We start from the raw sequence: 144,179 nt of genomic DNA, 5'->3' as shown, positions 1-144,179 counted from the left end.
CATTTATTGTCTCTTTGTGCACGTCCATCACCATGTTTGTAAGCCTTGCTCATCCTAATAAAAATGGAGCGAGGACCCTTAATCAGGACTCTTGTCTTTTCCCGGACATTAGCCATCTCTCTCATTTGAATTCTGCATCTGCTTTCTTGCTGGCCAAGAAAGAACTTTAGACTTAGAGTCTATGACAGATTCATATTTGTTAAGCTAACCATGCATGCTTGTGATAAATTCCACTGGTCATGATAAATTATCCTTTTACCATATCACTGAATTCACCTTGCTAATATTTTGCTTAGGATTTTTAATTTTTCAGTTCATGACCATGAGGATTAATGGTAATTTTATTTTAATATTCTTGTCAAGTTTTGGTGTCAGAGTTATATTGGCTTCAGTAAAATCAGTTGTGAGATGTGTATTTTTTCTCTATTCTCTGCAAGTTTGTATAAAATTGTTATCAGTTTTTCCTTAAATATTTGGTGAGATTTACCAGTAAAGTCATCAAGGCATGGTATTTTCTTTGTGGGAAGATTTAAAATTTTTATTTTTTTATTTATTTTTGAGAGAGAGAGAGTGACAGAGTGCAAGAAGGGGAGGGACAGAGAGAAGGGGACACAGAATCTGAAGCAGGCTCCCGCCTCTTAGCTGTCAGCACAGAGCCCGATGCAGGGCTCGAACTCACAGACTGTGAGATCATGACCTGAGCTCAAGTTGGACGCTTAACCAACTGAGCCACCCAGGTGCCCCTAAATTTTTTTTTAATGTTTATTTATTTTTGAAAGAGGGAGAGAGCGAGCAAGCAGAAGAAGGGGAGGGGCAGAGAAAGAGAGAGGGAGACACAGAATCTGGAACAGGCTCCAGGCTCTGAGCTGTCAGCACAGAGTCCAACCCAGGGCTTGATCCCACAAACTGTGAGATCAAGTCCAGAGCTGAAGTAGGATGCTTACTGACTGAGCCACCCAGGCACCCCTAGATTTCTATTTCTTATGCCCTTTCAGAAATTTTTACTTTTTTTTTAAAGTTTTTTTTTTGTTTTTTGTTTCTAACATTTTTATTTATTTTTTTTTTGAGAGAGAGAGAGAGAGAGAGAGCACACATGCAAGCAAGGGGAGGGGCAGAGAGAAAGGGAGAGGGAGAATCCCAAGCAGGCTCTGGACTGTCAGAGCAGAGTCCAACGTGGGCTCAATCTCATGAACTGTGAGGTCATGACCTATGCCAAAATTAGGAGTTGGAGGCTCAACCAACTGAGCTTCCCAGGCACTCCTGGAAAGTTTTACTTTCACAGGAATTTTGTTTCATCTAAGTCATCAAATATAATGGCATGAAATAATTCATAGCAGGCTTTTATTAAAATGTATGAATCATTGTAATAATGTTGCCTTTTTTATTCCTGATATTGGTAGTTTGTTTGTATGTTCTCTTTTTCCTCTTTATCTAGTCTGACCACCTATGTCTTTTATTTGAGGTATTTAGTCCATTTGTCCTTAATACTTAATAATAGAATGATAGGAGAGGGCATAAGTCTTCCATCTTGCTCTTTAATATCTGTTTCTCCCACCTGTTTTTTGTTTTATGATTCGTACTTTCTGACTTTCTGCCTTCTTTGGTTAAGCAAGATTTTTTGTTGTTGTTTTAAATTTTAAAAATTTATTTATTTTGAGAGGGAGTGCAAGTACAGGAGGGGCAGAAAGAGAGAGAGAGAGAGAGAGAGAGAGAGAGAGAATCCCAAGCAGGCTCTGCACTGCCAGCACAGAGTCTGACATGGGACTCGATCCCACAAACCATGAGAAAGTGACCTCAGCCAAAACCAAGAGCTGGACGCTTAACCAACTGAGCCACCCAGCTGCCCCTGTTTAAGCAAGTCTTTTAAAAAATATTCCATTTTATCTCCTTTATTGGTGTTTTAGCTATACCTGTGTATAATTTTTTTTAGCTGTTCCAGTGACAACAATAAGCATTCTTACATTGTCACAATTTACCTTGAAGTATTAATCATTTCAGATGTGTGACAATATTATGTTATATTTCCATTTCTTCTCTGTTGTTCTTTAAGTTATTGCTGGCATAAATTTCTACTTGTATTATAAATCTTACCATCAATTTTTATTATTTTTGCTAAAAATAAGTTTGTATTTGCCTATATGTTTGCCACATAGTGTTCTTCATTCCTTCTTTTTTTTTAATATATGAAATTTATTGTCAAATTGGGTTCCATACAATACCCAGTGCTCATCCCAAAAAATGCCGTCTTCAATACCCATCACCTACCCTTCCCTCCCTCCCACCGCCCATTAACCCTCAGTTTGTTCTCAGTTTTTAAGAGTCTCTTATGCTTTGGCTCTCTCCCACTCTAACCTTTTTTTTTTCCCTTCCCCTCCCCCATGGGTTTCTGTTAAGTTTCTCAGGATCCACATAAGAGTGAAAACATATGGTTATCTGTCTTTCTCTGTATGGCTTATTTCACTTAGCATCACACTCTCCAGTTCCATCCACATTGCTACAAAGGGCCATATTTCATTCTTTCTCATTGCCACGTAGTACTCCATTGTGTATATAAACCACAATTTCTTTATCCATTCATCATTGGATGGACATCATTGGATGGACATCCATTGATGGACATTTAGGCTCTTTCCACAACTTGGCTATTGTTGAGAGTGCTGCTGTAAACATTGGGGTACAAGTGCCCCTATGCATCAGTACTCCTGTATCCCTTGGGTAAATTCCTAGCAGTGTTACTGCTGGGTCATAGGGTAGGTCTATTTTTAATTTTTTGAGGAAGCTCCACACTGTTTTCCAGAGCAGCTGCACCAGTTTGCATTCCCACCAACAATGCAAGAGGATTCCCGTTTCTCCACATCCTCGCCAACATCTATAGTCTCCTGATTTGTTCATTTTGGCCACACTGACTGGCGTGAGGTGATATCTGAGTGTGGTTTTGATTTGTATTTCCCTGATGAGGAGTGTCATTGAGCATCTTTTCATGTGCCTGTTGGCCATCCGGATGTCTTCTTTAGAGAAGTGTCTATTCATGTTTTCTGCCCATTTCTTCACTGGATTATTTGTTTTTCGGGTGTGGAGTTTGGTGAGCTCTTTATAGATTTTGGATACTAGCCCTTGTCCGATATGCCATTTGCAAATATCTTTTCCCATTCCGTTGGTTGCCTTTTAGTTTTGTTGATTGTTTCCTTTGCTGTGCAGAAGCTTTTTATCTTCATGAGGTCCCAATAGTTCATTTTTGCTTTTAATTCCCTTGCCTTTGGGGATGTGTCAAGTAAGAAATTGCTATGGCTGAGGTCAGAGAGGTCTTTTCCTGCTTTCTCCTCTAGGGTTTTGATGGTTTCCTGTCTCACATTCAGGTCCTTTATCCATTTTGAGTTTGTTTTTGTGAATGGTGTAAGAAAGTGGTCTAGTTTCATCTTTCTGCATGTTGCTGTCCAGTTCTCCCAGCACCATTTGTTAAAGAGACTGTCTTTTTTCCATAGGATATTCTTTCCTGCTTTGTCAAAGATTAATTGGCCATACTTTTGTGGGTCTAGTTCTGGGGTTTCTATTCTATTCCATTGGTCTATGTCTGATTTTGTGCCACTACCATGCTGTCTTGATGATGACAGCTTTGTAGTAGAGGCTAAAGTCTGGGATTGTGATGCCTCCTGCTTTGGTCTTCTTCTTCAAAATTACTTTGGTTATTCGGGGCCTTTCGTGGTTCCATATGAATGTTAGGATTGCTTGTTCTAGCTTTGAGAAGAATGCTGGTGCAATTTTGATTGGGATTGCATTGAATGTGTAGATAGCTTTGGGTAGTATTGACATTTTAACAATATTTATTCTTCCAACCCGTGAGCACAGAATGTTTTTCCATTTCTTTATATCTTCTTCAATTTCCTTCATCAGGTTTCTATAGTTTTCAGCATACAGATCTTTTACATCTTTGGTTAGATTTATTCCTAGGTATTTTATGCTTCTTGGTGCAATTGTGAATGGGATCATTTTCTTTATTTGTCTTTCTGTTGCTTCATTATTAGTGTATAAGAATGCAACTGATTTCTGTACATTGATTTTGTATCCTGCAACTTTGCTGAATTCATGATTCAGTTCTAGCAGACTTTTGGTGGAGTCTGTCGGATTTTCCATGTATAATATCATGCCATCTGCAAAAAGTGAAAGCTTGACTTCATCTTTGCCAATTTTGATGCCTTTGATTTCCTTTTGTTGTCTGATTGCTGATGCTAGAACTTCCAACACTATGTTAAACAACAACGGTGAGAGTGGACATCCCTGTCGTGTTCCTGATCTCAGGGAAAAACTCTCAGTTTTTCCCCATTGAGGATGATATTAGCTGTGGACTTTTCATAAATGGCTTTTATGATGTTTAAGTATGTTTCTTCTTTAAAAAAATTTTTTTTCAACGTTTATTTATTTTTTTGGGACACAGAGAGACAGAGCATGAATGGGGGAGGGGCAGAGAGAGAGGGAGACACAGAATCGGAAACAGGCTCCAGCCTCTGAGCCATAAGCCCAGAGCCTGACGCGGGGCTCGAACTCACGGACCGCGAGATCGTGACCTGGCTGAAGTCGGACGCCCAAATGACTGCGCCACCCAGGCGCCCCTAAGTATGTTTCTTCTATCCCAACTTTCTCGAGGGTTTTTATTAAGAAAGGATGCTGAATTTTGTCAAATGCTTTCTCTGCATCGATTGACAGGATCATATGGTTCTTATCTTTTCTTTTATTAAAGTGATGTATCACGTTGGTTGATTTGCGAATTTTGAAGCAGCCCTGCATCCCAGGAATGAATCCCACTTGATCATGGTGAATAATTCTTTTTATAAGCTGTTGAATTCGATTTGCTAGTATCTTATTGAGAATTTTTGTATCCATATTCATCAAGGATATTGGCCTGTAGTTCTCTTTTTCTACTGGGTCTCTGGTTTAGGAATCAAAGTAATACTGGCTTCATAGAATGAGTCTGGAAGTTTTCCTTCCCTTTCTATTTTTTGGAATAGCTTGAGAAGGATAGGTATTACCTCTGCTTTAAATGTCTGGTAGAATTCCCCAGGGAAGCCATCTGGTCCTGGACTCTTATTTGTTGGGAGATTTTTGATAACTGGTTCAATCTCTTTGCTGGTTATGGGTCTGTTCAAGCTTTCTATTTCCTCCTGTTTGAGTTTTGGAAGTGTGTGGGTGTTTAGGAATTTGTCCATTTCTTCCAGGTTGTCCAGTTTGTTGGCATATAATTTTTCATAGTATTCCCTGATAATTGTTTGTATCTCTGAGGGATTGGTTGTAATAATTCCATTTGCATTCATGATTTTATCTATTTGGGTCATCTGCCTTTTCTTTTTGAGAAGCCTGGCTAGAGGTTTATCAATTTTGTTTATTTTTTCAAAAAACCAACTCTTGGTTTCATTGATCTGCTCTACAGTTTTTTTAGATTCTATATTGTTTATTTCTGCTCTGATCTTTATTATTTCTCTTCTTCTGCTGGGTTTGGGGTGTCTTTGCTGTTCTGCTTCTATTTCCTTTAGGTGTGCTGTTAGATTTTGTATTTGGGATTTTTCTTGTTTCTTGAGATAGGCCTGAATTGCAATGTATTTTCCTCTCAGGACTGCCTTCGCTGCATCCCAGTGTTTGGATTGTTGTATTTTCATTTTCGTTTGTTTCCATATATTTTTTAATTTCTTCTCTAATTGCCTGGTTGACCCATTCATTCTTTAGTAGGGTGTTCTTTAACCTCCATACTTTTGGAGGTTTTTCCAAACTTTTTCCTGTGGTTGATTTCAAGCTTCTTAGCATTGTGGTCCGAAAGTATGCATGGTATGATCTCAATTCTTGTATACTTATGAAGGGCTGTTTTGTGACCCAGTGTGTGACCTATCTTGGAGAATGTTCCATGTGCACTCGAGAAGACAGTATATTCTGTTGCTTTGGGATTCAGAGTTCTAAATATATCTGTCAAGTCCATCTGATTCAATGTATCATTCAGGGCCCTTGTTTCTTTATTTACTATGTATCTAGATGATCTATCCATTGTTTTAAGTGGGGTATTAAAGTCCCATGCAATTACCACATTCTTGTCAATAAGGTTGCTTATGTTTGTGAGTAATTGTTTTATATATTTGGGGGCTCCTGTATTCGGTGCATAGACATTTATAATTGTTAGTTTTTCTTGATGGATAGACCCTGTAATTATTGTATAATGCTCTTCTTCATCTCTTGTTACAGCCTTTAATTTAAAGTCTAGTTTGTCTAATATAAGTATGGCTCTTCCAGATTTCTTTTGACTTCCAGTAGCATGATAAATAGTTCTTCATCCCCTCACTTTCAATCTGAAAGTGTCCTCAGGTCTAAAATGAGTCTCTTGTAGAGAGCAAATAGATGGGTCTTATTTTTTTATCCATTCTGATACCCTATGTCTTTTGGTTGGTGCATTTAGTCCATTTACATTCAGTGTTATTATAGAAAGATATGGGTTTAGAGTCATTGTGATGTCTGTAGGTTTCATGCTTGTAGTGATGTCTCTGGTACTTTGTCTCACAGGATCCTCCTTAGGACTTCTTGTAGGGCTGGTTTAGTGGTGACAAATTCCTTCAGTTTTTGTTTGTTTGGGAAGACCTTTATCTCTCCTTCTATTCTAAATGACAGACTTGCTGGATAAAGGATTCTCGGCTGCATATTTTTTTCTGTTCATCACATTGAAGATTTCCTGACATTCCTTTTTGGCCTGCCAAGTTTCAGTAGAGAGATCTGTCACTAGTCTTATCAGTCTCCCTTTATATGCTAGAGCACGTTTATCTCTAGCTGCTTTCAGAATTTTCTCTTTATCCTTGTATTTTGCCAGTTTCACTATGATATGTCATGCAGAAGATCGATTCAAGTTATGTCTGAAGGGAGTTCTCTGTGCCTCTTGGATTTCAATTCCTTTTTTTCTTCCCCACTTCAGTGAAGTTCTCAGCTATTATTTCTTCAAGTACACCTTCAGCACCTTTCCCTCTATCCTTCTCCTCTGGAATAACAATTATACGTAGATTATTTCTCTTTAGTGTATCACTTAGTTCTCCAATTTTCCCCTCATACTCCTGGATTTTTTTATCTCTCTTTTTCTCAGCTTCTTCTTTTTCCATAATTTTATCTTCTAGTTCACCTATTCTCTCCTCTGCCTCTTCAATCCAAGCCGTAGTTGTCTCCATTTTATTTTGCAACTCGTTGATAGCATTTTTTAGCTCCTCCTGGCTGTTCCTTAGTCCCTTGATCTCTGTAGCAATAGATTCTCTGCTGTCCTTTATACTGTTTTCAAGCCCAGCGATTAATTTTATGACTATTATTCTAAATTCACTTTCTCTTATATTTAAATCATTTTTGATCAGTTCGTTAGCTGTTGTTATTTCCTGGAGGTTTTTTTGAGGGGAATTCTTCCGTTTTGTCATTTTGATAGTCCCTAGAGTGGTGCAGAACTGCAGGGCACTTCCCCTGTGCTGTCTTCAATAAGTTGTGTTGGTGGGCGGGGCCGCAGTCTGACCTGATGTCTGCCCCCAGCCCACCGCTGGGGCCACAGTCAGACTGGTGTGTACCTTCTCTTCCCTTATCCTAGGGGCGGGATTCACTGTGGGGTGGCGTGGCCCATCTGGGCTACTTGCACATTGCCAGGCTTGTGGTGCTGGGGATCTGGCGTATTAGGTGGGGTGGATTGGCAAGGTGCACAGAGGCGGGAGGGGAAGGCTCAGCTCACTTTTCCTTTGGTGATCCGCTTCGGGAGGGGCCCTGTGGCACCGGGAGTAAGTCAGACCCGCCACCGGAGGGATGGATCCACAGAAGCACAGCCTTGGGTGTTTGCTTGGTGCAAGCAAGTTCCCTGGCAGGAACTGGTTCCCTCTGGGATTTTGGCTGGGGGATGTGTGAGGGTGATGGCGCTGGCAAGTGCCTTTGTTCCCTGCCATGCTGCGCTCTGTCGTCCGGGGCTCAACAACTCTCCCTCCCATTGTCCTCCAGCCCTCCCACTCTCCGAGCAGAGCTGTTAACTTATAACCTTCCAGATGTTAAGTCCCGCTTGCTGTCAGAACACACTCCGTCCAGCCCCTCCACTTTTGCAAGCCAGACTTGGGGGCTCTGCTTTGCCGGCGGGCTGCCCCTCTGCCCCAGCTCCCTCCCGCCACTCCATGTAGCGCGCACCGCCTCTCCGCCCTTCCTACCCTCTTCTGTGGGCCTCTCATCTATGCTTGGCTCCAGAGAGTCCATTCTGCTAGCCTCTTGGTGGTTTTCTGGGTTATTAAGGCAGGTGTGGGTGGAATCTAAGTGATCCACAGGACACGGTGAGCCCAGCGTCCTCCTACGCTGCCATCTTCCGCTCCTTAAAATCTCTTCATTCCTTTTTGTGGAATCAGGCTCCAGTCTGGGATCATTTAACTTTAGACTGAAGAAATTTGTTTGGAACTTTTTGTAGTGTTGGTCCATTAGTCACAGATTCTCTATAAACCTTTTTTTTTTTTTTTTAGTTTATTTATTTTGAGAGAGGGAGAGACAGAGAGAGAGTGTGCATGTGCACAGGTGGGGGAGGGACAGAAAGAGAGGGAGAGGCAGAGAATCCAAGTAGGCTCCACGCTGTCAGTGCAGAGCCTGATTCAGGGCTCAGTCTCACTAACCACAAGATCATGACCTGATCCGAAATCAAGATTCAGATGTTTAACTGACTGAGCCAACCAGGCATCCCTCAACTTTTGTTTTAAAATATCTATTTTGTATAATTTCTTTGTGTCATTGTCAAGAATATTTTTGTTAGGAAATGAATTCTAGGAATTTCTGTCTTTCTTTCAACACTTGAAACATCATTTTTTTATCTTCTGACTTTTGCAATGAAAAATTAACCATTTTTTCATGTGTCTGTTGACCATCCATAAGTCTTCTTTGGAAAAATGTTCAGATCCTCTGCCTATCTTTTAATTTGATTGGTGTTTTTTTTTTTTTGGGTGTTGAATTGTATGAGTTCTTTATATATTATGGATATTAACCCCTTATCAGGTATATCATTGGCAAAAATCTCCCATTGAAGTTGCCTTTTCATTTAGTTGATGGTTTCCATTACTCTGCAAAAAAATTTTAATTTTATGTAGTTTACTGTTGCTATTGTTTTCCTTCCTGAGGAAGGCGATCTAGAAAAATACTGCTAAGGCTGACATCCAAGAGATTACTGGCAATGTTTTCTTTTAGAAGTTTTATGGTTTCAGGTCTAACATTTAGATCTTTAATTCATCTGAGTTTCTTTTTGTATATGATATAAGAAAATGGTTTGGTTTCATTCTTTTGCATGTAGTTGTCCAGTTTTCTTAACACCATTTATTGAAGAGACCATCTTTTTCCCATTGTATATTCTTGCCTCCTTTGTTGTAGATTAATTGACCATATAAACACGGGTTTATTTCTGGGCTGTCTATTTTGTTCCGTTGATCTATGTGTCTTTTTGTGCTGGTACAATACTGTTTTGATTACTATACCTTTGTAATATAGTTTGAAATCTGGGATTGTGATATTTCAGGGTTTTTTTTTTCTCTCTCTCAAGATTGCTTTGGCTATTCAGGGACTTCTGTGGTTCTATACAAATGATAGGATTATTTTCCTAGTGCTGTGAAAAATATTATTGGTATTTTGCTTGGGATTACATTGAATCTGTAGATTGCTTTAGGTAACATGGACATTTTAACTTCCAATCTTTCCATTTATTTGTGTCATCTTTAATTTCTTTTATTAATGTCTTACTATTTTCTGAGTACAGGCCTTTTACCTCATTGGTTAAATTTATTCTTTCTCCTAACTCATTATTAGTGTATAGAAATGCAATACACTTCTGTATATTAATTTTGCATCCTACTGCTTTATTGAATTTTCAGTTCTAACAGTTTTTTTGGTGAAGTATTTAGGGTTTTCTACACATAGTATCATAGAGTATCATGTCATCAGCAAATAGTGACAGTTTTCCTTTTTTACACTAATTTGAATGCCTTTTATTTTTTTCTTATCTGATAGCTTTGGTTAGGAATTCTAATACTGTGTTGAATAAAAGTAGTGAGAGTGTACATCCTTGTCCTGTTTTTAATCTTAGAAGAGATTTTCGTTTTTTATCTTTGATTGTGTTTACTGTGAGTTTGTAATACGTAGCTCATATATGGCCATTGAGGTTTCTTCCCTCTAAACCCACTTTGTTGAGAGTTTTTATCATGAAAGAATCTTAAATTTTGTCAGATGCTCTTTCTGCATCTATTCAGATGATTGCAGGATTCTAATCTTTCATCTTGATAATGTATATTATATTGATTGATTTGTAGATATTAAACCATCCTTGCATCCTCAGAATAAATGCCACTGGATTGTGGTGAATGGTCTTTTTAGTGTATTGCTGACTCTGTTTTGGAGATATTGCATTGAGAATTTTTCATCTACCTTTATCAGGGATATTGGTCTGTAATTTATCAGTGGAGGTGTCTTTGTCTGGTTTTGGTATCAGGGTATTGCTGCCCTTGTAGAATGAATTTGTCAGTGTTCTTTACTCTTCTGTTTTTTGGAGTAGTTTGGAAGGGTAGGTGATAACTCTTCTTGGGGCACCTGGGTGTCTCAGTTGGTTAAGTGTCCAACTTCAGCTCAGGTCATGATCTCACGGTTTGTGAGTTCGAGCCCTGCATCAGGCTCTGTGCTGACAGCTCAGAGCCTGGAGCCTGCTTTGGATTCTGTGTCTCCCTCTCTCTCTGTCCCTCCTCAACTTGTGCTCTATCTCTCTCCCTCTCTCAAAAATAAATAAAATGTAGGGGCGCCTGGGTGGCTCAGTCAGTTAAGTGTCCAACTTTGGCTCAGGTAATGATCTCACGGTTCGTGAGTTCAAGCCCCACGTTGGGCTCTGTGCTGACAGCTCAGAGTCTGGAGGCTGCTTCACATTCTGTGTCTCCCTGTCTCTCTACCCCTTCCCTGCTCATACTCTGTCTCTCTCTCTGTCTCAAAAATAAACATTAAAAAAGTTAAACAAAAAAAAAAGAAAAAAGTAATTAAAAAATTGGGGAGCGCCTGGTTGCTCAATTGGTTGGGCGTCAGACTTCAGCTCAGGTCATGATCTCACTGTTAATAAATTCAGGCTCCACGTCGGGCTCTGTGCTGACAGCTCAGAGCCTGGAGCCTGCTTTGGATTCTGTGTCTCCCCCTCTGTCTGCCTTTCCCCAACTCATGCTCTGTCTGTCACTCTCTCAAAAATAAATACACATTAAATTTTTTTAAAAATAAAAAACAAAATAAAATGTAAAAAAATAAAAATAAACTCTTCTTTATTGTTTTATTTAAATTCAATGAAATTTAACTTAAATTTTGTTTAAAAAATTTTTTTTAACATTCATTTTTGAAAGGCAGAGAGACAGAGCACAAATGGGGGAGGGGCAGAGAGAGAGGGAGACACAGAAACAGAAGCAGGCTCCAGGCTCTGAGCTATCAGCACAGAGCCTGATGCGGGGCTCGAACTCATGGACCGTGAGATCATGACCTGAGCCAAAGTCGGCCACTTAACTGACTGAGCCACCCAGGCACCCCACTTAAATTTTATTTTAACTTAAGTTTTATTTTAATCCAAGTTGGTTAACATAGAGTGTAATAATGATTTTAGGAATATAATTTAGTGATTCATCACTTACATATAACACTCAATGCTCATCCCAACATGTGCCCTAATTCCCATCACCCATTTAACCCATCCCCCCACCCAACACCCCACAGCCACCCTTAGTTTGTTCTCTGTATTTAAGAGTCTCTTATGGTTTGCCTCCCTCTCTGTTTTTATCTTATTTTTGCTACCCTTCCCCTATTTTCATCTGTTTTGTTTCTTAAGTTCCACATATGAGTAAAAACATGTATTTGTCTTTCTCTGACTGAATTATTTAGCTGAACATAATACCCTCTTGTTCCATCCATGTTGTTGCAGATGGTAAGATTTCATTTTTTTGATCTCTAAGTAATATTCCATTGTACATATATATACCACATCTTCTTTATCCATATGCAGTTGATGGACATTTGGGCTCTTTCCATACTGTGGCTCTTGTTGATAGTGCTGATATAAACATTGGGGTGCATGTGCCCCTTCAAATCAGCATTTTTGTATCCTTTGGATAAATACCTAGTACTGCAATTACTGGGTTGTAGGGTCGTTCTGTTTTTAATTTTTTGAGGAACCTTTATACTGTTTTCCAGAGTGGCCACACCAGTTTGCATTCTCACCAGCAGTGCAGAAGGGTTCCTGTTTCTCCACATCCTCACCAACATCTGTTTCATGAGTTGTTAATTTTAGCCATTCCGACAGGTGTGAGGTGGTATCTCATTGTGGTTTTGATTTGTATTTCTCTCATGATAAGTGATGTTTCAGGTATCTATTAGCCATCTGGATGTCTTCTTTGGAAAAGTGTCTGTTCATGTCTTTTGCCCATTTCTTCACTAGATTTTTTTTTTCAGTGTCAAGTTCGATAAGTTCTTTATAGGTTTGGATACTAACCGTTTATCTGATATATTATTTGCAAATATGTTCTCCCATTCCATCGGTTGCCTTTTAGTTTTACTGATTCTTTCCTTTGCTGTGCAAGAAGCTTTTTCTCTCCTTTTTTTTTAATTTATTTTTTTAAATTTACATGCAAATTAGTTAGCATATAGTGCAACAATGTTTTCAGGAGTAGATTCCTTAGAACTCCTTACCCATTTAGCCCATCCCCCCTCCCACACCCCCTCCAGTAACCCTCTGGTTGTTCTCCATATTTATGAGTCTCTTATTTTTTCCCCTCCCTGTTTTTATATTATTTTTGTTTCATCTGTTTTGTCTGTTAAAGTCCTCATATGAGTGAAGTCATATGATATTTGTCTTTCTCTGACTGACTAATTTCACTTAGCATAATACCCTCTAGTTCCATTCACATAGTTGGAAAAGAAGCTTTTTATCTTGATGAGGTCCCAATAGTCCATTTTTGCTTCTTTTTCTCTTGCCTCTGGAGATATATCAAATAAGAAGTTGCTGTGGCCGAGGTCAAAGAGGTCATTGCCTCTAGCATTTTGATGGTTTACTATCTTATGTTTAGGTCTTCATCCATTTTAAATTTATTTTTTTGTATGGTGTAAGAAAGTGGTCCAAGTTCATTCTGCTTCATGTCGCTGTCCAGTTTTCCCAACAGCATTTGCTGAAGAGACTCTTTTCCCTTGGGTCCTCTTTTCTGCTTTGTCAAAGATTAGTTGGCCATACATTTGTGGGTCCATTTCTAGGTTCTCTATTCTGTTGATCTATTGATCATTGATCTATTTGTCTGTTTGTGCCAGTACCATACTGTCTTAATGATTCCAGTTTTGAAATGCAGCTTGAAGTTGAGAATTGTGATGCCTCCAGCTTTGGTTTTCTTTTTCTGCATTACTTTGGCTATTTGGGGTCTTTTCTGATTCCATACAGGTTTTAGAATTATTTGTTCTACTCTGTGAAGAATGCTGGTGTTATTTTTAACAGGGATTTCATTGAATATATATAGATTGCTTTGCATAGTACTGACATTTTAACAATATTTGTTCTTCTAATCCATGAGTATGGAATGTTTTTCAATTTTTTTGTCTTTAATTTATTTCTAACCTTTCTGTAGTTTTCAGTGTATAGATTTTTCACCTCTTTGGTTAGATTTATTCCTTAGGTATCTTATGGTTTTTGGTGCAATTGTAAATGACATTGATTCCTTGATTTCTCTTTCTGCTGCTTCATTATTGGTGTATAGAAATGCAACCAATTTCTGTACATTGATTTTATATCCTATGACTTTGCTGAATTCATGTATCAGTTCTAGCAGTTTTTTGATAGAGTCTTTTGGGTTTTCCACATAGAGTATTATGTCATCTGCAAAGAGTGAAAATTTGACTTCCTCCTTCCTGATTTGGATGCCTTTATTTCTTTGTGTTGTCTAATTACTGAGGCTAGGACTTCCAACACTATGTTGAACCACAGTGGTGAGAGTGGACATCCTTGTCATGTTCTTGACCTCAGGAGGAAAGCTCTCAGTTTTTCCCCATTGAGGATGATATTAGCTGTGGGTCTTATTCATATATGGCCTTTATGATCTTGACGTATGTTCCTTATATCTCTACTTTCTTGAGGGTTTTTATCAAGAAAGTTTGCTGTATTTTGTGAAATGCTTTTTCTGCATCTGTTGAGAGGATCATGTGGTTCTCATCCTTTCTTTTATTAATGTGATGTATCACATTGTTTGATTTATGGATATTGAACCAGGCTTGCAGCTCAGGAATAAGTCCCACTTGATCATGGTGAATAATTCTTTTAACATACTGTTGGATCTTGTTGTCTAGTGTCTTGTTAAGAATTTTTACATCCATGTTCATCCATGTTCAAAAGGGAAATCATCTCCTTTTTAGTGGTGTCTTTGGTTTTGGAATCAAGGTAATGCTGGCCTCATAGAATGAGTTTAGAAGTTTTCCTTCCATTTGTATTGTTTGAAACAGCTTCAAAAGAATAGGTGTTAACTCTTCTTTAAATGTTTCATAGAATTCCCTCCTAAAGTCCCTGGACTCTTATTAGTTGGGAGATTTTTGATTACTGATTCAATTTCTTTCAGTCTATGGGTCTGTTCAAACTTTCTATTTCTTCCTGTTTCAGTTTTGGCAGTTTATAGGTCTCTAGGAATTTGTCCATTTCTTCCAGATTGCCCAGTTTGTTGGCATCTAATTGCTCATACTATTCTGTTATTATTGCTTGTATTTCTGTATTGTTGGTTATGTTCTCTCCTCTTTCATTTGTGAATTTATTTATTTGGATCCTTTCCTTTTTCTTTTTGACTAATCTGGCTGGGGGGTGGGGGGTATCAGTTTTGTTAATTCTTTCAAAGAACCAGCTCCTGGTTTCATTGATCTGTTTTTTTTTTCTTTTGATTTCAATATCATTGCTTTCTGCTCTAATCTTTGTTGTGTCCCTTCTTCTGCTGGTTTTGGGCTTTATCTGCTGGGTTTTTCCCCCCAGCTCTTTTAGGTGTAAGGTTAGGGTTAGGTTGTGTATTTGACACCTTCCCTCTTTAGGGAGGCCTGAATTGCTATGTACTTCCCTCTTTTGACCTCCTTTGCTGCATCCCAAAGTTTTGGATGGTGGTGTTTTCGTTTTCATTGGCTTTTATGTACTTTTTAATTTCCTCCTTAATTTCTTGGTTAACCCATTCATTCTTTAGTAGGATGCTTTAGTTCCAAGTATTCATATCTTCCCAAATTTTTTCTTGTGGTTGATTTAGATTTTCATAACTTTGTGGTCTGAAAATATGCATGGTATGATCTTGATCTTTTTGCACTTGTTGAGGGCTGATTTGTGACCCAATATTCAACCTATTCTGGAGAATGTTCCATGTGCACTGGAGAAGAATGTGTATTCTGCTGCCTTAGGAAGAAATGTTCTGAATATACCTATTAGGTCCATCTAGTCCAGTGTGTCATTCAAAGCCATTGTTTCCTTGTTGGTTTTTTTGCTTAGATGATCTGTCCATTGTTGTAAGTGGGGTGGAGAAGTCCCCTACTATTATGACATTACTGTCAATGAGTTTGTTTATGTTTGTGATTAATTGATTTATGTATTTGGGTGCTCTCACATTTGGAGTATAAATGTTTACAATTATTAGATCTTCTTGGTGGCTAGACCCCTTAATTATGATAGAATGCTGTTTTTCATCACTTGTTACAGTCTTTATTTTAAAATCTAGTTTGTCTGACATATGTATGGCTACTCTAGCTTTCTTTTGATGACCATTTACATGATAGATGGTTCTCCATCCTCTAACTTACAACCTGCAGGTGTCTTTAGGTCTAAAATGAGTTACTTGTAAGCAGCATATAGATGGGTCTTGTTCTGTTATCCATTGTGATATCCTATATCTTTTGATTGGAGCATTTAGTCTATTTACATTAGAGTGAGTACTGAAAGGTATGTATTTAGTGCCATTGTGTTGCCTGTAGTGTTGGTGTTTCTGGTGATGTTCTGTGGTCCTTCCTAGTCTTTGTTGTTTTTGTTCTTTTTTGTTTTGCTTTGTCTTTTCTTCACTCAAAGAGTCCCTTTTAAAATTCTTGCAGGGCTGGCTCACTGGTCACAAACTCCTTTAGTTATTGTTTGTCTGGGAAACTCTTTCCTTCTTTTTTGAATGAGCGCCTTGCTGGATAAAGAATTCTTGGCTGAAATTATGGAAAGAGCCTAAATGTCCATCAACTGATGAATGGGTAAAGAAATTGTGGTTTATATACACAATGGAGTACTACGTGGCAATGAGAAAGAATGAAATATGGCCCTTTGTAGCAACATGGATGGAACTGGAGAGTGTGATGCTAAGTGAAATAAGCCATACAGAGAAAGACAGATACCATATGGTTTCACTCTTATTTGGATCCTCAGAAACTTAACAGAAACCCATGGGGGAGGGGAAGGGAAAAAAAAAGAGGTTAGAGTGGAAGAGAGCCAAAGCATAAGAGACTCTTAAAAACTGAGAACAAACTGAGGGTTGATGGGGGGTGGGAGGGAGGGGAGGGTGGGTGATGGGTATTGAGGAGGGCACCTTTTGGGATGAGCACTGGGTGTTGTATGGAAACCAATTTGACAATAAACTTCATATATTGGAAAAAAAAAGAATTCTTGGCTTCGTATTTTTCTGATTCAGCATGTTGAATATATCTTGCCAGTCCTTTCCTGGCCTGCCTAGTTTCTATGGATAGGTCTGCTGATATGTGTTCCCTTATAGTTTAAGGACTTTTTTCTCTTACTGCTTTCACAATTCGTTCATTGTCTATGTATTTTGTGAATTTGACTGTGATACGCCTTGGTGATGGTCGGTTTTTGTTGAATCTAATGGGAGTTCTCTGTGCCTCTTGGGTTTTGATGTCCATGTCCTTTCCAGATTAGGAAACTTTTTTGCTATCATTTGCTGACATTGACCTTCTGCCCTGTTTTCTCTCTCTTCATCTTCTGGGACTCTTATGATTTGGATGTTATTCCTTTTAAATAAGTCACTGAGTTCTCTGAGTCTTGTTCATGATCTTTTGCATTTGTTTCCCTCTTTTTCCTCCTTTATTATTCTCTATAACTTTATCGTCTGTATTGCTGATTTGCTGCTCTACTTGGTCCATCCTTGCCCTTGTGGCATCTATTTGAGATTGCATCTCAGTTTTAATATTTTCAATTTTGGCCCAACTAGATTTTGTATCTTTTATCTGAGCAGAAAGGGATTCTCTGGTGTCATTTATTCCTTTTTCAACCCAGGTAGTATTATTTTCATGGTTCTAACTTCTAGTTCAGACATCTTCCATCTGTGTTAAGTCCTTGACTGTCATTTTTTCCTCTTTCATCTGGGGTGAATTTTTCATTTTGTCATTTTAGAGGAAGAAACAATTAATAAAATTAAAAATTAAAATAAATTAAAAACAAAATAAAAAAGCAAATAGACACCTTGATCCTAGGTGTGTTTCAGTGTTCTTGTTGAAAGAAGCTTGATAGACCAGAGAAAAAAGGGAAAGGAATAAAAAGGTAAGAAAATAAAAAATTTTTAAAATTATATAATAAAATAGAATAAAGGAAAGGAAAGGAAATAGAATAAAAAAATTTTTTTAAGTAAAAAAGGGGCGCCTGGGTGGCTCAGTCAGTTGAGCAACTGACTTCAGCTCAGGCCATGATCTCACATTTTGTGAGTTCAAGCCCCGCATCTGGCTCTATGCTGACAGCTCAGAGACTGGAGCCTGCTTCGGATTCTGTGTCTCCCTCTCTCTCTGCCCCTCCCCCACTCATGCTCTGTCTCTCTCTGTCTCAGAAATAAATAAACACTAAAACATTTTTTTTTAAAGGAAAAAAAATTTTTTTCTCTCTTTATCCTAAGAAAGAGAAAGAATGAAAACAATTTTTAAGCAAAAAATAGAAACAAAGAAAAACAACAAATAAGTGAATCAGCAAACAGAATGAAACCTGAATGAAGTTATATCCAGATTCCCTAGAACTGAAACTACAGTATGACTCTATAGTCCATACACTAAGTAGGTGGACTGACTTGGGCTTGTCTTCTGGGGGATGTGCTTGGAGGGTGCAGTTGGGTGGAGCTTTGTGTAACAGCTCCATTCTCCACTAGGTGGTGTTGCTTAGCTTTTTGGGGTGGGAATGTGTGTGCCCAGATGTGTGTGGGGGGGAGAGGTGGAAGTGGCTTTGCTCATCTCCCTTGTCCCTGGCACAGGAGCTTTGCACTCTCACCAACCCAGGATCAAGCACCCCTCCTCTGTCTCAGGTCTTTGTCTACTCCCTGCCTCTACCTGTCCATGTCCAAGCTGTCCATCTGCCAGATGGCAATTCCCTCCAGCGTTTTATCTGAGATGTGATTACCCCACACTTCAGAGAACCCTGTGGCTTGGACCCACGCCATCTGTCTGGGGATGTTTCACTGAGCAATGGCTGGGTGCTGGCTTGCCCCAGAAAACGTTCATGTGAGTGTGCAGTGGCAGGGGATTACACATTATGGCAAGTCACAACACACAGCTGACACCAGGTTTTACCGCACTATGGCATATTTGTTCCAATACCAGCAAATATGGCTACTCTCTGGGGTCCGCTGGGACCTTTGCCTGTGGGGAGGCCATATGGTGTCTACCAAATGCACTCCATTCAGGGGAAGTGCTTCTCCCCATGTGGCACAGGGACCCCTCAGATTGTGCTGCCTGCTCTTGGGGATCCATCCAGCTTCCTCACCATAGCACCGCCAGGCACTGAGCCCCGAAACTTCAGACTCTCCACTCCACTGTTTATAGAATCCTGTTGATATTGAAACCCTCTCCTTTCTCCCCATCAATGGTTTTGGGGAACAGATTTCTTGTTCAGTCCCCTGCGAGTGTTTTCACTCTTTGTCTCTGGCTACTTTTGGGGGGGAATGCTTCTCTTGCATGATCCCAGTGCACCACATTCTCCCCCTTTTTCTTTCACTCTTGGTCCTCTCTCCAAGAAAACAGCTCCCTAACCTCTGCGGCCTTTCTCTTCCCCAGTTCATCTCTCTGCACCATGTACCTGCCAAGTTCTTTGGTTGACATTATGCTTATTGTTGCGTTTAACCTCAGATCAGTTTCCTAGGTGTTCAAAATGGTTTGGTGCTGATCTAGCTGTGTTTCAGGGACAAGACAAGCTCAGGGTCTCTATGGTGCTCTGCCATCTTAACTCTGAGACTTTAACTCTTCTTTAAATGTTTGATAGGGGAACCTGGGTGGCTCAGTCGGTTAAGTGTCTGACTTCAGGTCAGGTCATGATCTCGCGGCTCATGAGTTTGAGCCCTACATCGGGGTCTATGCTGACAGCTCAGAGCCTGGAGCCTGCTTTGGATTCTGTGTCTCCCTCTCACTCTGCCCCTCCCCTACCCACGCTCTGTCTCTCTCTGTCTCTTAAAAATAAATAAATGTTAAATATTTGATAGAATTCACCTGTGAAGTAGTGTGGTCCTGGAGGTTTTTTTGTTGTATTTTGATTACCAATTCATTTTCATTACTAGTAATTTGTTCAGGTTTTCCACTTCTTCCTGAGTAAGTCTTGGAAGATCATATGTTTCAAGGAATTTATCCACCTCTTTTAGGTTGTCCAATTTGTTACCTTATAATTTTTCATAGTAGTCGTTTATCCTTTTCATTTCTGTGACATTAGTTGTAATTTCTTTCTTTTCTGATTTCATTGTTACTCAGTTTTTGTATCTTAAATTTAAAATTTTTGATTCCACCATGGTAAACATAATCATACAGTATTATATTAGTTTCAGGTATACAGTATACTGATCATCAAAATAAGTATAGTCTTGGGTTGCCTGAGTGTCTCAGTCAGTTAAGTGTCCAACTTTTGATTTCAGCTCAGGTCATTCGTGGGATTGAGACCTGCATCGGGCTCTGTGCTGACAATGTAGAGCCTGCTTAGGATTCTCTCTCCCTCTCTCTCTGCTCCTCCCTTGTTTAAAAACAATTTTTTAAATGTTTTATTTATTTTTGAGAGAGACAGAGTCAAATAGGGGAGGGGCAGAGAGTGGGAGACACAGAATCTGAAGCAGGTTCCAGGCTCTGAGCTATCAGCACAAAGCCCGATGCAGGGCTTGAACCCATGAACCGTGAGATCATGACCTGAGCTGAAGTTGGAAGCTTAACCAATTGAACCACTCAGGCACCCATGCTCCTCCCCTGTTCATGAGTGTGAGTGAGGTCTTTCTCTATCAGAATAAATAAACATTTTTTAAAAAGGTAAATGTACTCTTAATCCCCTTCATCTATCTCACCCATCCCCCACCTAACCTCACCTGCGGTAACTATCAGTTTGTTCTCTATAGTTAAAGGAGTCCTTCTTTTTGTTTTGTCTCTTTCTCCTTTTTTCTTTGTTTCTTAAGTTCCACATATGAGTGAAATCACGTGGTATCATTTCTGATTTTGTTTGAGTCCACTCTCTTTTTTTCGATGAATCTCGCTAAAAGTTTATCAATTTTGCATATCTTTTCAAAGAACCAGTTCTTAATTTCATTGATCTTTTCTATATAATTTTTAATTTGTATTTCACTTATATCCATTCTGATCTTCCTTCCATCTAGTAACTTTGTGCTTTGCTCTTCTTTTTCTAGTTCCTTTAGGTGGAAGTTTAGATTGTTCAATTTTTTTCTTGTTTCTTGAGATAGGCCTGTATCACTATAAACTTCCCTCTTAGAATTACTTTTACTGTGTCTGAAAGATTTTGAATTGTTTCCATTTTCATTTGTCTCCAGGTATTTTTCAATTTTTTCTTTGATTTTTTTCATTGACCAATTAACTGTTTAGTTGCATGTTGTTTAGCCTTAATGCATTTGTGGGTTTTTTTACAGTTTTGTTTTGTTTTTGTAATTGGTTTCTATCTAGTTTTATGCCATTGTGGCCAGAAATGCTGCTTGATATATCAGATTTCAGTTGTCTTAAGTTTATTGAGTTTTGTGGCCTAAGATGTGACTTATCTTGGAGAATGTTCCATGTTAATGTAGATTCTCTTCTTTTTAGATGGTTTGGTATGAAGTCATCTGACCTGCTTGGTTGTTCAAAGCCACTGTTGCCTTATCTGATCTAGCCATTGATTTAGTGTATTGTTATTATATTACTATCAATTTCTCCCCTGATGTCTGTTAATATATTTTTTTAAGTGTTAGGTGCCCCACATTGGGTGTATAGATATTTACAACTGCTATGGATCTTCTTGTTGGAGTGACCCCTTTATTGTTATGTAATACCCTTCTTTGTCTCTTGTTACAGTCTTAAGCCAGAAGGCTGAGAAGTGATACTACCTGATTTCAAAATTTGCTGGTAACCTGGAGTAATCAGTAGAGTCCGGTTTTTCCAGGAAGAAAAGAAAGATGCTAGTTTTAAGCCACTATCTTCAAAGGAGATGTTTTTCTGTTTAATTTCTTGTTATTGTGACTGTAATCTATTTGGTTAGTCATCTGCAGAGTTTCTCCTTGCCTGTAGTGGGTAGTGTTTGGATCTTGGCCAGAGTATGGCCAGTTTTAACTAGGTGTGCTCTGGAGTGTCTGCTAAAAGAGACTGGATGCTATTTCCACTAGAGCTGAAACTTTGCAGAACTCTATGGTTCCTGTAGAGGTGCTGGTCTTCTGGGGGAGGGGCCCATTGTGCTGGTTCTCAGGTACACTTTCTGGAGAGAAGCAGTACCAGCAGAGCACAGGGGAGGCAGGGGGGTTGGTGTAAGCAGATTAGGCAGCCAATGTTGGCACTGTGCTGTTTACCAAAGTTAGTTTAAGCTGAGGAGGGGAATGGTGCCAGGGTGCTCCTCTGTCCCTGGAGAGGGGAGCTCAAGCCTGCTGTTGTCAGGGAAGCCCTTCTAGAAGAGGGAACAATTTTGCATCATGAGTTCTAGGTGTTCTCAGATGGCTGTTCTCATGCAGTCTGTCTCTGGGTTGCTTGCCTGCCTGGAGTAGTGCAGTGCATCTTGGGCTCTATCCCAGCCAGGTCTGCTGAGATCCAGAACTTTGAACTTGAGAGACCTGGTGTGGCAGAAACTCAGCAGGTGTCTCCGTGCCTATGCTGAGGGACAAGGAGTGGCACCTGCTGGTTCTTTTGTCTTCAGAGAGGCAATGCCACCTCTCTCAGATGTGATCCAAGAAGGGAGAACCATCTGTCTCAGTGTGTCTCAGGCAATCCTCAGATGGAGCCTTCTGCCCTCGGGTTACCTGCCTGTTTTCTCTACTGGAGCACTGGAGCACCCTCAGGTTCTATACCAGCCACAGCATGGACCTCTAAAACTCTAGTCTTTTAGCCCTGCTGGTTATCAGAACTCATGAAAATCAGTCTCTTTTGTTTTCTCAGTCAATGGCTTTGGGGAAGTGTTTTCCTTGTGTGATCTCCTGTGTGCTCCTCTCTCTCACTTCTGTCTGTGACCAGGGCACCCTTTCCCTCCACAGCCCCCTCAATCCCTCTCTCCCCACAAACCATATCTCCATACCTGCTACTTTCTACAACGTAGCCTCCTCTCTCCCTCCAGGTGTGCAGTTTGTTCTGGCAGTCCTCAGATTGATTTCTTGGGTATTCAGAATGTTTGATATTTTTCTAGCTGTGCTTGGGGGAGGTAGCAAGCCTACGGTCCTACTACTTAATGCACCATCTTAGCTCTTCTACTGTAATCTGTTTGGGATATTGCAAAGGCATAACCATCATGGGTATTGAAAAATTTCAGCAAGTTTTCTGGTTGATGAATTTTTTTGAGATAAGATTAGTAGCAGCTAACATTCTTTCTCATGTTTAGAAGGTGAACCAGAGGAACTTATAGAACCTGTAAAAATGTGATTTAAAGGCATGTCACTGACTGGTATGTTCATTTGGGGAATTCCATGTCATTCCATACAAAATTATTTTTTAGAGTTCATGAAACAAATATTTTTTAAATTTATTTTATTTATTTTTTACTTTTTAAAGTTTATTTATTTTGAGAGAGAAAGCATGAGCAACGTAGGGGCATAGAGAAAGGGGAAAGAGAGAATCCCAAGCAGGCTCTGCACTGTTAGTGCAGAGCCCTACGCAGGGCTTGAATTCATGAACCGTGAGATCATTACCTGAGCCTAAACCAAGAGTTGAATGCTTAACTGACTAAGCCACCCAAGTGCCCCTGAAACACATATTTCTATATAGCTTATATTTAAGAAGGTGATGGTTGAGGTGGTGATAATTTGCCTTACTCATATACATTAAAATGAAATATGGAAAGACTGATATGCTCTTTCAAGAGAATGCCTTAATAATTATTCAAAGTTCTAATATTTTTAGTAAAATGTAAGTAATTATAAGTGACTCTAGCAGTCAGCCATCAACAGTAAATTCCTAAAAAATATTTGTTAAACGTCTACCATTAATAAAGCAACAGGCTAGATTAGGCAGAGGAATAAAGATGATTAAGATGCAATTCCTGGTTCAGTAAACCTATAGTCTAGTTAAGGAAATAAAGCATATTCATATAAAGACTATAAAGACTAAAGAAAAATCCAGTGTAGTAAATGAAGAAAGTTTTTGAGTTTCTATTTTTTTATCTTTTCTCTACATGATTCATTCTTCATTTTTCCTATAAGAATTTTATTCCCTTCATAAACCTGGTAGTGTCCTTTGGATCTACTCAGTACTAAAAGATGTTATACAGCACAGAATACCATAGACATTCAAATTGTAGACTAATCTGGTGGTTCTCAAAGTGTGGTCAAAGACCAGCAGCACTAGCATCACCTGGCAAATTGTTACAAATGCAAATTCTCAGACCGTATACCAGACCTATTGAGTTAGAAACTCTGAGGGTAGAGCCTAGCAGGCTGTTCTTTAACAGACCTTCTGAGTAACTCTGATGTATACTAGTTTATCCCTTCACCTGTTGATGGACATTTGCATTTTTCCATTTTGGGGCTGTTGGGAACAATGAATACCCACGTACATGTTTGTGCAGAAATGTTTTTTACTTCTCCTGGAGAAATACACAAGAGTGGAATTTCTAGATTATATGTTAGGTTTATTAGTTATTTATTGCTGTATAACAAATACTCAGAAGTTGAAAATAAAAAATTTATTATCTCACAGTTTCTTAAGGTGGGGAATACAGCAATGACTTAGTGAGATAGTTCTGGCTCAGGACAGTCAAGGTGTCAAGGTGATTTGTGGCTTTGCTCATCGCAAGGCTTGACAGAGAGAATCCACTTCTAAGGTAATACATATGGCTGATGTCAGTCCTTAGTTCCTTGTTATATGAGCTTTTCTACGGAGCTGCCTCATTATGTGGCAGCTGAATTCCCCCAGAGCAAAGCAATCTAAAAGGGAAAAAGAGAGCATATAAGACATAAGCTACAGTCTTTATAATCTAGTTTTGAATACGACATCTCATCACTTCTGTCATATTTCTTCTGTAGAGGTGAACCAGTAAGTCTAGCCCACATTCAAGAGGAGAAGATTAGACAAATAGCATAAATATCAGAAATGGAATTCACTGATGTTCACCTTAAAGGCTTTCTACCATAGTAGGTATTTGTTTAAATTTATAAGAAACTATCACACTATTTCTCAAAGTCTTTGTACCCCTTTATACTTCCACTAGTGATGACAGGCCTTTTTCATTTTAGACATTCTAACAGGTATGTAGATTTTTACTATGGTTTTGAGTTGCCTTTGTCTGATGATTAATAATACTGAGCATCTTTTTCATGTGATTGTTAACTATTCATATATCTTCTTTGGTTAAAATGGCTTCACATTTTTTGCCCATTTAAAAAAAATTTTTTTTACATCTATTTATTTTTGAGAGACAGAGAGACAGCGTGAGCAGGCGAGGGGCAGAGAGAGAGGGAGACACAGAAACCAAAGCAGGCTCCAGGCTCCGAGCTGTCAGCACAGGGCCCGATGCGGGGCTCGAACCCACGAACCGTGAGATCATGACCTGAGCTGAAGTCAGACGCTTAACCGACTGAGCCACCCAGGCACCCCTTTGCCCATTTTTTTTTTTTAATTTTTTTTTTCAACGTTTATTTATTTTTGGGACAGAGAGAGACAGAGCATGAACGGGGGAGGGGCAGAGAGAGAGAGGGAGACACAGAATCAGAAACAGGCTCCAGGCTCTGAGCCATCAGCCCAGAGCCCGACGCAGGGCTCGAACTCACGGACCTCGAGATCGTGACCTGGCTGAAGTCGGACGCTTAACCGACTGTGCCACCCAGGCGCCCCCCTTTGCCCATTTTTAAAAATAGTTCATATATATGTGAAATAGTTGCAATACTTCACATATATACATATTTTAATATGTAAATATATACTATATACTAGCAGAATTATTAACTAATATTTATGATAATATATAAAATTATATATTATAATACAAATCTTTTGTCAGATACTTGTGTAAGAAATATGTCTCCCAGTCTATGGCTTCCCTTTCCATTTTCTTAATCGTGTTAAGCAAACATTTTTATTTTGATCAAGTCAATTTATCAATTTTTTTTATGGTTCATATTTTTTATATTCTTTTTTTTTTAACATTTATTCATTTTTGAGAGTGGGAGAGACAGAGTATGAGCAGGGGAGGGGCAGAGAGAGAGGGAGACACAGGATCAGAAGCAGGCTCTAGGCTCTGAGCTGTCAGCCCAGAGCCTGATGCGGGGCTCGAACTCATGGACTGCAAGACCATGACCTGAGCCGAAGTCGGATGCTCAACCGACTGAGCCACCCAGGCACCCCAATATTTTTATATTCTAATAAATCTTTGCTTTCTCCAAGGTTGCAAGGATTTTTTGAGATTTTGTTTTTATTAATGTAAACTGATGGGTAATTGGGAACTCTCAATATTATAACAATGTACTATAGCAATTAACTGTGTAATTTATGTATATATGGTATATATAAGCTGCTTTGTAGGACTATACATTTACTGTTGAAGTTTTTGTGTTTTTCATCAACTAGACTGTATATACTCAGTAGAAAATTAAGAGTAGAAAATTGTTTTGATTCTTTTTTTTAATATATTTTTTTAATGTTTATTTATTTTTGAGACAGAGAGATACAGAGCATGAACAAGGGAGGGGCAGAGAGAGAGGGAGACACGGAATCTGAAGCAGACTCCAGGCTCTGAGCTGTCAGCACAGAGCCGGACATGGGGCTCGAACTCATCAACCATGAGATCATGACATGAGCTGAAGTCGGAAGCTCAACCGACTGAGCCACTCAGGCACCCCCCAAAATTGTTTTAATTCTTTTGTGTATCTTTCCTTGCCTGGTATAAAGTAAGGACTCAGTAAGCATTTGTTGGTTTAATGATGTGTTTTGACTTTAAGGTAGCAGTAGGGTACTTACATTTAAGTGTTCAAAAGTGGAGCTTTATCAGAATGATTAGGGCTGTAAATAACAAATGAGAATCTTTTCAATACAGTAATAATTGAAGCCATGGGAATGGATGAGATCTCCATGGAAGAGAATGTATAGAAATAGGGTTGAACCTGGGAGCATAGCACCTCTGAGCCATAATGAACAAGGATGCTCCTGAGAAGGATGAATATGGATCAGTTATTTGCATTATTTTGACATCTCTGAATGTGCTGTGTCTAAGACATTAAATACTAAAACAGTATTCTTCATTTTGAGTAGTAAGAATAAAATCAGTAGTCAAAAATTAATTTTCTGTCCCCTTTTCTCTTCTTCTTGGGACTCCTATAATACATATGTTATTACATTTCATGGGGTCACTGAGTTCCCTAAGTCTATTCTCATGTTGCACAATTCTGTCTCTGTTTTGTTCAGCTTTATTATTTTCCATTATTTTATCTTCTAGTTCACTAATTTGTTTCTCTTATTCTTCCAGCCTGTTGTTCATTGCATCAAGCTATTTACAATCTCATTTCTTGCATTGTTCATCTCTGATTGTTTCCTAACTCTTTCATCTCTGTTGTAAAGGTCCCACTGATGTCTTCTATTCTTTTCTCAGGCTCAGTGAGTATCTTTATGATTGTTGCTTTAAATTCTCCATCAGACATGTTACTTACATCTCTTCACTTAGATGTCTGGCCCTAGCCTTATCTAGTTCTTTCATTTGGGATGAATTCCTCTGTCTTGGCATTTTGTATAGGTCTCTGCCTTCTTCTCTAATTTTGAAAATCCAGTTATGTCTCCTACTCCAAAAGTAATGGTCTTATGAAGAAGAGGTCATGTAGTGCCCAGGGCCTGGCATTTTAAGGGCGTGTCTCTGGTGTGTGCTGCGTGTGCTCTGCTATTGTGTTTTAGCTGCTCCGTCCTTCAGATGCTTCAGATCTACAAATGCTATCTTTGCCTATTGTGGGCAGTGTTTTGTTCCTGGTCTGAGTGTGACAAGTTTTAACTAGATGTGCTCTTGTCTGGTTGTGAAATGAGACTTGATACCAGTTACACCAGAACTGAGGTCCTGCCGAACTCTTTGGTCGGGAGATGTGATGTGGGCAGGGGTTTATGCTGGTGTTATTGGGGAAGGGCCTTCTGCACTGGGACTAAGGCAAGCTTGACTGTGAAGAGTCATCCCACCAGCACACTGTGGTGTGAGGCTTGGTGTAAGAAAGTTTGGCAGCCAGTGTGGGCGCTGCACTGCTTCCTGCAGGTAGCTCTGTATTTATGTGATCGACGGTATAGGGACATGGTGCCAGCCAGCTCCTTTGTTCCCGGAGAGGCATCTCCATGAATGCTGCTTCTCAGGGATGTGCTCCCAGAAAAGCAAACAGTGTCCCCCCCCCCACACCTCCCCTCCGCCGTCCTTAGGCATTCTTCAGATCACAGTCTCCTCACTATCTGCCCCTGGATTTTTTTGCCTGCCTTAGCTCCAGGAGTAGCACAGTGCCCTCTGGGGTCTATCCCAGCAAAGATGACTGATCTTTAATACTCCAGGCTTTAAGCCCCACTGGTTGTAAGAACTCACAAAATTCAGCCCCTCTTGTTTTCAAGCCAGTGCTTTTGGGAAAATGTTGTCCTTGTGCATTCCCCTGTGTGTTTGTCTCATACTTCTCAGTGGCCTTGGCTCCCTTCTCTCTGCAGCATCCATGATCCCTTTTTCCCCTGAACCACATCGCTGTACTTCCTACCTTCTTCAATGTGGCCTCCTCTCTTCCTTTAGTTGTGAAGTTTGTTCTGTTACTCTTCAGGTCGATTTCTGGGGTATTTAGGCTGATTTGATAGTTATCTAGTTGTTTTTTGTGGGACAAGACAAGCTTAGAGCTCTCCTCTACCACTATCTTCCACCTCTCTAGCACACCTAGATTTTTATATATTGATTTTGTATCCTGCAACTTTAGTGAATTCATTGATTTCTTCAACAGTTTTTCTTGTTGGAGTGTGTTGGCTTTTTATATATAGTATGTCCTCTAGAAACAGAGCTGTATTTCTTTCTTTCTGATTTGTATACTTATTAAATCTTTTTCTTGCCTAATTGCCCTGGGTAGGGCTTCCAGTACTGTGAATAAAAGTGGTGAGAGTGACCTAATACCAAAACTAGATAAAGGCACCACAAAACAGAGAACTACAGGCCAATAAATCTGGTGATTATAGTTGTGAAAATCCTTGACAAAATACTAGCAAACTGTATCCAATAATATAGTAAAAAATTTAGTTATCACAATCAAGTGGAGTTATTCCCAGGATGCAAGGGTGGTTCAGTATTTGTAAATCAATCAACATGATATATCATATCAAAAGGGGAAAGATAAAACCATATGATAATTCTGATACAGAAAAATATTTGACAAGTACATTAATTCATGATAAATGTCTTCAACAAAGTAGGTTTACAGAGAGTATACCTCACAATAATCAAGACTACATTTGGAAAACCCACAACAATCATCATACTCACTGGGAGAAACAGAGCTTTGTCAGGAACAAGACAAGGATGTTCAGTCTGTCTCATCACTTTTATCCAAGACACTACTGGAAGTCCTAGCTACAGTATCTGACAACAAAAAGAAATAGAAGGCATCTGACTTGGTAAGGAAGAAGTAAAACTTTGACTATATATTTGCAGATGACATGATGCACTATATAGAAAACCCAAAAGACACTACCAAAAAACTGCTAGAACTGATAAATGAATTCAGTAATGGTGCAGGATACAAAATCAATGTGTAGAAATCTGTTGCATTTCCAGATATAATAATGAAGCAGCAGAAAGAGAAATTAAGGAAATAATCTTATTTACAAGTGCACCCAAAATAATGAGATACCTAGGAATAATCCTACCCAAAGAGGTGAAATATCTGTACTCTGAAAAGCATAAAACATTGATGAAAGAAAATGAAGATGATACAAAGAAATGGAAAGACATTTCATGTTCTTGGATTGGAAGAAAAAATATTGTTAAAATGTCTATGTAGCCAAAGCAATCTATACATTTAATGCAATCCCTATCAAAACACAAACAATAGTTTTTACAGAACTAAAGCAAAGAATCCTAAAATTAATATGGAACCAGAAAAGACCCTGAATAGCCAAAGCAACCTTGAAAAAGAATAGCAGAGCTGGAGTGTATCACAATTCCAGACTATATTATATATTACAAAGCTATAGTGATCAAAATAGTATGGTACTGGCACAAAAAGAGACACATAGAACAGAAAAGAAAACCCAGAAATGAACCAACAATTATATGGCCAATTACTTTTCAACAAAGTAGGAAAGGATATCCAGTGGGGAAAAGACGATCTCTTCAACAATTGGTGTTGGGAAAACTGGACAGCAACATGCAAAAAAATGAAACAGGACCATTTTCTTACACCATGCACAAAAATAAACAAAACAGATTAAGGACCTGAATGTGAGACCTGAAACCATAAAAATCCTAGAAGAGAGCACAGGCAGTAATGTCTCTGACATGGGCTGTAGCAACATTTTTCTTGATAAGTCTCCTGAGGGAAGAGAAATAAAAAATCATTGGGATTCCATCAAAACAAAAAGGTTCTACACAGCAAAGGAAACAACCAACAAAACTAAAAGGCAACTGACAGAATGGGAGGAGATATTTGCAAATGACATCTGATAAAGTGTTAATATCCAAAATATATAAAGAACTGATACAAGTAAACACCCCCAAAAACAAACAATTCAAAGAAAATGGGGAGAAGACATGAATAGACATTTCTCCAGAGAAGACACAGAAATGGCCTAGAGACATGAAAAGATGCTCAACATCACTCATCATCAGGGAAATGCAAATCAACACTATAATGACCTATCACCCCATACCTGTCAGAACGGCTAAAATCAAAAGCACAAGAAACGACAGGTGTTGGCGAGGATGTGGAGAAAAGGGAACCCTCTTGCACTGTTGGTGGGAATGCAAACTGGTGCCACCACTCTGGAAGACAGTATGGAGGTTCCTCAAAAAGTTTAAAGTAGAGCTACTTTAGGATCCAACAATTGCACTAGTGGATATCCCCAAAATACAGAAATACGAATTCAAAGGGATAAATGCACCCCTTTGTTTATTGCAGCATTATTTACAACCGTCAAAATATGGAATTCCCCCGAGTATCCATCAGTTGTGAATGGTTCAAGAAGAGGTGTTTTATATACACAATGGAAAATTATTCAGCCATGTAAAAAATGAAGACTTGCCATTTACAACAACATGAATGGAACTAGAGAGTATTATGCTAAGTGAAATAAGTCAGAGAAAGGCAAATACCACATGATTTCACTCATATGTGGTATTTAAGAAATAAACCAAAAGAGCAATGGGGGAAAAAAAGAGACCAACCAAGAAACAGTTTCTGAAGTATCAGAACTGATGGTTACCAGAGAGGAGGTGTGTTGGCGAATGGGTGAATTAGGAGATGGGGATTAAGGAGGGCAATTGTGATGTGTACTGGGTGATGTCTAGAATTATTGAATCATTATTTTGTCCACCTGAAAGTAATATGACACAGTTAACTATGCTGGAGTTAAACAGTAGGTGGTGAGAGTGACCATCCTTGTCTTGTTCCTGATCTTAGACGAAATACTTTTATCTTTTTACCATTCAGTACGATGTTAACTATGGGCTTGTCATATAAGGCCTTTATTATGTTGAGGTACATTTACTCTGTACCTAAGTTGTTGAGAGTTTTTCTTATGAAAAGATGTTGAATTTTATCAAATGCTTTTTCTGCATCTATTGAGCTGATTGTAGGATTTTTGTCATTTTGTTAATGTGGTGAATCGTATTTATTGATTTGCATGTGTTGAACCATCCTTGCATCCCAGGAATAAAGTCCACTTGAGTAGGTTGTATGATTCTTCTATTGTGGTTCTGAATTTAATTTGCTAGTTTTTTGTTGAGAATTTTTTGCATCTATGTTCATTAGAGATATTGTCCTGTCTTTTTTTTTTTTTTTTTTTTTTGTAGTGTCCTTCTCTGGCTTTGGTATCAGGATAATCCTTGCCTTGTGAAATGAGTTTGTAAAAGTATTCCATCCTGTTCATTTTTTTGGGAACAGTTTGAGAAACATTGGTATTAATTCTTTAAATATATGCCTCAAAAGTTAGATAGAATATGACAGGGAAGCCATTTGGTCCTGTACTTTTGTTTGGGGGGAGGTTGAATCTCCCTGATTCAAATCTGATTGAATCTGATTGAATCTCCTTACTAGAAATCAGTCTGTTCAAGGTGACTACTTTTTCATGATTCAGTCTTGGTAGGTTTTATTTTTCTAGCAATTTATCTATTCCAGATTATCTAATTTGTCGATACATGATTATTCATAGTAATCTCTTATGATCATTAGTATACCTGTGTTCTCAGTTGTAATGTCTCTTTTGTTTCTGATTTTGTGTCTTCCTTTTTATTAGTTCATTAAATGGTTTCTTTATTCTGTTTGTCTTTTCAAAAAAAACAGGTCTTTGTTTCATCATTGATGTCTGTCATTCTAGTCTCTATTTCATTTATTTTCACTCTGATGTTTGCTATTTCCTTTCTTCTACTAACTTTGGACTTTGTTCTTTTCTAGTTACTTGAGATGTAAGGTTAGGTTATTTATTGGAGGGCTTTCTTTTTAAATGTATGTGTTTACTGCTGCAAACGTTCCTCTTAAAAGTGCTTTTTTTGCATCTGATAAGGTTTTGTATGTTGTGTTTCCATTTTCATTTGTTTCAAGATATGTATTTTTTATTTCTTTTTGACTTATAACGTATTAGTTATTCAGGAACATGTTGTTTAATCTTCACACATATGTGACTTTGTACCAGCTCTTGTATTGAATTTCTATTTGCATACTATTGTGGTCAGAAAAGATAGTTGATATGATTTTAATCTTCTCATATGAATTAAGATTTTTATTTTGGTGGCCTAACTTCTGATATATCCTGGAGAATTCCATGTGCACTTGAGAAAAATGCGTATCTTGCTGCTGTTGGTTGGAATACTATATCTATTTGTTTAGTCCATCTGATCTAATTGTGTAGCTTAAGTCCAGTGTTCCCTTATTGATTTTCTGTTTGAATGATCTATCCATTGATAAAGGCTGGGTATTGAAGTTCCCTGTTCATCATTGTATTGCTGGTTATTTCTCCCTTCAGATCTTTTAATTGCTTTATAATATTTAGGTGCTATGATATTGGGAGGATAAATACTTAAAATTATTACATCCTCTTGATGAATTTACCCTTTAACATCATATAATTACCGTGTTTGTGTCTTGTTACACTTTTTTTGACTTAAAATCTTTTTTGTCTGCTAAATATAGCTACCCTGTTTTCTTTTGGTTTCCATTTGCATGGGATATCTTTTTCCATTACTTCACTTTCAGTATATATGTGTTCTTAAGGCTAAGTAACTGTTTTCTAGACAGCATAAGATTGGTTAGAGTTTTTTCATTGAATTCAGCCAGTCTGTATTTTGATTGGAGAAGTTAATTCATTTAATTTTAAACCAGTTATTGACAGGTATAGATTTCCTAGTAACATTTTGTTAATTGTTTTCTGGTTGGTTTGTAATTCCTTTGTTCTTCTCTTCCTCTTTTGCTTTCTTTGTGATTTGATGATTTTCTGTAGTGTTATGATTAGATTCCTTTCTCGTTCTCATTTGTAAATCAACTATAGGTTTTTATGGTTAACAGGAAGCTTACATAAAACATAGAAATGATAGTATATTTTAAGCTGATAACAATTTAACTTTGAACACAAACAAAAGCACAACATTTTTATACCCTCCCACTTTGTTTCTGATGTCACAATTTATATCTTTTTTAGTTGTGTAGCCGTTAAGAAATTGTAGTAGTTATAGTTATTTTTATTACCTTTGTCTTTAACCTTTATACTAAAGTTATAAGTGATTTACCCACCATCATTACAATGTTAGAGTATTCTGAATTAACTAAGAAATTTCTTTTATCACTGAATTTTATACTTTCATATGTTCTCATGTTACTTATTAGTGTCCTTTCATTTCAATTTGTAAGATTCCTTTTAACATTTTTTATATGAGTGGTCTGTTGATGAACACCTTCACCTTTTGTTTATAGGAAACTCTTTTTTTATCTTTCCTTCAGTGCTGCAGATCAACTTTGTTTGGTGATGTATTCTTGGTTGCCATTTTTTTTTCTTTCAGTACTTTGTATCATCCCATTCCCTTCTGGCCTTCACGATTTCTCCTGAAAAATCTGCTCAAAGTCTTATGTGGGTTTTGTTGTATGTAACAAGGTTGCTTTTCTCTTGCTGCTTTTAAGAATCTTTCATCATCTTTTAACAATTTAATTATAATGTATCTCAGTGTGGGTCTCTTTGGATCCATCTATGACATTTTTTGGGTTTCTTGGATCTGGATGTCCGTGTCTTTCTCTAGGTGAAGGAAATTTTCAGCTATTTTTTTTTTTTGAATTAGCTTTCAGTCCCTTTTTCTTTCTCTTCCCCTTCTGAGAATGGGTGTCCTCTTGTCCTCTTGCTGGTGTCCCAGAAGTCTCTTAAACTATCATCTCTCCTTTTTTTTTTTTTTTTTTTTTTTTGTTCCTCTGATTGGATGGTGTCCACTGTCCGGTCTTCCAGGTCACTGATCCTTTGTTCTACTTGGTTTAGTCTGATTTTGAATCCCCCTTTTGAATTTTTTAGTTCAGTTATTGCTCATCCATATGATTTGTTTGGTACTATTTTGTATTCTTTGTGAAATTCTCACTTTGTTCATGCATTTCTCTCCTGATCTCACTGAGCACCTCTGTTATTGTTATTTTGAACTCTTTATGGGACAAATCACTGCTCTCCATTTCATTAAGGTCAGTATCTGCAGATTTAGCTTGTTCTTTTGTTGCAAACATATTTTCCTGTTTCTTCACTTTCCTTGATGGTTCTGTGTTGGTTTCTGTGCATAAGGTAAAATAGCCACCTCTCCCAGTATTGTTAGACTGGCCTCATGTAGGAGATGAACCTCATCAGTCAGCTTAGCCTGAGTCTTGGTTGCCTCCCAAACCTTTGTGTTTGCCTGAGTTGCTGTGTGTGTGTGTGTGTGTGTGTGTGTGTGTGTGTTTTAGTGACCCCAGTAGTCATCAGTGTGTCAGATCTGTCAGTGTTCTAAAGGTATGGGAAATGCCCATATCCCTGTTAGGTTCTTAGAGGGCTACTAATTGCCTGTTTAGTTTCCTCATGCAGGTTTATTGGAAGCGTGACCTTCTAGCAGCATTTGGGAAGTCAGAACATCAGATATGCAATCTAGCCCCTGCCAGGGAGAAACTGGGAGCTACCAGTTTATGCTTACTCATTCTGTGGTAATCCAATGAGAATAGTCACTGGGCATGCTTCTAACTTGTTCTCAGATAGAACCACCTCTTTGTTTTGTGTGGTTGCAGAATGGTGAATGCTGAGCTCTAGAGGTAGGTAATTTGAGAGTCATTTCCTCAGGTGGCAGCCATAAAAGTTGAGGGCACCTTGTAGACAAGGTCCTTTTAGGGAGAAGCTGGAGACTTGTTTTTACTGTTGGAGTGAGCTGAGAGAAGACAATTGATGGGAGGTACCACCAGCTCTCTATAAGGTTCCTGGGGGGGATCCCAGTCAACTTCCACATGAAGGCTGATTAGAAGCTGGACCCTCAGGCAGCAGGTGGGAAATTATACAGTCAGATCCCTTCTAGGGAGAAACCGTGAGATGGCATTTTGTCTCCTCCCTCTGTGCTGAGTTCTGGGGTGGGAAGGGGCAGGAGACAATATTGCCTGAGGTGCTTATATGCCCATTTGAAAACTGCTCTTTAAAATTTTTTTTAATGTTTGTTTATATTTGGGAGAGAGGGAGAAGGAGAGGGAGAGCGAGAGAGCGAGGGAGAGAAAGAGAAAGAGAAAGGGAAAGAGAAAGGGAAAGAGAATGAGCAGGGGAAGGGCAGAGAGAGATGGAGACAGAATCTGAAGCAGGCTCCAGGCTCTGAGCTATCAGCACAGAGCCTGATGCAGGGCTTGAACTCACAAGATGTGAGATCATGACCTGAGCTGAAGCCTTAAGCTTAACCGACTGAACCACTCAGGCACCCCCAAAAATTCTCTTTTTAAAATATTGTTATGTGGGACTTGTGAATGCTGAGCACTGTTGGCTATGACAGCTAGGTGATTTGAGGGCCTGTCCCTTTGGTGGCAGCTGCAAAAGATGAGGTACTTTATATGTGGACAAACTCCTTCCAGGGTGAAGCTGGAGACTTGGTGTTATTGTTGGAGTGAGCCAGAGGGAGAATGTGTGGGAAGTGCTCCCTGGCTCATTCAGGCTCCTGGGAAGATCTCACTTGGCGCGTAGATTCAGGCTAATTCGAAGTTTGACCTCAGGCAGCAGCTGGGAAGGTGCGTAGTCAAACTCCCTCCAGGGAGAAACTGCAAGTTGGTTGTTTTTGCCTGCTCCCTTTTCACTGAGCCAGGAGGGAATAGTCACATAAAACTGTGTGTCTGTTAAAACCACTTCTTTTTTTACTGTAGTCTTGTAGGACTTGTGAATGCAAGCTGTGTTGACTCACAGTGATTGGTAATTTGGGGACATGTCCATTACATGGCAGACTTAGAGGCTGAGGTATTGTATGTGTGGTACAAACCCTTTGCTTCTCACGGAGAAGCTGAGAGTTGGGAGATCCTTTCCTATTGGAAAGTGTTATGCCAGGGGTAGGGTTTGTAGTGAGAATGTATCTCAGCCTTTCCAACCTGTTTCCATGTGGGTATTTTCTCAGTTGCCCAATGTGCAGTAATCACTCAACTAGTTTCTGCATTTCTCACTAAGAGAATTGATCTGTGTGTAGCTGTGTATTTGGTTCATCTGAGATAGGATGGAAATTCAGGAGACTTCTGTGTTGCCATCTTGGTGATGTTCCCCACTCCCCTGCTGAGTTTTTAATTTCAGTGAAATATAACTTATCCTTTTTTCATGGATTGTACCGTTAGTGTTGTATCTAAATGGTCATGATCAAACCAAAGATATCTATATTTTCTTCTATGTTATCTCCTACAAGTTTTGCACTTTACATTTAGGTCTGTAATCCATTTTGAGCTAATTTTTGTGAAGGATGTAAGGTCTATGCTAGATTGATTTTTCTAAAGGTGGATGTGAGTTATTCAGCACTATCTGTTAAAGACTGTCTTTTCTCCACTGTATTCACTTTGCTCCTTTGTCAAAGATCATTTGACTATAGTTGTGTGGGTGTATTTCTGGGCTCTCTATTCTGTTCCGTTGATCTAGTTGTCCATTCTTTCACCAATACCGTATTATCTTGATTGCTGTAGCCTTATAGTAACTCTTAAAGTTAGGTAGTGCCAGTCCTCCAACTTTATTCTTTTACTTCAATATTGTGTTGGCTATTCCTGAGTCTTTGGCCTCTATGTAAACTTTAGAACCAATTTATCAATACCCATAGAATAACTTGCTGAGATTTCAATTGATATTGCATTAAATCTCTAGATCAAGCTGGGAAGAACTAATATCTTGACAATATTGATTCTTCCTATCTGTGAACATGAACTGTCTCTCCATTAGTCTTTTAGTTTCTTTCTTCAGAATTACATTTTCCTCATATAGATCTTGTACATATTTTGTTAGATATGTTCCTAAGCATTTTATATATTGGGGTGTTAATGTAAATGGCATTTTTGATTTTAATTTTTTTTAGGTAATCTCTACACCCAACATGGGGTTTGAACTCATGACCCCGAGATCAAGAGTTGTACACTCTACTGACTGAGCCAGCTAAGTGCCCCAGCATTTTTCATTTTAAATTCTGGTTGTTCATTGCTGGTATATTATAAAGCAGTTGAGTTTTGAATATTAACTTTATATCCTACAACCTTGCTAATATTCACTTATTCACTCCAAGAGTTTTTTGGTTGATTCTTTAGGGTATTTTATATAGACAAACATGTCACTGTGAACAAAGACAGTTTTGTTTCTTCCTTCTGAATCTCTGTACCCTTTATTTCCTTTTGTTGTCTTAAAACATTAAGCTAAGTCTGCATTAGCTAAGACTTACAGTATGATACTGAAAAGGGGGTGGTGGGATGAGACATTCTTGCCTTGTTTCTGATCTTAGTGGGAAAGCTTGTAGCTTCTCACCATTAAATATGATGTTGGCTGTAGATTTTTGGATAGATGTTCTTTATCAAATTTAGGAAGTTCTCATCTTCTAGTTTGTTGAGATTTTTTTTATCATAAATAGATATTGGATATTATCAGATGTTTATTCCTGCAATTATTGATTTAATCATGTGATTTTTCTTAAGGCTGTTGATATTGACAGATTACATTAATTTTTGTCTTTTAGATTATACTGATATTTGAATTTGAACTAGATTTGTGTAAGTGGAATAAAGTCTACTTGGTTGTGGTGTCTAATACTTTTTAGACACTGTTGGACTCAATTTCCTAATATTTTGTAGAGGATTTTTCAATTTGTGTTCATGAGAGAGAATGGTCTGGCATTTTCTTATAAAGTCTTTGTCTGGTTTTGGCATTAGGGTAATGCTGGCCTCATTTAGTGAGTTAGAAAATATTCCCTCTGCTTCTTTCTTCTGGACAAGATTTTATAGAATTGGTATAATTTCTTTCTTAATTGTTTGGCAGAAATCACTAGTGAACCTATGTGGGCTTGGAACTTTCTGTTTTGGTAGGTTATTCTTAATTCAGTTTCTTTAATGCAGATAAGTCTTTTGGGGACTATTCTTTTGTGGGCTTTGGTAGATTGTGTCTTTCAAGGAATTGGTCCATTTTATCTAGGTTATTAAATTTGTGGGCATAGAGTTGTTAATAGCCCTTTATTATTTTTTTAATGTCCATAGTATCTATAGTATTTTCCCTCTTTCATTTCTGATTTTAGTAATTGGTATCTTTTTTTAAAATTTTTTAATGTTTATTTTTTTGAGGGAGAGAGAGAGAGACAGAGCATGAGCTGGGGTGGAGCAGAGAGAGAGGGAGACACAGAATCCGAAGCAGGCTCCAGACTCTGAGCTCTCAGCAGTGAGCCCGGTGCAGGGCTCAAACCCACCAACTGTGATATCATGACCTGAGCTGAAGTCAGATGCTTAACTGACTGAGCCACCCAAGGTGCCCCATAATTTGTATCTTCTTTCTTTTTTTCTTAACCTGGCTAGAGGCTTAATGAATTTATTGATTTTTATGAAGAACCAGCTTTTGGTTTCATTGATTTTTCTCTATTATTTTCCTCATCAATTTCACAGATTTTTGCTTTAATTTTTATTATTTCTTTTCTTCTTACTTTGTATTTAATTTGGTGTGTGTGTGTGTGTGTGTGTGTGTGTGTGTTTACTTTTGTAAGGTGGAAGCTTAGATGATGAATTTAAGTTCTTTCTTCTTTTTTAATATATGTATTTAATGCTGTAAATGTTACCTCTAAGCACTGCTTTCACTGCATCCCACAAATTTTGATAAGTTGTAATTTTGTTTTCATTTAGTTAAAAATATTTTAAAATTTCTCGTGAGATTTCTCCTCTTTGACCCATATATTACTTAGAAGTGTGTTATTTAATCTCTATTTATTTGGGGATTTTCCAGCTGTTATTATTTTCTAGTTTAATTTTGTGATCTGAGACCACATATTGATGGTTTTTATCTTGTTAATTGTATTAGGGTATATTTCATGGCCCAGAATTTGGTCTCTCTTGGTGAATATGCCATGTGATGTTGAGAAGAATATGTATTCTGCTATTGGATGAAGTATTCTGTAGATGTTTGATTATATTTGATATATAGCTATTTGATGATGCCGTTGCATTTAGTTATGTCATTACTGATTTTGTGCCTACTGGATCTATTACTAATAGAGGGGTATTGAAGGCTTTCAGTTGCTTTTTTTTTTTTGTTTTTTGGCTTGGTCTGCTGTTCTTTCTTGGTTTTAATTTATTTCTTTAAATTCAAGTTAGTTGACGTACAATATAGTATTGGTTTTAGGAGTAGAACCCAGTGATTCATTGTTTACATAGAATACCCAGTGGTCATCCCAAGTGCCCTCCCTAATACCTATCACCCATTTAACCCATCCTTCCACCCACCACCCCTCCAGCAACCCTCAGTTTGTTCTCTGTATTTAATAGTCTCTTATGGTTTGCCTCCCTCTCTGTTTTTATCTTATTTTTCCTTCCCTTCCCTATGTTCATCTGTTGTGTTTCTTAAATTCCACATATGAGTGAAATCATATGGTGTTTGTGTTTCTCTCACTGATCTTGTTTAGCACAATACACTCTGGTTCCATCCACATTGTTGCAAATGGCAAGATTTCTTCTTTTTGATCACTGAGTAGTATTCCATTGTATATATGTATATATACCACTTTATCCATTCATCAGTCAAGGGACATTTGGACTCTTTCCATAATTTGGCTACACTTTCTTCTTGTCCCACAATCCATACAGTTTAAGAGGGAGATCCCATAATGGGTTAGTTCTTACAAATTTAGACCATTTATTTGAGGAAAGTTGTTGAATATAAGTCCAATTTTATTTTGGTCTCAGAATTGATGAAAAATATCATTGGCAAAAAAGTTATCACATATAAAATCCAGAAACAAGTTAATTATCTTAATTTTGTCTAATTAAATTCTTCATACCTTTGCTTTAGTTTTTCAAACTATACCTAAGATATAAGTTAAATAACCATCCCCTGGATCAGTTTGGGTGAGTTGGATATTTTTTGAAGCCTTTGGTTATAGCTTCATTTTCTGTTTTTAGTTTTGTAGAATTTTAGCTCAGGGAACTAGGGGAGGCATTTCATATTGGCATTGAATGAGTGGGCGTGTCTTTTTGAATGGTGGTTTCCTTGTGCTGTGACAGTTTGTCAGCTTAGCTTCCTCTAGTCCAACTGTCTTAAATCTCTGGAATTTGATCACCTAGCTATGCTTATTCTTGATGTAGTATAACCTGCATAAAACCAATAAATATTAATGTCTGTTGTTATTAGCTAATATTTAGTTGTATTAAGAGCTAATATTTATTGATTACTCATGTATCAGGAACTATTCTAAGGGCTTTACACAGTTAAGTGTTTGTTTTGAGGATTAAAAGAAATAAGAGGTTGATAATACTTATATCTCCATTTTACAGGTGAGAAAACTATTAAACAACTTGCTCAAGATTACAATTGGTGACAAATCCAAGTTTTCATCACAGGGCTGCCTTACTCCAAAGCTCATTCTCTTAATTGCACTACCTGCTACTCAATCCTGAGGACTTTCTAACTTTTAGGAACCAGTTGCTTAGGCTTGAAACTATAGAATAACATGAAAGTAATGGTCTCTTCTAACAGCAAAACACATATTTCTAAGTTTTCTAGTTCTCAGCCCCAAATCTTATTCTTATAAATATAGCTTTAGTACTTTTTACTTCCTAACAGGGACAAGTTGTGGTTCATACAAAATTGAGAATAGAAAGTATAGCAAAGGTGCTTTAGATATGTTTACTATTTTAGAGGGAGGAAAATCTATCCATCGGTATTTAAAATTTTTGTCCTAATAATACCATCACTAACTTCCTCTCTCCCTTCCTCTCTCTCCCTTCCTCCCTTCATTCATTTCTTTCCTTTTTTCCTGCTGGCATTGATTGTGGTACTTTGTGGAAATTATCTAAGTTTTTGGTATTTTAGTTTGTAATCATATAAAATATGCCCTTTTTCTATATTTGAAAAGAGAGGTTTAATATTTTCATTTGAAATAAATTTGGGTTACCAAGATTAGTGTTATTACTATTAGGGCACCTGGGTGGCTCAGTTGGTTGCAGGTCATGATCTTGTGGTTCTTGAGTTTGAGCCCTGCGTCAGACTCTGTGCTGACAGCTCAGAACCTGGAGCCTGCTTTGGATTCTGTGTGTGTCGCTCTCTCTGCCCCTCCCCCACTCATGTTCTATCTCTCCAAAATAAATAAATGTTAAAAAAATTTTAAGTGTTATTACTATTAATATTCTATGAAATTTCATCTATCACTGTGTTTAATAAAACCTCTTCTTATTTATTATTTCAAAGCTTTAATGAAAACCTGGTTATATATGTTCTCTTTCACAGAAAATTGCTTTGTGTAAAAATGTTTTTATTTTAGTGTCTACTTTTAAAAATAGGAGTAAAAGTCCTCTCCATTCTCTACCAACTAGATAGAATATTTTCATCTGGATTATTCATATTAATATTTCTAAAAAGTACTGATTTTATTTTCTATCATAGAAGTTAGAGTAAAAGCCTTGGATGATTGGATGATAAAATTTCACCCTGATAAAATTATCAGGTTTTTTTTTCCCCACGTGAAGTTAATAGTGGCTCCATCATTCTGTAAAAATGTAAAACTACAATGAGATATCATCCCACACCTGTCAGAATGGCTAAAATCAATAACACAAGAAACAAGTGTTGGTGAGGATTTGGAGAAAAAGGAACCTTGTGCACTGTCGGTGGGAATGCAAAGTGGTGCAGTCACTCTGGAAAACAGTATAGAGGTTCCTCAAAAAGTTAAAAATAGAACTACCCTATGATACAGCAATTGTACTACTGATATTTACCCTAAAAATACAAAAACACGAATTCAAAGGGATACATGCATCTCTATGTTTATTGCAGCATTATTTATAATAGCCAAGATATGGAAGCAGCCCAAGTGTCCATTGATAGATGAATCAATAAAAAAGAGGTGGTATATGGGGCGCCTGGGTGGCGCAGTCGGTTAAGCGTCCGACTTTAGCCAGGTCAAGATCTCGCGGTCCGTGAGTTCGAGCCCCGCGTCAGGCTCTGGGCTGATGGCTCAGAGCCTGGAGCCTGTTTCCGATTCTGTGTCTCCCTCTCTCTCTGCCCCTCCCCCGTTCATGCTCTGTCTCTCTCTGTCCCAAAAATAAATAAACGTTGAAAAAAATTTCTTTAAAAAAAAAAGAGGTGGTATATATACATAATGGAATATTATTTGGCCATAAAAAAGAATGAAAATTGGCCATTTGCAACATGGATGGATCTAGAGAGTATAATGCTAAGCAAAATAAGTCAGAGAAAGACAAATACCATATGATTTCACTCATATTTGGAATTTAAGAAACAAAACAAATGAGCCAAGGGGGAAAAAAAGAGACAAGCCAAGGGGGAAAAAAAGAGACAAACCAAGAAACAGACCCTTAACTACAGAGAACAAACTGATGGTTACCAGAGGGGAGGTGCATGGGGAGATAGTTGAAATAGGTGATGGGGATTAAAGAAAGAGAACACTTATTGGTGCACGTGGGGGCTCAGTCAGATAAGCATCCAACTTCGACTCATGATCTCACAGTTTGTGGGTTCAAGCCCCACATTGGGCTCTGTGCTGACAGCTCAGAGGCTGGAGCCTGCTTCAGATTCTGTGTCTCTGACTCTCTCTCTGACCTATTCCCTGCTTACACTCTGTCTCTGTCTCTGTCTCTATCTCTCTCTCAAAAATAAATGATAAAAACATAAAGAGTACACTTATCATGATGAGCACTAATGTATAGAATTGTTGAATCAATGTATTGTCCACCTGAAACTAATAGTGTATGTTAATATACTGGAATTAAAATAAGCAACTTAATAAAAAAAATAAAAACAATTTTAAAAGCTTTTTTTAAATGCACAGTACCTTTTCTTGCTCAAATTTATCTTTCATGCGGATTTTTCTGGTTGTTTAACTGAACTATTTGAAGACCAAATGTATAGTTGCAGCTTGAATTAATCTGTCTTCTACAAAATTGTCCAGGGGCTACATAGTGACAAAAGGGAAAAAAAACTGGTTTCAGTGCATTTCAATCATAAGATTGAAGTGATCTATTTTAATCTTTCATATTTGCTTGAAAAAATACATAAATTTTCTGGGTACAAAGATCTATGATATTTACTGGATCAAGCTTTTTAAATGTGTTATTACCTTTTTAGATTCTACCTTACCTTTTAACTTGAGAGTAAGTTATATTAATATTCCTATAGTGAGATTAAGGATTTATGTATTTCTATCCATTTTTATCTAATACACCTATTTCAAACAGTGTTGTTAAATGCATTATTTTTTCTTGGAGGATTGTATCTTTTATCAGTATGAACCATTCCTCTTTATCTCCTTTTATGATTTTTGCCTTGAGATCTATTGTCTGATACTGTTATTGCTGTGTGTGAGGCTGGGTTAGCATTTAACTGCATTCTTTTTCCATTCTCTTATTTTTTTTAACTTTGTCAGTTATTTTTAGGTATGTCTCATGAAAACAGTACAAAGCTGGATGTTGAGTGTTATTTTGTGTTTTATTATCTTATATTACTCAATTTAAAAGCCTTTGGGGGCGCCTGGGTGGCGCAGTCGGTTAAGCGTCCGACTTCAGCCAGGTCACGATCTCGCGGTCCGTGAGTTCGAGCCCCGCGTCAGGCTCTGGGCTGATGGCTCGGAGCCTGGAGCCTGTTTCCGATTCTGTGTCTCCCTCTCTCTCTGCCCCTCCCCCGTTCATGCTCTGTCTCTCTCTGTCCCAAAAATAAACGTTGAAAAAAAAAAAAAAAGACATAAAAAAAAAAGCCTTTGTCTTTTCATATCAGATAAAGAGTTAGCATCCAAAATCTATAAAGAACTTATCAAACTCAACACCCAAAAAACAAATGATCCAGTGAAGAAATTGGCAAAAGACACAAATAGACACTTTTCCAAGGAAGAAATCCAGATGGCTAATAGATGCATGACAAAAATGCTCACCATCACTCATCATCAGGGAAACACAAAACCACAATGAGATACTATCTCACACCTGTCAGAGTGGCTAAAATTAACAACTCGGGCAATGACAGATGTTGGTGAGGAGGTGGAGAAAGAGGAACCCTTTTGCCCTGCTGGTGGGAATGCAAACTGGTGGGGGTTCAGCCACTCTGGAAAACTGTATGGCAGTTCCTCAAAAAATTAAAAATAGAACTACCTTACGACCCAGCAATTGCATTACTGGGTATTTATCCAAAGGATATAGGAGTGCTGTTTCTAAGGGACGCATGTACCCCGATGTTTATAGCAACACTATTGACAATAGCCAAAGTATGGAAAGAGCCCAAATGTCCATCGACTGATGAATGGATGAAGAAGATGTGGTATATACATATATATACAATGGAGTATTACTTAGGGATCAAAAAGAATGAAATCTTACCATTTGGAACAATGTGGATGGAACTAGAGTGTATTATGCTAAGTGAAATAAGTCTGTCAGAGAACGACAAATATATGACTTCACTCATATGTGAAATTAAGAAACACAACAGAAGAACCTAGGGGAAGGAAAGCAAAAATTAGATAAAAACAGAGAGGGAGACAACGTATAAGAGACTCTCAAATACAGAGAACAAATTGAGGATTGCTGGATAGGTTTGGGGTGGGAGGATGGGCTAAATGGACAAGGGGTATTGAGAAGGGCCCTTGCTGGGATGAGCACCAAGTGTTATATGTAGGTGATAAGTCACTGGATTCTACTCATTATTGCATTATATGCTAACTAATGGATATAAATTAAAAATAAATAAAAAATAATTTAGTCTGAGATTAATGTCCTTATATTTATGATTATTGATTTTGTAGAGTTATTACCAATCTATTTTGTGCTTTTTATTTTATTATTTTTTTTTCTTTCAACGTTTTTATTTATTTTTGGGACAGAGAGAGACAGAGCATGAACGGGGGAGGGGCAGAGAGAGAGGGAGACACAGAATCTGAAACAGGCTCCAGGCTCTGAGCCATCAGCCCAGAGCCTGACACGGGGCTCGAACTCACGGACCGCGAGATCGTGACCTGGCTGAAGTCGGACGCTTAACCGACTGCGCCACCCAGGCGCCCCTATTTTATGCTTTTTAAATTCATTGTGTTTTCTTCTTTTATTTTTTCCTTTCACTGTGCTTTCTAGATTGATCAATTGTTCTTTATTCTGTCATTCTTTTTCTTTCTTTTTCATTCAGTGGTTTAGAAATCTTTGCATTTTTACCTTGTCTTCCAGTTGTTTCTCTTACAATTTGACCTCACATTTAAATGTATTTTTGTATCTAATCATTGCTTACAAAAATCTGTATCCTCTTTTTGACCAATAATAAAAGGTTTCATATTCCTTCTTATCTCTCAGTTTGGGTTTTACATTATTTCATTTTTAAAAAATTATGCATCAGCTATTTTCACTCAAAAGGAAAAAATAACAGTTTTATTTCTTCCTCATCTAGTCTCTCTCCATACCATTTGGAATTCTTTTAATGTCTTGTTGGAATTTGAGGATCTATTCTTCTGTCTCTCAGGTTTTTTTTCTCATGATTTTCTTTTCTTTGCCTTTTTGCATTAGAACCAGAGTGTGTTACTTGGCTTAATCTTCTAATTCACTATATCTTTTTCATAGTGCTTTTCTCCAATACAGTTCTAATGGTAACCACCTGTAGTTAGTGTCAGATTCCACAGATGCCTGATGCCACTGTGCACACTGCCTGAGAAGACTACCTTACTTCAGATGCCAGTTGCAAGTTAGGGCTCCCCAGGCCACCTATTCTTTTGGCTTCAAATTTGGGGGTTCCCATAACCCATTGGGTTCAGAATTTGCTAGAACAACTAACAGAACTCAGGAAAGTGCTCTACACATGATTACAGAACAGGACCAGCCAAATGAAGACACCTATAGGACAAGGTTTAGGAGGGTCCTGAATGCAGGACTTCAACGCTGTCTTCCTGTGGAATTAAGACATGTCACTCTCCCAGCATATACATGTGCTCACCAATGAGGAAACTCTACTGAACTTCTGTGTCCAGGGTTTTTATTGGGATGTCATTACATAGGTATGATTGATGGAATCATTGGTCACATGATTGAACTTAATCTCTAGTGTCCCTTCTCTCCTCTCCTCCCCAATGATTGGACTGGCTCACAGCCCCAACCCTCTAATCACGTGGTTGGTTCTTGAATCATCTCATTAGTATAAATTCATAAACTTGAGAATGATTACAAGGGGCTGATGAGTAACAAAGACCCTCCTATTACTTGGGAAATTCCAAAGATTTACTTTCCCTCCCAGGAACCAGGGACAAAGACCAAATACATTCTTTATTATATAACACATGGTATTGGTTCTCTTTAAACATTTGGTGGTTCTTAGTTGTATGCCTACTCATATATGAGGTTTATTCTGCTTTCCTCCCTCTAAATGATGTTTCTTCATATTGTAGTCCATCCCCTTCTTCAATCCTCTTGCCACTTGGGCTCTGCCGGTATTCCATCCTGGGGCAAACTTGCACGTTGCCTACTGCTTAGCTAACATAAGTGGAAGATTCAGTAAGAAGGTTTTATCTGCCTATATGTTGTTTCGTTTGTTTGTTTGTTTGTTTGTTTGTTTGTTTGTTTGTTTTAGTCTCCCTATTATTTTCCTTACTAGTGGATGCAGGATACCCTTCTTTTATCCATTGCCTCTAAACAAAGAACATTCTTAGAACTTTTCCTACCTTTTACATCAGTCCCTTCCTAAACATATTTAAGCCTCATTCATTTCCTCTATAATTGCCATCCCATCTCTTTTCTTTTAGAGCTCTTAATTTTTTGTTCTGCAGATTACACTATTTTCTTTCATTCATACTTTTTACTTTAAGAAATGTTTGTTTTGGAGGTAGAGAGAAAGCAGACACATATTAATTTTAGAATTTTGTTCCAATCTCTTTTCAGTTATATTTGCAAGCTGATTATTGCCAATCTATAGAAAATACCTTACTCTTCATATATTCATTTTGTAGTTTGCTACTTTATCCTCTTACTAGTTCTATGACTTTCTTGTTTTATTTCCTTTGGGTTTCCCAATTATATTTTGTTCTTCTCTAATTTCTTTTAGTATATATAGAGTGAGGTTTTTTTTTTTATTATCTCATTAGATACTTCTGAGGCAATATTTGAAAATAGTGCAGTAATGGGTCAGAGTTTTTATTTCTTAGTTCAAAGAGTAGCTTTTGGATTTATTCACTAAGTCTCTTCTCTGTCTCTTCCAGTTTATGATTTTATTTTTAATATCTTCTTTATGCTTTTTTGAGGTTTGTTTTATTGACATGCATGTTTAGCAAATGGGTTATATATCAGTTACTGTTGCAAGCACTCTACATAATCTCTAATCCTCACAGATTCTCTTTCAATATAGGTTGTATAATTCTCATTTTACATCTGAGGAAACTGGCTCAGAGAGTTTAAGTAGCTTGCCCAAGACCACATTACTAGTAAAAGGTGGAGCCAAGACTCACACCCAGTTTTCATTTTTACTGTTCTAAAGGAAAACATTTAGGACTATGAAACATCTTCCTAGAATACCTATTGTAATATATAGTAATCTTGCATGGTTTGGTGTATTGATACAAAATTTTGAAAACAGATTCCCAAAGGTTAGGTTCCAAAATTTTAAATTTTTAATTAATTTTTATTGCATTAAAATTAGAAATTGTACAACTTCTGGTCTTAAGGAATATATGGTAGATACTGACTGCTTCCTTAATAGCCACTCCCCCACTCTTCCTTTATTGTTTCCTTTATTTGGTATACCCAGATTTTGTTTGGTTATCAAAGTGGTCATCTGTTTCAGGTAATGTTTGGTCCCTTCTGAGCTATAAAGTTTCTGACTCTTGATAATCTAACTCAAACAGGGTGAATCCACTCCTCTTGACAGTGATTGGTTTAGAAATGAGTAAATGATATCATTCTGGCCAATAATACTGGAGGAAAAGTCTGTTAAGTACTCTGGGAAAGTTTTGCTTACTTAAAAGAGACATAGGTAAAGGGAGTTTTTTTAAACCTCTGAATGTCATCTTAGTTATTTCCAGATTGCCATAGCAGTCATGAGACCATGAATATAGGCAGCCTACAAAGAGGTTGGCAGAGCACAAAACCAGAAAGATCCTGGGTCTTTGATGACATCACTTTAAATTTTAAGTCATTTTGCACTTACAGACAGAGCATCTTAACAGATAGAGAATTTATTGAGATTGTGATATGATATGTAACCAAATCATATGTTTTACAAGTGCTAAGCAAGGTATACTTTTTGATTTTAGAGTTAAAAGCAAGAGTTTTATAGTTAGTCATATTCTTGCTTTGATTCTAGACTCTTCTGCTTAATGAGCAAGTTACTTAATTTCTCTAATCCAGGGATTGGCCAGCTTTTCTATAGAGTCCAAAGAATAAATATTTTAGGCTTTATGGGCCATACAGTTTCTGTTGTACCTACTTAACACTGCTGTTGTGATGTGAAAGCAGCCATATATAAATGAATGAGTGTGGCTGTATTCCAGTGAAACTATTTATATTTGAATTCCTTATTTTTATTTATTTTTTTATTTTTATTTTTTTTTAATTTTTTTCAACGTTTTTTATTTATTTTGGGGACAGAGAGAGACAGAGCATGAACGGGGGAGGGGCAGAGAGAGAGGGAGACACAGAATCGGAAACAGGCTCCAGGCTCCGAGCCATCAGCCCAGACGCGGGGCTCGAACTCACGGACCGCGAGATCGTGACCTGGCTGAAGTCGGACGCTTAACCGACTGCGCCACCCAGGCGCCCCATTGAATTCCTTATTTTTAATGGGTAGGATATAATTTTCACATATCATAAAATGTTCTTTTTTGTTGTTCAACCATTTAAAGATGTAAAAAAATACATTTTTATCTCAAAGGCCATACAAAATCAGCTGGAGGGCTATAACACTCATATATACACTCTATAATACTCTATAACACTCATATAACCTTGGAAAATCTATTGAGGAATAAAAGTTCTTACTCATTTGCTACATGACATTTCTTTATGTAGGGAGGAATGGGCTTGATAAACTGGATTTTTGGAGCATACTGCAAAGCCTTGGTAATTTCATTCCAAAAGCTAATTTATGTAAGTGACAATAGGGGGAAAAATGGAAGCATAAATGTTCTGCCTCTTAAATATAGGTCTCTGTCTGGAGACATTAAGTAGAACTTACTACTTACATTATTTATTTTAGAAAATAGAAGCTGTCTTCCTCTCAGTGTCTCAAATGAAAAAAGTTATTCCATATCATAACTGATCTGTTATAAAAGAAGGGGTCCTGCCACTTTGTCCCTTTTGGAAACAGGGCTTATCCAAAGGCACTGACCATGGATGAACTCCCCCTCCCCCACTTTTTTTCCTCCTAATATTTTCCTCCTAATAATGACTGACAGAGAAGAGGCAGTCCCAACTGCTCAGGCATTTGTAAGAAAAAACCTCACTAGCAGATATCTTAGAAACCAAAGGAAGCAATCTGATTATAACATAATATTAACCTGACTAGAAATAAAAGGATCTTGTTGCAAAAAGCTCTTTGATTCTGTCTCTTAGATTTTGGAATTTTTTACTTTCAACTTTATAAAAAAAAAAGAACTAATGAATTAATTAGGGCCTGGCAAAAAGAGGTGAGTTCTCTCTGATCTTTGGCAAGAATTCTTAAAATCACTAAATTAGGATTCATGTAAAAATTAAAGGAGATAAGTGTAAAGCACTTAGCTTTGGGAATTCAAAAGTTAGCTGTTGTTTACTTTTTTTATTATCTTCTGCATCCTTGCTTATTTTATGTCTACTGGAGCTGTCACAAACTGAGAGGTGTAGATAAATCTGTACTACTGTAGTATTTCTATCCATTTCTCTTTATATATAACAGTTCAGTTTATGTACTTTAATGTTATTTGGTATACAGTGGTTTACGATGTTGCATTATAAAATACACCTTTTACTAATATAAAGTGAACTTTCGTTATTCTATTTGTTTTTACCTCAAATTCCATTTTGTCTGATATTTCTATACAACCTAGTTTCTGTTGTATATTCTCATAATTTTAATCTTTGGTTTTGGGTGTTTTTCTCTGAATAACATATAGTTGTCTCTATGTTCATAGTCTTAAGGGTTTTATCTTTTACGGTGGGTGATTTACTAATAATGAATATAAATAAATTAATGATATATCTTTATTTTCCTCCAGTCATCTTATTTTATGTACCATTTTTGTTCTGCCTTGATTCTTTATAACATTTACCATATGATTTATTTCTTTTAATTCCACCAGTATTGTAAAATTAAATATTTGTGTTTAATTCTATTGGTTATTTTTACCAGCAAGCTAGCCAACCTCTCTTTAATCTGTAATTCTTCTCTGTTTGTCAGAATCATGAGTTGAATAGTGAGAACTGTTTTCTGGTTCAAGATTGTGGATTTAGCACATGTGGACTCATGGTCTTGTTTCTTCTTAAATCCCGTTAAAATAGATTAGGTAGATATGAAGAGGTGTCAACTTAAAACAGCAAGGAGAAAAGGAAAGGAAGAGTTAAGGGTTATCAGTAGACATGTGATTTGGCCACTTTTCTGGAAGATGGAAAATGGATGTTGGTGGATTAAAACCATAGCCCAGAGTGTGCTGTAAGTAGACTGCAGTGAACTGGGAGTGCTACCACCCTGCTCTCCCCTAAAACCGCAGAGGGACTTTCAGGCATAGTCTTACCAGGCAGGACAGAGAGCAAGAGTAAGAAATAGGATTGACTAAGGTAGGGAGGGTGGGAAAGACTTAACTGAAGATAAGTATATAAAACACCTGTGATAATACCCTCCCCGCTTCCTGCATGCAGAATAGGCTGGAGAGAGTGTAGTCAGGTGTATATACCCCCAAGAAAAAAAGAAGTCTCTTCTAAAGAGATTAAGTGAAATCAGTGGGGAGCTAGGACTTGTAGTGTGGGTTGTTGGCTCTGGAATAGGGGTCAGCAGACTTTATGTAAAGTGTCAGATGGTGGATATTTTAAGATTTGCAGGCCACATAAGGTTATGATTTCAGTGGAATATGCCTCTTGTAGTTTTTGTGTTTGTTTTCTATAACACTTTAAAAAATAAAAGTCATTCTCAGCTCAAGGGTCATACTGAAACAGTCTGACCTGTGATCTGTAATTCACTTCCACCCTGTTTAGGAAGAAGATCCTCCTCAATCTCTCATCTGATGGCTGTGCAGTTGGAAAGCTAGCTCCTTACCAGCTCTTCCTGAAAATAAACCTGCCTGTCGAGTGTTCTCCCTAGGTATATGGAACACCTAATCCTACTTCTTACTCAAGGTGGGAGGTCTGTTGGGAAACAGATCTACTTACAGAACAGCAGAGGAATCCACAGCTCTTATCTAGAATAATCAATCAAGTACTGCAGTTTTTTTTTTCTCACATTTACTTATTTTTGAGAGACAGAGCAAGACAGAGTGTGAATGGGGGAGGGGCAATGAGGGGGGCAGGACACAGAATCTGAAGCAGGTCTCAGGCTCTGAGCTGTCAGCACAGAGCCCAATGCAGGGCTCGTACCCATGGACTGTGAGATCATGACCTCAGCCAAAGTCAGACACTTAACTGACTGAGCCACCCAGGTGCTCCCAAGTACTGCAGTTTTAAATATGAATAGACAACCAAGCCTTACCAGATACTTGAGGAAAAGCAACATAATAGAGAAGACCAAGATAAACAGAAAAACTGATACTGGAAGGAAGTAATGTAATGCAGGGCACCAAAAAGAACCTAGAGATATTTTTTAACCAGTGTATTATGAGAAATTTGAATTGTTGTTGAATCCCTAAAATGGGAGCAGCTGTGGAAAATTAATAAGAGAATAAATAGCTTTTTAGAGATTAAAAATATCACTGAAGTTTTAAAAAAGTAGTAGGGATGAAAGGTACGGTTGAAAAAAATCTCCCAGAACATTGATGAAAGGAAATATGACAAAATTTAGACCCAAAGGGGACAAATCTAGGGTGTCCAATGTCCAAATTAAAGGAGTTTTATAACAGGGGAAAATTATCAAAATGAACAATAATAACAGATAAATTGCCCAAGGCTTAAGGAATATGGACCTTCCTGTAGAAAGGGACCAAAAATGATTGTCCAGCACTATTTGGGAAATTTTTTTGTGTGAAAATGAGACCAGGTGTCTCAAAAGTTTAAAACACCAAACATAAATTGAAGATTTTAAATACTTCTAGGGGGTGGGGAGAGGACAACCAAACAGGTTACCTTCAAAGTTTTAATGATCAGACTGGAATTGGACTTCTATCTATATCACTGGATACTAGAAGAAAATAAAGCAATATAAAAATTGAAGGGCAGTTGTTATCCATGTAAAGTAATACGACCAGTCAAGATGTCTTAGTTATGCAGGAATTCAAAGTTTCTACCGCATCCTGTTTTTGGAAGTCAGTTGACAAGGTAATGCAGGAAAATAAAGTAAAATCCACAGGAACACATGTGATCTAGGAAGGTGGAATCGGTCCAAAAGATCATTTAAGGGAAATTTTAGAATGCCAGCTGACTTTGGTAGCAGTTCTAGAGAACATTCAGTCCAGATTTGAGCAGGAGGTAGGGGAGAGCTTTGAAAAGAATCTCTCAGAAAATAAAAGGGGACTACATGCAGTAAATTGTATGATTAAGAGCTAAATATTTGAGATGTTATGATACAGCACATTTGTTTTTCAGTCTCTCCCCAACCACCCCAAACTATGTAAGAATAGTTTGGTACAAATAAGATGCACATTAAAATCATGCTACATGATGGGGCGCCTGGGTGGCGCAGTCGGTTAAGCGTCCGACTTCAGCCAGGTCACGATCTCGCGGTCCGGGAGTTCGAGCCCCGCGTCAGGCTCTGGGCTGATGGCTCAGAGCCTGGAGCCTGTTTCCGATTCTGTGTCTCCCTCTCTCTCTGCCCCTCCCCCGTTCATGCTCTGTCTCTCTCTGTTCCAAAAATAAATAAACGTTGAAAAAAAAAAATTTTTTAAAAAAAAATAAAAAAATAAAAAAAAAAAAAAAAATCATGCTACATGATTTTAACCAATCTACAGCTTAAGAAAAGAGAATCTATTCTGTGTTGCTGCTGGAAATATTATTAGTGGCCCAGGTATGTGACTCTGAAACAAGAAAAGGAAATGTTATTCTTCATACTGCATGAATTTGCTGTGAATACTATTTACATAGTTACATTAATAAAACTTAAGTTTATTGTTTTTCAACTTTTATTTTTTTTTAATTTTTTTTTTCAACGTTTATTTATTTTTGGGACAGAGAGAGACAGAGCATGAACGGGGGAGGGGCAGAGAGAGAGGGAGACACAGAATCGGAAACAGGCTCCAGGCTCTGAGCCATCAGCCCAGAGCCCGACGCGGGGCTCGAACTCCCGGACCGCGAGATCGTGACCTGGCTGAAGTCGGACGCTTAACCGACTGCGCCACCCAGGCGCCCCAGTTTTTCAACTTTTAAAGTAAATTTAGAGACAGAGTTATGAAAGACTTCATTAGGGTTACATACCAGAATGTAAATGTTAAAAACCTTCATGATGCGGGTGCCATGATGGCTCAGTTGGTTAAGTGTTTGTCTGGCTCTTGATTTTGGCTCAGGTCATGATCTCACGGTTCTTGAGGTCGAGCCCCACTCCATCTGTGCTGTCAGCACAGAGCCTGCTTGGCATTCTTCCTCTCCCTCTCTCAGCCCCACGCCCTGCTCATGCTCTCTCTCTCTCAAGAAATAAATACACTTAAAAAAAAAAAGAACCTTCATAATGAAGAGTTAAGATACAGCCATCACAGCAGAATGAGGAAGCAGAGGGAGACAAAAGGTAGAAGCAGCGTTTGCAGTTACTTATTTTACATGATAAGGAGTCAGTCCATGAGTTGACTCAATTCATTGATTAAGACATAGAAGTATGTTATTTAAAATTACACATGTAACCAAGAGAAGAAATAAAGATAATGTAACTTACCAAATATTCAAATTAAAAAGGAAGAGAGTAGTGTAAGGGAACAAAGCCTCATCTTTGCTGGCTGGGACTTTGTTGTCTAGGATGCTGATTATAGAAATAAGCATAAGTGTTTTGAATTATGGAAGTAAACACCAGCAAACTGAAAACAGAAACTGTTTAAGAAAATCTTGCCATTGGTCACATTTGTTCTTCTCTTATTTCCTTGATAATTTCTTAATGGGCTCCTTCTGCAACCATTAAACGTTGATGTTTTCCAGGGATCAATCCATGGTCTCTGTGTCACATGACACATGCACACTCTGAGCTAGTACATTCGCATAAATAGCTTCAGTAACCACCTGTGGAATTTGAATCCCAAATTTCTCATGTCAAACCTCATTTTAACCTAAATGCAAGATCTGCATTTTCAGACATTTCTTTTTCCATAGGTCCCAGTAGCACTTGAAATTTAATATGACCTAATGGAAATCTTTATTTTACTCATGAAATCTGTTTTTATGTTCCTTTATTTTTTTATTTATTCATTTATTTTTTAATGTTTATTTATTTTTGAGAGCAAAAGAGACAGAGCACGAGTGGGGGAGAGACAGAAAAAGAGGGAGACACAGAATCCGATGCAGGCTCCAAGCTCTGAGCTGTCAGCACAGAGCCGGCATGGGACTTGAACCCAAGAACTACAAGATCATTACCTGAGCCGAAGTCAGATGTCTAACCAACTGAGCCACCCAGGCGCCCGATATTCCTTTATTTTTTAAAAAGCTTTGTTGAGGTATTATTATGGAAACAGGCTGGATCGCTAATGGAAGAACGAAGCGAAGCGGAGCTCAGAGATCTTGGAGGATCGGAAGTTTATTTACATTGATGGGCTCAGGGGAGATGGTTTCTCCAAAGATCTGAGCCCAGAGAGCGTAAGCATGGGGGACAATTTATAGTCTGCTACTTCCGCATTAGTGGCAATTGGTGTGAGCAGCAAACGGGGCAGGAAGAAGAACCCAGGAGAGTCTTCAGGCGAGGACTGGAATTCCCGATCAGTCCTGTTGGCCATCTTATAACATAATTTTTCCCTATCAAGGTCAGGGTTTATTATTTTCCCCATCAGTATAATCTATATGCCATAAAACTCATCTATTTTAAGTGTATAATTCAATGACATTAAATTTAGAGTTTATGTAACCTTCTCCACAATCCAATTCAGAACATTTCCATCACTCGAAAAAGATTCTTTATGCTCATTTGTAGTCATTTCCTGTGTCTAGCTGTAGTCCCAAGCAATCATTAATCTACTCCTGTCTCTATTGATTTGCTTTTTCCAAGGATTTTGTATAAATAGAAACATACAGTATGCAGTCTTTCATGACTGGCTTATTTAGCGTGTTTTTGAAATCCACTCTTGTAACATGTTCTAATACTTTTTTCATTTTTATTGCTGAATAGCATTTCACTGTATGGCTATAAACATATTTTTTAATCCATTTATCAGTTGATAAACATTTGAGTGGTTTCTAGTTTTAGGTATTATGAATAACGTTCTACATTTTCATATATGTCTTTGTGTGGACATGTGTTTCCACTTCTCTTGGATACATTCATGGTAAATTTATGTTTAACTTTTTTTTTTTTTTAATTTTTTTTTTTCAACGTTTATTTATTTTTGGGACAGAGAGAGACAGAGCATGAACGGGGGAGGGGCAGAGAGAGAGGGAGACACAGAATCGGAAACAGGCTCCAGGCTCTGAGCCATCAGCCCAGAGCCCGACGGGGGGCTCGAACTCACAGACCGCGAGATCGTGACCTGGCTGAAGTCGGACGCTTAACCGACTGCGCCACCCAGGCGCCCCAACTTTTTAAGGAACTATCAAACTATTTCCCAAAGTTGTACCATTTTACAGTCCCACCATCAGAGTATGAGAGATACAGTTTCTCCGTATTCCTGCTAGCACTTATTATTGTGTATCATTTTTATTATAGACATTCTAAAGGTATGATATGATACCTCATTGTGGTTTCAAATACATGTCCCTCATGGATACTCAAAAGTAAGCCTTCATTTCTTTCTTTCATATACTGCTCACCCATTCTCTGGATGTACCTGTTAAGTGTATCTTTAATTCTCCTTCTCATTTTCATTGCCCATTGCTTTACTTCTTCACTTTCTTGATTATTAAAATAGCCTCTAAACTGCTTTGCCTGATATCCATTCCTCTGCAGGTCGCAGTCTATTTTCCACATTGCCATCCAAATGAATTTTCAAGAATGCAGATGTGATCTTCTCTCTCCTTTGCTACAAATCCTTTAAGCCTTTAAGATAATGTCTATCATGTGGACCCTTTTTATTTTACATTATCTGTTCCTGCCGCTCTTTTCCCCCACCATCCTGCCTTCCTACAAACCCTTACACACTCTACACACATATTCTGCACAGATCGTGGCCTGCTATCTACCTGTAATTATTTGAGTACATTAGGAATACATTCTTTCTTCTTTGCCTTTGAACATGCTGTTAATTCTGCCTGGAATGTTCATCTATCTCTGTTTATAAGCTCTTACTCATTCTTCAAGGCTCAGCACAAATAATACCTCCTCTTAGAATCTTTTCCTGTTTCTTGGTAACAGTTAAGCTTTGTTTTTGTATATGTTAATATAGTGACATACATAGGTGTCTGTGAGAATATATTAGTATGATTTGAATGAAATTGTCATTTTTGTAAGTCCAAATATGATTTAAATGAGTCAGCCTAAAACATTTTTGTAATTACTTATGTACCTGTCATTTGTTAAAAAGAGTTGGCCACTTACTACATTTTTGTTGATAGGTAAATGAACAAATAAGTTGTTCTTAAAGACCAAGACTTTCATTTCGAGTTAAGTTATCTTGAAAAGTGTTAGATTTTTGGGGGTGCCTGAGTGGCTCAGTTGGTTAAGTGTACGACTCTTGATTTCGGCTCAGGCATGATCTCGCCTTTTGTAAGTTCGAGCACTGGTTCGGGCTCTGTGCTGGTGGTGCAGAGTGCCTGCTCAGGATTTTCTCTCTCCCTCTCTCTCTGCTCCTTCCTTGCTTGCGCATGCACTCTCTCTCAGAATGAATAAATAAACTTAAAAATAAAGAAAAATGCTAGATTTTCTACTTTAGAATCACAGAGACTCAAAGGTTAGGTTCATTTGCATTGTGCAAAAATAATACCAAACCAATTTCCAAGATATATCTCTGAATAATACATCTTGAATGTCATGGATGAAGCTACAGATTATTATCTTTCACATTAAGATTTAGTAGTCGTTTTCATGTTAGTGTACAGCATCATAGTTCTGTAGTTCAAATAAAATAATAAAGTTTACTGTTTTTCATAAAAATACCATTTTAAAATGCAAACACTGTAAATAAACTAACATGATTAATATATATGTATACGTGTATGCATATGTATATATAAAGATTGTAGCTGTGTAAAAATTGCCTTTGAATATGAGAAATAATATGCAGTAATGATTTGTTTTCAGAGTATGGGGTTATATGAGTTTATTTTAATACCTTATTAAAATAAAAATTATACTAGTTTCACATCAAGTAGTAATCTCTGAATTGTTATTTTAGAGAAGATAACCATCTAAATGCTTTGCATACTTTAGGTAATTATATGATGAAGAAGCCTGTACTTCATTTTAAACAAAATTATAGTTTTAGTCAACATTTTAAAATTATTTGTGATTTTGGGGGCACATCGGTGGCTCAGTCAGTTGAGCGTCTGGCTCTTGGTTTCTGCTTGGGTCATGATCTCACAGTTTGTGGATCTCACAGTTTGTGGAGCGTCTGTCTCTGCACTGGCAGCACAGAGCCTGCTTGGGATTCTCTCTCCCTTTCTCTCTGCCCCTTCCCTGCTCACACTCCATCTCAAAATAAATAAAGAAACATTAGTAAAATAAAATAAAGTAAAAAATTTATGATTTTTAAAACTCAGGGTTTGCTTAATGCATATATTATAGCTTTACCATAGTTTGCAGGTAGTTTCATTGCCATTAATATTAGTCATGCTCAGTAATTATATTCATTTCAAATTGAACATGATGTTTTCTGTTCTGTTGTAATTATTACCTCTTTTTAGTTTTGTAAGTCCTTCATATCATCATTTATATAAATGTCATGTGCTTCGTAAGGAAATTCTTTTTTAAAAATACTCTGTGGAAACTTTATCCATTAGCTCTCAATTAAAATTCCTTTTCTCCACAAACTTATACAGTGCTCTTGAATTATTCCTACATGAAAAGATAAATAAGGAGTCTAAAGAATGTGGTTTATTTTATAACTTTAAAAATTGGACAGTGATTTGAGAGGGCAGCTTAGTACAAGTCCTTTTATAAATAAAATTCTGCTTCATTTGCAACTCTGAACATGAGAACTGAAAGGGGTGTTTCCCTTGGCTGGTGCCTGACCTCTGTGCACACCTTGGTCTTTGTCTCAACCTTGCCCACACTGCACACTACAGCCATATAAATCAGATTTTCAATTGGTTATAAAATGCAAGACACAGATGTAGTCCGCAGTATTCAAAAACTTTTGAAACGCTGAATATCCAACAAAATTTGTTGTTTGTATGAATGTAAGTTTTTATTGAGGTAAGTCTGTTTGTTTGAAAAAAGGACTCCTGCAGTTAGCTAGTGATTATTTCAAATTAAGTAGATTTAATTTCTCTCTATGTCTCTGTCTTTCTTTGCTTGTCTGTATAAGGCTTTGGGAAGAAACCTTGATATTACACCTGTGTTAATAGGAAGCTGTTGATTGAGATTTCTGTTACAAAGTCTTCCTGTCAGGAGTAAGTCACTTTATAAAACGAAATTGAGAGCTTGTAATCATAGAGTGAGTATCCTTCATCTCTTCATGTGTTTTTTTAAATTCCTTTGTTTCTGTTATAGCAGGTAACTTCACATACGTCTTAATAGCTACTTTGCTGTGCTAGATGCCAGATATTTTTTAAAAGGAAAGCATATGTAAATTGGTAAAATAATGTTCAATCTACAGTAAATTTGTAAAAGTACAGTTCTTTCATAAAAGTTTTAAAGGTTCTATAGAAATGCAAACCTTTAAATGCTATTAAAGATTTTTCCATAGTATATTTTTGGCCATTTTCGATAAACTGAAAATTTGGAAGTTATTGATTAATTCTGTTTAAAAGTCAGATTAGTAATAGGCTTTATGAAAAAGTAAAAAGTCAATTCAGGTCACTCAGTTTCATTTACTGAGTCATATCTTTTATATTTTGTATATACTGAGTCATATACTTTTATACTTTTTTTATGTACTGTATTTGTACTTTTTAATGTTGATCTTTTAGTTTTTTATGTTCAGATGTTTTTACTGATATGTAGTAAGTATCTAAACAAATAGATAAACTAACTGAAGAATTTTGTCACTAACATATAAATGTCTTCATTTTCATCATTTTAAAATATTTGCTATTAGAATATTTGACTTTTATAATGCCTTCAAAAGATAATTTCTCCTAAATTATTAATTTTAGGTGCTGTTTTTCAATCTTAAACTTTTAACCAAGAATGAAACTATTTAAAAATTAAGATGCCAACAGGTAACCTCTTGTAAATTTATATGTCAGTGTATGTCACATAGCAATTGAACACTCCCACAAAAAAAAGTGTGCTAATGCAAAGCTATATTTTTCCCCATCTAAAATTGTTCCAGAAATCTGAAATGTTTTGGTTTTGAAAGATCACTTTTTATAGCATGAAAATATTTTATTTTAGACATATTTTGTTGCTTTTTACAAATTGACAAATTCTAGCTTACCCTATATCTGATACCAACTTTACAAAACAGTAAGTGATATCATCATATGTGGAATTTAAGAAGCAAACAGATGAACATAGGGGAAGAAAAGGAAAAATTAGATAAAAACAAAGAGGGAGGCAAACCATAAGAGACTCTTAAATACAGAGAACAAACTGAGAGTTGCTGGAGGGATGGTGGTTGGGGGGATGGGCTAAATGGGTGATGGGCATTAAGGAGGGCACTTGTTAGGATAAACACTGGGTGTCATATGTAAGTGATGAATCACCAAATTCTACTGCTGAAACCAATACTACACTGTTAACTAACTTGAATTTAAATAAATAATTTTTTATATTAAAAAAATTGTTTTTAATGTTTATTCATTTTTGACAGACAGAGAGTGAGTGGGGGAGGAGCAGAGAGATAAGAGACACAGAGTCCAAGGCAGGCTCCAGGCTCTGAGCTGTTAGCACAGAGCCAGATGCAGGGCTCAAACTCAAACTGTGAGATCATGACCTGAGCTGAGGTCAGTTGCTTAACTAAGTGACCCGGACGCCCCTTAAATAAATAAATTTTTTAAAAAGGAGTAAATGAAATCAAAGTAACAAAATAGATTGAGAGATAATGCTTCAAGTTAGATTGAGCATTCTTTATAGGTAAAATACCAGTAGAAAACCCTATGTGATGATTCCTGTGATTCTGATGTAATGTTAATTGGGATTTTATTTGTTAGCCAAATTATTCCTGAAAAATGGTAAGCATTATCTTATTAAAAGTTGTTCATTGTAAAGAAGCACACCATTGTGTAAAGAAGAAAAAATCCAGAAGGATTAGTTCTGATTGGTTTACTTTCTTTTTTCCCACCTAAATTTTTTTGTAATTCTGTTTTCTTCTTTGTATTTTTATACTTTTATAGTTATAATGTCATGGTGAAACCAATTCTTCTTAAATCTGAAGTAAAAGAAATATTTAAAAATTTTAAATTCTGGTGGCGGAGACATCTGGCTCAGTAGCAATTATATCTTAACAACTGTTGATATTCAGTGGCAAGTGAATGCTAGCTGATTTTTTTAATGCCAAATCTGAGTAATGCCATTTTCTTCACATAAGATGATTCTAGGTCATTTTCTAGACAGTTAGGAAGCAGTAATGTGCAGTTTTATCCCTCTTAAAGGCTGAAAGATAAAGTGTTCAGCAATTTGTTCTTCTAATTATAAATAGTGATATAATGACTCAGCGAATTCTAGAGATATTTCTAAATTTTTCTATATAATGGTTTTGGAATAAAGAAAAAAGTTAAAAAAAAAACAGGTGTGGGGAAGGAGGTGCAGGATGGAAGGAAGGAAAGGGACCATGGGAGACCAGGAAGGCAAAGAGATAAAGTAGGATAAAGGAAGGGTCAAAGATAAAGAAGGACGTAAGGATGGAGAAAGAAGGGGGGAGGGAAAGCATGCAAGAAATGGAAGTTTATTTTTTCAATATTCTAAAAGTTTTGCTGTATATCAAGCAATGACTTAGGTTTTTAATTTTACTTTAGAACTTTAGATGTCTTTTCAGTTATCAGCTGTTACCTAAAATCCTCTTGCAAATCAAAACCTTGTAAGATTACTTTTTGGGTTTGTTGTTGTTGTTGTTGTTATTTTAAAGATTTTATTGTTAAGTAATCTGTATACCCAACGTGGAGCTTGAACCCACAACCCCAAAATCAAGAATCTCGTGCTTTACTGACTGAACCAGCCAGGCATCCCTGGGTTTTGTTTTGTTTTTTTTAATTGTCATACATGAAATATTTAAAGATAATTTTGGAAATCAGAATTTATTTCAATTACATAAATCATTTTCCAATAGCAGTTTTCATAGTTTAATGAATTTGAGACCAAAAGGAAAGATAAGAATTTAAATATACCTTTGAAACAGAGAAACTCTAAACAAAAGCTCTTGCAGAGTCATAGTATTAAATGAGAAAGGCCACCATTTATTTTAAGATCCTAATCCCCTTTTAAAAATCTAATGAATATAGAGATTCCTTATGTCTGTAATATAACCTATAAATCTGTTATAATTAATGGTCATATCTTTAGGACATATTATTTTTTTCCCTCAAAGGGACAGAAGTCCCTGCTTATCAAATAAGGAATAAGATTAAGTTCTTCATTTTGAGAAGCAATTCTTCATTTAATTTTTAGAATCGCCACTTCAGTCTAAGATACTTAGTCCTTTACTTGTTTTATTAGAAAAACTTAATTTGCCTTTCTCTAGTTTCATTTATGTATATGTTTAGATCACGAAGAGCCCTGTGGTCCCAGTCACAGGTCATTTTGCCTGAATGGAGGGATGTGTTATGTGATACCCACTATTCCCAGCCCATTTTGTAGGTAAGTAAAATGTGCTGGGGTGGGGGAAGGCAATTTTATTTTTTATCAGCTACTAACTTCTTTAGAAGTGATAAATATTGATCAAAAAGTGTAAGATGAAAAAGTGTGAGGAATGCTCTATATAAAACAAAATTATACTTTAAAAACAAACAATGTGGCAAATCACAATCTTGCTCAAAGTGTTTACTTTGGAAATTAGTAGTGATTTCAAGATTAGTCTGATTTTTTTTAATAATCTATTTTGGTGAACTCTATGATTTTAGCAATTTAGGGAAGACAGTCTATGTTTAATATTACTGATAAAACAGGTAGAGAATTCATTAATATAAGAAAGCCCAACATGAGGTGTTTGAGTTCAGAATACATAAATACATAACTGTGTTGGTACCAAAACTTACATTTGATATGTTAAAAAGAAAATGAAACATTAAGTTTCTCTAATGGTGTTAAAAAAAAAAGTCTAAGCCACTATTGTTTTAAATAATATGATTCACTTTGGGAGTATATAGCCAGGTCAGTAAAGGACTTGAAAATAGTACTTGTTTAGCTGGCTTCCTTTGAATTTGGTTGAATGGGATTTAAGGGGGGCATAGTAAACCTCTTTTAATACATGAATTAACAACACAATACTACCAATGACGTCCATAGACTTTAGTGGAGCTGACACTTAAGGACTTCAAGATATTTTGTGGCATGTGCATGAATTACTCTGTTTTTGTTCATTAACTGAGATGAGAGGTATAGAATCTAGATTTAAGATCTTATTGAAGTAAAATTCACATGAAAAATGAAAAATATTGGGATTTGGTGTGGAGGAGAGGAGGCAGAGAAATAATCTCATAATTATCTCAATTCATTTTTAGAGGTTTTCATATGGGAAATAGTGAGTAGGTATTTTTCCTCTCAAGTTAATAAAATGAAAAAGGAAGAGGATAGAGGAACAAATCAACAATTGCTTTGTACCCCCTAGGTGCCTGTATGTTTTTCTTTTTAAAGTTTATTTACCAAAATGTAATTTATGAATGATAAACTACATTCTTTTTTAAAAATATTTTTTAATGTTTGTTAATTTTTTAGAAAAAGAGACAGAGTGCAAATGAGGGAGGGGCAGAGAGAGAGACACACACACACAGAATCTGAATCAGGCTCTGGGCTCTGAGCTGTCAGCACAGAGCCTGATGCAGGGCTTGAACTCACAAACCCTGAGATCATGACCTGAGCTGAAGATGGATGCTCAACTGACTAAGTCACCAAGGTGTCCCTAAACTACATTCTTAAAAGTACACAACTGATGAATTTTGACAAATATTTATACCCATGAAACTGTCACCACCATAACAAGATCCAGAGCATTTCTGTTATCCCACATTTGCTGACCATATTTTTCATGTTTTCATTTCACAAAAACATTAGAGGAAAGGGGGAGAGAAGATGTAAGGAAATAGAAAAATAAAGGGAAAATGAGAAATTAAGCAACTTGCTAAAGGTCATACAACTAGGATTAAATTAAAGAAATGGCCTTTGAAAAGTACAACTCCCAAGTTTCACCTAATCTTATGGTGTATTCATTCTGAATTCTTTCTAATGGGATAGGACATGTAGCATTCATTAAATGAAACTAAAATACTCATCAAAACAAATACATTTAATAATTAAAAGATACTAACTTTTTTTTCTTTAATTTATATCCAAGTTAGTTACCATATAGTGCAACAATGATTTCGGGAGTAGATTCCTTAATGCCCCTTACCCATTTAGCCCATCCCCCCTCCCACAAGCCCTCCAGTAACCCTCTGTTTGTTCTCCATATTTAAGAGTCTCTTATGTTTTGTCCCCCTCCCTGTTTTTATATTCCCTTCCCCTTTCCTTTATGTTCATCTTTTTTGTATCTTAAAGTCCTCATATGAGTGAAGTCATATGATATTTGTCTTTCTCTGACATAATACCCTCTAGTTCCATCCATGTAGTTGCAAATGGCAAGATTTCATTCTTTTTGATTGCTAAGTAATACTCCATTGAAGATACTAACATTTTGTATCTTGATTGTAGTGATGGCTTCTTGGGTAAAAAGGCTGTCCTTTCTCCATTGAATTACCTTTACATTTTTGTCAAAAATCAATTGATCATATATGGTGGGACTATTATATTCCATTGATCTATGTTTCTATCTTTCATGATTACCAAACCATCTTGATAACTGAAACTTTATGATAAGTGAAATCAGGTCATGTGAGTCCTTAACTTTGTTCTTCAGCTCATTGATCTTTAGTCTTCTTTTCTAAGACTGTATTTAATGTTAAAATTTTCCAACTACGTTGTACCTGCATCTTACAAATTTTATAATTTGTTCATTTCTAAGTTAAATATTTTTTCCATTATGATTTCTTCTTTAACCTAGGTGGGGTTTTTTTGTTATCCTTTAATATTTATATCTAATTTAATTGCATTGTGTTCAGAGTACTTGGTCTATCAAGCTGTCTCTGTACTAAAGCCGTGTTTATACTGCACTGAATAAGTTGAAAGAATTAAGAGTACTGAAATTTGGAGACTCACTGGGATGGGAAGAAACATAGAGTCTTAACTAAGGCTGCTATAGCAAAAAAACATAGGCTGGGTGGCTTATGAACAATAGGAATTTCTCACAATTCTGGAGGCCAGAAATCTGAGATCAGGGTGTCAGCATGATTGGGTTTTGGTGAGTGCCTGCTTCCTGGTTTGCAGATGCATCTGGGTAGATCTCTTGACCAGCAGGTTTATTTTCAGGAAGACCTGGCAAGGGATCAGCTTTGTAGACCACACAGCCATCAATGACAGAAAGAAGAGCATCTTCTAGAGTAGGATGCCAGCAAATTACAGACTATAGGCCAGATATTTGGGGGGCAGGGACCAGATTACTTTTGTATGGACTTTTTACTAAGAATATTTTTTGGTTTTTAAAGAGTTGTAATAAACAAGCACACCAAAAAATACAGAAGATTACGGGCACCTGGGTAGCTCAGTTGGTTAACTTGATTTCAGCCCAGGCCATGATCTCATGGTTCGTGAGTTTGAGCCCCATGTCAGGCTGTGCTGACAGTGCAGAGCCTGCTTGGGATGCTCTCTCTCTCCCTCTCTCTCTGCCCCTCCTCCACTCACTCTCTCTCTCTCAAAATAAATAAACTTAAAAAAAATAAAGAAGATTATGCCACACATGGCAGGAAGAGAGAGCTCTCTGGAATCTCTTTTATAAGGGCATTAATCCCCTTTATGACAGCTCTATCCTCATGTTCTAATTACTTCCCAAAGGCCCCACTTAATACCATCACATCGAGGTTAGGATGTCAACATATGAATTTTGGGGGTACACAAACATTCAGTCTATAACACTTAGGTTGTCACTCTGCTTTTGTATTTTGGGCAAATGTATTTTAAGTTTATTTTCAAAAAGTTACCAATGGAAGTGAATGGACCACTTTGCTCACACTGGGTTGAGGAATACATCTAATTTCTTCCTAATCTGAACTTTAATAGTAGTAATTAAAGAATAGTTGAAACTGTGTCCCTGGTTTTATGGTGGAGAGGGAAGGAAGCAAAGTTATTATGTTGCACAACAGCAGAAGATTTCTGTGGGATTAGCACCCCCTGTGCAGTATGGATGGTGAACCCTGGAGTTGTTCAACACCTTGGAAGGAAGTGAAGTCAGGGAGACAGAGAGAAGGAAGGAATATAATGGCTAAGGTTTAAATAAAGTTGAATGGCAGAGACATTTTATATCATATGTTAGTTTTAAAAGTAACTGCTTTCCAATAATTTTAGGGCCATCCTTTCTTATATAGCACTGTAGGTAAAATAGGTCTGAGGATGATAAACTCATTTCCATCTCAACTCCTACTACTTCCTGTGTTCCCTATTTCTGTTAATGACATCCCAACTGTCTTATCACTGAGAATCTTTGACTCTATCATTGACTGTTGTCAAGTTGTCAAACCATAATTCTACCTTTGTTGTATGTCTCTTATCTGTCTAATCCTCTTTGTTCTTACTATCACTATACTAGTTCAGACCTTTTTAACCCCTCATTGTCTATAGAAATAATTTTCTAACCAATTTTCCTCTTTTTTTAAGTTTATTTATTTATTTTGAAGAGAGAGGGAGCAGGGGAGAGGGAGAGAGAGAATCCCAAGTAGGCTCTGTATTGCCAGCACAAAGCCTGATGTGGGGCTGGTCCCATGAACCACAAGATCATGACCTGAGTGGAAACCAAGAGTTGGATGCTCACCACCACTGAGCCACCCAGGTGCCCCACTAACCAATTTCCTTGCGGCCTAATTCTAATTACTACTTCTGCAGTTTGCCACTCAAACACTTCTACGGCTTTCTCTTCTTCCTTGGTCTGTGTTCTAACTAGAACCATTTACTATTTATGTTAAATGTACTCCCATCCTTTCTTCCTGTCTATGCGTATTGAAATCCTACTTATATTTCAAGGCCTTTTCCTCTCTCAACCCTATCACAAATCAGAATTAACCTCTTCCTCCTTTGAACAGAGAAATATGTGAAATTTATTACTTTATATTTTGTCTTTGTATACTCATCTCCTTTTTTGGACTATAAATATTCCCCACTCCACCCCACCACCTAGGAGAGTGTGTTGGTCATAGTAACAAAATTTAAGTAATTGTTGACCACTAGCTAGTGCATTTATAGAAATAATTTCATCTCAGAATCAGTAGTCATATTTTTCTTAAGTGAATGGGTAGGTAATAAATAAACAAAATAATTAGAAATACTGCAGTGGCAATAAACAAGTACAGCTTACAAATTTAATTTAGTTTTATCATACATTGGTCTTTGTCCTCTTGTCTCTATTTTTTTTTTCTTCTTTGTACTTTATTTAAACCAGCATACTCTAGTTTTTCTTATCTAATTTCTTTAGTTGACTATTTAGCTCTTTGGTTTTTTTAAGCTACTTTATTTTTTTTTCAATATATGAAGTTTATTGTCAAATTGGTTTCCATACAACACCCAGTGCTCATCCCAAAGGTGCCCTCCTCAATACCCATCACCCACCCTCCCCTCCCTCCCACCCCCCATCAACCCTCAGTTTGTTCTCAGTTTTTAAGAGTCTCTTATGTTAAGCTACTTTAAAATTGAGGACTGCTTGGTATCAGTTGGTGTTGAGATCTGCTTTGAAGCCTAGTTCATGTATAGTATTTTAAATGGCCTATGTGTAGTAGAGAAGAATGTGGATTCTTTAATTGATGGGTGAAAGGTTTTATATATGTACATAAGATCAAGCATTTATAATGTGCTGTTGAAATCTGTTATGCCCTCAACTAATTTTTCATCTGCTTGATTTATCAATACCTGAAGAGGTATGTCAAAATTTGTCACAGTGATTTTGGACCTTCAGCATCTCACAATTTCTGTTAATTTTTGCATAAAATATTTTGAGACAATATTATTAAGTCCATATAAATTCAGGATGGTTATGTCTTCTGGTGAGGTATCCCTTTTATCATTATGTAATGACCTTCTTTATCTCTAGTAATGCTTTTTGCTTTGGAATCTATTTCATCTGACATTCATATAGCCATGTCAGCTTTCATTTGTTGAACATTTGAATGGTTTCCTTTTTTTTCTCTCAATTTTCCATTAGGTATGTCTGTAAACATATATAGTTAGTTGGACTTCTTTTCTGTCTTTATTGGAGTGATTGAATTTTATTTGTCCATTCTACATTTTATTAGCTTATTTTCATTAACATGTCTTGAAATCAATTTAGTTGTGGGCATCATTTATTTAATGAAGAGAAAAAATAGAAAATTTGAGGGTAAATAGTGCATACTGAGTGGAAGTATTATTTTTGAGACTTTTGTTTCAGGGGTGTGTGTGTGTGAGTGTGTGTGTGTGTGTGTGTGTGTGTGTGTGCATGTGTGTACGTGTTTTGGAGCACATTTGATTAGTCACCAAGTCCTGTCTGGATTATCTATGGAATTTATCCCTACTACCCTATTCTCTTTGCTGTTGCCTTAGTATTATTTCCTTTCTGAAGTTTTGCAGTAGCTTTCTTTTTTTAATCCTAGTCTTATTCACAATGCTTTTGTAGTGATTGTTCTAAAAGGTAGATTTGGGTTTTTTTTTAACTATTATTTATTTACGTAGTAATCTCTATACCCAACTATTATTTATTTATGTAGTAATCTCTGTACCCAATGTGGGGCTAGAACTCACGACCCCGAGATCAAAAGTCACACTGTCTTCTGACTGAGCCAGCCAGGCACCTCTGACTTTGTCTTTTTGATTCACAAATTATTTCAAGGGATTCCTATGTCCTAAGGTACATCTTCAAATGTTTTAGCTTATCACTCAAGGCTGTTTATCATAATAGTCTATTTGATATCCTCTTCTATAACTTCTCCAGACATACCTTGATTCTAAACATTCTGAAAACTACATGCAGGTTCCCAAACATGCTAAGGCCTGACTCCATGCTCTGCATATGCTAGTCTCCTTCCTGAAACATCTTTACTCCTTAGTCTTTGAAGTAAGCTAATTTATTGCTCTTCTGTGAGCCATCTTTGTCCTAACCAGAATGATTCTGGGGCTCTTTGAGTTTTTTTTTAAATTTTTATTTATTATTGAGAGAGACAGAGAGAGAGAGAGAGAGAGAGAGAGAGAGAGAGCACAAGCTGGGGAGAGGTAGAGAGAGAGGGAGACACAGAATCTGAAGCAGGTTCCAGGCTCTGAGCTTGTCAGCACAGAGCCCTATGCGGGGCTCAAACCCACAGACCGTGAGATCATGACCTGAACCAAAGTCAGACACTTAACCAACTGAACCACCCAGGCGCCCCTTCACTGATTAATATTTTAATTATTTACAGTCTTCCTCAAAATTATGAGGAATTGTGCCTAGCAAAGTAAATAATAAGTTAATAAGTGAAGGAAGTAATAAATTACACCTACATATTGCTACCAGTGATTACAAAAAACTCAAATTTTAAATTTTCTTGTAAAATGTACTATATTATCTTAACCCTACAATATCAGTAAATAACTTTTATGTAGCGATTATGGTTTTTTAAAAACTTTTTATGTGGTTATTAATAAATTTCAAGTAAAAGAGAAAATGACCTTAAGCAAACATTTTTTTTAAATGAGGCAATATAAATGCCAGTATAAATATATATATGAAAGTATGATTAGCATTCACCATAACTCAGTTTAGAGGTCTATATGAATTCTAATAGTATTTTGAATTATTTATCTTTTCTAGTATTGTGATGAAATATATGTAATATGAATTTACCATTTTAATCATTTTTAAGTGTTAAGTGACATTAAGTGCATTCACATTGTACCACTGTCACCACTATCCATCTCCTTCAGAACATGTTTATCGTTTCAAATTGAAATCATTACCCATTAAGCAATAGCTATTTCCCCTTCCTTTTGCCTTTGGTAACCATTGTTCTACTTTCTGTTTCTATGAATGTGAATATTCTAGGTACCTTTTGTAAGTGGAATCATACAATTGGCAACTTGTATGTTTGGCTTATTTTACTTAGCATAATGTCTTCATCATAATGTTTTAGCATATTGTTGAATTTCCCTCCTTTTAAAAGCTGAATGATATTCCATTGGATGTAGGTACCATATTTTGTTTATCCATTCATCCATCAAGGGACATCTAAACTGTTTCCACCTTTTGGCTATTCTGAGTAATGTTGCTATGAACATGAATGTACAAATATCTCTTTAACAACCTGCTTTCAATACTTTTATAATCTAAGGTGGAATTGCTGGATCATATGGTAATTCTATGTTTAACTTTTTGAGGCCCTGCCATACTGTTACAGTGGCTGCACGAGTCTACATTCCCACCAGAAATGCAGAGAGTTCCAATATGTCCACATCCTTGTGAACACTTACTATTTTTTGGGTTTGTTTGTTTGGTTTTTGATAATAGCTTAATGGATGTGAAGTGGTATCTCATTGTGGTTTTCATTGGCATTTCTCGAGTGATTAGTGATGTTGAATGTTTTTTCATGTGGTTATTGGCCATCTGTATATCTTCTTTGGACTAATATCTATTTAAGTCCTTTGCCTGTACTTCATTCGGGTTGTTTTTTATTTTTTGCTGTTGAGTTTTCTCTATACATTTCAGGTATTAATTCCTTATCAGATAGGTCATTTACAGATATCTCTCCCATCCTGTGGCTTGCCTTCTTACCTCTGTTCATAATGTTATTTCACGCACAGATCTTAAGTCCACTTTGTCTATTTTTCTTTTGTTGCCTGTGCTTTTGTTGTCATGGGAAAGAAATCATTGCCAAATTTTGTCATGAAGCTTTTTCTCTGTGTTTTCTTCTAAAAGTTTTATAGTTTTAACTCTTATAGTTTTAACTCTTACGTTTAGGGATGTGATGTGCTTGAGTTAATTTTTGTATATAGTGTAAGGTAAATCCTTTGGCATGTCAGCTTTCCCAACACCATTTGCTGTAAAGATCATTTTTTCTTTTCCCATTGAATGCTCTTTGTACCCTTGTTGAATTGACCATATATGTGAGGATTTATTTTTGGCCTCTATTCTATTCCATTGGTCTGTATGTTTGTCTTATGCCAGTACCACATTGTTTTGATTACTGTCACTTTGTAGTAAGTTTTGAACTTGGGAAGTGTTAGTCCTCCAACTTGCTTATTCTTCACAATCGTTTTGTCTGTTCAAGATTTCTTGAAATTCCATATGAATTTTAAACTTTTTAAAAATTTTTTATTTTTTAATTTTTTTAAAGTTTATTTATATATTTTGAGAGAGAGTGGAAATGGGGCAGGGACAAAGAGAGAGAGAATCACAAGCAGGCTTTGCACTATCAGTGCAGAGCCCAACATAAGGCTCAATCTCATGAGCCCTGAGATTATGACCTGAGCCAAAATCAAGAATCAGATGTTTAACTGACTGAGCCGCCTAGGTGCCCCTAAATATTTTTTAAGTTTATTTACTTATTTTTGAGAGACAGAGCGAGCACAAGTGGGGGAGGGGCAGAGAGAGGGAGAGAGAGAATCCCAAGCAGGCTCTGTGCCGTGAGCATGGAGTCTGATGCCAAGCTCAGTCCCACCAACCATGAGATCATGACCTGAGCAGAAATCAAGAGCTGGATGCTCAACTGACTGAGCCACCCAGGTACCCCAACCATATAAGTTTTAGGATGAGTTCTTCCATTTCTGTGAAAAACATTTATTTGGTTTTTATCAGATTTTCTTGAGTACTCCTATAGGTAGTTATTTTTTTTTTATCGTGTCAGACATTGTGTATGAAAACTGTAGAAATATTTTAAGGCTCTTGATTGTATTATATTCTTTTAGAGAGGACTTATACAAACTGGCAGATGTTTAGAGGCACTAATGATCATAGATTGCCTAATCTAATTAGTGATTGAGATAATTCAGAGCTGCTGCATGTACCAGGCTTTCTGGTTTACCATTTTGGCTAAGATAAATTCAGGGATTAACTTTGTCATCTTCCAGAAAATCCTGCAAGGATTTTGATTGGCATTGAATCTTTAGGTCAAGTATGAGTATTGACTAATAAAGTGAAGACTTTGAATTTATGAGCATGTTGTGTACCTTAATTGATTTATGTGTTCTTAAGTTTCTTTAGTGTCTATTTAGTAGTCTTAGTGTGGTGGTCTTACATATCTTTCACTAGTTTTTAAAAATAGATATCTTAATATTTTTGGATGATATTTTCTTTTTTTAAATTTATATCCAAGTTAGTTAACAAGTACTCTAGTTCCATCCATGCGTTGTTGCAAATGACAAGATTTTATTCTTTTTGATCGCTGAGTAATATTCCATTGTATATACACCACATCTTTAGGATGATATTTTCAATGACATTTAAAAGATTAAATTTCCTAATGCTAACTGCTTGTATATGGAAATAAAATTATTTTTATACTGACTTTATGTGTAATGATCTTGCTGAATTCATTTATTAGTTATGATAGTTGTGTATGTAGGTAGTCCTAAAGAAACTATACAATCTTGTTGTTATCAAAAATGTCAGTTCTGTTTCTTTCTATCCAATCTTTACCTTTCATTTTTTTGCTGCATTGCATTGGCTGGAATCTATAGTATTTCTTTTGAATAGAAGTTGTGGGAATGCTCATGCTTGTCTTGTTTCTGATTTTAAGAAAAGACAGCTCAGTATTTCATTATCAAATATGGTATCAGCTATAGGTTTTTATTGATATCCTTTAATAGATTTTATTTTAGGCTTATTTTATTTAGATTTATTTTATTTTATAGGTTTTTATTGATATCTTTTAATAGATTTAGTAAGTTCCCTTATCTTCTTTGCTGAGAGTATTATGAATGAGTTTCATATTTTATCAAATGCTTTATTTGTGCCTATCAAAATGGTCATATGATTTTCTTTTATTTGACTAAAGTGTTAAGCTACATGAATTTTTTTACAATTCATTATGGTATGTTTATGGTATATTTTATATGCATATATTTAAAGCATACAGTTTGACTTTTGACTCAAAGTATGCAGCCATGAAACCACATGCACAATCAAGATAATGAACATACCCATCATCTCTAAAAGTTTCCTAATGCCCCTTTGTCATTCATCATTCCTACCATTCCTGTGTTCTCAAGTGAACAGTGACCAATTTTTTGTCATGATTTCTTAAATATTTTTGTCAATATTTCTTAAATATTTGGTTGAGGTCACAAATGAAGCCATTGTGTCTGGAGTTTTATTTGTGGGAAGATTTTTAAATATAAATTTAATGCCTTTAGTATATTCAGGGTTATTCAAGTTATCTATTTTTTCTTGAATAATCTTTGGTAGTTTGTGCCTTTCAAGGAATAATTCCATTTCATCTAAGTAATTAAATTTATTGGTATAAAACCATTCTTAATATTTCCTAATTTAATATAAAAACCTTAATTTGATAGGGCACCCGGGTGGCTCAGTTGGTGAAGTGTTTGACTTTGGCTTATGTTTTGATCTCATGGTTCGTGAGATCAAGCCCTGCATCAGGCTCTCTGCTGTCAGCATGGAACCCGCTTTGAATCTTCTGTCTCCCCCTCTCCCACCTGCACATGCTGTCTCTTTCTCTCTCTCAAAAATAAATAAGCATTAAAACAACAACAACAACAGCAAGAAAACCCCCTAAAACTCTAATTTGATAAAAAGGGATTAACTATTAAGAGGGGTAGAGAGAACTCCAAAGAATACAGGAATAGGAGATGCTGAGAGTTGCCACTACCTCTAAGCTAAAGGAGAGCACCAGGAAGGAAGAAACTTAGAGGACACTCCACCAGTGTGGAGATTCAGATCTTCATAGAGAGGGTATAGCTGTGGCTCACTGGATGGTGGAGAAATTCTTGGGACCAGGGCTGTTAAGCAGAAAGTCACCAACTGGACTACTGATGTGTCTCATGGGGAGGTTGCTTGCTAGTGTGTGAACAAGACCTGCTGGGTATTTTTGAAACTTTCCACAGAGTGTGTGTCACTGTGTCTACCACAGGGAGACCTCCAACTGGTCATCACACCAAAGGAGCAAGAAGAAAAGCCCCTTCTTACAGTGTCCTTCCAGTGCTCTTCACTGATAAGGCCTAACATTGTGCAAAGGAGAAATGTTATAGATTCAAGCCCCCATTTCATAAATACAGAACAGAGAAGCATTGATTTAGAGGTGAGAGACAATAAATTGATAACTGGCATATCTTCCCTTTGGCTACTTAGCTTCTGTATGCCCTTTCTACACACATTTGAACTTTTGCACACCAAAAAATTCTCACAGTTTTCCTAAGGAAGAGACATCCAGACTCAGCAATAATTGTTTTCAGAGTTGGCAATATTAGTCCTCAAATTTAATCATAGTGTGCCTGAATATACTGTTATATAAAGACTAATTGCTAAGATTAACCTCCAGTAATGGCAAGATGGATAATAAGAAGAAAATGATTAATATATCCAAACATATACATAATAAGCAGAAAATAATATATGTTATGGTCCTTTTTGTAATTATTTTGTTACAAAACCATAGGTGATATCTATGGTTCCTTCTTCCAGTACCCAGCCCATATTTCCCATAGCTTCAGTCATAACTTCAGTAGGTTTTTTGCTGGGTGACCCAAGCCATCTTTCCTGAAGGATCTGAGTTCTCAACACTTTTGCCTTTTTACATTGCTGTGATTTGCTGTTAACCTGTATTATTGAGAATAGATGTGCTGAGAGTCCTGAGAGGAGACACCCCAGAGAATTCCCTGGATTCCAGGTATAGTCTTCCTTTCCCACAACATATATCAACAACCCAACTTTCTCTCGGTAATTGGGATCAATCATTCAGTGGACTAACCCCCTCTTCATTTTTGGTTCAGTAGCTTGAAGAGCGTCAACTGACTAGGGGAACTAGAATCTCTGAACTCCATAGGCATGAAGCTCAAAATTTGTTGAGATGGTGAAAAAATTCACCAAGTAGGTTATTAGCTGTAATAGTGAGTGAAGCCATTATCAATTCCACCTCTTGATTCCCAGGCCCATGTAATCTGACTGTGTGGGAGACAGCACCATGTAATGATTTCTGATTCAAAACATATACTACATCCTTTTAGAATTTTTTCTCCCAATGGTACCATTTCACTTCTAATTGGCCAGATGGTTCTGATTGATGGCATATGGTATAAAACCAGTTAATTGCATGGATATGAGCTCAGATCTGTACTTCCTTGGTTGTGAAATGAAGTTCCATAATCAGAAGCAATGTTATATGTAATACCATGATGGATGATGGATAAGACATTCTGTGAGTCCATGGATGGTGGTACTGGCAGAGCATTGTGAAAAAGTAAGGCAAGTCCATATCCAGAATATGTGTCTTTTCCAGTGAGAACAAATCTCTGCCCTCATCTATGATGGAAAAGGTATGGTGTAATCAACTTACCACCAAGAGGCTGGCCATTCCCCCAGGAAATACTTCTGTATCAGGTATTCATTGTTGGTCTCTGCATTGGCACAGTTGGCACAATAGTAGCAATAGCTAAATTAGTTTTGGTAAGGGGAAGTTCCTATTGTAGAGCCTATTCACATCCTCCACTCTGCCACCGTGGCCACTTTGTTACTGGACCCATTGAGCAAGTACTAGCACAGCTAGGGAACGAGGGTAAATGATGGAGTGTGTCATTTTGATTAAAGAGCACATCATCTGATTATTAAGAAGCCCCTCTGCAGTGAAGGCCATTTGGTAGGCAATCACATGGGACACAAATATCTTTAGTGTGCCCACTCTGAAAAATCTATCCATCTACTTGTCCTTGTTACCTATCTTCCAGCCTTGGTATTTCCTTCTTTGATAATCCAGCCTAGGTTTTAGTAACTGCTCATGCATCTGTGTAGATCTTTTGAGCAACTATGGATCCATGCTTCTCACCATCTCTCCAGAGAAAGTGGACAGGCAATATACTGATCAAGGTTCTGTGCACTGGGAGGATTTTCCTTCATCATTGTGTATGAGTCACCCCTGAATAGGAGTGTAATGCTGTAGCTGTCCACTTTCAGGTGGACATATTGTGCAGGCCTATTTATAAACCAGATTTGAATATTTTCTTCCTTAGCTAGTCATAAGGTACTTCTCAGAAGGCTGTAAGCATAGATTGAGAAGAATAATGCAACATAGGTCAGGGTCTGAACTACTTGCTCTTGTAACTTATTTCTGGATTTGCCTGTACTTGGTCTCTTATATACTATTTCCATTTGACAATGAATTGATGTTGTGCATGATCGAACACCCAGTTCATCATGGGAAGTTCAGACAACATGGTCATCTCACCTTCCATGTTGGCATCAGCTATGATCTGTGTGGTCTGTACAGGAGAGCAGCAACAGAGCTTTTCAAGCATACAGGTGCTGCCCTCACTAATGTATTTACCAACACTTTAGTGATAAGAGTGCCTTCTAGGCCCTCTTGGGAAATATAGTTATAAGGTGGACATGCAGATTACACATGATAAATCCACTCCAGCATTTCTAACCCTAAACTTTCATGTTCCCTTGTTTACAGCATGTCATGGAAGCTACATCATTTCATTTTTATTAAATGTAGGCCATTGAATCCAAGTTTCAGACAACTAACCGAGTCAGCTTTTAGCTCATACAGTGGGAAGTGGCTCTAATACATTAAATCCCGTAATCTCTAGTAAGTGCACATATATCAATAAACTTATCCCTGTTTGGTCCAACATTCTTTGAGTCAACTCCTGCACATATTCCTCAGGATAGATGGGTGTGTGTGTGCACACGCACACACAAAATCTTGTAATCATTTTGGTGTGTAAGATGTCTCCTCTTAGGTTACAGAGTATACATTATTTCCTGGAGTATGCTGATCCTAGTTTTTGGTCTAGTGGAAATTAGGGGAGATTTTGGTGGGGTTGAGGAAAGTGTCCCCTTGCCAGACATTTGCCCTAGGTGAGGTTATCATAGATTTCTTTAAGCAAAGGAAAGCTAGGGGGTTTTTTAGATATAGGAAGGCCAACTACTTCCACTGGTAAGGCAGTCTCAGAGTGACTGGGGATTTGAGATTGTCGTTTTCATCTGGCCTACCAGAAGCCCCCATTTCAAGTTTTAGGGGCTCATTCTTTATTCATCTATGCCCTGATATTCACATAAGAAGCTTGGCAAGACTATGAATCCAACTAGTATTGTAATTCAACAGCCTGAATAGTATATTTTTCATTAGGTTTTCAGCAAAATCAGCTCTGTGGCTACAAGAAATAGATTAATTTAGGGCTGCTATGGGAGCTTTCTAGTTCTCAGATAGGATTTGAGCTTGTTGTTTTCTTTCTGTAAGTGCCTAGTGCATCAAGTCAGTTTACCCCATTCCTAGTCCTTATGATCATATTACTACCATAACAGTCAAGAGCTCCTAAGGTACTTACTTCAGTTGGCACTTTATCACAATTAATTGTGATGCCACTGCATACTATGAATCAATAGCATCCCATTTCTTGTTGTTAAGGAGTTCATTCATGCGCTTATGCCTAAGGGCATAAGCAAATCAGTCTCAAAATCTTATCTTTGAGATTTGTTTCTTGGCATCACACCCAGTGCCAATTCTGTTTTTAGTGAGGTCCAGTCAGAAGATAGGAACCAAAACAGTAATTTTAACAGGGAATATTTAATATAAAAATCATTAAATTTGTAAAAAAGGGGATTAACTACTAAGAAGAGTATAATGAAACCCAAAGAATACAGGAATAACACACAAAGAGAGCAGTCACTACCTCTAGCCTAAGAAGATATCTATAGAAGAAACAAACTTAGAGGACACTTCATCCAAGTTGAGATTTAGACCTTGTTGAAGAGGGTGAGGCTGTTTTCATGGGGAAGCAGCTTGCTGAGGTACCTTAAGGCTAGAGCCAACAAGGGGAAACCACTCCCTGGATTGCCAGAAAAACATGCTGGGAGCTGCTTGCTGTGATGCCATTGTGACTCACTGAAGGTTGTGTGCCGCTCAGTCTCCCGTAAGTCACTCGCTGGCTGCCACACCTTAGTAGCCAAATAAATGCACCAGATCCAGGGAAACTAAATCCCTTCCTTTTTCGGCTTGAACAAATAAATTTTGCATAAGATTTTCAGCAAATTCAAGGTGACAAATATAGGCTTACTAACATTGTGCCAGCTTGCAAAGTATTAATGTTTATAGGGTACAGCTCTACTATTACAAAGAGTGGGTTTGGAGCTGAGAGGCAATAAATTGGTAACTGGCACATTCTTTTTAAAAATGTTTTTACATTATTTTATTTTATTTTATTTTATTTTATTTATTCAGTTGTTTTAGAGAGGGGAGGGGCAGAGGGAGAGGGAGAAAGAGAATCCCAAATAGGTTCCATGCCCAGTGCAGAGCCCAACCACCAGGCTCCATCCCACGACAATGTCATGACCCAAACTGAAATCCAGTCAGATGCTTAACTGCCTGAGCCACCCAGGTGCCTTACATTTTCTTTTAATGTCTGTGGGATCTATAGTGATGTCCCCTCTCATATCTGTAATTGGTAATTTAGGTCTTCTGTTTTTTATCATCAGTTTGGCTAGAGGTTTATACATTTTATTGACATTCTCCAAGAGCCATCTTTTGATTTCATTGATTTTTCTTTTTTAGGTTTTTTGTTTTTCTATATTTCCTTTCTTCAGTTTAATTTGGGTTTACTTTACCCTTTTATTCAAGTTTATTTTTGTATTTTTTTAATTTTTAATTTTTTTATTTGAGAGAGAGAAAGAGCTCATAAGTTGGGGAGAGGGGCACAGGGAAGGAGAGAGAAGGGGAGAGAGAGAGAGAGAGAGAGAGAGAGAGAGAGAGAGAATCTTAAGCAGACTCTATGCTCAGCCCCCAATGCAGGACTCAATCCCATGACCTTGGGATCATGACCTGAACCGAAATCAAGGATTGGACTCTCAAGTAACTGAGACACCCAGGCACCCCTCAGTTCTCTTAAGGTAAAAACATAGGTCATTGATTTGAGAACTTTTTCTTTCCTAAAAAAAAAATCTAGTGCTATAAATTTTCTAAAAGCACTGTTTTAGTTACATCCCATTATTTTAGACATGTTGTGTTTACATTTCCATTAAGTTCCAATTACTTTCTAATTTCCCTGTGATTTCTTCTTTGACTCCTAGATTATTCAAATGTGTTGTTTAGTTTCAAGAGATTTTGGAATTTTTCAAATACTTTTTATTCTTTAATGCTATTGTATTCACATTATATACTTTGTAGGATTTGAATTCCTTTAAATTTATTGAGATTTGTTTTATGGATCAGAATATGGTCTAGCTTGGTAAATGTTCCATGTATTCTGAAATACATATATTCTGAAAAGTACTTAAAATGTACTTGAAAAATACATATACTCTGATTTTAATGAGTGGAATGTCCAATTAGATCAACTTGGTTAATAGTGTGGTTCAGATCTCCTGTACTCCTATAGATTTTCTATCTATTCTATTGATATTTAAAACTATAGTTGTAGATTTAACTATTTGTCATTTCTCCTTGTGGTTTATATTTCAGGTGTCTTGAAGCTTTGCTATTAGGTGCAAAAACAACTTAGGATTGTTATGTTCTCTTGATGAATTGGCCCCTTGATCCTTATGAAATGACTCTCTCTTTCCCTAATAATGTTATTTGCTCTGAAATCTACTTTGTCTGACATTAATATAGGTATTCCAGCTTTCTTCCCATTAGTTTTAGCATGGTAAATCATTTTCCATCCTTTTAGTTTAAACCTATTTATGTCTTTATATTTTGAATAGGTTTCTTTTTAAGATTGTTTTTTTAATTTAATTTTGAGACAGAGAGACAAAATGTGATTGACAGAGGTGAGAGAGAGAAAGGGATACACAGAACTTGAAGCAGACTTCATTCAGTCTCTGAGCTGTCAGCACAGAGCCCAACATGGGACTCTAACTCACGGACTCATGGAATGTGAGATCATGACCTGAGCCAAAGTCGGCTGCCCAACTGACTGAGCCACCCAGGTGCCCTGAATAGGTTTCTTAATTGACAGCATATAATTGAGTTTTTATTTTATTTTATTATTTATTTATTTATTTTTATTAAATATAATTTGTCAAATTGGTTTCCATACAACACCCAGTGCTCATCCCAACAGGTGCCCTCCTCAATGCCCATCACCCACTTTCCCCTCACCCCCCACCCCCATCAACCCTCACTTTGTTCTCAGTATTTAAGAGTCTCTTAGAATTTGCCTCCCTCCCACTCTGTAACTTTTTTCTTCCCTTTCCCCTCCCCCATGGTCTTCTGTTAAGTTTCTCAGGATCCACATATGAGTGAAAGCATATGGTATCTGTCTTTCTCTGTCTGACTTATTTCACTTAGCATAATACCCTCCAGTTCCATCCACGTTGCTGCAAATGGCCAGATTTCACTTTTTCTCATTGCCAAGTAGTATTCCATTGTATTTATAAACCACATCTTCTTTATCCATTCATCAATTGATGGACATTTAGGCCCTTTCCATACTTTGGCTATTGTTGAAAGTGCTGCTATAAACATTGGGGTACACGTGCACCTATGCATCAGCACTCCTGTATCTCTTGGGTAAATTCCTAGCAGTGCTACTGCTGGGTCATAGGGTAGGTCTATTTTTATTTTTTTCAGGAACCTCCACACTGTTTTCCAGAGTGGCTGCACCAGTCTGCATTCCCACCAACAGTGCAAGAGCGTTCCTGTTTCTCCACATCCTCTCCAGCATCTGTAGTTTCCTGAGTTGTTCATTTTAGCCACTCTGACTGGCGTGAAGTGGTATCTCAGTGTGGTTTTGATTTGTATTTCCCTGATGAGGAGCGACGTTGAGCATCTTTTCATGTGCCTGTTGGCCATCTGGATGTCTTCTTCAGAGAAGTGTCTATTCATGTCTTCTGCCCATTTCTTCACTGGATTATTTGTTTTTTGGGTGTGGAGTTTGCTGAGTTCTTTATAGATTTTGGATACTAGCCCTTTATCTGATATGTCATTTAAAATATCTTTTCCCATTCCGTTGGTTGCCTTTTAGTTTTGTTGATTGTTTCCTTTGCTGTGCAGAAGCTTTTTATCTTCATGAGGTCCCAATAGTTCATTTTTGCTTTTAATTCCCTTGCCTCTGGAGATGTGTCAAGTAGGAAATTGCTGCAGCTGAGGTCACAGAGATTTTTTCCTGCTTTCTCCTCTAGGGTTTTGATGGTTTCCTGTCTCACATTCAGATCCTTCAGCCATTTTGCGTTTATTTTTGTGTATGGTGTAAGAAAGTGGTCTAGTGTCATTCTTCTGCATGTTGCTGTCCAGTTCTCCCAGCACCATTTGTTAAAGAGACTGTATTTTTTCCACTGGATACTCTTTCTTGCTTTGTCAAAGATTAGTTGGCCATATATTTGTGGGTCCAATTCTGAGGTCTCTATTCTATTACATTGGCCTATGTGTCTGTTTTTGTGTCAATACCAGGCTGTCTTGATGATTATAGCTTTGTAGTAGAGGCTAAAGTCTGGGATTGTGATACCTCCTGCTTTGGTTTTCTTCCTCGATATTACTTTGGCTATTCGGGGTCTTTTGTGGTTCCATACAAATTTTAGGATTGTTTGTTCGAACTTTGAGAAGAATGCTGGTACAATTTTGATTGGGATTGCATTGAATGTGTAGATAGCTTTGCGTAGTATTGACATTTTAACAAAATTTATTCTTCCAATCCATGAGCACAGAATGTTTTTCCATTTTTTTGTGTCTCCTCAATTTCCTTCATAAGGTTGCTATAGTTTTCAGCATACAGATCTTTTACATTTTTGGTTAGGTTTATTCCTAGGTATTTTATGGTTCTTGGTGCAATTGTCAATGGGATCAGTTTATTTCTCTTTCTGTTGCTTCATTATTGGTGTATAAAAATGCATCCGATTTCTGTACATTGATTTTGTATCCTGCAACTTTGCTAAATTCATGTATCGGTTCTAGGAAACTTTTGGTGGGATCTGTTGGGTTTTCCATGTAGAGTATCATGTCATCTGCGAAAAGTGAAAGTTTGACTTCATCTTTGCCAATTTTTTTAATATATGAAATTTATTGTCAAATTGGTTTCCATACAACACCCAGTGCTCATCCCAAAAGATGCCGTCTTCAATGCCCATCACCTACCCTTTCCCCACCCCCCATCAACCCTCAGTTTGTTCTCAGTTTTTAAGAGTCTCTTATGCTTTGGCTCTCTCCCACTCTAACCTCTTGTTTTTTTCCTTCCCCTCCCCCATGGGTTTCTGTTAAATTTCTCAGGATCCACATATGAGTGAAAACATATGGTATCTGTCTTTCTCTGTATGGCTTATTTCACTTAGCATCACACTCTCCAGTTCCATCCTCGTTGCTACAAAGGGCCATATTTCATTCTTTCTCATTGCCACGTAGTATTCCATTGTGTATATAAACCACAATTTCTTTATCCATTCATCAGTTGATGGACATTTAGGCTCTTTCCACAACTTGGCTATTGTTGAGAGTGCTGCTATAAACATTGGGGTACAAGTGCCCCTATGCGTCAGTACTCCTGTATCCCTTGGGTAAATTCCTAGCAGTGCTACTGCTGGGTCATAGGGTAAGTCTGTTTTTAATTTTTTCAGGAACCTCCACACTGTTTTCCAGAGTGGCTGCACCAGTTTGTATTCCCACCAACAGTGCAAGAGGGTTCCCGTTTCTCCACATCCTCTCCAGCATCTATAGTCTCCTGATTTGTTCATTTTGGCCACTCTGACTGGCGTGAGGTGATATCTGACTGGTTTTGATTTGTATTTCCCTGATGAGGAGTGATGTTGAGCATTTTTTCATGTGCTTGTTGGCCATCTGGATGTCTTCTTTAGAGAAGTGTCTATGCATGTTTTCTGCCCATTTCTTCACTGGATTATTTGTTTTTTGGGTGTGGAGTTTGGTGAGCTCTTTATAGATTTTGGATACTAGCCCTTTGTCCGATATGTCATTTGCAAATATCTTTTCCCATTCCATTGGTTGCCTTTTAGTTTTGTTGATTGTTTCCTTTGCTGTGCAGAAGCTTTTTATCTTCATGAGATCCCAATAGTTCATTTTTGCTTTTAATTCCCTTGCCTTTGGGGATGTGTCAAGTAAGAAATTGCTGTGGCTGAGGTCAGAGAGGTCTTTTTCCTGCTTTCTCCTCTAGGGTTTTGATGGTTTTCTGTCTCACATTCAGGTCCTTCAGCCATTTTGAGTTTATTTTTGTGTATGGTGTAAGAAAGTGGTCTAGTTTCATTCTTCTGCATGTTGCTGTCAAGTTCTCCCAGCACCATTTGTTAAAGAGACTGTCTTTTTTCCACTGGATATTCTTTCCTGCTTTGTCAAAGATGAGTTGGCCATACGTTTGTGGGTCTAGTTCTGGGGTTTCTATTCTATTCCATTGGTCTATATGTCTGTTTTTGTGCCACTACCATGCTGTCTTGATGATGACAGCTTTGTAGTAGAGGCTAAAGTCTGGGATTGTGATGCCTCCCACTTTGGTCTTCTTCTTCAAAATTACCTTGGCTATTCAGGGCCTTTTGTGGTTCTATACAAATTTTAGGATTGCTTGTTCTAGCTTTGAGAAGAATGCTGGTGCAATTTTGATTGGGATTGCATTGAATGTGTAGATAGCTTTGGGTAGTATTGACATTTTAACAATATTTATTCTTCCAACCCGTGAGCATGGAATGTTTTTCCATTTCTTTATATCTTCTTCAATTTCCTTCATCAGGTTTCTATAGTTTTCAGCATGCAAATCTTGTACATCTTTGGTCAGGTTTATTCCTAGGTATTTTATGCTTCTTGGTGCAATTGTGAATGGGATCAGTTTCTTTATTTGTCTTTCTGTTGCTTCATTATTAGTGTATAAGAATGCAGCTGATTTCTGTACATTGATTTTGTATCCTGCAACTTTGGTGAATTCATGTATCAGTTCTATCAGACTTTTGGTGGAGTCTGTCGGATTTTCCATATATAATAGCATGGCTTCTGCAAAAAGTGAAAGCTTGACTTCATCTTTGCCAATTTTGATGCCTTTGATTTCCTTTTGTTGTCTGATTGCTGATGCTAGCACTTCCAACACTATGCAAAACAGCAGCGGTGAGAGTGGACATCCCTGTCGTGTTCCTAATCTCAGGAAAAAAGCTCTCAGTTTTTCCTCATTGAGAATGATGTTAGCTGTGGGCTTTTCATAAATGGCTTTTATGATCTTTAAGTATGTTCCTTCTATCCCGGCTTTCTTGAGGGTTTTTATTAAGAAAGCATGCTGAATTTTGTCAAATGCCTTTTCTGCATTGATTGACAGGATCATATGATTCTTATCTTTTCTTTTATTAATGTGATGTATCACGTTGATTGATTTGCAAATATTGAACCAGCCCTGCAACCCAGGAATGAATCCTACTTGATCATGGTGAATAATTCTTTTTTTATGCTGTTGAATTCGATTTGCTAGTATCTTGTTGAGAATTTTTGTATCCATATTCATCAGGGATATTGGCCTGTAGTTCTCATTTTTTGCTGGGTCTCTGTCTGGTTTGGGAATCAAAGTAATGCTGGCTTCATACAATGAGTCTGGAAGTTTTCCTTCCATTCTATTTTTTGGTATAGGTTGAGAAGGATAGGTATTAAATCTGCTTTAAATGTCTGGTAGAATTCCCAGGGAACCCATCTGGTCCAAGACTCTCATTTGTTGGGAGATTTTTGACAACTGATTCAATTTCTTCACTACTTATGGGTCTCTTCAAATTTTCTATTTCCTCCTGTTTGAGTTTTGGTAGTGTGTGGGTGTCTAGGAGTTTGTCCATTTCTTCCAGGTTGTCCAGTTTGTTGGCGTACACTTTTTCATAGTATTCCCTGATAATTGCTTGTATTTCTGAGGGATTGGTTTTAATAATTCCATTTTCGTTCATGATTTTATCTATTTGGGTCCTGTCTTCTTTTTGAGAAGCCTGGCTAGAAGTTTATTGGTTTTGTTTCTTTTTTCAAAAAACCAATTCTTGGTTTCATTGAGCTGTTCTACTAGTGTTTTGGATTCTATATTGTTTATTTCTGCTCTGATCTTTATTATTTCTCTTCTTCTGCTGGGTTCGGGGTTTCTTTGCTGTTCTGCTTCTAGTTCCTTAGGTGTGCTGTTAGGTTTTGTATTTGGGATTTTTCTTGTTTCTTGAGATAGGCCTGATTGCAATGTATTTTCCTCTCAGGACTGCCTTTGCTGCATCCCAAAGGGTTTGGGTTATTGTAATTTCATTTTCATTTGCTTCCATATATCTTTAAATTTCTTCTCTAATTACCCATTCATTCTTTAGTAGGGTGTTCTTTACCCTCCATACTTATGGAGGTTTTCTGTCTTGGAGAATGTTCCATGTGCACTCGAGAAGAAAGTATATTCTGTTGCTTTGGGATTCAGAGTTCTAAATATATCTGTCAAGTCCATCTGGTCCAATGTATCATTCAGGGCCATTGTTTCTTTACTGATTCTGTCTAGATGATCTATCCATTGTTGTAAGTGGAGTATTAAAGTCCCCTGCAGTTACCACATTCTTATCAATAAGGTTGCTTATGTTTGTGATTAATTGTTTTATATATTTGGGGGCTCCTGAATTCAGTGCATAGACATTTATAATTGTTAGCTCTTCCTGATGGATAGACCCTGTATTTATTACATAATCCCTTCTTCATCTCTTGTTATGGCCTTTAATTTAACATCTAGTTTGTCTGATATAAGTATGGCTACTCCAGCTTTCTTTTGACTTACAGTAGCATGATAGATAGTTCTCCATCCCTTCACTTTCAATCTGAAGGTGTCCTCAGGTCTAAAATGAGTCTCCTGTAGACAGCAAATAGATGGGTCTTTTTTTTTTTTTTTTTATCCATTCTGATACCCTATGTCTTTTGATTGGAGCATTTAGTCCATTTACATTCAGTGTTATTATTGAAAGATATGGGTTTAGAGTTATTGTGTTGTCTGTAGGTTTCATGCTTGTAGTGTTGTCTCTGGTTCTTTGTGGTCCTTACAACATTTCACTCACAGAGTCCCCCTTAGGATCTCTTGTAGGGCTGGTTTAGTGGTGATGAATTCCTTCAGTTTTTGTTTGTTTGGGAAAACCTTTATCTCTCATTCTATTCTGAATGACATGCTTGTTGGATAAAGGATTCTTGGCTGCATGTTTTTCCTGTTCATCACATTGAAGATTTCCTGCCATTCCTTTTTGGCCTGCCAAGTTTCAGTAGATAGGTGTGCCACTACCCTTATGTGCCCACTTTTGTATGTTAAGGCCTGTGTATCCTTAGCTGCTTTCAGAATTCTCTCTTTATCCTTGTATTTTACCAGTTTCACTATGATATGTCCTGCAGAAGATCAATTCAAGTTATGTCTGAAGGAAGTTCTCTGTGCCTGTTGGATTTCAATGCCTGTTTCCTTCTCCAGATCAGGGAAGTTCTCAGCTATGATTTGTTCAAGTACACTTTCAGCCCCTTTCTCTCTCTTCTTCTGGAATTTCTATGATATGGATATTGTTCCATTTGATTGCATCACTTAGTTCTCTAATTCTCCCCTTGTACTCCTTGATTTTTTTATCTCTTTTTCTCAGCTTCCTTTTTTTCCATAATTTTATCTTCTAATTCACCTATCCTCCCCTCTGCCTCTTCAATCCATACTGTGGCCACCTCCATTTTATTTTGTACCTCACTTATAGCATTTTTAAATTCATCATGACTTTTTTTTTAGTCCTTTGATCTCTGTAGCAGTACATTCTTTGCTGTCCTCTATCATTTTTCAAGCCCAAAAATTAATTTTATGACTATTATTCTAAATTCTTGTTCAGTTAATGCTTAAATCAGTTTTGATGAATTCTGTACCTGTCACTTCTCCTGGAAATTCTTTTAGGAGAATTCTTCTGTTTCATAATTTTGGCTAGTTTTCTGTCCCTTATGTGTTTTAAAAGCTTGATGTGTGCTCTGCACCTGCAAGCACTGCTATATTAAAGAAGGGTCATACACTGTCCAGGGCCTGGACCTTCAGGAGGTGTTTTTTGGAGTGTTACTTGTTCTCTGTTGTTGTGACTTTGCTTGTTTTATTTCCCTACTAGTAGTGATTTTTGGAACCTCCCCCAGGTGTGCTTTGATTTGTTCCTTGGAGTAGTCCTGTAAAGGAAAACAAACAGACAAACAGGAGACAAAAACATGCAAACACATAAGCAAAACAAACAAATAAACAAAAACAAAAGACAAAAAACTAAAAACAATCAAAAAACCAAAACTCCAGCTACAAGTAAAGAACAGGGTGGAGGCGTGCTGATGGAAGAGCACATACAAGAGAAATGACTGGAGCTGGGGAGGGGGACAGAGAAAAAACAAACATTGATTAGGCAGAGAGACTAAAAGGCTTAATCCAGAAAGAAAGAGAGGAAAATAAGGAAGGAGGTGGGGGAAAAGAATGAAGATAAAGTTACCCAGAGAAACTATATGGCTTGATTATTCCAGAGAGAGAGAAAGGAATGTAAAGAGGAGGTGTGGAACATGTATCAAGAGAATGGATTAAATACATCTGTTTAGACAAACCAATAACCAGAGTAACCAGCCTAGAGAAGGGAAGAGATAAGGAGCAGAAATGGCAGGGAGAATATATCTATATATCCAGAATTGACCTAGAATTAATCCAGCCAATGTTGAAGCATTGGTCTGGAGGAGCTGTTCACAGGGTCTGTCCAGCTCCCGTAGATACACGGTTACCGGGTTCCGAGGGGCCTGGTTTGGTGTAGGCTGGTCCCGCCTCCACTGTGGGCCCTGCCTGTTGGCCCTCCACTGTGGGCCAATCACTGTAGCCTTGCCTTGGTGGGTGAGCAGTGGGGAATGGAGATCCCCCAGTCTCTTCTCCACAGACCCAGACCCAGTGGACTCCGTTTGAGTCATCCTCACTGTGCCATGGGCATAGACAGAGCAATCCTTCTCACTCTGCTAACTCCCCTGACCCTGTGCTTGGCTAGGATTCAAAGACCCACTCCATGTGCTCTGGCACTGGGGAAGCACCTTTCTGTGCGGCCTGGTATGTAGTCCTGGCTGGCTTTGGCTGTGCTGCAGCACTTCAGGGAGAACCGCCTTTTCCTGCTGAGGAGTGGGCTGCTGACCTCACCGCCGAGCCCGGGGTGGTGGAGGCAGGCAGGCTTTGTCCTTTCCCATAGCACTCCAGGGAGGGGGCTGCTTTCTCCTACTGCAGACTGCACCCTTGACCTAGCCACCGAGCCTGGGGGCCTGGAGTGGCATACACAGGCAGGCTTTGTCCTGTCACACAGCCCTTCAAGGAGAGGACCACTTTCTCCTACTGCAGACTGCGCCCCTGATCTACCACCGGACCCAGGGCTGGCTCCCCTCCTCCCCAGGTATGTGAACAGGGAGCCAGCCCCAGTCTGAAGAAAGCCCCACAGTTAGAGATGGGATCCCTCTCAGTCCCAGTCCTAGGTTTTTCTCTTGTCCAGATACAGTCCTACATGTCCCCAGCCACTCTTTCTCTTCCCTTTGTCTCTCTGCAGAAAGGGATCCCTCCCCTTCATGCCTATGCAGCCCATTTTATCTCCCCCAGTTTGTAATCACCCACCTATGGTCTCTCAAGTTGTCTCATTTTCTTCCTAGTAGATTCAGTTTCTTTTCCTCCCAGATTTTTGGGGTTCAAAGTCCTTTGGCTTCAGCACTTCTTTGTTTGAGAGACTCAGGAAGTATGGATCCCCTTACTTCTCTGCCATGTGGGCCCCTCCCTCTCTATAATTGAGTTTTTAAATCCAATCTGGCAACCTGCCTTTTAATTAGTGTTTAGACTATTTACATTTAATGTAAACAGTGATACAATTAGGTTTAAAATCTGTTGTCTTCTTGTTGTTTTTTTAACTAGTCCCCTCTGTTCTTTGTTCCCCTTTTCTTTTTTCCTGCCTTCTTTTAGATGGAGTGTTTTTATGATTTCGTTTAATTGCCTTTGTATTAGCTACAATCGCTTCACTTTGTGTTTTGTTTGTTTGTTTTTGGTGGTTGCTTGTGGGTTTTAGAATATATCTTATCATAGGGGTGCCTGGGTGGTTCAGTTGGTTAAGTGTCTGACTCTTGATTTCAGCTCAGGTCATGGTCTCATGGTTTGTGGGATCAAGCCATGCATCAGATTCCAGAGGCTGACAGCATGGAGCCTGCTTGGGATTCTCTCTTTCCCTCTTTCTCTGCCCCTCCCCCACTTGCTCTCTCTCAAAATAAATATATAAATTAAAAAAAAATAATATACCTTATAATCTACTTTCAGTTAATACTATACCACTTCAATTATAAGAAACTTTCTTTTTTAAAATATTTATTTGTTTATTTATTTATATTTATGTATTTATTTATTTATATTCCAGGAGCCCTCCCATCCCACCCTACTCAGCATCCCCTCCCTCACCTTCTATAATAACCTTTCAAAAGTATACCTATATTTCCCCACTTTTGGTCGTTCTACTATCATTGATGTGTACTTTAGGTCACCATATGTTATAAACCAACACAATACATTGTTATAATATCTTGCATAAGCAGAAATTAGCTCTTAAAGAGATTTATAACATGAAAAATATTTATTCTATAGATCTCCTTAACATGCTCATACTTTCTACCTTTATGGACATATGTGATATTTTTATAATAGCTGTTTTAATATCCTTGTTCACTAATTCTATTCTGTTTCTATTGATTAATTTTTCTCCTTATTATGGGTTATATTTTCCTGCCTTTTTTGCAGGCCTGGTAATTTTTTATTGGTTACCAGTCTTTGTAAATTTTATACTGTTGGGTGCCAAGTTGTTTTGTATTTAAGTAATTTTGAGCTTTCTTTCTAGGACTTTGTTGATTTACTTGAAAATCTTGTGATTCTTTAGCTTTTCTTTTAAACTTTGTTAGGTGAGACTAGAGAAATGTTTAATTTAGACATAATTTATAATAACCCACTACTGAATACCCAGTATCATTCTGAATACCCAGTATCATTCTGAATACTTTACCTGATATCCATGTTTTACCAGCTTTCTAATCTGGTTATCAGGGGCATGAACTGTTCTACCCCTGTATGAAGATCATGAATTTTTCTTTACCTGCTTTTTTCCGGTGTTTTTTCTCCTCCAATATTGATTGACTTCCTAACATGTATTTGCTATCTGTATTCAGTTGAAGGCTTAAGTGGAATCCTGTGCAGATATGAGGACTTTTCTCTCTCTGGGCAGTACTCTGTCTGGTATTCTGCCATGTAAATTCTAACTGCATTGGCCTCTTCAGATTCTCTTCTTAAATCAGGAAAACCTCTGTTTCTACCTGGATATCCTTCCCTGTGCTGTGCCCTGGAAACACTCTAGCCAGTAAACTATGGTGATCATAGAGTTTATTACCTCATTTATTACTCTCTCTCAAGGATCATGGTTCTCTGGTACCTGTTGTCCAAGATCGTTTCATATTTTTGTCTTTATTTTTCAGTTAAGATAGGAGGGTAAATTTAGTATCTATTCTTCCATCATGGCTGGAAATAAGCATTGTTTTTTAAATGTTTAACCAACCTTGTACTCCTGAGATAAACCTTATTTATTTATTCTTTTTATGTATTGCTGAACTTGATTTTCAAGTATTTTGTTTGCGATTTTTACACATTCATTCAAGAGTATATTGGTAATTTCCTTTTCTTCTAATACCCTTACTAGATTTTGGTATCAAGATTATGCCAGTCTTATAAAATGAATTTGACAGTGTACCCTTTTTTCTCTCTATTCTCTTGACAGAATTTGTGTGAAATTGGTATTGTTTGTTAAATGCTTACAAGAATTATGGTGAGACCATCTGAAAATGGCATTTTCTTTTTGAGACAGTTATATGTTTAAAAAAATTTTTTTTTAATTTAAATCCAAGTTAGTTACCATATAGTGTAATAATGGTTTCAGGAGTAGAATTTGGTGATTCATCACTTACATATAACACCCAGTGCTCATCACAAGTACCCTCCCTAGTACCCATCACTCATTTAGACCATCCCCCCACCCAACACCGCTCCAGCAGCCTTCAGTTTGTTCTTTGTATTTAATAGTCTCTTATGGTTTGCCTCCCATCTGAGACAGTTTAAAATGGTATATTTAGTATCTTTAACAGAAATAGGAAAATTTAGTTTTTTTATTTATTTGAGTGCTAGTATTGGTAAGTTGTGTTTAAGGAATTTTTCAATTTTATAAGATGTCAAAATGTATTGGCAGAATGTTTATATTATTCCTTTAATATCTTTTTAATTTATATAAAAGTCTGTGGTGGTGGTCACCTTTTAATTCCTAATTATGTTTTCTTTTTTATGTTTTCTTTATGTCTTCTTTATGTTTTCTTTCTTTTTTCTTGATTAATCACTCTAGAAGTGATTAATCTTTTCAAAATCAACTAGGTCTTATTGATTTTTCTCAATTACATATCTGTTTTCTGTTTCATTAAATCTTTTTTATTGAAAACTTTCTAATTAGAAATTTACTTTAATCCCCATACCAAATTACCATAACTTTTCAAATCATTTCATTTCTTACACTGTGCTTCATTTCCAATTGTTTTTAACCAGAAGAGATACAGTAGTGTAGTCAATTTTTTTCCTTTAACACTATCTCATAAATGTTTATATCATATTCTTCACGGTGATTATTTTAATGTCTGCATTTATATCTTATTAAGTTGCTTACAGATGTTTTTGGCACATAATGAGCAATCAACATATATTTGTGGAATGAATGAACAGTTTTGTACATAAAGAATTTTCTTTTAAAAAAAATTTTTTCAGGGAGAGTGCACATGAGTGGGGTTAGGGGCAGAGAGAGAGGGAAAGAGAGAGAATCCTAAGCAGGGTCCATGCTCAGTGCAGAGCCCATTGCAGGGCTTGATCCCATGACCCTGGGATCATGACCTGAGCCGAAATCAAGAGTTGGATGTTCAACACCTTGAGCCACCCCAGGTGCCTTTTTTTTTTTTCTTCAATTTTTTATTTAAATTCTAGTTAGTTAACATATAGTATAATTTTGATTTCAGGAGTAGAATTTAGTGATTCATCACTTACATATAACACCCAGTGCTTATCATAACAAGTGCCCTCCTTATCACCCATTTAGCCTGTCCCCCACCCACCTCCCTCCATCTCAACCCTCAGTTTGTTCTCTATCGTTAAGAGTCTCTAAGGTTGAGCATTATATTTTCCATGAAGCTTTTCTAGGTAGACTTAACCATTCTCCATCTAACACCCTTTGTCAGAGGCTATTAGTGTTCCATAAATATCTATGTGATCCTCTACTTTTCCCAGCCTAACTTTCAGTTAGGTTGTGCTCTGTGATTGGGTTCTGGGACAATGTGATTATGAGCAAAAGGGTTGTAAACCATCCAGAAAAACTCTAGCCTGTTTTATTTCCTGCCTCAGTGATGTTGGAGGCCGTTTTCTGGGTAGCAGATTCAGGAGATGGAGAAGGGCTGCCTGACCATTATTGGGCATTAGACTATACTATAAGCCAGAAATAAACTTTTATTGTATTAAACCACCAATATTTGAGGGTTTGCCTTAAATGACAGCTAATATTAATTTGTTTGACTATTATAAGTCTACATTATACTCAGATACATTTCTGTCTTATAGCTCTTTATTTTGTTTAGTGATTTATGTATCTGCTACTCTTTAACAGAATATAAGCTTCTTGGGACAGACCCATCCTCTTATGTCTTTGAATTGCCTGCATCCGGTATAGGTTCTGGGATAAAATACTGAAATAAAAATATTTGTTGAGCAAATTTTTGAGGGGAAAAACCAGGATAAAAAAGAATGTACAATTTTATCACTAAAAAATAGGGATATTTAACACCAAGCAAACAAAGCTATGGTAAGATATAATAAGATATTCTATGAAGAAAAGATCTTTGCAATATATTAGTGATTTGAAAATATTAAGTTTAATTACTAGAAAAAATTAAAATTTTCCCATGTTAGGGAAAATTAGGAGCTGATAAATAAAAAAGTTATTTGTGGGACGCTTGCGTTGCTCAGTCGTTTGAGAGTTGGACTCATGATTTAGGCTAAGGTCATGGTATCCAGCCCTGTGACAGGCTCTGTGCTAAGTGTACAGCCTGCTTGATTTTCTCTCCCTCTGCTCCTCTCCCCTGCTCACATACTCTCTCTCTCTCTCATAAAAAAAAAGTTATTTGTAATTTTCTACTGAGATGTTATTGAATCATTTTTTGCCCTTTTTAAGATAGAAAAATATTTATTAATCTCTTTATTTGAAGATATTTTACTTTACTGCTTTTAGAACAGTAGCATTTTTTAATGAGTATGTACCTTTCAGTTTTGTTTTCTAATGCTGACTTTTAAACTGTTACATTTTCTCAAGAACTAGAGGTTTACAACTTGTATATATTAAACCACAAAATATTTACTGACCCTGTTAATGCCAAGAGTCTGAAAGAGGAAGAGGGAAATCAACATGAAAGAAAGAAAGAGAGAGAGAGAAAGAAAGAAAGTAAGTAAGTAAGTGGAGGGGCAGAGAGAGGGAGAGCGAGAATCCCAAGCAGACTCCATGCTGTCAGTGCAGAGCCTGTTGTGGGGCTTGAACCCATGAACCATGAGATCATGACCTGAGCCGAGATCAAAAGTCAGATGCTTAACCTACTGAGCAACCCAGGTGTCCCTCAACAAAGTAAAATTAATAAAATAATTTTAAAACTCAATTCCCTAATTCCTTTCATTTATTCTTTTTTTTTTTTTTTTAAAGCATTCTCAAACTATTGTCAGTAAATATTCTGAATATCTCTGGAGCTGTTTTAATGCTTCAGTTTTCATTAGTGTAATCCTAAAACCTGACATCAATGCAATATAACCTGTAGCTGGTACCTCTTCTTGAGGCACATTCAAATGTTTTGGGAAACAATAATAAAGGATCTAAATGCCACATACATTAAAACTTCAAGCTTTACTGAGTCACACTGATTTCATCCCTTTGATCTGCCTTTTCTCCAAGAAAAATTTTCAGGAGATCCAAATTCCAGTAGTTGTTTTCTTTGTGTTGTTTCTAGTTCTTCCAGGCTTTCATGAAGTAGAGAGTTCCCTTTGATCTTTTCCTCCTGCATATGAGGAGGAAAGGATAGATGGTTGATGACTGGAAGCTAACAGGCTTGATGGATCCTGTTGGAGATAATGTTAGGAACCAGAATTCAGTTTTCATTACGTCTTCTCTGTAAATCCTTTAGTCTTTTTGGAAGCTTTGCATATTCTTCAGATGGAACATTTGTCTATTTAACACTTGATTTTCTGTTTCTAGTTCTTCTCTCTTTGTCTCTAAGAGTTCTGTGTTCTCCTTTGTTTCCATGAAGAGATTTTCTCTCTTTCTGGGCAATTGCAGCTTGCTGCAGGTTTTCTCTAGCTTGATTATACTTTTCTTCTCTGTCAGTGATATATTCCTGAAGCATATGCTTTACTTCCAACCCTTATATCTGTTTCTCTTCCACTGTCTGATTTTCAACTTCTAGTTGTGGTTTTCAGCTTGGCTTCTTAAATTTCAGCATTCCTGGTTTAACCTCTCCACCATTTCCTTCAGTATTTGTTTGAATTCAGCAACTTATTCTCTGAGTATGCAAGCAAGGTCACCTGGATCTGCTAACTACTAGATTTACTGTTTCAGGTCAGAATTTTCATTTTTTTTCTTCTTCTGCATTTTCAGTATTCACAATTTGTTGTTGAAGTTTTAACCTGATGCTCTGTAGTTCCCTTCCAGCTGGCTCTTCTGATATCTGTGAAGCTTGCAATTTCTCTTCACACTGATCCTTTTCAGATTGCCTTCAGACATTGTGTTCCACTTTCATTTTCTCTAAATCCACTAATTTGTTCTCTAGTTCTTGCTTTTCATCTTGTCATACCAGAAGTTTTTGATAACGTTTTTCCTTCGCAGCTTGTGCTTTATGTATTCATTTGTGATCCTTTTCTATTAGGAGCCCTTTGTGGTGTTCAACAACTGAATTGAGAATTTCATTGTCTGACCATTTAGTTTAGTGTAAATGTTATTCCTTTCTCTTTCTAGTTCACTCTTAGCTCTTGATGCCTCCAGTTTGAAGTCTCTTATTTCAAATTTGTTTGAATATTTAAGTTCTTTTACTTTACTGGTCATTGTATTTATTTCCTGTTCAAGTCTATGCACTTTACTGATTAAAACAGTGTTTTGTTTATTGTTTGACTGTAACTCTCTCTCCAAGCATTCAGCCTGTAGTTTAGCTGTTTTTCAGCCTCAGGGGATATGACTGTATCCTGCATCTCAGTCAACTGCCGCACCTGAATTCTTTGGACATTTTTTACCTGAGCACCAGAATTCTCTTTTTTACCCCTTAATTCTGCTACTTCAGCTTCTACACCTTGTGATTGCTAACACAAGTAGACTTTCCTCAAACAAGTTGCTCCACATTCATTGGCTCTCTCTTGTGAGATCAACACTAAGCAGTTGGTTATAATAGTTCTTCTTTATCTTTCTCCAGCCTTGCAGTCTTTGATTTATATTTTATTTTTTTCTTCTTCTTTTTTTAAATTATTTATTTTGAGAGGGAGAGATTGAGAATGTGAGAGGGGCAGGGGCAGTGAGAGAGGGAGAAAGAATCCCAGGCAAGCTCTACATTGCCAGCACAGAGCCCAGTGAGGGGCTTGAACCCACAAACTGTGAGATCATGACCTGAGCCAAAATCAAGAGTCAGATGCTCAACTGACTGAGCCACCCAGGCACCCCCATATTTTATTTTTTCTTCTAAAATATGTGAAAATTCTTTCTGGTGTTCAAATGCTGATTTGAAAAATGTATGTTCATAGTAAAGCTTATTGTATTCACTTCTATACTTTCCACTTCTTCACCCAGATTCCTAAAATGCTCTCTCATTGAGGTTTCTAACTCTAATTGTTTGGGCTCGTAACAACTCCAACTTCTGTGAAGTTAACACTTGCATTGTCATTCTTCCAAGTCTTTAGTATTCTCTACTAATTTCCCTCTTAGCTCTTTAAGCAGCAGCTGAAATTTTTCTTGGTGAGTTTGCTTTTCATTTAACAGGCGCTTGAATTCATTTTGTGACTTTATGTATTCATCTTGCAACCCTGTGTGTTCCACTTTCAGAGTCAGATAGTTTTATGATGTTTACATTGTAATCTTTCATTAATTAACATTTTTTGGAACTCAGACTGAGAACTTGTCAACCTACTTTCTCCGCTAGGAGGAAAAAACTGTGGGAAAAGTGTCCATATTGGTAAGTGAGCTGATAACCATGTAAAAATAAGTTCTAGCTTCCTTATTGTCTTATTTTTTTTCTAAGAGTTTTTTTCTACTTACTTGCTAAGAAAGAATCTCAGGATGCCAAATCATACCGACTCACATACACAGTCCTTGCAATGTGAGTGCATAAAACAATGACTGGTGTTGTGGCCAAACTTGCCACTGGGGGACACCTCTACATCTCCAACCATTGGCACCCACTCAACTCTCCTTCCAGAGACACTGGGGCTAAGGGATATGGTCCCACAGGCAAGGTGCTGGCCTGGCCCACAACACCTGTCAAGGTCCTGGCAGACACCTGTGGCAGAGGCTGAAGAAGAGGAGTAGGAAAATGAGGGTCGAGCACATCCTTGGGCTTCTGACTCATGGGGAAATGTGAGGTATTCTAGAAGGCGAGGGCAGTAGCAGCTGAGAAAAGCCTCATTCCACCTTTTTGGGAATATGGGGCTGAGACATCCTGCTCAGATACCCCTCAAGCCCAGTGGAGCATCTGCCCATTTTTAGTTTGCATATTTGCCTTCTCTCACTAAGTGTATAACAAATCAGCATTTCCAAAAATCTCTAAGTTTTCTTAGTCTAATGGAGTATTAGGATGGGAAAGGATTCAAATGGGGGGAGGGCATGAAAAAAGCCTTTAAAATAATTGTCTTACGCCTGCCTCATCCTTTTTATAAAGTATCTCAACCAAAATGTGTTAAATGGAAATTCCAAATATAGAGCTAATCCTGGCCATCAAGAAGATATGTGTAATACTGATATTTATAGATCTTTATGATGCGGTTCCCATTACATATTTCACTGGGAATATTTGAGGTTTACTCTAGGACCTGTTTATTTTCACATTCTGATACAGCCATTTTGTCTGATTTCTACCAAGACAGTACAAGCAGATATAGTAATAATAATGAGTATAATATCGAGATCTGGTACTGTCATTATGTACATGAATGATCTTAGCAATTCACTAGTCACTGTAAGAATAAATGATTATAAATAGAATGTTGGCAGTTTTTTCTAGTTTGGTGAATGGATCTCTTCTCTGCTGTATCTAAGGGAGATTTTATGTCAGGGACTCTCTCTTATTGCCTGACCTTTTACTAAAGTCCTCTTTTGCCAGCAGTGTCTCTTTATTCTACTGTATCTTATGTAGTTAAGCACATATGATCTATTAAAAAACAAAGCTAAGTTTTTTAATACCATTAAGGTTTGAATTTCAAACTCCTGTAGCAAAAAATTAAGATTTAAATACTCAATGAAGTTAGTATATCTAGGAAGTAAATAGCTTCCAGAGTACTGTGTGATCATTGTATCACATCTGGAAGTCTCCCCTCAGCTTTAATCTAATTAAGCACATTGTGAAGGGATCTCATTTCTCATAAGCAGATACATATTGACTAGGTTTACAAAGACTAACGTCTAAAGCATTCCAATGTATTAATTTATAATATGTATAAGTGACACAGACTAGAGTTACAGTAGGCCAGGCATTCTTTTTCTCTGTAGACTAACATACATGGAGGCCAAGTTTATAATTAGAACATTTAATGAGCATAGAATAGAAAAAATTACATAATTTGAGTTTATATTTACAACTTGCCTGATGCATTCACGACCACAATAGTAACAATCTTGCCTACGACTGTAATAGTAGTACTTAAAGTCTTCTGACCACAACTTTCTCTATATTTGACAGTGTTTAGGTGGGTACTACTAATGTTCCCCTTTGTGCCTTTCCTTTCTCTCCTTGACCAACGCTCCTCAGATTGACAAGCTCTTTCTTTAGATATGTTAACACATATTCAGTCAGTCTCCGTTGTTTAAAGGAACTTTGCTTCATTCAAGTCTGATTCATTGACTTTATAATTCAACTTGCATCCTTCATTTCTAAGTATTACAGAGCATCTCACAGTTGCCCACTTGTATTTGATAACAATCTAACTACAGTTGAAGTGTATTACAAGTATTACATATTCTTTTTTTTTTTTAATTTTTTTTTCAACGTTTATTTATTTTTGGGACAGAGAGAGACAGAGCATGAACAGGGGAGGGGCAGAGAGAGAGGGAGACACAGAATCGGAAACAGGCTCCAGGCTCCGAGCCATCAGCCCAGAGCCTGACGCGGGGCTCGAACTCACGGACCGCGAGATCGTGACCTGGCTGAAGTCGGACGCTTAACCGACTGCGCCACCCAGGCGCCCCATGAAGTGTATTACAAGTATTACATATTCTTGAATTGCTTATTTTTCTTTAAGTGTCCTCCTAGTCCCTGAATTTCAAGAATATGATTCTTGTGTCTAGCACACCATTCAGTCTTAGAAAAAATATTTTGATTTTACATCCCTAAGGTCCTTTCATGCTTGATTATCATCAGTATAGATTCTGATTGAAACCATTTGCTTTATGTAAAACTGGAATAGCTCATACTCCAGACTTACCTACTCCTCTCTAGAGATAAAAATTATAAACTCTGCACCAATAGAAATAACACTGTACAGAGGCACTGGAGAGTAACTAAAAGTAGCAGAAACAGAAAAGAGTTCACAGAAGAGGGAAATATCATTGGGTGAGTTTCCCAATTTTTGGCTATCTGCCTAAGATAAGGCCCTAATAAGTGCCACAGAAAGTGGATAAAACAATAGAAACTCTAGGCAATCACCACAACTGGAAATTGATGAGGGACATCCTGGAGAGATCCATAGGGCAAGAGCCCAACTTCTGTATGTAAACTGCCCAAATCTTTAGTTGGTCCTGAACTTGTATGCATAGGGAAAATTCCAGACAGCCTTGCCAAAGCTAAGAAAAATGAATAGAGATTTCAGCTGTTGCCACAATTGGGGAGACAAAGTTTAAAGTTTCAGTTAAGCCAGGTTATTCTACTGATAAAACAATAACAACAACAACAACAACAACCATTAGTGCTGTAGCAAGGGATATGTAGCGAGAATCTAGAGTCTCTATAAGAAAGAGCTCAAAAGGGGCGCCTGGGTGGCGCAGTCGGTTAAGCGTCCGACTTCAGCCAAGTCACGATCTCGCGGTCCATGAGTTCGAGCCCCGCGTCGGGCTCTGGGCTGATGGCTCAGAGCCTGGAGCCTGTTTCCGATGCTGTGTCTCCCTCTCTCTCTGCCCCTCCCCCGTTCATGCTCTGTCTCTCTCTGTCCCAAAAATAAATAAACATTGAAAAAAAAAAAAGTTTAAAAAAAAAAAAAGCTCAAAAGTTAGGGAGACTGACATGGCTGGAATTTGTGGGCTAGAGTACCAGAGAAGAGGAAGCTGTGTAGACAAAGCATTCCAAAATCTGCATAGGGATTCCTTTTGAGTATCTTGCTGAATACTGTGTTACACATGTGTCATATGTAGTATAGTGTGAAAATCTACAATGCTGGGGAAGGATCTACTGAGAGCTATAAGCTGAACAATTCCCAGAGCTAAGGCAGGATTTGGAATGCTTAAGTGCCAACCAGCCAGAGTGGAATGTCCAACCCAGGGCATTCAGTTGAGCCACTCTTTAGTAGTAGGGCTAAAGTAGGTCTAATGACTAGGCTTACCCCCCAAAAAGCTTCAAAAAAACTTAAAAGGATAAATTTTATTCACAAGTAACTTAACTGCATCCCAAGCAAATCCAACACTCTTGAAAGAAAGACAACAAAATCCAGCACTCAACAACATAATATTCATAATGTTCAGAAAGTAATAAAAAGTACTAGAATATACTAGGATATATAAAGAAGCAGGAAAATATGACTAAAAATTCAGTCAAAAGAAACGACCGAGAAATGTCAGAGATAATGGAATTAGCAAGCATGAGTTTTAAAGCAATTATTATAAATATGTTAAAAACTTAAAGGAAAACTTGCACTGAAGAAGAAAATAGATTTCTAGAAGTTAAAAAGTATAACATCAAAATGAAAAGTCCACTGGATTGACTTAACAATTAAATACTGCCGAATCAAGATTAGTATGTTAAAGGCAGTGATAGAAAGTTTACAAAGTACAGAGAGAAAAAAGACTAAAGAACAGAGCTTTGGTGACCTGTGGGACAATATCAAGAAGTCCAACATACATGTGATAAGGAATCACAGAAAGGAAAGGGAGCAGAAAAAATATTTTAAGAAGTAATGGCCAAAAAAAATCAGTAGATTCAGAATATTTCACATTCTAAGAGTTTTACAGATAAGCAAAGTTGAGAGCATTCATTATTATTAGGTGTCATTATAAGATGTTAAAGGAAGTTCATCAGCAAAAGTAAACTGAAACCAGAGGGAAACTCGGATCTACATTCCTACAAAGGAATGAAGAGAGCAGAAATATGGCATTCTTCCTGTAAGTTCAAAGGATCCACATTGCTTTGAATTGAAGCAGAAATAGCACTCTTTTAACTGAAGACGTTGGTGCAGGATTTTATGTTTGGCACCTTCTGCAGTAAATTCACATCTTTGGTCACTAACCCAGAGTTTTTGTGTCCCTTTGCGTAGACTGATTCCCACTCTCTCTTTCCAGTTAGCTTCTCCTGATATAAAGAAGGACATAGACTTGTTGATTCATATCAGAGCTACTATTATTGGTTAGTTCCTTGGCATTATCCATTTTATACCACTTACAGAGTTAATGTCCAGTGTGCCATACAGAGCATAAACAGTTCTGTATTCATCTGGGACCTGTGTTTGTCAAGAAACTCAGGAAATTTCATATGCTTAAACAGCTTTGTCACCTATGAAAGCTGTGAAATATTTCAACATAAAAGTGAGAACATTAGAAGGAATTGTATAAGAGTCAACTTCTTTGAGGCTGGCCCCCTCTTCAACACATATTTTAACTGTAAAACTTCTCCTACCTAGCTGCTCAGTCTTCACACATGTTACAAAGCTTGGCTTACATTCTGAACTGCCATGATATCCAGGGTGATGGTAAAGTCACTATCAAACTCCTTGGTGATGGAGACACTGAGAACTTTAGAACATCTGTCTGTTATTGTCACCAAATATAATTCTTGTATGGCATCCACAACGTGCATCTGAAATTCATGTGTATTTTCCTTTTGACTGTTGAAGCATCTAAGTAGTGTTGGATGTCACAGATGTCATAATGTGATCTGAAGACTCCTTGCTAGTAACAAGTTTTAGAGTGTTCTTTGGATAGCATGTAATTGGCAAGAGGTGGTATGTATGTCATATTCTGAAGTGTTGTGTTCACTTCATATTCTGAAGTGTTGGTATTCACACAGCAGTGGTTATCCATGTACTGGAACAGCCATTTCCAGTGGGTTCCATTGGATTCTGTCCATTGCATTCTCTCCCACAAACCATCCACCTAAGCTCCCATCCAATTTGAAGCCCATATTTCTGGGTAATTTATAGTTTTATCCAGAAGATCCAGACTTGGCTCCTTATCCAGCAGTCTATAAACTAAAAGTTATTAGCCATCCCTATCCCCCCACCCAAATATACAACAGTGGCCTGAGAATAGGATAATTCTAATGAAGTTAGGAAATATAGGGAAATAGAAAAAAATAGGAAACATGTAATAGTTTCTTGTGCTTAGTAGTTATCATATTCTCCTAACAAAACTTGTGAAACCCCTCCTGCTCTGAAGTGAAGTAAATCCCTTGGTTAGCCATTCTGGAAGCTCCTCTGGGAGGAGCTGTCAAGTCATTTGACCTCTGTAGCCCTGGCTCTGCCTTGTTGGATTTGTCTTCCTTAAGAATTTTCTTCCAAGGCCACTGCTGAGGTAGTCATTGCACAGTATGTCCTTGTAGGGGAGAGGAAAAAACATCTTTTTCCTCTACCTGTCTTAGATTCATTGCTTGGAGCCCTGCAAGTTAGACTGACAAAGACAGATTAACAAGAGAAAAACAAATAGAAGTTTATTAATGCTTCCATTTATGTACACATGAGAGTACTCAGTGATGCATAATTAAAAGGTATGGTTAGAACTAGGGGGCTTATATAGCACCTGAACAAAGATCAATAAATTTGTAGATAAGTGGCAAGTTACAAAGGAAAAGGGATTTTAACCTTTAAAGGGTGGCACTCCATGAGAAGGTAAATACATGGCAAAAATTAATGCAAGGTAAAGGCTAGTTAATAAGTTTTGTTCTATAGATTTCTCTGGTGTCACCTCCAGGTTGATAAGAGTCTAGAATTGCCTCTGGTGATTAACAATTCTCCTGCTCTTCCTGGTAGAGAAGGAGAAGGCAGAGAATCTGTTTCTTCTCAGTTCCCTTCAGCTCAAAATAATCCTTTGTCAAAGTGGTATATTTTGAGGTGGACTGTTCTGCTACCCTTCACCATTCTTGGGGACTGCAAAGTTTTCATCATACTGCCTGCTGTTTGGATTTGGAGGTCTAGGAATTGCTTGAGGATTTTAACAGGCTTGTGCAGGTAAGGTTTTTTTGGTAATGCAATCCATTAAAAAATTTACTAGGCTCTAGATATTTCTGTGTCTACTCAGTTCAGCGTAAGTAACCACACTAACAATCTCAAATAAACAATTTTTAAATGTAAAAAGTTTATGTCTTTCACTTAATGTCTTCTATTCTGAGTCCATTCCTTCTCTTCAAACTTAGTGGTGGTTGTTACCTTGAGGCCATCTGAAACAAGAAGCTTGGTTTTGGAAGGCCACTTGCTCAATCTCATTTTTGTCTCTGAGCTGGCTACCATTGCCTGGCAAAGATATGAATGAAAGGTCTGGGGTGCAGTCTTACCTCAGGCTAAGATTATTCCTTAGCAACTATTTCTTATCATTGCTTCAGTTTTGGTTACAAAATCTGTTGGCATTTTAAAATTTTGGTGACAAATTCACATGGTCAAAATCAAGCAAAAGGTATACTGTGCAAATTATTATTTCTACCCCTTCCCCTGATGTGTCAGTTTTCTACTCAATCTTCATAAGTCACCAATTTTAAAAGTTGGTTGTTTATCTTCTAACATATTCATGCATATATAGGCCAAAACCAGCCTGAAATCTTATTTTCAATAAGTTTTAACACTGTATTCTACTTTGCTTTTTTATTTGTATGTATGTATGTATGTATGTATGTATGTATTTATAGGGAGAGAGAGAGAAAGAAAGAGAATCCCAGGCAGGCTCTGCACTGTCAACGCAGAGCCCAGTGCAGGGCTCAAACTCATGAACCATGAGATCGAGACCCAAGCTGAAGTCAAGAATCAGATACTTAACCGACTGAGCCACTCAGACACCCCTGCTTTTTCTATTTCATAATACATTTAGAGACCTTTTCATGGCAATACACAGAGTACTTTATTATAACTGCTTAGTATTATATTTTACAAGAGTACTATGGTCTATTTAACCCTGTTGATAGACATCTGGGTTGTTTCTCATCTTTTCCTAATGCAAATAATGCTGCATATGTATGTAATTTTATAGAGTACAAGTTAAATTCCAAGAATTTGTCTAGTCAAGGGTATATGCATTTGTAATTTTGATAGATATTGCCAAACTGCTTTGCATAGACATTCCTACCAGCTATGTATGAGAGTGTTTCATTTCCCAGAAGACTGCATTATCCAACTTTGGACATTTACCAATCTGATAGATGAGAAATGGTATCTCAGTATTGCCTTAATTCACATTTACCTTATGATAGAAGAGGTTGAGCCATTTGTATTTCCTTTTCTATGAACTATTTATTCTTTATATTCAATCCCAGCTTTTCTTTCTTTTTTTAATTTAAATTCCAGTTAACATACAATGTAATATTAGTTTCAGTTGTAGAATTTAGGGATTCATCACTTACATACAACACCCAGTGCTCATCACAACAAATGCACTCCTTAATACCCATCATCACCTATGTAACCCACCCCCTTACCCACCTCCCCTCTGGTAACCATCAGTTGGTTCTTTATAGTAAAGAGTCTGTCTCTTGGTTTGTCTCTCTCTCCCTCTTTTTCCCCTTTGCTCTTAAAATCTTGTTAAAGAATTTAAATTTGTTTCTTAAATTCTACATGTGTGTGAAATCATATGGTATTTATCTTTGTCTGTGACTGACTCATTCACTTAGCATAACACTCTCTAGCTCCACATCATTGCATATGGCAACATTTCATTCTTTTCTAAGACTGGGTAATACTCCATTATATATATGTACCCACAGATCTTTATTCATTCATCAGTCAGTGGTCTTTTGGGCTCTTTCTATAATTTGGCTCTTGTTAATAGCACTGCTGTAAATAAACATTGGGTACATGTGCCCCTATGAATCAGCACTCCTGTATCCTTTGGATAAATACCTAGTAGTGAAATTGCTGGGTTGTAGGATAGTTCTATTTTTAATTTTTTGAGGCGCCTCCACACTGTTTTTCAGAGTGGCTGCACCAGTTTGCATTTCCACCAACCAGTGTAAAAGCGTTCCCCTTTCTCTGCATCCTTGCCAACATCTGTTATTTCCAGAGTTGTTCATTTTAGCCATTCAGACAGGTGTGAATTGGTATCTCACTGTGGTTTTGATTTGTATTTCCCTGATGATGAGTGATGTTGAACATCTTTTCATGTGTTGGTTGGCCATCTGGATGTCTTCTTTGAAAAAATGTCTATTCATGTCCTGCCCATTTCTTCACTGGATTATTTATTTTGTGGGTGTTGAGTTTGATAAATGCTTTATGGATTTTGGATACTAACTGTTTATCAGATATGTCATTTGCAAATATCTTGTCCCATTCTGTTGGTTGCCTTTTCATTTTTTTGATCAGTTCCTTTGCTTTGCAGAAGCTTTTTATTTTGATGATGTCCCAATAGTTTGGTTTTGCTTTGGTTTGCCTCAGGAGACATATCTAGTAATAAGTTACTATGAACAATGTCAAAGAGGTTGCTGCCTATGTTCTCCTGTAGGATTTTGATGGTTTCCTGTATCACATTTAGGTCTTTCATGCATTTTGAATTTATTTTTGTGTATGGTGTAAGAAAGTGGTCCAGTTTTATTCCTCTGCATGTCCAGTTTTCCCAGCACCATTTGCTGCAGAGACTGTCTTTTGTCCATACTCTTTCTTGCTTTGTGGAAGATTGGTTGGCCCTACATTTGTGGGTCCATTTATGGATTCTGTTATTTTACACTGATCTATGTGCCAGGTCCATATTGTGTTGATGATTACAGCTTTGTAGTACAGGCTAAAGTCCAGGATTGTGATGCCTCCAGCTTTGGTTTGCTTTTTCAACATTACTTGGGTATTTGGGGTCTTTCTTGGTTCCATACACATTTTTGAATTGTTTGTTTTAGCTCTGTGAAGATTTCTGGTGTTATTTTCATAGGGATTGCATTGAATGTGTAGATTGCTTTGGGTGATATTGACATTTTAACAGTGTTTGTTCTTCTAATTCATGAGCAAGGAATGTTTTTCCAATTGATTGTGTCTTCAGTTCTTTCCACAAGTTTTCTATAGTTTTCAGTGTAAAGACCCTTTACCTCTTTGGTTAGGTTTATTCCAAGGTATCTTATGGCTTGTGGTGTAATTGTAAAAGGGTTGATTCCTTGATTTCTCTTTCTTCTGCTGCATTATGGGTATATAGAAACACAACCAATTTCTGTACTTTGTTTTTCTATCCTGCAACTTTGCTGAATTTATGTATCAGTTCTAGCAGTTTTTTTGTGGAGTCTTTCAGTTTTCTGAAAGAATGAATCTGTGAAGAGTAGAAATTTGACTTCTTCCTGGCCAATTTGTATGCCTTTTATTTCTTTTTGTTGTCTGATTGCTGAGGCTAAGACTTTCAATACTGTGTCGAACCACAATGGTGAGAGTGGACATCCCTGTTGTGTTCTTGATCTTAGGGGAAGTCTCTCAGTTTTTCCTCATTGAGGATGATATTAGCTGTGGGTCTTTCATATATGGCCTTTATCATGTTGAGGTATGTTCCTACTATCCCTACTTTCTTAAGGGATTTATGAAGAAGCGATGCTGTATTTTGTTAAGTGCTTTTTCTGCATCTATTGACAGGATCATATGGCTCACATCCTTTCTTTTATAAATGTGGTGTATCATGTTGATTGATTTGCAAATATTGAACCAGCCCTGCAATCTAGGAATAAATCCCACTTGATCATGATGAATAATTCTTTTAATGTATTGTTGAATTGTATTTGTTAGTATCTTGGTTGAGAATTTTTGCATCCAAGTTCATCAGGGATATTGGTCTATAATTCTCCTTTTTAGTGGGGTCTTTGTAAGTTTTTGGAATCAAGGTAATGTGGGCTTCAGAGAATGAGTTTGGAAGCTTTCCTTCCATTTCTATTTTTTGGAACAGTTTGAGAAGAATAGGTATTAACTCTTTAAATGTCTGGTAGAATTCCCCTGGGAAGCTGTCTGGCCCATGAATCTTGTTTGTTGGGAGATTTTTCATTACTGATTCAATTTCTTTCCTGGTTATGGATGCGTTCAAATTTTTATTTCCTCCTGTTTCAGTTTTGGTAGTACGTGAGGAATTTTTCCGTTTCCTCTAGTTTGGCCATTATCTTGGCATATAATTTTTCTAGTATTCTCTGATAATTGTCTGTGGTATTAGACATGATCTCTAATCATGTGATCTCTCCTCTTTCATTTGTGATTTTATTTATTTGTGTTCTCTCTTTTCTTTTTGATAGGTCTTGCTAAGGGTTTATCAATTTTGTTTATTATTTCAGAGAACTGGTTTTTTGTTTCATTGATCTGTTCTGTTTTTTTTTTAATATCATTTACTTCTGCTCTAATCTTTATTTTTTCCCTTCTTCTGTTGGCTTTAGGCTTTATTTGCTGCTTCTGTTTTAGCTCCTATAGGCATAAGGTTAGGTTGTGTATTTGGGACCTTTCTTGCTTCTTGAGATAGGCCTTTATTGCAATGTACTTTCCTCGTAGGACTGCCTTTGCTGCATCCCAAAGGGTTTGGACTGTCGTGTCTTCATTTTCATTTGCTTCCATGTATTTTTAAATTTCTTTATTAATTTCTTGGTTAACCCATTCATTCTTTAGTAAGGATGTTCTTTAACTTTCATGTATTTGTGGTTTTTCCAAATTTTTTCATGTGATTTATTTCAAGTTTCATAGCATTGTGATCCAAAAATATGCATGATATCATCTCAGTCTTTTTGTACCTGTTGAGAACTGATTTGTGACCCATTATGTGCATTCTGGAAAATGTTACATGTGCACTTGAGAATAATGTGTTTTCTGCTGCTTTATGATGAAAAGTTCTGACTAATCTGTTAAGTCCATATGGTTCATTGTGTCATTCAAAGCCATTGTTTCCTTGTTGATTTTCTGCTTAGATCATCTGTCCATTGTTGAAAATGGGGTATTAAAGTCCCTTACTATTTTGGTATTATTATCAGAAAGTTTATTTATGTTTATTATTAGTTGATTTATATATTTGGATTTTCCAAGTTGGGGGCATAAATATATTTACAATTGTTAGGTCTTCTTGGTGGATAGACCCCTTAATTATGATATAATGCTGTTTTCATCTCTTGTTACAGTCTTTGCTTTGAAATCTAGTTTGTCTGATATAAGTATGGCTACTCTGCCTTTCTTTTTACTTCCCTTAGCATGATAAATGGTTTTCAATTCCCTCACTTTTGATGTGGAGGTGTTTTTCAGTCTAAAATATGTCTCTTGTAGGCAGAATATAGATGGATTTTTTTTAATCCATTCTGATACCCTGTGTCTTTTGACTGGAGCATTTAGTCCATTTACATTCAGAGTGATTATTGAAAGATACGGATTTAGTGCCATTGTGTTGTCTATAGAGTTGGTGTTTCTGGTGATGTTATCCAGTCCTTTGTAGTCTTTGTTGCTTTCATCTTTGTTTCTCCACTCAGAGAGTCCCCCTTAAAATTTCTTGCAGGGCTGGTTTAGTGGTTAAGAACTCCTTTACTTTTTGTTTGTCTGGGAAACTCTTTACCTCTTCTTCTGTTCTGAATGACAGCCTTCCTGGATAAAGCATTCTTGGCTGCATATTTTTCCTGTTCAGTACATTGAATATTTCCAGCCACTCCCTTCTGGCCTGCCAAATTTCAGTGGACAGGTCTACTGCTAACCTTATGTGTCTATCTTTGTCAGTTAAGGACATTTTGTCCCTAGCTGCTTTCAGAATTCTATCTTTTTTGCAAGTTTCACTGTGATGTTTTGTGGTGTTGACCCGTTTTTGTTGATTTTGAGGGGAGTTCTCTGTGCTTCTTAGACTTGAATGCCTGTTTCCTTCCCAAGATTAGTGAAGTTCTCAGCTATAATTTGTTCTCAGCTATAATTATAATTTGTATAATAACAAAAGGTTAAGTAAACCTTTTGTCCTTTTTTCCCTCTATTCTTCTTTTGGGACTCCTATGATATTGTTGGGAAAATAAGTAAAGTTCTGCACCATAAGATGGCCGATGGGACTAACATAAGCTCTAGTTTCTAGCTTAGAGACTCCTCTTCCAGGTTCTTCCTGCTCTGTTTGCCACGCAAACCACCATGAATGCAGAAGAGATAACGCTATAAATTACCCCTCCCACTTGTGTTCAGGGCTCAGATCTCTGGAGAAGGATCTCCTCTGAGTCTGCTGGTGTAAAATAAAACACCGATCCACCAACATCTCCAAGTGCCACGTGGTTTTTCTGCCAGCAATCCAGCCTGGTTCCATGACATATTTGGTTCTCTGATTGGGAAACCCAATTGCGCTGGCCCATTGTTGCCACCAGTTTGGGAGAATGGCAAGGCGGTGAAGGAATAAAGAATTGCAATGGAGAAGGTGCTCCCTGCCAGATTTTTGGCAGTCTCCCACTCGGTCTCCTCAGACCAGCCCCGCTCCACCATTCCCACTGGACTCAAGGAGACTTGGAAGTGAGGGCCTGGACCTGATGTCAGATACTGGTAAGGCCTGTGGCTCCAATTCTGTCTGGCCCAGCCATAGTGGTGGAAGGGGGACCAGATCCCAGAGACCTCAGAGGTCTCACAAGTAGGAATTCTGTGGGAGGGAATGTAATAACCTCTGGTGTATATGTGAGTGCGAATGTGCGACTCAGTCTAGCTTGCCTGCCAAGTTCGATTCTGTGGTTCCATGGGTGGGCACCCTTAAGGTTCCCAAAGGCCCACGGAGTCTGAGTGGGCCCGTCTGCGATTCCGTGGTGAATGGCATATAGCCTATGGTGGCATTGGAATAGTTTCTGATCGTAAGTCACAAAGCTGAGACCACTATGGCTGAGTGTCACCTAAGTGCCTTTGGGACATGGCCAAACAGACATCTGACTGGTCTCCTCATTAGAAGGGGCATCCCTACCCCTCTGTCTGCCTTTGCGACACCAGACACAGGAAAAGGATTAGTAATGGGGTCAAAACAGCGTAAGCCCATGATCCTCAAGGTCATGCTTAAGAACTTCAAAAAGGGATTCTCAGGCAACTCTGGGATGAAAATGACACCTGGGAAGTTAAGGACCTTTTGTGAACTAAAATGGCCCATGCTCAATGTAGGATAGTCCTCAGAAGGAACATTAGGTGTCCAACTGGCCCGCAGGTTTGGCGAGTAGTCACTGGAAACCCAGGTCACCCCGACCAATTTCCATATATCGATTCCTGGCTTGAAGTTGCCCCAAATCTCCCACCTTGTGTGTGATTCATCCATAACAAGCAGAGTCAGGCAAAGGTTTTAGCCGCCTCACCCAGAGAACCAAAGAAGCAGCCCACTGTTCCCACGGTATTTGTGGGAGACCCAGAGGAGGATCCTGTCTTTCCTCCACCTTACCCATTGAGCCCCCACTTCCCCCACACACAGGGACCTGAAACTCCTCCACTCTTCTCTTCTCCACCCCCAGGCCCGGAGAATCCTCTCTCACCAGGGCCAGCAGCCAGACTGTGCCTCAGACATCAGGAGAAAACTCCAAAAGCTAGAGGGCTTAGCTAGGATGAATATCACTCAGTTGATAGAGGTCACCAATAAAGTTTTCATGAACAGGTAGGTCACAGCTGAGAGGGAAGCTGAAAAAAGAGGGTCACCCTTCTCACAGCAGCACTGAAAGAAAAGGACAATGCAAAGACGGAGAAGATTCAACCACCAAAGTGGGGAAAGCCCAGAGCCCCCTTAGCAAAAGACTAATGTGCCTACTGCAAGGAAAAGGAACATTGGAAGAATGAGTGTCCGAATTGGAAGGGACCCCCAAAACCCAGCCAATATCGGGAGGAACCTTGAGAAGGGGAACTTACTGGTCTGACCAAGGTAGAATCAGACTGAAGGGGATGTTGACTCTCTCTCTCTGTTCTTCTGCCTAATAGATGTGAGGGCTTCTCCCTCATTCATTTCTGGGGTTAACAGCTATAATTGGAGCCAACTATGGTTAGTCTACCTTGGGATGGGGACTTTAAGGAATATTCCCAAGAAGCTGCTGAAACTCCATTTGTTTTGGGGAAATTCCCGGTCTTCCCTGGCTTAATGTGGACTCCATATTTCCACTTTGGTAGAAAAACATGGCATCTGCTCTTCTGTCTGAGCTAAGGTTTTGCATTGGGTTTTCCTTCTCTGCCTTCTGCTGGCACCTTGCCTCTTCTGCCTTCCTCTCCCCTTCCTGTTTCTGCACCAATTTGGGTGAGGCCCGTATAACTGGTTCCTATACCATTCTTAGTGCCTCAGGCACCATTGGCTCCTCCTCCCACCCTGGAGGTCAAGGAGCAAAGTGTACCCCCTTGGACCACCCACTTTAGGTACCTCCACTGGAGTCCCAAGTGAAAATTAACAATGGGGGACAATTGATTGAGTTTCAAGTGGACGCAGGTGAAACATATTCAGTGTTTAAACTAATTTAAGTTTGTTGGATCTGTCTTTAAAGTTATCAGCATTAAATATGAAACTTTCATTCTACCAAGGTTGACTAAAGGTCAAATAGGCTCATGTTATCTCTATTGCAATTTGTTAGCAAAAAGATGGCTTAAAATGGTAGTTAATTTTGTCTATCTCAAAGTTTTCATGTGTAATTGTTAAGATAGCTTTCAAGGTCTTTGGTAACCTGAAACTTTAAAGTTTTGATTGCATGATAAAATGAGATTCAATTCATTGGACATCTAGGTCTTTTCCAAATAGGATAGAGTGCTAAAGCTTTGATTACTGAACATAGGTTTGTGTTTTTAACTTCTTATTGCAGAGAAACTAAGGCTATTTGGACCTATTGGAAGACACGCTTTGTGCTTAATTGGTTCATGAATTTACCATCTAAAAAATTCTGGTGTAAACACCTCTCTGTTGGTTACTAAGTCCTCAATTGGAGACTAAGGTTTCCTAAGAGTTAAAATTCTGCCAAGTGTACTTAAGACTGATGAAAATAAGGAAAGCAACGCTGTATGTAGGAAAGTGGGAGATATGTAAGAAAGATATAAGGAATGGAAATACATTTTTTGTTGAGGGCAAAAGAAAGTAATTTTGCCCTAAATGAGACTGGTGGTTTGGAGAGAAATGGTTTTGGGACAAAGTTTGAAGGCAAAGGAAAGTTGTAGAAGGTTCATGAAGGGAAGCCTTTGGAAAGGAATTTTATGTGTGCTCAGGATGGACTAAGGTTGAGATGAATGGAATTTTAAAAGTACATTGGTATAAGGTTGAAATTCTGCTTTTCTTTCTATTCAAAAGACAGTTTTCTTGGACTGTTGATCTACTCTTGATAAGACGATGTAAACAAAGGTATTTTTCTCTTTTGCCTGCCAGGGAAACCAAAGCTTTAGGTTTCATCTTTATCAGGTCTTTGATTGCTAGTTAAAACTTCTCAATGTTAAAGGAGCTAGGTTTTGCTAACAACAATATAATGCTATACATTCACCTTTAAGATCTCTTATTGCCACCTTGGTTGAATAAATAAGGTTTTAAGATTTGTAATGATCTGTAATCCTATTTAGGATGTGCTTTATTACTTCCTAAGGTTTTAACAAACTTCCCAGGATTTAAATGGTAAATGAAGTCTTTGACCAATTAGGCCCTTTTACTTGGGATGCTAAGTTACTTGGAAAAGCACTGTCGTAAAATGGTAAGCCTTAGGTTGTATTGCGTGGGTAAATGCTGTAACTGCCCAAATATATATGCAATTCCAAAAGTTTTAATGTTTTGGGATAAGGTCATCACTTAATATTCTGATTACCTGAAGTGTTATGTGTCACAGAAATAACCGAATTTCTTTGTTAATTGCATCATAACGAACTCTCATCAGATCTTTAACAGTGTCCATTTCTGAGATTTTGTCATTTATAATTGTTCTTATTCTCTCACAAAAGTGTTTCTTCTTCAAGGAGATTTATAAAAAGGACTTTTAGGACAAATACAGGTATTTGACATCTTTAAGGTTAATACTAAAATGGGTAAGAATTTCCAGAGCTAAAAAGCTGCATTCAAACTGAACAAGAATTAGGAACATGGGACTAAATGAACTGAGGAAGATTACAGTTTTGTGACTCTTGTTGGAAATATTGCTGGCTCTCTAATGTTTGCTTTTCCAGATTAAGGAGACTTTCTCTTAAGATATGTCATAACATGTCATAAAGAAGTGTCATAAAGTATTCATTTGTAAACTGAAGCATTTATCTTTTCTCTCAACCTAAACCCTCTGAAATTCAAAAACTCTCAGTGAGTATTCTTTCTTTCATTGCAATTACAATTGTTTGCATAAATTCATTAAGAATCTGTTCATCTTGGGGCGCCTGGGTGGCGCAGTCGGTTAAGCGTCCGACTTCAGCCAGGTCATGATCTCACGGTCCGTGGGTTCGAGCCCCGCATCGGGCTCTGGGCTGATGGCCCAGAGCCTGGAGCCTGTTTCCGATTCTGTGTCTCCCTCTCTCTCTGCCCCTCCCCCGTTCATGCTCTGTCTCGCTCTGTCCCAAAAATAAATAAAAAACGTTGAAAAAAAATTAAAAAAAAAAAAGAATCTGTTCATCTTGTAACAGGTCACCATTGGAAATACTGGTTATTTTACCAAAGCTTTGACTGGAATGTCATATTTGAGAGTGACATGCATAGATTCAGATATGACCAGACAGCTTTAAGGAACTCGGGGTGACTTTATGAAACATGGAGCCATAAAGGAAATGTTGGCCTGATACCTTGCTTACAGAGCTCCCAGCAGCCTCACCAGGTGAATAAAGAAGGTCACTTCCTGGCAGGTGCAAGAACCTAAGGATACCTTGGGGACCTGGTGAAGAGGAATTCGCCCAATTCTACAGGTATTGCAGGCCTGTCCGATGGCAAGTATTTGGCTTGGCTTCTGGCCTGGAGAAGCTACTAAAAAGTTCAACCTGGAAATTCCTTATAAAAGTTTCCAGCAAAGCAAACTTTAAAGATCCTCATGATCAATCGCTATTCTTGCTGAGCTTATGTAAATAATTAGGCCAGGTTTGTTAAGACTGGGTTTGTTCTACAAATGCATTGGTCTCAATTTGGCTATCTCTGGAAATGGGGGTTTTTAGAGAGAAAAACTATGTTTCAACAATGCACTGTTATGGATGTTAAATTCTAGTTACGATTGTCTTTAAATGTTTGCTGTTTTCCTAAGCTAGACAACTTGAGGTAAACGTCAGAAAAATTGTCCACAGTATTTCATGTATAGACAGTCTTCTGTGCTTGTTATTCTGTGAGGATAGTAATAAAACCCCATGGGCACAAGATTATTTAAACAATTGGAAGACGGGATGGATCTCTAAATATTCAAACCATATCCTCCCTAAACCAGATCTGACAATTACTAGAAACCCACCCAATATAAACCCAGGAGATCTGGTTTATTCCAAGAATGGGGCCACCCCTTTTGAAGACTTGGAGGTGGACTTTACAGATATACAACCAAGCAAAGGATTCAGGTACTTCCTTGTAATAACCTGCACATATTCAGGATGGGTCAAAGCCTTCCCAACAAGGATGGAATGAAGTCATGAGGTGGCTAAAGCTCTTCTACAGGAAATCGTGCCTTGATTTGGTCTGCTCCTAACCATACACAGTGACAATGGACCTGCATTTGTAGCGGGCATTATACAAAGCCTGACCAGGTCCCTCAACATTACCTGGAAACTGCAACATTCATCTTAGCCCTCTGAAGGTACCAACCCCTAGAGCTAAAGGGTGATGCTTACTGAAACAGATTTTTTTTGTTAAAAAAGGCATCAAAGGGGGGAATGTTGGGAAGATAAGTAAAGTTCTGCACCATAAGATGGCCGATGGGACTAACATAAGCTCTAGTTCTTAGCTTAGAGACTCCTCTTCCAGGTTCTTCCTGCTCTGTTTGCCATGCGTGTACAAACCACCATGAATGCAGAAGAGATAACGCTATAAATTATCTTTCCCACTTGTGTTCGGGGCTCAGATCTCTGGAGAAGGATCTTCTCTGAGCCCACTGGTGTAAAATAAAACGCTGATGCGCCAACATCTCTGAGTGCCGCTTGGTTTTTCCGCCAGGGATCCAGCCTGGTTCTGTAACAATATGGATATTGTTTTGTTTCATCGAATCACTAAGTTCTCTAATTCTCCCTTTATGATGTAATAATTTCCTTTCACTCTTTTTTTTTCAGCTTAAGTATTTTCCATAATTTTGTCTTCTGTATCACTGATTCTCTCTCTGCTTTTTCAATCCTTGTTGTGACTATATCCAGTTGGTTTTGCATCTCAGTTATAGCAATTTTTATTTTGTCCTGACTAGTTTTCAGGTGTTTGATCTCTGCAGCAAGAGTTTTTTCTGGTGTCTTCTAGGCTTTTTTTCAGGCCTAAATGTAGTCTTATGACTTTTTCTAAATTATTGTTCAGATATATTGCTAATATCCATTTTGAGCAAGTCTCTGGCTGTCATTTCTTCTTTTTGGGAGAATTTTTTGTGGGGAGAATCCTCCATCTTGTCATTTTGGCTAAATTTCTGTTTTTTGCGTGTTTTAAAAGCCTGTGATGTTTCCTGTACCTGGGAGTACTGCTATATTAAAAAAGGGTCATACACTATCCAAGGCCTGGCCCTTCAGGAAGTGTTTCTGGTGTATGCTGTGTGCACTCTGCTATTGTATTTTGGCTCCTCTTTCCCACGGTCAGTCCTCTGCAGAGCTCCTCCCTGCTTGTAGTGGGGGAGTGTTGGGACCTTTAACTAGGTGTGCTTTGATTTGTTTGTTCAAGTAAGCCTGGAGAAAGGGGGAAAATGAAAACCTGGTCCCAAAGAGAAAAGGAAAAGGAACAAATAATATGAAACAGAGAATCAAAAAACTGTAAGTCTATTCCAAAGAAAAAGAAAGGAAAAAAAAAAAAGAAGAAGAAAAGAAAAAAGAAACAGAAAAGAATAAAAAGAAGCCTGATCCAAAGAGAGAGAGAGAGAGAGAGAGAGAGAATATGAAATGAAAAAAAAAAAACAAAGAAACAAGAATGTATGAGCCTGATTCCAAAAGATAAAAGAGAAAGAACTGCAGGTGTCATTTTGGAGCACTTGATTTTCAGTGTACTTGGTGCATGGGGGATGCTCTCTGTGCTGGTATTGTGGAGGAGAGGCTCACTGTATTGGCTCAGAGTCAGTCAGTCTTGCCCCAGTAAATAAGCAGTTGCCCAGCACGTGGTGGAGTTGGGGGTAGGTGGGAGACGAGTTTGGTATAAATGCCCTCCTCCACTGGGGGCCTCTGTGTTGCTCTGATGTCCCACCATGTTGGTGTTGGAGTGAAATTGGTGCCACCCCAGTCTCTTGTCCCTGGACTGGGATCGCATACCCCTGCTGTTCTGGCAGCCCTCATAGAATAGCAAGGGCAGTCAGTTTACCCTGCATCACAATTCTCCTACATTTTTTCTTTGGCCTGAAGCTGGGACTCAAAACCTGAAGTCTTAGAGGACCACACAACATGCAGATCTGCTCCCCTCCTCTGGAGTATAGCTTTTCCAGGCTGTGTCTGAGGCTCTCTGTCCCTGAAAAATAGTCCTGTGCCTGCAGGGTGTGCAGAATCTATGGTGTAGCACTGCTAAAAGCAGCAAAGGTTATATTCCCTCTGGGTGCTCTTCTGTCCCCTGCTAATGAAAGGCCTTTGGCTGGCCCCTACAGGGTCTTTCATCCTTGGGGAGACGATATACCCTCTTCCAAAAGTATTCCAGGAAGGGGAATGTTCTCTCACAGTGGACCCTGGAGATCATCTCCTACACCTTAGTATGCACTCTGGGGCAACCCCCCTCCTCCCCAGGAGCATGTGCCACAGCTCCATTCTGGGAAAGTCTTGAACTTTGAAAACCTCAGAGTTTGAGCTCCAAATGCTCTTTCAAAAAAAATAAAATAAAATAAAACCTGCAACACTCAGCCCTAAGTACTTCTTGCTCCCCAGTCCATGGTCCAGAGAGGTTTTCCTCTTGTGCGAACCCGAGGCTGCCTTCTCTCAACCCTTTACTTTCTCTCCTTTTTGTCTCTCCATGGAAAGGGTTCCCTCCCCTCCACAGCACCTCCGTTTTTCTCTCTCCTAATTTACTTCCATGCACCTTTTACATGCCAAGCTGTAGATGGCTTTCCTGGGTGTTCAAGTGATCTGACCTCAATACAGCTGTATTGGAAAAGCCCAGGGTCCCCCTGATGAGGTTTTAGTGGGGTTCATGGGGTCCGCAGCTGACAGCCAAGAAATAGTTCTTTAAGACGTTTTTGGTGCAAAAAGTGATTTTATTGAAGTACCAGGACAGGACCCATGGGCAGAAAGAGCTGCCCTGGGACCATGAGGAGAGACTTGTTTTATACTATGGGGTTGGGGGAAGTAAAGTCCAGGGGAAGTTTCCAGTGAGGTTTCCATATGCTGAAGAAGACTCCCACTCCCAGGATACTGGAGGTCTAGCTATTGTCAAGCTAAGGTAGTTTTCCCTCTAGCAAAGCATTAGCATCAGGACTGTGGGGAGGTCCTGGGGAAACCTTTTACTCTGCCTGCCTCAAGTATTTGTCAATGGGCTGCAGGTTATAAGGAAATTTAGTTCTGTCTGCCATTTCCTTCTGCCTTTGTTTCCCACATCACTGTGGAGGGGTGATGTTGGGACTCCAGGAACCAGAGTCTATAAGTTTCTGAAGATGAGGCTATTGATAAGATTGCCTTTTTCTTGTAATTTACTAAGATACTTGTAAATAAATGGAGACTCAAGTCTTTCAGAACTATGATCTCTATCAGTTAGCCATTTGTTTTTCCCCTTTTCTTTGTTCTTGGGCAGCCAGGAGTGCCTGAGGAATATCACAAATATCCCACCTGTGGGTGGGGAGGGGGTGTTTGCGACAGCCTGTCAGCTTGCCTTATGCTCCCATCTCACCCCTACCCCTGCCATTGTTATGCCCAGAATTCGTGATCCCCAAAGACCGCCAGGGAGCCAAGTCCGACTTAAAGCAAAAGAGCCTTTATTCGAGCTAGCTCGAGCTCAATCCCCTACCTGCACTGACAGCAGCGGTGAGATACCGGGCAGAGAGAGCGAGTTTCAAAAGGACAAAGGTTTTATTGGGGCCTAGGGGCAGTTGGTGAGGTAATGGCTGTGGCCTCAGCCGACTGGCTGGGGAAGGGTCGGAGTCCTGTTAGGCAGGTGAGCGGGAGGTTACTCAAGGGGAGGAGGCGTGGTCAAGGTGAAGGACACAGAACAAGATGGAGTCGGCCGGCGTAGGCCCGCCTTTTCACCATCTTGATTCCTGGCCCAGTGTAACCTTTTAAACCAAATTTGAATTTCAGCTACTTTGAAGTTCATTTATTTTTATTGAATATAATTGCCATATAATGCTGTATTAGTTTCAGGTATACAACATAGTGATTAACAATTCTATACATTATGCAGCGGTCATCATGAAAAGTGTAATTATCTTCTGTCACCATACAAAGTTATTACAGTATTATTGACAATGTTCCCTATTCATTCCTATGACATATTAACTTTATAACTGGAAGTTCGTACCTCTTAATCCTCTTTACATATTTCACCTATCCTCCCTATCCCCCTCCCCTTTGGCAACACACCAGTTTGTTCTCTGTATTTATGACTGTTTGTTTTGTTTTTTTAGGTTCCACATTATAAGTGAAATCATATGGTTTTTGCCTTTGTCTGATTTATTTTACTTAGCATAATATCCTCTAGGTCCATCCATGTTGTTGTTGAATGGCAAGATTTCATTATTCTTTATGACTAAGTTATATTCCATTGTATATATCTACCACATCTTACTTATCCATTCCTCTATCTTTGGACACTTGGGCTGCTTCCATATCTTGGCTATTGTAAATAATGCTGCAATAAACATAGATGTGCATATATCTTTTTGAATTATTGTTTTTGTTTTCTTTGGGTAAATACCCAGTAGTGGAGTTACTAGATTATATGATATTTCTATTTTTAATTTTTTGAGGAAACTCCATACTGTTTTTCCCAGTGGCTTCACCAGTTTACATTCCAAACAACAGACCCCCACATCTTTGCCAATATTTGTTATTTCTTATTTTTTTTTAAATTTCTTTTTAATACTAGCTGTTTTGACAGGTATGAGATGATATCTCATTGTGGTTTTGATTTACATTCCCTGATGATTAGTGATTTTGGGAATCTTTTCACATGTCTGTTGACCACCTGTATGTCTTTGGAAAAAATGTCTATTAAGGTTCTCTGCCCATTTTCTAATTAGATTATTTGTTTGGTGTTGAGCTGTATGAATTTTTTTTTATATTTTAGGTATTTATATCATTTGCACATACCTTCTTCCCATTCAATGTGTTGCCTTTTTGTTTTGTTGATGATTTTATTCTCTGTGCAAAATTTTTTAGTTTGTTGTAGTCCCAATAGCTTGTGTTTTTTTTCCCCTTGCCTGAGGAGTGATATCTAGAAAATTGTTGTGGGACCCAAGGAATTTAACAAAAATCCCCTACCCTTGGACAAGCAGAGCAAGACTAACTCCATTTTGTGCTACACCCACCATCTCATGTATAACCCCCACATGACCTACTTATTGCTTAAGACACTCCCCCACCCTAGTCAAGCCGCTGAGCACACCCTTACTGGAAACCAGCTCATTTAGGAATGCGGAACCCCTAACTGCCAAAGAATGTAAACCCTGCCTTTTGTCTGCCAAACTTGTGCACCAATTCTGACCAGAGTGATAGGCTAGTTCAAACAGTTACTATAGGGTAAATTGTAATTCAATTGGCCACCTGCATGTGGACTGACATGACTATGCAACTTTCTGTGTGTGTTACAATCTCATTGGCCACTGGCCCCTATAAAACTGCTACGCCTCTTAACCTAGGGGTCCAAGTCCCTGCTCTGCTGTGTCGGGTATACTTGGCCCAAGCTTGAGCTTGCAAATAAACCCTCGTGCGTTTGCATCAGTATCGGCTCCTTGGTGGTCTCTCCGATTCAAAATCAGGGGCATTACATTGTTATGAAGGCTGATGTGTACGAGATTACTGCCTGTGTTTTCTTTCAGGATTTTTATGGTTTCAGGTCTTGAATTTTAATCCATTTTGAGTTTATTTTTGTGTCTGGTATAGGAAAATGGTTCAGTTTAATTCTTTGCATGGAGTGGTCCAGTTTTCCCAGCACCATTTGTTGGAGAGACTGTCTTTTTACCACTGTATGTTTTAGCTATTTGGATCTTGATAAATGGTATTTCCAAAATGGCACAAAAATAAAATTATCTGTTTATATTTTTACCTTCTAAACTTTCATATTCAAAGGAACTTCATTAAAACAGTTAATCATATTTCCCACATAATAAATTATTTGGAAATATAAAAGTAAGCTATGGCGTGCCTGGGTGGCTCAATCGGTTAAGTGTACAACTTCGGCTCAGGTCATAATCTAGTGGGTTCGTGAGTTCTAGCCCTGCATCAGGTTCTGTGCTGACAACTCGGAGCCTGGAGCCTACTTTGGATTCTGTGTCTCCTTCTCTCTGCCCCTCCCCCACTTGTGCTCTGTCTCTCTCTCTCTCTCTCTTAAAAATAAATAAACATTAAAAAAAATTTTTTTAAAGTAAGCTATATTGTGGGTATGTATATTTCTATTTTATAGGCATAAGAGAGTTGGCCCAACTCCAGAAAAAAAATGGGGGTCAGATCCATTCAATTTGGAGATAAAAGAATAATATAAAGAGTTTTGCTGATACAAGCACAGATTAATGCTATTAGTGCCTGAATATAGCTATGCTGAGCTGTCCTGCTAGTATTCAGGTGTCAACATTTCTTTAATGGACTTACATTGTAGTTATAAGAATTTATTGTAGTTTATAGCCTGGAATAAAAGCATGCTATTGTTTTTGAACTTCAACTGTGAATATTAACACGATAGGAAGAAAATATAGCATGTTTGAGATTTCCATGAACATTGTTCAGGTTTTCTTCACTTAAGAAATTTACATGGGACGGGGCGCCTGGGTGGCGCAGTCGGTTAAGCGTCCGACTTCAGCCAGGTCACGATCTCGCGGTCCGTGAGTTCGAGCCCCGCGTCGGGCTCTGTGCTGATGGCTCAGAGCCTGGAGCCTGTTTCCGATTCTGTGTCTCCCTCTCTCTCTGCCCCTCCCCCGTTCATGCTCTGTCTTTCTCTGTCCCAAAAATAAATAAACGTTGAAAAAAAAAATTTTTTTAGAACACCATTACAAAAGGGAAATATCCACCTTTGAAGCTTGTTTGCAAATGCATAAAACAGTTGCTCTGTTTAGTTATGCATTTTGTTAGCACTTTTCACAGTAATAATCTTATTTCTGATAGTGTTCATTAGAATACTCAACAGAAACAATTGATACATCTATCTTGATTTTACCATGCTTAGAACAAAACTTATAAGAGGATAAATCTTGAAACCTCACATTTTTCCAGATCAGACACTATGCTTATCAAACATGGTGGAATATGGTTATGAAACAGTGGAAGCATTCCTTCTCTCTTAGGTCTCCTTATCTTCTGAGTTTGTCTTAGTGATTTGTGTCATTTGTCCAAGAGTAGAAATGATTCTTCAGAGCTAACTTGGGTTAGCTTATTGCTGTTCTAGGAAGCACAGTGCCAATGAAAGACAATATATATCTTTAAATCTCCTTCATTTTCTTATTTGTTGCATAATGAAGTTGTATCAGATTATGCATTTGCTTATGAATTTCCCTTACCCTTTTAGTGTCTTTATTATCCACCATTTCCATTAGAAGACAACTGAAAAATATTCCCATTTCTCATCAGTAAGATTTCATTTTCAGTGTAGGAATACCATGCAAAGTGACAATTGTGACTTTTGCCTAGCTCTAATACTTAACTTCTTTTGTCAGGAAGTGAACTGATGCTGGCTTTTCTTTGTCTTATTCCAAGTTGGGGCATGAGATTTTCCCTGCATTAGAAGGTTGTTGAGACCTGAAGCCTGGGAAGGTAAGATGCCAGCATGAATATTGTCCACTTAGAACTGTGGTTGAATTGAGTGTCCGGTGATTTACGAGCATAAGTCATTCCAGCTGTTCCCAGTTTATAAGCTCACCATTTGTTCACATGTTTCCTTCATTCATTGTGCCTTAGCTTGTTTTAGTAAATAAAATACTTCAATATTTCAGTGATTTGTTTAAGCTAAAAAAGTAGAACTTTTCACAATAAAACTATAACAATGCCCTACAAAATGACAAATGTGAATTCTTCTTTATGCAATGTTTTATCCATTTATATTCAGATTTAATTGGTAGTCCATTTCAGCATATGAATTATCTGGTTAATAGTCAATCTTGAAAGAGTCTAATAGATTTTGCTTTTAACTAAGGTTAGATTATACTTACACATATGAAGTGTAGTAATTATTTGTTTTTTGTGGTGCTAGTAATCATATAAATATAACATTAAACAAAATTTTTGCAGGATTGAATATTAATTAGCTAAGTATCTGTAGTGTTAAGAATCTAGTAAATACTTAATGAAGTTACCTTTATGGCACTAGTTAATAAAAGAGGAAAAGGTCATGAATTAGTCTTCCCTAATTGAGTTCTTGCTTCCAAAATTCCAGTAGGAGTTTCATAGGATGTTGGCGTGTTTGTGTATTATTTTATGTCCTGGACTACTAAAGGGGTTCAAGCTCATGTTGTCGGTTCATATTTCTTGATGGATTTCTTTCATATTTCTTTCATGGATTTCAGGTTGAACTTTTATTATGCTACAGAGTATTGGTCAATGTAATTCAATTTTGGCGTGTGCCAATATTGTACTTTTGCTTTCCAGAATAGATTATTCCAAGTAAAGTGATATTGACATTGAGTCTCCACTTGGTTAGTGAGCTATTCTATAATACAAACTTGTTTCTGAGAAATATTTACTACTACTACTAATAATAAACAGTAGCATTTATTGGTTGTCATGCTCTTAACCTTTTCTGGCTATAATTTTTCTTAGGCATTATATTCCCTATAGTCCAATATGAGATGTAAACATGGTCTTTATAAAGTCACTAATTTCAGTTCCATTTGTATAGTGTGTTTCAACATTCAAAGCACTTTTAGACATTGTTTGATTCTGACAATAGCCCTATGAAATAGCTAAAGCAGGTGTTGTTATTTTGATTTTACAGGATCTTAAGAGAGTTTGAGTGACTTGTACAAGGTCACACAGCCAACAAGCACAAGTGTGGGTTCAAGAAATTAGTTTTTTCTAGCTCATAGTTGAATACTCTTTCTTGAAGCTAAATGCACTATATTTGTTTACATGATTAAAAACTTGGTTCTTTTATTATGGTAAAGGTCTCTAATGTGTAACAACTTACTTTAAGTGCTATATAATCTAATGAATTTATTTCATGTGCAATGTACCATACATAGCCTCTGGTTTTAGGGAAAGACTATTGGTGGTATTCAGCCAGAAAACCAAATCATGACCGGATTTGGGGCTTGGGAGTTATATCTATTCCAGGTTTCATCTTTCAGTTCCAGGAGAATGTACATGATCTCCCTCACTAGGTAGACACTAGATGTCACAACTGTTTGCTACTTGGCGGTCTGTGCAGAAATGAGGTCCAGAAATAATTTAGCAATATAGTTGCATAAAGACTGAAGGCTACTTAGTTCTGTGTACTCAGTTCTGTGTAAAATGCTGGTGCAATACCTTACCTTTCTGTCTTGCTTCAACTAGTACTACCAGTTGTCTGGCTAGATCTTCTTAATTCACCCTCTTTACCCATAAAATAATTGGTTAAATGTCTGCCTGAAATTTCACTTTTATGTTGTAACTGAGGTTGTAGCATTTTCATAAATGAGCTTGAGCTTTAAAAGTGGAATCCAGGTGTGCCTTGCTGGTTCAGTTGGCTCAGTTGGTAGAGCATGCAGCTCTTGATCTTGGGGTCAGGAGTTTGATCTCTATGTTGGGTGCAGAGATTACTTAAAAAACTAAAAAATCTTAAAAAGAAAATCATAATCCATATACACACTCATTGGTAAGCTGTGTTTACTTTTTTGTATGATAAATATCTAAAAATTTAAAATTAATTTTTAGGTTAATCATTCCTACTTCTTCAACATAATATTTAAATTTCTCTTTGCCTTTCTCTAAATTCTAATATGACTAGTTAAAAAATAACAGGATTTTTTTTTCTTGACCTTGCTTTATTTAAAGATAGCAACATGTTTTTACTTTCCCACAAGCGTATATGTTTGCTTTGCCCTGCTGTAAGACCACAGAACAACACTCTAGTGTTGATTTCCTTTATATTCCTTTTTGTTTGTTTATCACCTGATCTGACCGCTCAATGTCTATTATACCATTCCCCTGACTCCTTTCAACTCAAAGTTTTTATCGTCCAGGTAAAACATTTTTAGTTAGTTCCATCACCTAGTTTGTCATCTTCCTTCAAGTTCAATCTTACCTAACCTTGAGCAGCATTAAGAAATTTGAGTAATGAATTTATAGGCTTTTAAGAAATCCTACTTATGAAGAAGAATTATGCTGTCTCATTTCTGGATTTATTTCTTTAGGGTTCTAATTATCTTTTCTAGAGTAGAAACTGAGCCCCATTTGCACATTATTTCTAAACTTATTTTAAAGCTACGACACTGGGTGGGAGGGAGGGGAGAGTGGGTGATGGGTATTGAGGAGGACACCTTTTGGGATGAGCACTGGGTGTTGTATGGAAACCAATTTGACAATAAATTTCATTAAAAAATAAATAAATAAATAAAGCTATGACACCAACTTTCTTTCAGTAGCTAAGCCTTTTCCTTAAAAACCTTCAGAAGTCACAAATAATTGTTATTTATCTTCTAATTCTAAATTTAGAATTCTAATTTTAAAAATTAAAGAAGCTAGAGGAGTTTTTCCTCTTTTTTTTTTTTTTTTTTTTTTGGTCATTTTAGAGATACTTTGGCCAACTAAATTTAGAACCTAGTTTTTGTTTTTGTTTTTTTACTGTGTGGAATGCCCCTTTCCTTTGGTTATTTTGTGATGATATATGTATCAGTTTTTATGACAGTTGCTATGTTGACATTCCAGGTAGTGTGTGTGTGTGTGTGTGTGTGTGTCTATTTATTCCCCTTTGAGGAGTGGGATGTGGAGTTATAGGAGAAAGAAGTTATTTTCATTACTTTTTTTTCTCTTCACATTTATTTATTTGACTCAGTCTATGGAAAAAAAAGTATTTTCTATTTTATTAGATAATTGTGTTTTCCCCAAATAATTTTATTGCCACTTCAGTTTTCCACTCATGTTATTTCCTTACCTTTTTTTCCTGTGTCTCAGCTCCATCTTTACAGTAGTTTGAGAGAATTGAGACTGCTTTTTTGCTCAAACTGATACTCTATAACCAGTAATGCTACCGCCGCACAGTGGGTAGGGTTTGGGATTAATAAACCATCTTTCATATTTAAGTAAGATATCTCATTTAAGTAAGATTGATATATCTTGTACTATATCTTGATCTTTTCTTATATCTATGTATATTATTAGTGTATCACATTAGTTATCAAAACTTTGTTAGTAATTAGTTCACTAAGGTGGGAGAAAGGAGATAGATCAACATTTCTAGTTTTGGTAATACCAGCTTAAAGAAGAAAAACACACACACACACACACATATATAATGTACACATATACACACTTTTTTATACATGTACATGCCCATGCATACATACACTCATACACATATATTTTTTTACACTGAATTATTGCTAAGTGAAATTTACTCCATAACTTCTTAGGTTTATTAAACAATGTATACCATTATTTATTTTAACTGCAACTACAAAATAATGAAATTGATTTGGTGCCAAACAGTGTCATTCTTATTAATCCATATCAATCTCTGTGTTTTTTTTAAAGTTAAAAAAATTTTTAAATGTTTTTATTACTTATTTTTGAAAGAGAGATAGAGGAGAGTAGGGGAAGGGCAAAGAGAGAGGGAGACACAGAATCTGAAGCAGGCTCCAGGCTCTGAGCTGTCAGCACAGAGTCCGATGCAGGGCTTGAACCCATGAACAGTGAGATCATGACCTGAGCCGAAGTCAGATGCTGAATGGACTGAGCCACACAGGCGCCCCTCAATCTCTGTGTTTTATAATTCTTTGAACATATTAATAGGGTAAAAGGAACTGATTTATAATATGAAAGATTATAGTCCTTTGCCGTATAGTTTTAAGGAGCTGAAAGTAATTGCCTTTAAAATATTTGGTTGGCAGAAGTACCTGGCTGGTTTAGTTGGTAGAGCATGTGACTCTTGATCTCAGGGTTGTGAGTTTAAGCCCCACATTCAGTATAGAGCCTACATAAAAAAATAAAATTTGCCATAAAATATTTGGTTGGCAAGTGAAAATATAAAAAATATTCTAGAAAAGGAAATTATAGGAAATAGAACTACCAGATATTAAAACATATTATAAAGTAACCATGTTGAAGCAGTGTAGTAGAACATTAGATGTGTAGAACATGGAAGAATAGAAAGAAATGTTCTTTATATAGATTTGACATGTTAACAGAGGCCCTATTAAGCAGTAGGAAAGGGAATGATTATTTAATAAGTAGGGTGAGAATCAGCAGTTAGCAATATTGTAGAAAAGTACATTTAAACCCGCATCTATACTGGATGTAACAAAATAAATCTCAGATAAATTTAAGTGTAGATAATTACATTATTGAAAATCTAGAAGATAAGAGGACTTAATATGTTTTAATTTCTCTGGAGTTTCTAAGCACTGAGAAAACCAGAAAAGGAAGATTAGAAAGATTAGATTGCATATGCTAATGTGTTTTATTATAACTGTAGCTCTGTGAACATTATAGGAAAGCATGCCTACTTTATATTCACAACCTGAAAAATTAGTCTTCTTTACTCTTCATACCAGCTGGAAACCTTTTGTTTTCTATATTAGTTAATGGAACAGAGAATGCAGTTCTTTACCTAAAATTTTATTCTGTAGATGCACTGAAAATTATACAGGAGCTCGTTGTGAAGAGGTTTTTCTCCCAAGCTCCAGCATCCAAACTAAAAGTGACCTGTTTGCAGCTTTTGTGTCATTGACTATTCTTCTAGGAACTCTTATCATTGGAGCCCTCTACTTCCTTTTCAGGTAACCAAAATAGAAACATACTTTTGAAAAGAAAAAAGTAATGCATAAAGTAGTTTTTCTACTAAATAACTAATATGCCCTTTGGATCTAGATATTTTTACAGATAGTGATTTCTATTTAAAGTTCTCTAATACAGTTGTTGTTATTAAATTAATAAGTCATTTTGAAAGTATCTTAAATAGTCTCTATTTGTTCTTTGTTACTGACATCAAGCATTGATTTCTGTAAACTAATTAGGTAGACCCACATTCACTAAAGTAATCATGCCAAAGCACCTAAATATTAGGGCGAGGTCTATTTAAAGTACATTTTGAATGTGAAAGGAAGGAAACAACTTATGCAACATTGTAAATATGAATTTAAGGCCTGTGGTTAATATCTAGGATTAATTCTTCATTTAGTGCCTACTATGTGCTAGGCATTGTGCTAAGAATAAAGAATACAATAGTGGGGAATCTACTTCCAAAGCCAAGAGCACACTGTATACACTGTATGTTAGCTAACTTGACAATACATTATATTAAAAAAAAAAAAGAATACAATAGTGAACAAGACAGACATGTTCCCTAGTTGTAGAGACTTAAATCAACTTGGAGAGAGACAAATAAGGAGGCAGTTAATTTGGGAAGACTTGTAACTCATAAGACAAAAGGAAAAATTACTCATATGAAGCAATAAAATGTGGTGGAGATTACTTTCATTTATTAGTTTTGGTCTTCACCTTTTTCTGGAATTTTATGAAAATAATAAATATAGAATTTATAAGTTTAGGAGTTATCTGGTATTATAACTCTCATTACTACTATTTATTAAGTGCACACTGTAATACTTGTGAAATACTTTTAATACTATGTTCTTGTAATACTTGTGAAAATGGAGCTGCGGGTAATAATAAAAGAGATGCAAAAGGGCTTAAGAAGTTTATATTCTAGGAAAGGTTTTATATATATGTAAAATTATATTTCATAAAATCCTCCTTTCTGAATTACTTTATACCATAGAGTAATTAAAAGTTGGAGAGAGACTGCTCTTTTAAAACATATAATTACATATTTTATTCTAAAATATATCATTTAAGCAATCTCATGTTTTACTTCAGATAAAAAAAATTCAATAGAAACCCATTGTATCAGATTGTATTTTCCCAAAGATGGCTACAATATCTCTCATTCCCACATGCTGTTCTAACCCTATTTAACCTTAATTACCTCCCTAAAAGTTCTGTCTCCAAACATACTTACATTAGGAATAAGTGCTTCAATTTGTGAATTCTGGGAGATAGAGTGTAACCTGTAATGGCTAGTATGTGTGTTAGCATTCTCCATACAAATAGAACCAATAGAATGTGCAGAGAGACAGATTTATTTTAAGGAATTGGCTTATTAAGTTGTGGAGGCTGGCATGTCAATAGTCTTCATGGTGGCCTGGCAGACAGGAGACTCAGAGAATAGTGAGTGTTGCAGTTCAGCTCTGAAGGCTATCTGCTGACACAATTTCTTCTTACTCAAAAGAGGTCAGTCTTTGTTCTTTTTAAGGCCTTAGACTGATTAGATGAAGCCCACCCCCGTCATGGAAGGCAATCTGCTTTACTCAAAATACATAGATTTAAAAATTAATTTAAAAAAAACACTCTTATAGAAACATCCAGAATAATGTTTGACCAAATATCTGGGCACCATGGCCCAGCCAGGTTGATACCTAAAATTAATCATCACAGTATGAACAAAAAAATTATGAGCCAAGGGACGCCTGGGTGCCTCAGTTGATTAAGCATTGGCCTCTTGATCTTAGCTCAGGTCTTGATCTCAAGGTAGTGAATTTAAGCCCCACATTGGGCTCTGCACTGGGCATGAAGCCTACTTAAAAAAAAAAAAAAAAAAAAGGAAAATTATGAGCCAATCTTATTCATTTAACCTAGATATAAAAGATTAAAAATTAGCAAACCAAGTTCAGTAATGTATTAAAAAACTATGATCTTGGAATTATTCCATTATTATAAGAACACAAAGTTGGTATAAAGTTATTAACTAATGTATTTTATCTAGTTTGTATATTAAAAGAGAAAAATCTTTTTTTAAATGTTTATTTACTTTTGAGAGAGATAGAGACAGAGAGAGAGCAAGCTGGGGAGGGGCAGAGAGAGAGACACACACACACAGAATCTGAAGCAGGCCCCAGGCTCCAAGCTGTCAGCACAGATCCTGATGCGGAGCTTGAACCCATAGAACGTGAGATCGTGACCTGAGCCAAAATCGGATGCTTAACCGACTCAGCCATCCAGGCACCCCACATCCTTACCATTCTTAAAGAAAATAGCATTCTTGAAAATTTTTCAGATAGGGTTGCAATATGTTTGAAATTGTGTATTTCCCATTTTTGAATGAGAACATAAGCAGAGTCATGGCCTTAACGATGCCAAGAATAGAATTAATTTGAAAATGAGTCACTATTGCTTATAGAAGCTACATTTATGATTTGGGCTCATATGTATTGACCAAATGAAATGTATTTGTCAGAGTGGTGCTTTCAAGAATGAAACCAAGTCTGTTTACTAAAATAGTTTTTGGGTCCATTAGTGGTTGAAATTGCTTTAAATGTGGGTCTTTTGAGGGGTGCCTGGGTGGCGCAGTCGGTTAAGCGTCCGACTTCAGCCAGGTCACGATCTCGCGGTCCGGGAGTTCGAGCCCTGCGTCGGGCTCTGGGCTGATGGCTCGGAGCCTGGAGCCTGTTTCCGATTCTGTGTCTCCCTCTCTCTCTGCCCCTCCCCCGTTCATGCTCTGTCTTTCTCTGTCCCAAAAATAAATAAACGTTGAAAAAAAAATTTTTTTTAGAACACCATTACAAAAGGGAAATATCCACCTTTGAAGCTTGTTTGCAAATGCATAAAACAGTTGCTCTGTTTAGTTATGCATTTTGTTAGCACTTTTCACAGTAATAATCTTATTTCTGATAGTGTTCATTAGAATACTCAACAGAAACAATTGATACATCTATCTTGATTTTACCATGCTTAGAACAAAACTTATAAGAGGATAAATCTTGAAACCTCACATTTTTCCAGATCAGACACTATGCTTATCAAACATGGTGGAATATGGTTATGAAACAGTGGAAGCATTCCTTCTCTCTTAGGTCTCCTTATCTTCTGAGTTTGTCTTAGTGATTTGTGTCATTTGTCCAAGAGTAGAAATGATTCTTCAGAGCTAACTTGGGTTAGCTTATTGCTGTTCTAGGAAGCACAGTGCCAATGAAAGACAATATATATCTTTAAATCTCCTTCATTTTCTTATTTGTTGCATAATGAAGTTGTATCAGATTATGCATTTGCTTATGAATTTCCCTTACCCTTTTAGTGTCTTTATTATCCACCATTTCCATTAGAAGACAACTGAAAAATATTCCCATTTCTCATCAGTAAGATTTCATTTTCAGTGTAGGAATACCATGCAAAGTGACAATTGTGACTTTTGCCTAGCTCTAATACTTAACTTCTTTTGTCAGGAAGTGAACTGATGCTGGCTTTTCTTTGTCTTATTCCAAGTTGGGGCATGAGATTTTCCCTGCATTAGAAGGTTGTTGAGACCTGAAGCCTGGGAAGGTAAGATGCCAGCATGAATATTGTCCACTTAGAACTGTGGTTGAATTGAGTGTCCGGTGATTTACGAGCATAAGTCATTCCAGCTGTTCCCAGTTTATAAGCTCACCATTTGTTCACATGTTTCCTTCATTCATTGTGCCTTAGCTTGTTTTAGTAAATAAAATACTTCAATATTTCAGTGATTTGTTTAAGCTAAAAAAGTAGAACTTTTCACAATAAAACTATAACAATGCCCTACAAAATGACAAATGTGAATTCTTCTTTATGCAATGTTTTATCCATTTATATTCAGATTTAATTGGTAGTCCATTTCAGCATATGAATTATCTGGTTAATAGTCAATCTTGAAAGAGTCTAATAGATTTTGCTTTTAACTAAGGTTAGATTATACTTACACATATGAAGTGTAGTAATTATTTGTTTTTTGTGGTGCTAGTAATCATATAAATATAACATTAAACAAAATTTTTGCAGGATTGAATATTAATTAGCTAAGTATCTGTAGTGTTAAGAATCTAGTAAATACTTAATGAAGTTACCTTTATGGCACTAGTTAATAAAAGAGGAAAAGGTCATGAATTAGTCTTCCCTAATTGAGTTCTTGCTTCCAAAATTCCAGTAGGAGTTTCATAGGATGTTGGCGTGTTTGTGTATTATTTTATGTCCTGGACTACTAAAGGGGTTCAAGCTCATGTTGTCGGTTCATATTTCTTGATGGATTTCTTTCATATTTCTTTCATGGATTTCAGGTTGAACTTTTATTATGCTACAGAGTATTGGTCAATGTAATTCAATTTTGGCGTGTGCCAATATTGTACTTTTGCTTTCCAGAATAGATTATTCCAAGTAAAGTGATATTGACATTGAGTCTCCACTTGGTTAGTGAGCTATTCTATAATACAAACTTGTTTCTGAGAAATATTTACTACTACTACTAATAATAAACAGTAGCATTTATTGGTTGTCATGCTCTTAACCTTTTCTGGCTATAATTTTTCTTAGGCATTATATTCCCTATAGTCCAATATGAGATGTAAACATGGTCTTTATAAAGTCACTAATTTCAGTTCCATTTGTATAGTGTGTTTCAACATTCAAAGCACTTTTAGACATTGTTTGATTCTGACAATAGCCCTATGAAATAGCTAAAGCAGGTGTTGTTATTTTGATTTTACAGGATCTTAAGAGAGTTTGAGTGACTTGTACAAGGTCACACAGCCAACAAGCACAAGTGTGGGTTCAAGAAATTAGTTTTTTCTAGCTCATAGTTGAATACTCTTTCTTGAAGCTAAATGCACTATATTTGTTTACATGATTAAAAACTTGGTTCTTTTATTATGGTAAAGGTCTCTAATGTGTAACAACTTACTTTAAGTGCTATATAATCTAATGAATTTATTTCATGTGCAATGTACCATACATAGCCTCTGGTTTTAGGGAAAGACTATTGGTGGTATTCAGCCAGAAAACCAAATCATGACCGGATTTGGGGCTTGGGAGTTATATCTATTCCAGGTTTCATCTTTCAGTTCCAGGAGAATGTACATGATCTCCCTCACTAGGTAGACACTAGATGTCACAACTGTTTGCTACTTGGCGGTCTGTGCAGAAATGAGGTCCAGAAATAATTTAGCAATATAGTTGCATAAAGACTGAAGGCTACTTAGTTCTGTGTACTCAGTTCTGTGTAAAATGCTGGTGCAATACCTTACCTTTCTGTCTTGCTTCAACTAGTACTACCAGTTGTCTGGCTAGATCTTCTTAATTCACCCTCTTTACCCATAAAATAATTGGTTAAATGTCTGCCTGAAATTTCACTTTTATGTTGTAACTGAGGTTGTAGCATTTTCATAAATGAGCTTGAGCTTTAAAAGTGGAATCCAGGTGTGCCTTGCTGGTTCAGTTGGCTCAGTTGGTAGAGCATGCAGCTCTTGATCTTGGGGTCAGGAGTTTGATCTCTATGTTGGGTGCAGAGATTACTTAAAAAACTAAAAAATCTTAAAAAGAAAATCATAATCCATATACACACTCATTGGTAAGCTGTGTTTACTTTTTTGTATGATAAATATCTAAAAATTTAAAATTAATTTTTAGGTTAATCATTCCTACTTCTTCAACATAATATTTAAATTTCTCTTTGCCTTTCTCTAAATTCTAATATGACTAGTTAAAAAATAACAGGATTTTTTTTTCTTGACCTTGCTTTATTTAAAGATAGCAACATGTTTTTACTTTCCCACAAGCGTATATGTTTGCTTTGCCCTGCTGTAAGACCACAGAACAACACTCTAGTGTTGATTTCCTTTATATTCCTTTTTGTTTGTTTATCACCTGATCTGACCGCTCAATGTCTATTATACCATTCCCCTGACTCCTTTCAACTCAAAGTTTTTATCGTCCAGGTAAAACATTTTTAGTTAGTTCCATCACCTAGTTTGTCATCTTCCTTCAAGTTCAATCTTACCTAACCTTGAGCAGCATTAAGAAATTTGAGTAATGAATTTATAGGCTTTTAAGAAATCCTACTTATGAAGAAGAATTATGCTGTCTCATTTCTGGATTTATTTCTTTAGGGTTCTAATTATCTTTTCTAGAGTAGAAACTGAGCCCCATTTGCACATTATTTCTAAACTTATTTTAAAGCTACGACACTGGGTGGGAGGGAGGGGAGAGTGGGTGATGGGTATTGAGGAGGACACCTTTTGGGATGAGCACTGGGTGTTGTATGGAAACCAATTTGACAATAAATTTCATTAAAAAATAAATAAATAAATAAAGCTATGACACCAACTTTCTTTCAGTAGCTAAGCCTTTTCCTTAAAAACCTTCAGAAGTCACAAATAATTGTTATTTATCTTCTAATTCTAAATTTAGAATTCTAATTTTAAAAATTAAAGAAGCTAGAGGAGTTTTTCCTCTTTTTTTTTTTTTTTTTTTTTTGGTCATTTTAGAGATACTTTGGCCAACTAAATTTAGAACCTAGTTTTTGTTTTTGTTTTTTTACTGTGTGGAATGCCCCTTTCCTTTGGTTATTTTGTGATGATATATGTATCAGTTTTTATGACAGTTGCTATGTTGACATTCCAGGTAGTGTGTGTGTGTGTGTGTGTGTGTGTCTATTTATTCCCCTTTGAGGAGTGGGATGTGGAGTTATAGGAGAAAGAAGTTATTTTCATTACTTTTTTTTCTCTTCACATTTATTTATTTGACTCAGTCTATGGAAAAAAAAGTATTTTCTATTTTATTAGATAATTGTGTTTTCCCCAAATAATTTTATTGCCACTTCAGTTTTCCACTCATGTTATTTCCTTACCTTTTTTTCCTGTGTCTCAGCTCCATCTTTACAGTAGTTTGAGAGAATTGAGACTGCTTTTTTGCTCAAACTGATACTCTATAACCAATAATGCTACCGCCGCACAGTGGGTAGGGTTTGGGATTAATAAACCATCTTTCATATTTAAGTAAGATATCTCATTTAAGTAAGATTGATATATCTTGTACTATATCTTGATCTTTTCTTATATCTATGTATATTATTAGTGTATCACATTAGTTATCAAAACTTTGTTAGTAATTAGTTCACTAAGGTGGGAGAAAGGAGATAGATCAACATTTCTAGTTTTGGTAATACCAGCTTAAAGAAGAAAAACACACACACACACACACATATATAATGTACACATATACACACTTTTTTATACATGTACATGCCCATGCATACATACACTCATACACATATATTTTTTTACACTGAATTATTGCTAAGTGAAATTTACTCCATAACTTCTTAGGTTTATTAAACAATGTATACCATTATTTATTTTAACTGCAACTACAAAATAATGAAATTGATTTGGTGCCAAACAGTGTCATTCTTATTAATCCATATCAATCTCTGTGTTTTTTTTAAAGTTAAAAAAATTTTTAAATGTTTTTATTACTTATTTTTGAAAGAGAGATAGAGGAGAGTAGGGGAAGGGCAAAGAGAGAGGGAGACACAGAATCTGAAGCAGGCTCCAGGCTCTGAGCTGTCAGCACAGAGTCCGATGCAGGGCTTGAACCCATGAACAGTGAGATCATGACCTGAGCCGAAGTCAGATGCTGAATGGACTGAGCCACACAGGCGCCCCTCAATCTCTGTGTTTTATAATTCTTTGAACATATTAATAGGGTAAAAGGAACTGATTTATAATATGAAAGATTATAGTCCTTTGCCGTATAGTTTTAAGGAGCTGAAAGTAATTGCCTTTAAAATATTTGGTTGGCAGAAGTACCTGGCTGGTTTAGTTGGTAGAGCATGTGACTCTTGATCTCAGGGTTGTGAGTTTAAGCCCCACATTCAGTATAGAGCCTACATAAAAAAATAAAATTTGCCATAAAATATTTGGTTGGCAAGTGAAAATATAAAAAATATTCTAGAAAAGGAAATTATAGGAAATAGAACTACCAGATATTAAAACATATTATAAAGTAACCATGTTGAAGCAGTGTAGTAGAACATTAGATGTGTAGAACATGGAAGAATAGAAAGAAATGTTCTTTATATAGATTTGACATGTTAACAGAGGCCCTATTAAGCAGTAGGAAAGGGAATGATTATTTAATAAGTAGGGTGAGAATCAGCAGTTAGCAATATTGTAGAAAAGTACATTTAAACCCGCATCTATACTGGATGTAACAAAATAAATCTCAGATAAATTTAAGTGTAGATAATTACATTATTGAAAATCTAGAAGATAAGAGGACTTAATATGTTTTAATTTCTCTGGAGTTTCTAAGCACTGAGAAAACCAGAAAAGGAAGATTAGAAAGATTAGATTGCATATGCTAATGTGTTTTATTATAACTGTAGCTCTGTGAACATTATAGGAAAGCATGCCTACTTTATATTCACAACCTGAAAAATTAGTCTTCTTTACTCTTCATACCAGCTGGAAACCTTTTGTTTTCTATATTAGTTAATGGAACAGAGAATGCAGTTCTTTACCTAAAATTTTATTCTGTAGATGCACTGAAAATTATACAGGAGCTCGTTGTGAAGAGGTTTTTCTCCCAAGCTCCAGCATCCAAACTAAAAGTGACCTGTTTGCAGCTTTTGTGTCATTGACTATTCTTCTAGGAACTCTTATCATTGGAGCCCTCTACTTCCTTTTCAGGTAACCAAAATAGAAACATACTTTTGAAAAGAAAAAAGTAATGCATAAAGTAGTTTTTCTACTAAATAACTAATATGCCCTTTGGATCTAGATATTTTTACAGATAGTGATTTCTATTTAAAGTTCTCTAATACAGTTGTTGTTATTAAATTAATAAGTCATTTTGAAAGTATCTTAAATAGTCTCTATTTGTTCTTTGTTACTGACATCAAGCATTGATTTCTGTAAACTAATTAGGTAGACCCACATTCACTAAAGTAATCATGCCAAAGCACCTAAATATTAGGGCGAGGTCTATTTAAAGTACATTTTGAATGTGAAAGGAAGGAAACAACTTATGCAACATTGTAAATATGAATTTAAGGCCTGTGGTTAATATCTAGGATTAATTCTTCATTTAGTGCCTACTATGTGCTAGGCATTGTGCTAAGAATAAAGAATACAATAGTGGGGAATCTACTTCCAAAGCCAAGAGCACACTGTATACACTGTATGTTAGCTAACTTGACAATACATTATATTAAAAAAAAAAAAGAATACAATAGTGAACAAGACAGACATGTTCCCTAGTTGTAGAGACTTAAATCAACTTGGAGAGAGACAAATAAGGAGGCAGTTAATTTGGGAAGACTTGTAACTCATAAGACAAAAGGAAAAATTACTCATATGAAGCAATAAAATGTGGTGGAGATTACTTTCATTTATTAGTTTTGGTCTTCACCTTTTTCTGGAATTTTATGAAAATAATAAATATAGAATTTATAAGTTTAGGAGTTATCTGGTATTATAACTCTCATTACTACTATTTATTAAGTGCACACTGTAATACTTGTGAAATACTTTTAATACTATGTTCTTGTAATACTTGTGAAAATGGAGCTGCGGGTAATAATAAAAGAGATGCAAAAGGGCTTAAGAAGTTTATATTCTAGGAAAGGTTTTATATATATGTAAAATTATATTTCATAAAATCCTCCTTTCTGAATTACTTTATACCATAGAGTAATTAAAAGTTGGAGAGAGACTGCTCTTTTAAAACATATAATTACATATTTTATTCTAAAATATATCATTTAAGCAATCTCATGTTTTACTTCAGATAAAAAAAATTCAATAGAAACCCATTGTATCAGATTGTATTTTCCCAAAGATGGCTACAATATCTCTCATTCCCACATGCTGTTCTAACCCTATTTAACCTTAATTACCTCCCTAAAAGTTCTGTCTCCAAACATACTTACATTAGGAATAAGTGCTTCAATTTGTGAATTCTGGGAGATAGAGTGTAACCTGTAATGGCTAGTATGTGTGTTAGCATTCTCCATACAAATAGAACCAATAGAATGTGCAGAGAGACAGATTTATTTTAAGGAATTGGCTTATTAAGTTGTGGAGGCTGGCATGTCAATAGTCTTCATGGTGGCCTGGCAGACAGGAGACTCAGAGAATAGTGAGTGTTGCAGTTCAGCTCTGAAGGCTATCTGCTGACACAATTTCTTCTTACTCAAAAGAGGTCAGTCTTTGTTCTTTTTAAGGCCTTAGACTGATTAGATGAAGCCCACCCCCGTCATGGAAGGCAATCTGCTTTACTCAAAATACATAGATTTAAAAATTAATTTAAAAAAAACACTCTTATAGAAACATCCAGAATAATGTTTGACCAAATATCTGGGCACCATGGCCCAGCCAGGTTGATACCTAAAATTAATCATCACAGTATGAACAAAAAAATTATGAGCCAAGGGACGCCTGGGTGCCTCAGTTGATTAAGCATTGGCCTCTTGATCTTAGCTCAGGTCTTGATCTCAAGGTAGTGAATTTAAGCCCCACATTGGGCTCTGCACTGGGCATGAAGCCTACTTAAAAAAAAAAAAAAAAAAAAGGAAAATTATGAGCCAATCTTATTCATTTAACCTAGATATAAAAGATTAAAAATTAGCAAACCAAGTTCAGTAATGTATTAAAAAACTATGATCTTGGAATTATTCCATTATTATAAGAACACAAAGTTGGTATAAAGTTATTAACTAATGTATTTTATCTAGTTTGTATATTAAAAGAGAAAAATCTTTTTTTAAATGTTTATTTACTTTTGAGAGAGATAGAGACAGAGAGAGAGCAAGCTGGGGAGGGGCAGAGAGAGAGACACACACACACAGAATCTGAAGCAGGCCCCAGGCTCCAAGCTGTCAGCACAGATCCTGATGCGGAGCTTGAACCCATAGAACGTGAGATCGTGACCTGAGCCAAAATCGGATGCTTAACCGACTCAGCCATCCAGGCACCCCACATCCTTACCATTCTTAAAGAAAATAGCATTCTTGAAAATTTTTCAGATAGGGTTGCAATATGTTTGAAATTGTGTATTTCCCATTTTTGAATGAGAACATAAGCAGAGTCATGGCCTTAACGATGCCAAGAATAGAATTAATTTGAAAATGAGTCACTATTGCTTATAGAAGCTACATTTATGATTTGGGCTCATATGTATTGACCAAATGAAATGTATTTGTCAGAGTGGTGCTTTCAAGAATGAAACCAAGTCTGTTTACTAAAATAGTTTTTGGGTCCATTAGTGGTTGAAATTGCTTTAAATGTGGGTCTTTTGAGGGGTGCCTGGGTGGCGCAGTCGGTTAAGCGTCCGACTTCAGCCAGGTCACGATCTCGCGGTCCGGGAGTTCGAGCCCTGCGTCGGGCTCTGGGCTGATGGCTCGGAGCCTGGAGCCTGTTTCCCATTCTGTGTCTCCCTCTCTCTCTGGCCCTCCCCCGTTCATGCTCTGTCTCTCTCTCTGTCCCAAAAATAAATAAACGTTGAAAAAAAAAATTTTTTTTAAATGTGGGTCTTTTGAAATTTAGTAACTAATTAGTGTGATCTTTGAATGAGGTCAAAAATGATACCTCACTAATGCTGAAATCTAGCCTAGAATCAGTAATGTTTCATGAGGAGGAATCAGGGTTTTTTAGAAGACACATTTCATTTTGCTGTGGTAAAATGGTTTTGAATTCATTTTCACTAATATATACTCTAAGCACTGACACTGAAAAAAATTAGAGCAAGTGTACATTTCAAAATCTTGTTTAATATTAAAAGTAGTTAAAAAAAACTCTCATGATCATCTGAATACAATTATAACCCACATTAATTGGCCAGATGACCTAAAAGATGGATGAACTACAACCTTAAAAAGGCACAAAATGAGGTTTTCAATGTCATTAATAGTGAGTAAAGCCACCCCATATCACAAATGTCTCGGCTAATAATGAAAACCTCTTTTAAAAGGGCAAAAACATTACACTAAACATTAAAACATTACAAAAACATTACATTAATAATAGCTTTCCAATTTCAAAGGAAAAGAACTAAGTGCATCATCAGCATCTGAAGTCCCCATAATGAACTCCCTGACTTGGTGGATTTGTTGAATAATGGGGCACAGTTTTAGGGCAGCCTTGTCAGTTTCAGGTAGTTCTGGAGAAGAAAATAGACCTCCAAATTTTCAAGTTTAAACTTCCCTCTGCTTTTCCACTTACCTGCTTTTTATTTGTGTGTTTCTTCTTTACTGTCAGGAAGGGCCACCTTCAGAGGGCCAGTTCAGTCCAGTATGATATCAACCTGGTAGAGACAAGCAGTACCAGTGCCCACCACAGTGAGTAAATTCAAAATAAAATGCTCGTTTTAAAGCCCTGGATGAGATTGTTGTTGTTACATGTAGAGATTTGGATCTATCCAAAAAGGTTGACTCAAGAAAACTTTTCTATGAGTTTTGACATTAAGATGGATTTCTTTTTCACATTAAAATGGATTTCTTATTAGCATGACACCAGTCATTTTTTCCCCCCAGAGAAAACCATGTTATCTCAGTATGTGAAATTATGTTTTTAGCTATAATGTGTTATAATGTGTTACACATATATAAGGGATTAGTTTCTCCAGAAGTAATTTTTTAAATATTTGTTTATTTTTGAGAGAGAGAGAGAGAGAGTGCATGCAGGGAAAGGGTAGAGAGACAAGGGTACCAAGGGGCGGGGTTTGAACTTATGAACTGTGATATCATTACCTCAGCCAAAGTTGGAAGCTTAACAGGCTGAGCCACCTGTTATTTGAAGTGGGCTGGTATATAGAGAAAGGATATTTACCTGTGTAAGGATAGGCAAAACTTTGGGAAACTTATAGACCAATTAACGTTTGAGAAGTTTCTTGAGACTTCTACTTCTGGCTAAGATGGAGTAGCAGGTACTAGGACTGGATTTACCTTCTACTTGAAACTGTAAAAAAAAAAAATGGATATAATACATGAAACACAGGTTTTCAAGACATTGGACATCAGGAAACAAAGGATCATGATCCCTAAGAGATGGGAAACAGAAGTAAGCCAATGATTGCTTCAGATTATTGCATTGAAATAGTTTACAGGCTGTGGCACAGAAAGGGGGAACCCAGGCTGAGCTTGGTAGACTCCCTGAGTTAAGAAGATGAAATTCAGAGTCTAGAAAGGTTGAGGTGGCTATAATTCAGTGAACAGAGTACTGGAAAAGATAGCTGCATAGAGAAAATTCCAGAGATCTCCAGTTCAAGTATTCAGCTGACTATTAATCAGCACATATGTAGTAGGGAAATACTTGAGGTTAGGTATAGAATTACTTGAAAGGATTAGAGATGTCCAGTACTCACACAGGGCTCGGAAAAATGTCTGTTCCAAAAAGTTAAAAAACAAAACAAAACAAAAAGTTGTTATTCGTGGGACATTAAGGAGACTACAGTCAGAGTGTTTCCCCAGTAGAGGGGAATAATTAGCCCTATATTTAAGCACTGTTCCAGCCCTGCCTGACAAACCTTAAAAATTTCCAAATAACTGCATCCCAGATTAAATCTCAGTAAGACAGCAATAACAACAAAAACAAACACACGCACATGCACACACACACTCACACACACCAAACAAACAAAAAACCCAATACCCAACAGGTACAATTCACTGCCTTGCATCCAATCAAAACTTACCAACCTGTTGGTTTACCATATAAAATCAATGTGAAAGACCACATTAACAGAATAAAGATAAAAACCACACAATAACCACATTAGATGCAGAAAAAGTAGTTGACAAAGTTCAACATCCATTAATGATAAAAATTCTCAAGAAAATAGGTATAGAGGAAATTTCCTCAACATAGATAAAGACCATTTATGAAAATTCCACAACCAACATCATTATCAGTGGGAAAAAACTGATCGTTTTGTCTCTTGTACTTTTCCAGTACAAGGCAAGGATGTTCACTTTCACACTGGAAGTACTAGAAGAGCAACCAGACTTTTTTTTTTTAATAATGGCATCCTATCTAAAAGGAATAAATTAAATTATCTGTTTGCAAGCGATATGATTTTATATGTAGAAAACCCTAAATACTCCATTAATAAACTATTAGAACTAATAAATGGCTTCGGTAAATTTGCAGGATACAAAAAAACATGTAAGAAAAATTATAATTCATTATACCAAAAATGATCTATTTGAAAAGGAAGGAAATCAACAAAACAATTCTATTTGTAATACCACCAAAATCATTACTTAGAAATAAATTTAAGCAAGGAGGCCAAAGATCTATACATTGAAAACTATAAAATATTTATAAGAGAAATCAAAGACACAAAAATGCAAAGATATCCCATGTTCACGGATTAGAAGAATTAATATTGTTAAAATGTCTATACTACCCAGGGTGATATACAGATTTAATGAAATTGCTATCAAAATTCCAATAGTGTTTTTCACAGAAGTAGAAAAAAAAAAACAACCTAAAATTTGGAACCACAAAAGACCCTGAATAGCCAAAGCAATCTTTAGAAAGAAAAAGCAAGTTGGAGGCATTACATTTCATGTCTTCAAATTATATTACAAAGTTATTGTAATTAAAACACACGTGTAGACAAATGGAACAGAATCAAGAGCACAAAACTAAATCAAGCATTTACAGTCAATGAATTTTTATAATATTCATATTCCAGTTAGTTAACACACAGTGTAATATTAGCTTCAGGTGTACAATATAGTGATTCAACACTTACATACAACACCTGGTGCTCATCACAAGTACACTCCTAATCCCCATCACCTATTTCACCCATCCCCCACCCCCCAACTCCCCTCTGGTAACCATAACTTTGTTCCTCTATAGTTAAGATTCTGCTTCTTGGTTTGCCTCTCCGTTTTTTTTTCTTTACGGTCATTTGTTTTGTTTCTTAAATTCCACATGTGGGTGAAATCATATGATATTGTTCTTCTCTGACTGATTTATTTTGCTTATTAGCATAATATGTTCTAGCTCCATCCACATCATTGCAAATGGCAAGATTTCATTCTTTTTTATGGCTAACATTCCATTGTATAAAAACCACTTCTTCTTTATCCATTCCTCAGTTCTTGGACACTTGGGCTCTTTCCATAATTTGGCTATTGTAGATAATATTGCAATAAACATTGGGGTGCATGTATCCCTTTGAATTAGGGTTTTTGTATTCTTTGGGTAAATAGTAGTGCAATTGCTGGATGTTAGGGTAGTTACATTTTTAACTTTTTGAGGAACCTCCATACTGTTCTCCAGTGGCTGCACCAGTTTGCATTCCCACCAAAGTATAAAAGGGTTCCTCTTTCTCTGCATCCTCACCGACATCTGTTTTTCTGTGTTGTTAATTTTAACCATTCTGACTGGTGTGAGGTGGTATCTCACTGTGGTTTTGATCTGTATTTCCCTGATGGTGAGTGATAGTTGAGCATCTTTTCATGTGTCCATTGGCCATCTGTGTGTCTTCTTTGGAAAAATGTCTATTCATGTCTTCTGCCCTTTTCCAGTTGGATTATTTGTTTTATGGGTGTTGACATGTATCAATTCCTTATAGATTTTGGACACTAACCATTTATGGGATATGTCATTTGTTAATATCTTCTCCCATTCAGTAGATTGCCTTATAGTTTTGTTGATTGTTTACTTCACTGTGCATAAGTTTTTTATTTTGATCAAGTCCCGATAGTTTATTTTTGCTTTTGTTTCCCTTGCCTCAGGAGACATATCTGGAAAAAAGTTGCTGTGGCCAGTGTCAAAGAGGTTACTACTGCTTGTTTTCTCCACTAGGATTTTTATGGTTTCCTGTCTCACATTTAGGTCTTTAATCCATTTTTGTGTATGCTGTAAGAAAATGGTCCAGTTTCATCCTTTTACATTATGCTGTCCAGTTTTCCCAACACTTTGGTTGAAGAGACTATCTTTTTTCCATTGGATATTCTTTTCTGCTTTGTCGAAGATTGACCATATAGTTGTGGGTCCATTTCTGGGCTTTCTATTCTGTTCTATTTATCTTTGTGTCTCTTTTTGTGCTACTACATACACTACAGGTACAGCTTTGTAGTAAACTTGAAGTCCAAAATTGTGATGCCACCAGCTTTGCATTTCTTTTTTAGGATTGTTTTGGCTATTCATGGTCTTTGTGGTTCCATACAAATTTTAGAATTGTTTGTTCTACATCTGTGAAAAATGCTGCTGGTAATTTGATAAGGATTACATTAAATGTGTAGATTGCTTTGGGTAGTATAGACATTTTAACAGTATTTGTTCTTCTGATCCATGAGTATGGAAAATCTTTCCATTTCTTTGTGTACTTTTCATTTTCTTTTATCAGTACTTTATGGTTTTCAGAGTATAGGTCTTTCAGATCTTTGGTTAGGTTTATTCCTAGGTATCTTATTGTTCTTGGTGTAATTGTAAATAATCCCTTAATTTCTCTTTCTTTTTTTTAATTAAAACATTTTTTAATGTTTATTTTTGAGAGAGAGAAACAGAACGCAAGTGGGGGAGGGGCAGAGAAAGAGGGAGACAGAATCTGAAGCAGGCTCCAGGCTCTGAGCTGTCAGCACAGAGCCTGGCATGGGGCCCGAACTCACAAACTGTGAGATCATGGCCTGAGCTGAAGTCAGATGCTTAACCAACTGAGCCACCCAGGTGCCCCCTTAATTTCTCTTTCTGCTGCTTCATTATTGGTGTTTAGAAATACAACAGATTTCTGCATGTCGATTTTGTATACTGCACCTTTACTGAATTCATGTATCAGTTCTAACAATTTTTTTGTGGAGTCTTTTGGGTTTTCTATATAGAGTACCATGGGACTTCATCAAATATAAAAGTTTCTGCACAACCAAAGAAACAATTAATAAAACGAGAATATAGCCTAAGGAGTAGGAGAAAATACTTGAGATAAGGGGTGAGATAAGGGGTGAAGGACCAACGTGTATATATATATATAAGAAACTTGTACAACTCAATAGCAAAAAATCAACTAATCCAATTTTTTAAAGTTTATTTATTTTGAGAGAGAGAGAGAGAGAGAGAGCGAGCACACACTTGTGCACCCAAGTTGGGAAGGGGCAGAGAGAGAGGGAGAAAGAGAATCCCAAGCAGGCTCTGCACTGTCAGCACAGAGCCCCATGTGGGGCTCAAACTCACAAACGGTGAGATCATGACCTGAGCTGAAATCAAGGGCCAGATGCTTAACTGACTGAACCACCCAGGAGCCCCTCAACTAATCCAATTTAAAAATGTGGCCCTTCAACATCTTTAGCTCTTCTTTGTTTTTGAGGAAAATGTATGTGTATGCCTTTTGTCCCTATTATTTTAGGTAGATGAAATACTAAAATAACTGTCTATATCTGTCTTCTCTGCACTAGGAGCAGCTTTCCTGCTACAGCCCTCCTCCCCTAAAAATGTATGCCTGCA

At 37.1% G+C, this 144,179-nt stretch overlaps 1 protein-coding gene and 1 pseudogene across 1 annotated transcript; one reads left to right on the top strand and one right to left on the bottom strand.

Annotated features, from left to right (window-relative positions):
* The first annotated feature begins 59,794 nt into the window (after nucleotides 1–59,794).
* Nucleotides 59,795–139,068, top strand: NRG4 (neuregulin 4). Its single transcript, XM_047075666.1, has 5 exons — nucleotides 59,795–59,804; nucleotides 62,286–62,379; nucleotides 126,510–126,659; nucleotides 135,264–135,413; nucleotides 138,981–139,068. Exons 1-5 carry the CDS (start codon nucleotides 59,795–59,797, stop codon nucleotides 139,066–139,068), a joined length of 492 nt encoding a protein of 163 aa, XP_046931622.1.
* LOC124508362 (centrosomal protein of 83 kDa-like) lies at nucleotides 93,915–96,220 on the bottom strand (annotated as a pseudogene).
* Nucleotides 139,069–144,179: the final 5,111 nt, after the last annotated feature.

This window comes from Lynx rufus, unplaced genomic scaffold (assembly GCF_022079265.1).
Source record: "Lynx rufus isolate CCGP_SWC_20201006 ecotype Redwood Valley unplaced genomic scaffold, mLynRuf1.p SCAF_13, whole genome shotgun sequence".
NCBI classification, from domain to species: Eukaryota; Metazoa; Chordata; class Mammalia; order Carnivora; family Felidae; genus Lynx; species Lynx rufus.
The sequence above is the reverse complement of the archived record's forward strand: the minus strand, read 5'-3'. Positions and strand labels throughout refer to the sequence as shown.

Excerpts from the sequence above, each read along its gene's own strand:
- NRG4 (XM_047075666.1), top strand. Across the intron at positions 126,660-135,263 it reads GCCCTCTACTTCCTTTTCAG|ATGCACTGAAAATTATACAG; the intron begins GTAACCAAAATA and ends TTTATTCTGTAG. Across the intron at positions 135,414-138,980 it reads GCCCTCTACTTCCTTTTCAG|GAAGGGCCACCTTCAGAGGG; the intron begins GTAACCAAAATA and ends CTTTACTGTCAG.